Source organism: Thalassophryne amazonica, chromosome 9 (assembly GCF_902500255.1).
Source record: "Thalassophryne amazonica chromosome 9, fThaAma1.1, whole genome shotgun sequence".
NCBI classification, from domain to species: Eukaryota; Metazoa; Chordata; class Actinopteri; order Batrachoidiformes; family Batrachoididae; genus Thalassophryne; species Thalassophryne amazonica.
Window position 1 is genome coordinate 36,856,207 of NC_047111.1, and position 144,179 is coordinate 37,000,385.

At 41.9% G+C, this 144,179-nt stretch overlaps 1 protein-coding gene across 2 annotated transcripts; it reads right to left on the reverse strand.

The window, feature by feature from the left end:
• Positions 1–60,925: 60,925 nt before the first annotated feature.
• Positions 60,926–117,583, reverse strand: fgfr4 (fibroblast growth factor receptor 4). Of its 2 annotated transcripts, XM_034177875.1 has the most exons (21): positions 116,949–117,583; positions 112,607–112,821; positions 95,652–95,839; positions 95,424–95,568; positions 92,370–92,414; positions 89,190–89,459; positions 85,656–85,745; positions 85,398–85,564; positions 84,704–84,827; positions 82,676–82,866; positions 78,680–78,818; positions 78,209–78,402; positions 77,961–78,106; positions 76,034–76,155; positions 75,839–75,949; positions 73,598–73,788; positions 71,824–71,946; positions 68,943–69,013; positions 67,569–67,706; positions 66,725–66,830; positions 60,926–65,326 (listed from the first exon to the last, which is right to left on the reverse strand). In XM_034177875.1, exons 2-21 carry the CDS (start codon positions 112,692–112,694, stop codon positions 65,150–65,152), a joined length of 2,826 nt encoding a protein of 941 aa, XP_034033766.1. In that variant the 5' UTR covers positions 112,695–112,821; positions 116,949–117,583; the 3' UTR covers positions 60,926–65,149. The 2 variants fall into 2 exon arrangements, with proteins under 2 accessions (XP_034033766.1, XP_034033767.1); XM_034177876.1 differs by lacking the exon at positions 92,370–92,414 and having other exon boundaries at positions 65,150–65,326.
• Between the last annotated feature and the right edge of the window lie 26,596 nt (positions 117,584–144,179).

The window sequence follows — 144,179 nt, forward strand, 5'->3', positions numbered from 1 at the left end:
GGGGTGCATGTGGCACTGGACACCTTTGCTGAAAGTTTGCAGTAGTGTCACACCATGCATCAGATGTAGCCTTTCCAGTGAACTTTAATTTCTTTTTCCTTTTTTGCTCACTTCAGGATCACAACACATCTTGATGTCGGTTGATGTCAGCAGTAGGGCTGCAACAACGACTCGATAAAATTGATAAAATTCGATGACAACAGTTGTTGGCAACACATTGTGTCATTGATGCGTTGTGTCGAGCGATTATGACGTCAGAAGCTGCTGGCCGCTTCTGACGCCAGTAGCAACCAGTGCACAAAGCAGATCAGACGCTGTTTCGTAGAACTACACAGTTAGAATATGGCAGATGCAAGTAGACAAAAGAAAGTTAAGACTTCAAAAGTGTGGGAGCACTTTACATTAAACAATGCAAAGACGCTTGTTAACTGCAACATTTGCAAGTTGGACCTCATATGGTACGGGAGTACGACGGTAATGATGCAGTATCTCAAACAAAAGCATATCGGAGTCATCAACGAGGAAGGGGAGAGCTCAGTGTCTGGGCAAGTTAACAAATGTTTGTTTATTTTTGTGTAAGCAGTCGTAACATCTCAGTATGACAAGTCAGGCAGTGATATGAAGCCTGACAGTTGGATCTAGTCAGGACCAGGCTGTCTACGCGTCTCCCAGAGCAGTGAGGTGAGGGGCAGAGAGTGAGAGAAAAAGAAAAAGAACAGTAACAGCACCGACAGTTATTTATTTTTTTTTATTAATGTTGTCAAAGTCCTACCATCGACATTAACGCTTGTCTGATTGTCCGGGACAAGTGTAAAATCGGACAAGTAATAGCTCTAAATCGTTGTCCGACCGGACAAGTGGCATTTTTTATTTAATTAATTTTATTAATAATTTATTTTATTTAATTTTTTAATTTTGATTTTTGATTTAAAACATTCAAATTCTTCTCGCACCTCGTGAGAAAGCGTCTTCGGTTTTTCCTGCCACACTCCATGCAGCGGATAATCGGAAAACATAACACAGGGTTCTCCCCAGACAATGGAACAACGACGCCGCGCCACAGTGTTCTGACAGCGCCGTCACAGGTAGTTTGGTAGTGCTATCAGGTAGTTTTTCTAAAACCCAGCCAGGCTGTGCAGAACTGGCCCCTCCCCCTCCCCCGCAGACAGAGAGCGGAGCAGCTCTGCAGCGGAAAAAAACTCTGTCAAAGTCTTCACATAAAAGGAGCTGCTTCTGCTTGTATAGCTCCAGAAATTCATTTATAGGCTTTATTTTACAGTTGAAAGCCTTCATGTTTCCAAAGTTTGCTCAAATACAGTATGAGAGTGAAGAGTCGCTCGTTCCCTCACACACACAGACAGACAGACAGACAGACAGCGATGTGGGATGAGTCATGTGTCACTGGGAAATGACCACATAGTTTACAAGTTATACAGAGAATGTTGCACATATAATGAGTCAGGCTACCGTTTTTGATTTAGGTTTTATGGTTAGCTGGTTATGCTAATTGCTCATTTGCAGCAATAAAAATACCTCTTTTTTACCATATATTTTATAACATTTATATGTTTCAATGTTTTATGGCAACTCAGCCCTTTGATAAAGCAATGTAATTTGAAATAATTAGGGCCCGAGTAGGCAATGTCCTACGAGGACCCTATTGTAATTGCGGTGTTTATTACTATTATTATTATTATTAGGGCCCGAGTAGGCAACGTCCTACGAGGACCCTATTGTAATTGCGGTGTTTATTACTATTATTATTATTATTAGGGCCCGAGTAGGCAACGTCCTACGAGGACCCTATTGTGATTGCGCTGTTTATTATTATTATTATTATTCTCACTTTTGAAATCGAAATTTCGGCCTCTTCCCATGCTCAAAAACTCACCAAACTTTCCAAAGTCGTCCGGTCGGATCTGAAATTCGATATTTTGGGGGCGCTGCACATGCTCGCAGAAAATTCGCGAAATAGCGCCCCCTTGAAATTTTCAAAAACCCCTCCTCATTGGGCTTTTTTCATCGTAGCCTCATGAAATTTGGTACACATAATTACCATGCCAGGATGCACGAAAAAGTCTCTTACTGTCATGGTGAAATATCGACAGGAAGTCGGCCATTTTGATTTTAAGTTTCGATTTTGAGCAAATTTTTGCCATTTTTGGCCATTTCCACTACTGTCACGCCCACATACTTCATTGTAGATCCTTCAAACTTGCTGGACATGATGAGGGCTCCGCCCTGAACGTCTACATATCTTAAGTTCCCACTTGCGCCATAGCGCCCCCCGGTGGTGGCGGGAAATGTCTTATTTTTACTTTAAGAGGTCCTGATGTCACATACTTAACCCAATCAACTTCATTCCACTTCTAAAACATGCAGAACAAATTGGTGAATGTAGGCGATCAACGCTGTGAAGTTACAAGTAACGGCGTCCGTGTGGCGGTGTGCCGAATATTGCCCATTCGCCATGAAATTACGTTCTTCATTTTGACGGCTTTAATTTTGTCATATCATCATGAAAATTGATACACAGGTCGAGCACGCCAACCTCTTACAATTCATAGGGGCGTCGCCCATGGGCGGGGCAAAATGCCTCAATAGCGCCCCCTTGAAACATTCAAAAACCCCTCCACGTAGGGTTTTTTTTGGAGTAGGGAGATGAAAATTGGTACACGTGTGACTTGCATTGACGTACAAAAAAGTCTCTTGCACCATGGGTCTACTCCAAACAGGAAGTCGGCCATTTTGAATTTTCTTCTCATTTTGGCGTGATTTCCACACGTTGTATTTGAACGAACTCCTCCTAGGGATTTTGTCCAATGCACTTCAAATTTCTTTAACAGCATCCAGAGATGATACTAACCAAAAGTTATCAAAAGCTTTTCTCTGTTGAACGGTGTGGCCGCTATGGTGCCGCCATTTTGACCCTTTGCCATGGAACATCAAGTCATGATAACTCCTTCATGCTTTGCCTGATTGACTTGAAACTTCATATGTATGATGATGGTTGGCCCCTGAACACACCCATCCCCTCTGTTTGTACACTGAGCGCCCCCTAGTGGATGAACAATCAACATGTCATAACTCCTTGATGCATTGTGTGAATTGTTTAAAATTTTAACTGTGTTATGAGTGGTTACCCCTGCATGCACATGCCCACATGTGCTCACAAGGGCACCCACTGGCCTGGGTAGGCGGTCGCACGGAACGAGGGCCCGTATATGACTGCTTGCAGTCCTAGTTATTTTTGTTCTTTATTAGAAACTGTTTTATTCTTTATTATTTTATATTTCAACAGCCAAGGGACATTTGACAATTTGTTGATTTTCAAGTATTTTAAGTTTTCAAATAATGTTCTGTTGTTAAATAAAGTGATGGAAGGAGAGAAAAATTGTTTCCCTGGCACATTTTTTAAAAATTCCCAGCTAATCCGATTAATCGAGTCGAAACCCCTTCAGATTAATCGATTACCCAAATAATCGTTTGTTGCAGCCCTAGTCAGCAGCCAGGTGAGTGGTTTTTCACCACAGGTTGTGATTTGGATCCTGTTTGCTCTGCGCTGTCCTGGTTCCGTGCTGGAGGTGAGTTTCATGTTTAATGGCCTGGCGATACAGTTCCACATCACACCTCCTACAGAGTTTAGATGGTGATCAAGTAATAATATTTATACCATGGTCAGTGAGAATTTCATATCTAACTGGCGTGCATTATTTTTGTGTATACGCACACGTAGTTCGGCGAGTTAAGTCACTGTTATAATCACTCCGCTCTGCTCGTCACCATAGCAACACGCAAATCAGTTGGCACAGATCAGCTGTGTTTTGACAGGTGAATGACAGAAACGTGATAAAACATGGATTTCCAAGTGAATTTTAATATTTTTGACCAAAATAAAATGTTTGAGGAATGGAAAGAGGAGGAGAGCAAACGAGAAGAACAGCAAAAGCAACGGCGTAAAGATTTAACATCGGATGAACTGGACAAGATTAAAGACGGGAAAGAAGAAGAGAATGGTTCTATCCTTGCGGGCTGCTGGAGCGCTCTGCATCAAAACAGTGAGCGTAGTTTCTGGACCTGTTGCCAGAGTTGGCTGCAGCTCCACAAAACAGAGAGGGGCGGTGTGAGTGGCCCGCTGCAGCGCTTACCAAACCCGCAGACACGGTAAGCGCATCAGAGGCAAAATGTCTTGAGACTGGCATAAATAGTCCCAAATACTCACGCATTTTTCTGTTAAATAAATGTGTGTTAGCTCACTGTGTGGGACCATGGTATAAGCGGATTAACCCTTTACTTACTGAGGCTATAAATGGACGATTGGTTATAATTTTTTATTATAGCAATAAAATTAAGAAACAATGTTCTATGTTTGTGTGCTTTGGTACCCTTTTCCAAGAGTACCTGAATTTCAATTTTATTACACCTGATTAACTATTTATACACATTATTTGTAAGTTTTAGCATTTAAAATGAAAAAAAAAAAAACACAAAAATGAACTTGATTTTTTTTTCAGTTTAGTGAAAAATGATTGTTATGTAAAGGAAGTTTGGATTTCACATTTTTAACAGGAAGCTGTAAGTGTTTACAGTCAAAATAATTAATTTTATGTGTCTAGAACTCAGAAACAGCGCAGAAACAGTGCAAAAGTAAACATTTTACAAGGCGAAAATATGCAAAAAGTAACCAATTTTAAAATGCAGAACCAAACAATATGAATAACAACAAAGTGCAAAACTATAACAATTATTATCTGTGTTATTAAAATTGTGTAATAAATCACTCATTTGATCACTCATTTTGTGCAAAATTATACAATATGAATAAAACAATAAAGTGTCAAACTATATACAAATATATAACCAAGAATTGAAATTAGATCTAAACTACATCAATCAGTGTGGTACTGTTTGTAACAGTTTCTGTCTGGCTGAAGACAGAGGCCAATTTTACAAAGTTTGCACATCCAGCAGGTTGACCTCTTGCAAACCTTGCAAGAACGCCGCCCCTTTGTGGATCGCTGGCAAGTTGGGTTTCCACTGCTTGTTGGCACCGGGCAGTGGCTTGTGGCTGATGGAGCCATCACACCCACACAAACACGCACACACACCTTCACAAATGACACTAACACCCTGCCTTTTCCTCAAAAATTACATGTAAATGTACTACATTTATGTTTGCTGTCTGTCTCTGTACTTTTCTGTCACTTTTGTGCTCTTTTTCATACTTTTCCCTCGTTTCAAAAGTCAGCGAATGCACTTTATCGTAATATATGCAACATATAGCATACTGTTGGAAAGCACGGGTTCTTGGCTTGCTGTCAGTGTTGAAATTTTTCAGATTGAGGGCTTACCTGAGAATTTACGGTAATGAGAATCAGCGGTGCACTAGTGTGAAACTTCCGTGATTTTCCTCTGCATTATGACGTCACAGGCTTACGTTTACCGTAATACACCATATATCATTGGAAAGCCCTTGGTGTTAGCTTAACAATGCACTTTGAATCATTCGGATTGGACAACCTATGGCGGAGTTACGGTAAAAAAAATACGCATATGGAAAATATGGTGTGGGCGCCATCGCCGTAGATAAAGGGTTAAACAACGAGAAGCCGTGCATTATACAGTTTGAATGCACTTCGCAGAGTAACACCACTCCGCTTTGCATCGTGGTGTTTTAGACTCTGCATCGTGCATTCAAACCGTATAATGCATGGCTTCTCGTTTAATCCTTATGTATATTACAGCAGTGAGATCCGTTTAGCTCTGACACATGCAATGACGCGTAACTGCGCATGAGACCACGTTGAGGCACAGCAGCACATGGTACTTTCGGTTTGATAGCGTAATGTTCACACCCACTGTACATGAATGCGTGCCACATACATGTTATTATATATCAACATTTCCTTTGCTCTCCCTGGTCGGGGTCCAGTGGAGGTGGCCATACGTGGCACAACATGTCGGCAGGCTTTGCTGTGACCGATCAATCTCAGAGCTCATTCAACCACGATCAGATCATTTTGGATGCTGTTATGATGCCGTCAGAATATGTAGACTGAGATCAGATGATGCAAAATCTGCATATACGAGGTCTATTAGAAAAGTATCCGACCTTGTTATTTTTTTCAAAAACCATATGGATTTGAATCACGTGTGATTACATAAGACATGCTTGAACCCTCGTGGGCATGCAAGAGTTTTTTCACGCCTGTCGGTTACGTCTTTCGCCTGTGGGCAGTCTTTGAGTGAGGAGTCGCCCACCCTCTCGTCGTTTTTTTCATTGTTTAGGAATGGCTCAGAGACTGCTGCTTTGTTTGATCAAAATTTTTTCAAAACTGTAAGGCACAACTGAGTGGACACCATTCGATAAATTCAGCTGGTTTTCGGTAAAAAGTTTAACGGCTGATGAGAGATTTTGGTCTGGTAGTGTCGCCGTAAGGACGGCCCACGGCGCCTGACGGCGATCTGCACTTCGAGGCGGCAGCGTCTCGCCATTTCAAGTTGAAAACTTCCACATTTCAGGCTCTGTTGACCCAGGAAGTCATCAGAGAACAGAGAACTTTCAGAAGAAGCCGGCATGAGGACTTTATTCGGACATTCCATTGTTAACGGACATTTTGTAATGAAAGAACGTGCGGGCAGAATCGCATGTCGGGCCGGACCCGACCGCGGGGGGTCGCGACAGGAAAAACACCTCCATTGGAAACATTAACGGGCAAGTTGGAACATGCCCAAGCTGTTAAACAATTTCTCAGTTACTCACTTGTTGAAAGCCATCAAAAGCCGCCTGAATTTTACAAATGGTTTTCAACACAGAGGTGTTTTTCCTGTCACGTCACGGAAACGACTCGGAGAATTTGCGTGCACATCTTTCATTAAAAAATGTCCTTAAACAGTGGAATGTCCGCATAAAGTCCTCATGCCGGCCTCTTCTGAATCTTCTCTGTTCTCTCACGACGTCCTGGGTGAATTAAGCCTTAAATTAGGATGTTTTCAGGTCGAAACAGGCCAACGACGGCGCCTGGAAGCGCTGCAGGACGTCCCGCTCTGTGGGAAGTCCTTACACCGACAGAAACACCCCATAATCTCTCATCAGCCGTTTTCACCGAAAACCAGCTTAATTTTCGAATAGTATCCACTCGGATATTCCTCACAGGTCCAGAAAAAATTTAGATAAAGCAACGCGCGCTGTCTTGAGCAGCGTGTGAAACAAAGGAATTCAGCCGAGAGGGCGGGACCACATCTCACTCAAGGCCTGCCTACAGGGAAATGATGTCACCGACACGCGTGAAAAAACTCACGCATGCGCACGAGGGTTCAAGCATGATTGGTGGAATCGCACGTCATTCAAATCCATATAGTTAAAAAAAATATAAAAGGGTCGGTTTATTGTCTAATAGACCTCGTAGATCGCCATCAGATGTGCGCCACATCTCGATGGTGCCAAGAGTGTTTTGAACATTTGCAACACACTTGGTACCGCCGAGCGAATGGGACCAAATATGTAGATGCTCACAGACTGCCATCCGTTGGTTTTCAGACCGCACCTCAATACTTCCTGATTGTGGCCGAATGTGTCATTCTGATGTAATTCAGCCTCAGTCGGTCTATGCATGATGGGGGTATAATGCATATAGGCAAAAATCGATCCAGAACACATAACATCACCAACACCCAGTGTTTTTTGGTAGGCATCCTAACTTCCGGTCATTTTCATGCAGTGTTGCTTTGCAGAACTTTGCTTTGGCAGCTGTATTTATTCCTACATGTGTCTACAAAATAAGCTGCACGAGTTTATCCAATTTTGGAAGAGTGCCTCCACAAACGCCTGGAGATGAAGCAGTGGTGGGTGATGACAGCAGACAGCTCTGTTCACGATCTCAGCGGGAGAGCTGTTTTATGGACACTAGACTTTGGAACAGGTAGCACTACTTCATGTTAGCAATGTCTACGCTTACCTGTTTATTGACTGTGCTTGGACAAATGAAAGAATCAAGAAACACAAATTTGATGCTGCCTGTTGTTATTTAATTTGTCCAGTCTGGTTTACACTTATTGGATGTATTTTAACACTGACTTTATGAACATTTGCCCCAGTCAGAACACAGCCAGTTGGAAGATGCAGACTATGACCTGGCCAACAACGTTGCACTTCTGCATTTCGATCACCTTGGTTAAAGTGCGGCTTCCACATAGAATTCCAAGGGTTTCATCCACATGATCATCCTCCTGGTGTGGTTTAGAATGGGTTTAGCCATTGATTCATAAATCCTGCATTCTATTTGATATGTTTGTTGAATAAATTATGAATTTATTTCTTCTTTTTTTGGTAACCGTCGTCCTGTTATGGAACTATGTTCTGCACTTTGACCTAGGGTTCCTTTGTATTTTCCTGCCTTTAGGCAGCTTTTGCTGGTGTAGATATAGGTACAGGTATGTTCCTCTAATCACAACTGATAACCTCCAGTCTTTCAAGTGAAGTAGTCTTTTTGTGGTCCGGTTCAGAGTGCTTTTTAGTTCAAAATTCATTTCAGAAAGACAACATGCAAAAGAAAACAACTGCAACAGAAACCAAAAAAAAAAAAAAAAAAACATATCTGTGATAGCAAATTGGTCAGATGCTTGGTTCTTGCTGAGGGTGAGTACTTTTTATTGCTGTACATTACAAGCTATTCATTAGCTGCTTATTATTGTCACTGAAACAAATCCCACAAGGAGAGCTTTTCCCCCACTAAAAACATTGAAATTGCTGGGGTGAGGTGTTTGTAGGTGATGTCTCTAAAAAAACAAAACAAAAAAATGCTGAATTCACATGGGGTCTAAATCTATCCATTCTCCACTGACTGGAAGACCTGGGACGAACACACGATGGACCAAACCAACTGGCAACGAATGCTCGACATGTGAGTGGAAGTCTTCAAAAAATGAGGACAAACAACACAGAGGAGAAAAGGCAAAAGAGGAAGGAACGAGAGCAAGATCCTGACTGGCAGAAGCTTCCTGCAGCGACCACATGCAGCATCTGTCAGCAACGGTGCACGCTGAGACTGGGTCTGTTCAGTCATGTCCTGGTCAACCATCCCATCTGGGAATCGAAAAAGAGACCATCTTCTTCACCACCGAGGGATTGCAACAATGAAATCTGTCCATTATAACAAATAAAATCATAATGAACTTAACAACACAACAGTGCAGATGGACTTTCCTGCATTCACACTTCTAAACATCTGCCTGTCAGTACCAGCATTCATTCATTCTTTTTCTACCACTTATCTGCATCACAGTAACAGCACCACACAGCTCATCCCACACTTCCCTATCCTTTGCCATGTCCTTGCTCTCTTCCTCTGGGATCCTGAGGCCTTCCTATGCCAACTTGGAAATATAATCCCTCCAGCATGTCCTGGGTCTTCCTCAGGGTCTCCTCCCAGTTGGACATGCCTGGAAGACCTCCCTAGGGAGGCAACCAGGGGTCATCTTCACCAGATACCCAAACCACCTCAGCTGGCTTTTTCGATGCTCTACTCTACATAAGTCCCTCCCGGATAGTCGATGTTCTCTCATTTATGCCACTTGTATCCATGACATTGTTCTTTTGGTCATTACCCAAAGTTCATGAGATTGGGTGTGGACAGGAGCATAAGTCGTCTGGTAAATCGAGAGTCTTGTCGTCTGGCTTCACTCGTCCTTCACCATGACAGTCCAGTACTGTGTTGTGTTGGTCTACAGTGCCAGCAAACTTTATGAATAAATCTTTAAGAATCGTTTTATGAGAATTTCTTTCTCTAAATCTGTCTTGTTTTATGCCTTGAAAGAATTTTTAATTGACTGATGACCAAATGATGAGTGTTTGTGCAATGGAATGTCACAAAAAATCATGCTGAAACAAATCTGGACTGAATGATTTCACTGTGAGAGGAAGAAGAAGCAGAAAACTGCTCTGAGTGTTTGATGGTTACCTTCTGCTGCTTTGACAGTAATGAAGTGTTGAATGAGGAACCAGCTTGGAGACCCTAGAAACCTTGAGACACTGAAGAGACACAAACAGATGCAAACCATACATTCATGGCCATTGAATCACGTTCTGATATCCAACGCACAGAACACACACTGAACGTGGACAAGCCCATCTCACTTTATGAATCACAGTCCACCACCTGCTCCTCCTGCTCACACATGGCTGCAGCTCCCACAGCTCTGAGTATGCACGTGTGATGTGGTCGTCTGAAACACCACCATACCAAGCAGAGTTCCTAAAAACAGCTGTGACAGGTTGAGAAGTGTTTGAGTCCTGCTCCCAACTTCAAGGCGCCATGTTCAGACTAACCTAATGATACCCAATGCTCCAGTCTTTATGTAAATGTATTGTGCATATATTTTATACATATAGATATCAGAACATTGACAACAGTAGGTGGGTTTCCATCACCCTCGACATTGCACAAACCAAAGTAACACATTGATATTCCGATTATAGAATGACAACCTCTTTGCATTGGTGGGCTCTTGGAAATTGTGTTGTATTGTACACTCACAAAGTGTATCTCACTTTATAAGGTACACTTCGCTAGTACCAGGTTGGACTCCCTTTTGTCTTCAGAACTGCCTTAGTTCTTCGTGTTAGAAAACATTCCTCAGAGATGTTGGTCCATAATGACATGATGGCATCATGCAGTCTCCCATTCAACCAGTCTGCCAATTCTCCTCTGACCTCAACAAGGCATTTTCGTCAACAGAACCACTACTCACTGGATATCTTCTCTTTTTTGGACCATTCTCTGTCAACCCTAGAGATGGTTGCGAGTGAAAATTCCAGTAGATCAGCAGTTTCTGAAAGACTCAGACGAGCCCGTCTGGCACCAACAACCATGCCACAAAGTAACTTAAATCCCCTTTCATTCCCATTCTGATGCTCAGTTTGAACTTCAGCAAGTTGTCTTCACCATGTGTAGATACCTAAACGCATTGAGTTGCTGCCATATGATTGGCTGATTAGCTATTTGTTCAAGCAATCGAACAGATGTACCTAATAAAGTAGTTAGTGAGCGTATATCATTTTGCTGTTAGCGCCCAATTGTCAGGAGTTGCCATGGCCAGGTGGTCGCATGGATGTGAAAAGATCCAAAGGTACTGATGCTTAATAGATTTTTTGTTTTTAAATAGAAAAATCAAGCCAAATGTTTCATATATATATATATATATATATATATATATATATATATATATATATATATATATATATATATATATATATATATATATATATATATATATATATATATACATACACACACTGTATTAAATTGACTTTATCAAAGACATAAATAATAAATAAGTACACATTTTAATACACACCTTAAGACCTAACATTTTTTTTCAAGATGGCGCTGTTGAAGCAGCAGCCTGTTACTTCAGTTCTGCTCCCTCTTTTCCTACTTTCGCTATTTTTAGTACTTTTTAATGTTGCTTATTTGTTTTTATTTGCAGTGGGTGGTACCCTGTGCAAGTATGCACATGGGAAACCCAGTTTTGGTACTTTTGTGATTATCCTTATATACTGCTTTCTGCACTTTTTGAGGCAGCGCAGGGAAATCCCTTTTTTTCCAGCTCTGGACATCCCATTGTTTATAGCCGGGATCAGCTGCTTAGACTAAGAGACTCAATGCACAGTGGGCCGGACCCCCGCTATGCTGAGCTCCCGGACGTACCTGCAGACATTCGGAAGAAACGTAGGGGCTGCAGGGGCGGGCGAACAAAGCGGAGAAGGACTTGTATTCTGTCTGTGGTCATGGGGAATGTAAGATCTCTCAGCAACAAGACCGAGGAGCTAGTAGCGCTAACCCATTTCCAGAGGCTGTATAAAGACTGCAGTCTCATGTGCTTCACAGAGACATGGTTGGATGAACATGTACCAGACTCTTTAATCAACATGGACGGTTTCACACTTATCCGCGTGGACAGAACGCTGGTGGAGAGTGGAAAAAAGAGAGGAGGGGGGCTCGCCATTTATGTGAGTGAGAGATGGTGTAGCACAACTCATATTCACGTGAAGGAGCAGATCTGCTCCTCGGAAGTGGAGCTACTCGTGGTGAGCATGAGGCCGTATTATCTCCCACGGGAGTTTGGAAGTGTGATTTCGCTCTGCGCGTATATTCCTCCCTCTGCGGATGCCACCGCTGCCTGTGAGTGGATTCACAGCACAGTCACGCGGCTGCAGACGCAACACCCACGCGAGCTCTTCCTCATCACCGGAGACTTCAATCACACCTCCCTCTCCACCACCCTCCCCACATTCACCCAGTACATCATGTGTAAAACCAGGGACAATAGAATACTGGACCTTTTTTACGCTAATGTGGAGGACGCTTACACCTCCGCCCCCCTCCCCCCGCTGGGACGCTCTGATCACAACCTCATCTATCTGCTCCCCCAATACACACCCAGGGTGAGAAGAGAGCCAGGTCAGAAGGTCAGTGAAACTGTGGACTGAAGAGGCCACTGAGAGGCTGAGGGACTGTTTCAGAACCACAGACTGGAGCATGTTTCAAAACTCTCACGGTGAAGACATCAATGGCCTGACCCAGTGTGTCACTGACTAGATGAACTTCTGTGTGTGGACCACTGTGCCCACCCGGAGGGTATGGTGCTTCCCCAACAACCACCCCTGGGTGACCCCCGAGCTGAAAGCCCTGATGAACCAGAAGAAGAGGGCTTTCAACTCAGGAGACAGAGAGGAGCAGCGTAGAGTCCAACAGGAGCTCCAGTGGATGATCTGTGCAGCCAAGAAGGTGTATGGAGGGAAGATGGAGGAGCAGCTGACCCTGAACAACATCAGAATCATGTGGAGAGGCCTCAACACCGCCTCCGGATTTGGCCAGGGTGCCAGCAGGACTGCAGATGGGGATTCTCGGTTTGCAGAGGAGCTAAACGGCTACTTTAACCGTTTTGGCTCCTCCACGCCTGCTCCCCCCCGCCTGCTCCCGGCCCTCCACATGTCTCCAAAAGCCATATCTCCAGTCCCTCTGACCCAACACCTTCTACCCCCTGGTCACTTCCACTGCACCCCGGACCTCGTCCCTCCTCCCCCGCGACTGTATTCAGCACCAGCCCACCTCAGCTCACACCCCAGCTCCCCCCCCCCCCCCCCCCTCACTGTAACTCCAACCGAGGTGAGAGGCCAGCTCCTGCGGCTGAAGCAGAGGAAAGCAGCAGGACCGGACGGAATCTTCCCGAGGCTGCTGAGGACCAGTGCAGATGAGCTGTGTGAGGTCCTCAGCCACATCTTCAACATGAGCCTCAGCCTGGGGGTGGTCCCCACCCTGTGGAAGACCTCCTGTGTGGTCCCGGTTCCCAAAACACCGCACGCCCAGGAACCAGCCCACTACAGACCAGTTGCCCTGACCTCCCACCTCACGAAGACCATGGAACGGCTCGTCCTGTCTCACCTCCACACCGTGGTGAGCGACACCCTGGAACCCACTGCAGTTCACCTACAGGCCCAACATCGGGGTAGATGACGCTGTAATGAGTGCTCACCCACCTGGAGACCAGCGGGAGTGCTGTGAGTCATGTTCTTTGTTAACACTATCAGACCGGCACTGCTGCGGGGGAAACTGGAGGACGCAGGTGTGGATGGACACCTCGCTGCCTGGACCATCGACTACCTCACTGACCGCCCACAGTACGTGCGGCTGCGCGGCTGTCAGTCTGAGGTGGTAAGGTGCAGCACTGGGGCCCCCCAGGGCACTGTCCTGTACACCTCGGACTTCAGCTACAACACATACAGCTGACATCAGAAGTTCTCTGATGACTCCGTCATTGTGGGTCGTGTGTCTGAGGGGAACGAACTGGAGTACTGGTCAGTCATCACAGACTTTGTGGACTGGTGTGAGCGCAACCACTTGTGTCTCTACACCAGTAAGACGAAGGAGATGGTGACCGACTTCAGGAGGAAACCACCACCTCATCCACCGGTGAAAATCCAGGGGGAGGACATAAAGACTGGACATCTTCAGATACCTGGGTGTTCACATCAACAGCAAACTGGAGTGGACTCACAACACCGACACCCTGTACAAAAAGGCCAGAGTCGCCTCCACCTCCTGAGGAGACTGAGATCCTTTGGAGTGAGCAGGTCTCTGCTTAAGACCTTCTACAACTTTGTCGTAGCCTCAGCTCTCCTCTATGCTGTCATCTGTTGGGCCCCAGGCAGCACAGATCTGGAGAGAAAGAGACTGAATAAGCTGGTCAGGAAGTCAAGCTCTGTCCTGGGCTGTCCTCTGGAGTCTGGAGGCTGAGGGGAGGGTGTTAACCAAGCTCAAATCCATCATGAACAACTCCTCTCACCCTCTGCACTGGACTGCAGTGGAGCTGAGCAGCTCATTCAGTGACAGACTGAGGCACCCTCAGTGCAAGAAGGAATGATACCGCAGGTCGTTCCTCCCTGCTGCTGTCAGACTGTACAATAACACTGTGAAATAACCACATGCAATAATATGTCCACAAATCATGTGCAATATTATTAATATGTCCACATATCATGTGCAATAACAACTTGTTTACAACTCCCTGCACTAATGTCACCTTACCACACCTAAACTCCATTTCACATATTGGAAAGAAGATGCTCCTATCTCCTTTTCAATCCTAATCATGTTTATATATACGAGGTCTGTTAGAAAAGTATCCGACCTTTTTATTTTTTGCAAAAACCATAAGAATTTGAATCACGTGTGATTGCATCAGACAAGCTTGAACCTTCGTGCGCATGCGTGAGTTTTTTCACGCCTGTCGGTTGAATCATTCGCCTGTAAGCAGGCTTTGTGTGAGCAGTGGTCCACCCTTCTCGTCGGATTTTTATTGAGAATAAATGTCTGAACGATTTGGAGCTTTGCTGCATCAAATTTTTCCAGAAACTGTGAGAGACCTCCAGGTGGACACCATTCGGAAAATTCTCTTGGCTTTCATGGACAATTTTATGGGGATTACACAGATTAAGGAGTGCTACAGCCGGTTTAAACACCGCCCACAGCGTCTGAGAGCGCGGCGCACTCTGAGCGCCGCTCAACAGGCTGACACCCCGCTGAAACAACGAGATCATTTTTTTTTTTTTGGTCATTCGAAAAAAAGAAGAAGCCATATTTCGCAAAACTGCAAACGAAACACTTTTTCTGCCATTACAGATCACATGACATACAGAAAGTGTCACATGATGCAGAGTCACATGCAGTGGTGGGCACAGCTAACCAAAAAGTTAGTTTTGATAACCACTAATCTGATAACCAAAAAGTTATCTTTTATGACACTAATCCGATAAACTGTTAAAAACATGTATCTTTATTACAGATAACCGATAACCATACCTTTTATTATTGATTCGGACGTGGTCACATCAGATTACAGTGTCGGCTTTTGATAAACCAGGTTCACTTTAAGCGCCGCAGGGGCTGCTGGGTAAATTCAAGGATCACAAACAAAAAAAGAAAGTAAGAAAAATGAATGAATAAAAAAATAAAACTCCAAACACTGTCATCATCTATCAAAAGCAGTAAAACACAGTATTAGAAGTCACAGTTTATCTCGACGTTATACGCCGTCATTTACAAACTGAAAATCTGCTGCTTTTTTCACATGCTTTGAACCCTGCGGCTTAAACAACCAAAATACATCCATTAATGCATTGATTGGCAGAGAAAAAGACACGTAGTAAATATAAATTCTTACCTGCTAGTTTCAGTGGGGTTCATTAAATTCTGAAGAAATAATCCACATAAATCTTCCTGATTATCCAAAACGGTGTCTAAGAAAAGTCCCTCTGTACACAGCTGCGCCATGAAATCTCCTCTCTCCCACTGAGTCTCAGCGATTAAATTATGCCGTCAGCCACAAAGAAATAAAATAAAATAAAACAAGTCCGTTTTGTTTCTGCGTCGAGCAGACGGTAACACTCACTATAAACTCCAGTGAACCTGAACTACACTACCCACAATGCTCCCCGTATCGAACGACCAATCACGTTTTGCGCTTAATGATGATGTCATCAGCAAGCAACAGCCATAAACACAACAGACGAACTAAGATGCTTGATTTTAGAGTTGACAAACGTTTTTGACCATTAAACTTTGCTCACTTTACCAGCAGAAAAAATGTTAGCAGAGTGAAAGTTATCAGAACTAAATTTATCGGAAGATAATTGGTCCGATGATGGTTTTAAACGTTACCTCTGTCACTATTATTAATGGATTCACAGTTTTTGCGAGAGCCTCGCTGGAGTGACAGTCGTTGCAATAGGACAAAACCCAGCAGTCACATTCCATCAGTCAGTGGAAATGGTCATTTTTCTGATTTGGGGTTGTAGGTGCCTCCTTTTCCCTGCAGTTGGTTGCAGTCTACGTGATTGTCTCCATTGCCAATACAATAAAGACTGCAATGGTTTGATGCTGCTAACTAATATGTGAGAACACGTTTCTTTAATGCAGATAAATGCAATAGCAAATATTCTGCACCCGAACCAGCTTAACTTTGGCTCAAGATTTGAAATACAGAGGACCTTTCCTCCTCCCCCCCAGTCTATCTAAAAACCCTGTCACAGCTTGATCATTTAGCGAGCGTATGCCGACATATGAAAAATGCACAGAATATGCTGGATACGTTAAATACGGTATGCAGCTGTCACACCATGACGATTTAGCCAACGTATGCTGACAGCCCCATTTCCACCGAGCGGTTCAGGTCGGTACCACACGGTATGTTGTGTGTCGGAACGGTTAAGTCTGCCTTGGTTTACATTTATACCGCCAGCAGATCCCTTTTGTTTGGCAGGCGGAACATGTAAATATTGATGAGCACGTCATCGAGCACATGTACGCTGTTGTGCGGCATCTCGGCTCCACACGGAGGCCAAACAGAGTAATTTAACATTTTGCTAATTTTATTTTATTTTAGTCTAGTGTATCATTGGATTTATTTTCATCACGTGTTGATTATTTTCATCCCAGACTGATGTCTGTAGTAAACACTGATGTGAATGAATGAAGCTCTGTGACTCTTTCAACTTTTCAAATACATGACTTGTCTTGTGGCGCACAGTGCCGGCGTTCTCTGGTTCAGGCTGAGAAACTCACAAAACACAGAGGGACGTCTTTAAAAATGCTATGTTTCTTCAGCCACGACTATTTTGAGATCTGGAAGTGAAATATTTCCAGTTCAACTAATATCTCAACATACATTAAAAAATTTGTCTACACATTTTTTTTTTTTTTAAGAGAGACCATAATGAGGAATTACCACCATGAAGAGGGACTGACGGGCAAGACCATACACTATACATTTGCAAATCTCATTTCTCATTTGCAGATTTCAATGCACTTACAAATCTGATAACACACACACAGAGTCTGAATATACATTTGCACATTTTTGTGCACATTTCCAGATTCTCACACACAGATTAACACACGTCTCCACACACATTTGCAAATATTTTTGCTCCATTAATGTCTCCATACTGTACACCTCTTGCATGATGAATAAAGATTCTGATACATGATTACTCTATGATTATTATTAAAGCATTTACATATATATATTCTGCATTAATGGAGCTCTCTCTCTCTATATATATATATATATATATATATTTATACACTCAACAAAAATATAAACACAACACTTTTGGTTTTGCTCCCATTTGTATGAGATGAACTCAAAGATCTAAAACTTTTTCCACATACACAATATCACCATTTCCCTCAAATATTGTTCACAAACCAGTCTAAATCTGTGATAGTGAGCACTTCTCCTTTGCTGAGATAATCCATCCCACCTCACAGGTGTGCCATATCAAGATGCTGATTAAACACCATGATTAGTGCACAGGTGTGCCTTAGACTGCCCACAATAAAAGGCCACTCTGAAAGGTGCAGTTTTATCACACAGCACAATGCCACAGATGTCGCAAGATTTGAGGGAGCGTGCAATTGGCATGCTGACAGCAGGAATGTCAACCAGAGCTGTTGCTCATGTATTGAATGTTCATTTCTCTACCATAAGCCGTCTCCAAAGGCGTTTCAGAGAATTTGGCAGTACATCCAACCAGCCTCACAACCGCAGACCACGTGTAACCACACCAGCCCAGGACCTCCACATCCAGCATGTTCACCTCCAAGATCGTCTGAGACCAGCCACTCGGACAGCTGCTGAAACAATCGGTTTGCATAACCAAAGAATTTCTGCACAAACTGTCAGAAACTGTCTCAGGGAAGCTCATCTGCATGCTCGTCGTCCTCATCGGGGTCTCGACCTGACTCCAGTTTGTTGTCGTAACCGACTTGAGTGGGCAAATGCTCACATTCGCTGGCGTTTGGCACGTTGGAGAGGTGTTCTCTTCATGGATGAATCCCGGTTCACACTGTCCAGAGCAGATGGCAGACAGCGTGTGTGGCGTCGTGTGGGTGAGCGGTTTTCTGATGTCAATGTTGTGGATCGAGTGGCCCATGGTGGCGGTGGGGTTATGGTATGGGCAGGCGTCTGTTATGGACGAAGAACACAGGTGCATTTTATTGATGGCATTTTGAATGCACAGAGATACTGTGAGAGATCCTGAGGCCCATTGTTGTGCCATACATCCAAGAACATCACCTCATGTTGCAGCAGGATAATGCACGGCCCCATGTTGCGAGGATCTGTACACAATTCTTGGAAGCTGAAAATGTCCCAGTTCTTGCATGGCCGGCATACTCACCGGACATGTCACCCATTGAGCATGTTTGGGATGCTCTGGACCGGCGTATACAACAGCGTGTACCAGTTCCTGCCAATATCCAGCAACTTCGCACAGCCATTGAAGAGGAGTGGACCAACATTCCACAGGCCACAATTGACAACCTGATCAACTCTATGCGAAGGAGATGTGTTGCACTGCATGAGGCAAATGGTGGTCACACCAGATACTGACTGGTATCCCCCCCAGTAAAACAAAACTGCACCTTTCAGAGTGGCCTTTTATTGTGGACAGTCTAAGGCACACCTGTGCACTAATCATGGTGTCTAATCAGCATCTTGATATGGCACACCTGTGAGGTGGGATGGATTATCTCAGCAAAGGAGAAGTGCTCACTATCACAGATTTAGACTGGTTTGTGAACAATATTTGAGGGAAATGGTGATATTGTGTATGTGGAAAAAGTTTTAGATCTTTGAGTTCATCTCATACAAAATGGGAGCAAAACCAAAAGTGTTGCGTTTATATTGAGTGTATATATATATATATATATATATATATATATATATATATATATATATATATATATATATATATATATATATATATATATATATATATATATATATGTGGCCAAAACATGCCTTCTTCAGCTTCTCCCTCAAAGAGCAAACCCTTTGTTTCAAGAATCTAAAGCAGTATATTCAATAACACGGGGGGAAAAAACATTCTCTTGTCGTATTAAATCTTTTATTTTTCCACCTAAAGACATGCTGTCTTGGATTTTTTTTTTTTTTTGGTGTGAAATCTGAGTTTGTGGGTTCAGGGCCAGAGATCCTTCCCCAGTGAAAACAGACAGCCGTTTCCTTTCGTTTGGGTTGGATTGAATTTTTCACACATTTTTCTGGCTCCTTCTGAATTTATGTTTCTCAGACACAGACACATTTCATTCTGTCCTGTTTTGCGTTGAATGCACTTCTCTTCTTCTTCTTCTCCATGAATGCCCTCTGTTTTCTTCCTCTCGTCTGTCTGCTGTGGCTGCTAGATAACCATCTGTGCGATAACACAGACGTGTAACTGACGCTGAAGCAAATGTTTATACGACCTCTTTGCTGATGCCTGAAGATGTGACCTCACCGTCTGTTGTCATTGTGAGAAAGAGGCAACCTCCTGGGACACTGATGACATAAAGATTACAAGATAGTTTGTTTGTTTAATTTTATTTGTTAGATTGAATCACTAAAAAGGATTATTTTTATTCCAATATCCACCCTTTAAACCTAAAGACAGCACCATATAAAGTAGGGATGTCCCGATCAGGTTTTTTGGCCCCGATCCGATTCCGAGTCATCTGATTTTGAGTATCTGCCGATACCGAGTCCCGATCCGATACTTTAAAAAAGCTGAATGAACAATGAACAAATGCTAAATATATAATAATTTCATTTTAATCACCTTATTTTATTATTTATCACTTAAACAGTGCACTTCTCCTTGAGGTAGCTTGAACAATCAAGTAATAATCTACCAGACTTAAAAAATGTACAAGTTTCCATGTTATTTTATTTGTCTAAAAATAAATGTCCAAGGTTCCTTATGTTAAACAGGAAATTATCTAATCTGAAATAATAGGTGGTTTAAATTTATAGATGAAAGGTTTCTAAAGAACCATGTATTGATTTAGCTATTTTAATTACAAGTGCTAAACTTTTTTAAACAGTAATCAGAAATTTTGAGGTAACAAACAACAACAACAAAAAATATTTCCAAGGATTTTTCTTCAGACACGTGGTTTCTGCACTGATCTGTGATTCAAATCCCAGCCTGACTGGAAAATCACTAAGGGCCCTTGGGCAAGGTCCTTAATCCCCTTTTGCTCCCGGTGTGTAGTGAGCGCCTTGTATGGCAGCACCCTGACATCGGGGTGAATGTGAGGCATAATTGTAAAGTGCTTTAATGCATCTGATGCAGATGGAAAAAAGCTATATAAATGCAGTCCATTTACCATTTGTACAGATCAGTAGTTTCTGCCACTAGTCTTCCGTGTTTTGGCCCGACGCGTCGTTCCTATTGGACAGCGTGAACCTACGTCACAGCTCAGAGTGTCGAAAGTTCAAAAGTCGACTTGAAAAGTAAAAGAAAAAAAAAAACTTACATTTGCGTCCTGACAGTCCTCAGTGTACCCCTCTGATGCTTTATCAGTGTTCAACAAGTTCAGAGCAGCGCAGTAAACGTGAATGAAGACGGAAGCTCTTTAACACGCGCTCCTAAATCTCTCGCTCCGTTTTTTAGACAAACGATCACAGGACAATTTGTTTGTTTGTTTTTTTTTTTTTGTTAATCACATGACAGATCGTTCCTGAGGACTTGGTCAACACCGGGTCCTGCTGCGCACGGAAGGATGACTGAGCAAGAGTTTCGGTGGGAAAGTGTCCATCATCCTCTTGTCATTCCATCGAGGCGTTAGGCTGAGCGTGTAAACACACAAACAGCAGTTCTGCGAAAGAAACTGCGCGCGTAACTCCCCCCACCTCTGTCCGGGTTACAATTCCATCTCTTCTTCCCAAATTCACTGCGCAACTCTTGTTCCCTTTTCTCCTCTGGAATCGGTTTCAGCCACACACATGTGCGAGAATGTTCGGTTGAACTTATGTTTTTCTTTTGTTCATTAAAAAAAAAAAACAATTGGGTTGAACTTTGACCGCGTCAGCCTGCCGACAAGCGGCAATGCGCGCTCCCGTCAGAAGCGTCGCGTCAAAAGCCGAGCGAAAGCTGACGCCTCTAAAAAGCAACGCCTCTGACGCTTCTGACACGTGAAAGGCCCATTAATCTGCAATAATGAGCCTGAAATAGCGCTGATCAAAATAATGAGGATAAAATCTATATCAGATTCCTGATCGGGATGCAACGTCCGATTTCGATCAAGTCTGAAACCATGTGATCGTGCCTGATTTCTGATCACGTGATTGGATTGGGACATCCCTAATATAAAGTAGTATGCATTCATGGTGGTGGGGGTGGGGGGTGTTGCTTTTTCGCAATGAAATGATACAGATATCTTTGGAAAACATACCTTTTCCAGAACAAAATGAGCTCAGGCATGACATTTAATGATGCTACAATACCAAACAAGAGATGTTTTAGCCTAAAACAATGAAATAATGGAGCTATGTTTTAGCCCAGAGACTAAGATAGCCCCCATGACTCTTAACTAAATGGGTACAGAAAATGGATGGATGGCCCCATCAGCTTTTGTTCAGCCATGGCAACAAGCACATTTTCTTGCCCATAAAATAAGAGTCAAATGATCAGTCCCTAAGTGAGACCTGTGTAGGGGGGACACACAAAGACACACAAGCCTTTATTTTAATAATCCATTTTGTGTCAGCAGCTTTCCTCAGCATCTCTGAATCTCTCTGCAGTTAAATGTTGTACCAGAAACACGTTGGAGGCAAGTTCAAGTTGAAAATTTTATTACATCAAGATAATGTACCGAATGCTATACTAGTCTTTAGTGTAATAGTCTTTGATGTAGGTGTAATAGTTTTTGATGTAGGTCTCATCATGGCAGAGAGCAGAGTTGAAATTATGCTGTTGGAAAAAGCAGGGGTGGAGCCTATCCCCAGGCAGTGGACAAGGACCAACTGGCGGCAGTGGGTGGGGGAGGAGGTGTCTTGTTGGCGATCTGTAAACAGCAAAAGGTGAGTGAAAACTGACATTTCAAGGAATGTGCACAGCTCTCATTGGTTAAGAGCTAATGGCTAATGGGACATCTGCTTCAGTTTAGAGATTGTAGCTGTTGTTAATTAATTAATTCTGAGTGAATGCGTAAAGATCTGAGTGTTCTGGTAGACCTCATGTTATGTTGCATTTCTCATATTTAGCAACACTGCAAGAAGTAATCCAAGAACCTGGGTTGTATTCCTGAAATAACTTTAAAAAAAAAACCTGTAACCTGAAATAAATCCTCTATTGTTTTTTTTGTTTTGTTTTGTTTTTCTGAACCTGAGAATATTTAACTTGAAGCCAGTTTGTATTCCTGAAATATTAAAAGATTTTCTGCTGGCTGGGACAAAGAAAATCGATCTTTAATCATGTGTTCTGGAATAATGAGTCTTTACTTTTGATTTGTTTTAAAAGGTTAAAGAATGTGAAAACATATTTGATTGATATTCTGCAAAATAAAAGAAAAACATTTAAAGATATTTAAGTGCTTTACAAAAAATGTTTTCACATATACCAAATTATTATCACTAATACTGAGCAACTAAGAACAATTGTATCTGTCTACATCAGAGGGTTGCACAATTCAGTTAAGAAAACAGGTTTTGTCATTGAACCCACTTTACGAGAAATGCATCAAACAAACCAACAAATGAAAACTGTCACCCTGAGGATGACGGGTATCTTGCCAAAAGATGAACAAGAGAGACCATAATGAGGAATTACCACCATGAAGAGGGACTGACGGGCAAGACCATTGACTATATTCATACCAAATTTGGATGTAAAAAGCAGAAATTGCAACCAGGAATGTTTTTGTGTGTGTGTGTGTGTGTGTGTGTGTGTGTGTGTGTGTGTGTGTGTGTGTGTGTGTGTGTGTGTGTGTGTGTGTGTGTGTGTGTGTGTGTGTGTGTGTGTGTGTGTGTGTGTGTGATTTTAGTATTTGGCCTTCCTGTGACCTTGACCTTTGACTTTGACCCTTTTGTGTGTTGAAAGGTATTTCCATAGGACAGCTATAAGTGAACCTACAGAGTCTGCAATGATGATTTACATGCTTTGTCACACCCTTAAAAAAATCTAAAATTTGCAGTTTTTTTCATCATGACGTCAAGAAATGACATCATAAATTAAATCATTATATATTCTGGATCCTCTCATCAAGCTCTTTAACATGACGTTTTACTCAAATATGAAATTTGACCTAATTTGACCTCAAGTGAAACCCTGAAGGTTAAGGTCGATCGCTTATCCCAGATAATGGCTTATGGGCAAGGCCGATCACTGTATTCATGCCAAATCTGGATGTAAAATTTCAAAAAAATTGCAACCAGGAGAGTTGTTTTGTTGAATTTATTGTTTGACCATCCTGTGACCTTGACCTTTGAAATTGACCATTTTGTGTGCTGAAAGGTATTTCCACAGGACTGCTACAACCCCTGGCAAAAGTTATGGAATCACCGGCCTCTGAGGATGTTCATTCAGTTGTTTAATTTTGTAGAAAAAAATCAGATCACAGACATGACACAAAACTAAAGTCATTTCAAATGGCAACTTTCTGGCTTTAAGAAACACTATAAGAAATCAGGAAAAAAATTGTGGCAGTCAGTAACAGTTACTTTTTTAGACCAAGCAGAGGGAAAAAAATATGGAATCACTCAATTCTGAGGAAAAAATTATGGAATCATGAAAAACAAAAGAACGCTCCAACACATCACTAGTATTTTGTTGCACCACCTCTGGCTTTTATAACAGCTTGCAGTCTCTGAGGCATGGACTTAATGAGTGACAAACAGTACTCTTCATCAATCTGGCTCCAACTTTCTCTGATTGCTGTTGTCAGCTTTGCAGGTTGGAGCCTTGTCATGGACCATTTTCTTCAGCTTCCACCAAAGAATTTCAATTGGATTAAGATCCGGACTATTTGCAGGCCATGACATTGACCCTATGTGTTTTTTTGCAAGGAACGTTTTCACAGTTTTTGCTCTATGGCAAGATGCATTATCATCTTGAAAAATGATTTCATCATCCCCAAACATCCTTTCAATTGATGGGATAAGAAAAGTGTCCAAAATATCAACGTAGACTTGTGCATTTATTGATGATGTAATGACAGCTATCTCCCCAGTGCCTTTACCTGACATGCAGCCCCATATAATCAATGACTGTGGAAATTTACATGTTCTCTTCAGGCAGTCATCTTTATAAATCTCATTGGAACGGCACCAAACAAAAGTTCCAGCATCTTCACCTTGCCCAATGCAGATTCGAGATTCATCACTGAATATGACTTTCATCCAGTCATCCACAGTCCATGACTGCTTTTCCTTAGCCTATTGTAACCTTGTTTAGCTTTTCTGTATGTAAATCCCATTTCCTTTAGGCGGTTTCTTACAGTTCGGTCACAGACGTTGACTCCAGTTTCCTCCCATTTGTTCCTCATTTGTTTTGTTGTGCATTTTCCATTTTTGAGACATATTGCTTTAAGTTTTCTGTCTTGACGCTTTGATGTCTTCCTTGGTCTACCAGTATGTTTGCCTTTAACAACCTTCCCATGTTGTTTGTATTTGGTCCAGATTTTAGACACAGCTGACTGTGAACAACCAACATCTTTTGCAACATTGTGTGATGATTTACCCTCTTTTAAGAGTTTGATAATCCTTTCCTTTGTTTCAATTGACATCTCTTGTGTTGGAGCCATGATTCATGTCAGTCCACTTGGTGCAACAGCTCTCCAAGGTGTGATCAGTCCTTTTTAGATGCAGACTAACGAGCAGATCTGATTTGATGCAGGTGTTAGTTTTGGGGGTGAAAAGTTACAGGGTGATTCCATAATTTATTCCTCAGAATTGAGTGATTCCATATTTTTTTCCCTCTGCTTGGTCTAAAAAGTAACCGTTACTGACCGCTACAATTTTTTTTTTCTTGATTTCTTATAGTGTTTCTTAAAGCCAGAAAGTTGCCATTTGAAATTACTTTAGTTTTGTGTCATGTCTGTGATCTGCTTTTTTTCTACAAAATTAAACAACTGAATGAACATCCTCCGAGGCCGATGATTCTATAATTATTGCCAGGGGTTGTATATGTGAACTTACAGAGTCTGCAATGATGATTTGCATACATTGTCATACCCTTACATGTCATGTAACACACCTGGTGTATTACGTGACATGTTTTGTTCCAATATGAAACGTTACCTAATTTAGGTCACCTTTGACCTCAAGCAAAACTGTGAAGGTCAGGGTCGAGCGCGTATTCCAGGTAATGCCTTATGGGCAAGGCCAATCACTATATTCATGCCAAATCTGGACACAAAATAATAAAAAAATGCGAACAGAGCGTTGTTTTGTTGAATTTAGTGTTTGACCTTCCTGTGACCTTGACCTTTGACCTTGATCCTTTTGTGTGCTGAAAGGTATCTTCCTAGGACTGCTATATCTGAAGTTGCAAACGTCGGCAATGTAAACTATGTGCTGCAGTTAAATGTGAAAAATGCAATGATTACAAACAACAAAACAAACATACATACTGAGTAACATATCTAACAAAATGAAAACAACAACAACAGTGCAGCAACAGAAGGATACTCAAGTCCAACCTCCTCTCCTTCAAGTCGTCCTTTATTCTCGCCCCACCCCGCCCTTAACCTCTTGGTTACTTGACTTCCTGTCTGCCTGTAGCCTGAAAGGCGAGCCAAATCAATTAGTCTGCAGAAATTACACAGCAATAAATAACGTGGGCCGCTCTGCAGCAGAGACGGGCGGAGGGGAAACCAGAGTTATGGGGCCCCTCCTGTCTGCATGTGCATGTGCCGGAGCCTCCAACAATACCACAATATGAGCTTTCTACTATAGTGTTTACTGAAGAGACACAAGGGAGTGTTTAATGAGCATTTTTCTCACTTAATTATTTTGCATCCCTAATTATTACTGGTGCACACATATATCATGTACTGGGATTTGGCAAAATCATATAAATAATTTTTCTTTTTTTTTTTAATCAACTGGCGGATTTGCTAGTCGTAGTGTCTGTGTGTAAACATTAATTTTATTTTTTTTATGTACTTTTTGTGTTAACAGAAACATGAAAATACAAAAGTTGGAAATCAAACTGCATCAAACAATTTATTTTTTTCTTTTTGTTTAAACATTTTGTCCTGTAATTAACCTTTTACAATCTATGGGTGTTTTTGAGCAATTTCTACCTCTCTGATATACCCCAGCAGAAAGACTTACTCCTGAACATATGATGAATGAGCTGTTTGCTTTGTACCAGCTGTCAGAAAATCTTATAAAATGTCCATGCACATGAACTGGCTCCAGGGTTAGACATGATCGGATTGAATAACGATGATTTAAAAAAAAAAAAAAACACTGACATTTAGGTATAAAGAGCATTTTATTTTAAGTTATACCTTCTTTAAAAAAAAAGTTATAACACAACAAGTCAGCTCCTCTGCTTTACTTTTTTCCTGCTGCTAAACACTGGAGTTGCTATCTTGAGGATCTATGGTGCACGGTATAAAATGCAGTAGGTAAAACCATTTTGGATGTGATGCTACTTTGTGGATATGTTGTTGTCCATTCAGAAAGACTCTTGTCATTCCTGTTCAATTGGAGTGCAAAGCACACAGCACTGTGGTGTTGAATGGATACAAGTGAAAGACACAGAGAGGTTTACACATGGGGAAACAAATCTTTCAAGATAGTGCATGTGAGTGTGTGCACACACAATGCTAGATGTTGCCACAGTCAGATTAACACCTGATTACATTGTGTCCTTTCAACCCTGTTCAAGCTGCAGTGAGATGAGGGTTCACTGACCACCATGCATGAGCCATGCACATGAGGCTGCTGCGACACTTGTCCTCAGACATGGACCTCATGCACAACTTCCTGAATTAGTGATGCACCAAGGTCCATCACCTGCAGTATTTATTTAAAACAAGTGAAGAGTTGTTTGTCTTTAACTGTCCTGCATTCTATCTGTGTGCTGTGGTGCAGTTGAAGTGAGCTTTCTGTGTCTGTTATCAGGTTGGAGTGTGCAGTTCCATTTTGGAATTTGTCATTGCCTTATTTGTAGCTACACTACAGTATGTTTAATGTCTGGTCTCCAGGTAAAAACTAAAACCCTCCCTGGTCATCCACACAACCCCAGCCACAGGGAAGAAGAAAGTCATTGTACAAATATGGTACAAGCCAGTAGGTTTTTTTCCCCTCCCGTTAAACATTACTTTTAGTGCATGATCATTTTTGTGTAGAATTTAGACCTGGTTCTTTAAAACATTGTGAACCCACTTATGTAAGTCCTGTATGAATATTGGATTATTTCAGTCCCATTAACCCACTGCACTTGTCTTTACGAGGTCTGTCCATAAAGTAATGGTCCTTTTTATTTTTTTCAAAAAATATATGGATTTGATTCATATGTTGGCCTGTCGGTTACGTCATTCGCCTGTGAGCACGCCTTGTGGAAGGAGTGGTCCAACCCCCTCGTCGGATTTCCATTGGCGGAATGATTTGGGCTTTTTTTCCATCAGAATTTTTTCAGAAACTGTTAGAGACATGGAGCTGGAAACCATTCAAAAAATTTATCTGGCTTTCGGTGAAAATTTTACAGGCTTCACAGAGAATAAGGAGTGTTACTACAGCTTTAAGGACAGCATTAAGGATGCTCAGCGCGCCGCGCTCCGTGCCGCCATCGAGAGGCACAAACCACCAGATCATTTCTAAGCGGATGGCTCTGTGGATCTGAGATCGTCGTGTGCACTTTCTCTGGTTATCACAAGAGCTGGACATCAGCCATTTTCTGGCAGATTTCACTTTTAACAAGAGATTTTGTCATGGAAAGCCGCGCAGAGGCTTCGTGCGTCATGACCGATTTGCTGATTGACCGAGACAAAGAACGCCTCCGTTTCGGCGTACCAGAGGACAAGTTGGGACATGCCCAGCTCTCCACAATTTCTCTGATACTCACTGGACTGGTAAGCATTGAAAGCCGAGATAGGCATGTCCCAACTAGTCCTTTAACACTCCGAAACGGAGGCGTTCTTTGTCTCGGTTGATCAGCGAATTGGTCGTGATGCGTGAAGCCTTCGCGTGGCTTTCCATGACAAAATCTCTTGTTAAAAGTGAAATCTGCCAGAAAATGGAAAAATGGAATGCAAAAATATACATTTTTAAAAGTACATACACTAGCCAGTTAGAAAAAGAATTATTCAATTTTCCCAGAAGCCACCATTATAGCCATCTTGTATTTGTAAAAATTGTTTCTTAAAAATTGTGTTTTTCAGTATCGCAGTTTTTGGATGACCAAGGATGTTGATTCCAGTGGCTAAATGCATGTTTCCAAGGCCAAGGAATCTACTAGTATTAATTGCAAAAATGTATTTGTAGCATCCATGCTTTACAAAAATTCCAAGATGGCTACCCATAAATATGACTTTGTTCACATGTGCATTTTTGTAATTAGCATGTTGCAGTCCTAAGGCCAGAAAATGTGTATTTAGCCAATGAAATCAAGCTCTCAGGTCATCTTTGAAGCCAAAATGAAAAACTATTATCTTAAGTTTCCAAGTTTCATATCAAAGATGGCCGCCATGATGACATCCAGGAAAAATAGAATAATCGATTTTTTGATTGACTATCATCTATACGAGGTCTGTGATAAAACTAACGTACGTTTTTATTTTTTTCAAAAACTATATGGATTTGAATCACGTGCGATTACATCAGACAACCTTGAACCCTCGTGCGCATGCGTGAGTTTTTTCACACCTGTTGGTTACGTCATTCGCCTGTGGGCTGGCTTTGAGTGAGGAGTGGTCCACCCCTCCCGTCGGAATCTCTTTGTCTGGGAACTTCCTGAGAGACTGACGCTTTGCTTGATCAAAATTTTTTCCAAAACTGTGAGGCACATCGAAGTGGACACCATTTGAGAAATTCAGAGAACAGAGAACTTTCAGAAGAGGTCGGGATCAGCAGTTTATCCGGACATTCCACTGTTAAAGGAGATTTTATTAATGAAAGACGTGCGGACGGGTCCACGCGTCAGGACGCAGCCGGCGCGGTGCGGCAGCACAGGAAAAACAACCCTGTGTTGATAACCATTTGTAAAAACCAGGCAGCTTTTGATGGCTTTCAGTTGAGTGAGTATCTGAGAAATTGTTTAACAGCTGGACATGTTCCAACTTGTCCTTAAGACTTCCAACGGAGGTGTTTTTCCTGTGGCGGCGCGCAGTGCCGGCTGCGTCCGGACAATATACAAAATCTCCTTTAACAGTGGAATGTCCGGATAAACTGCTGATCCTGACCTCTTCTGAAAGTTCTCTGTTCTGTCACGACGTCCTGGGTCAACAGAGGCTTAAATTTGGAAGCTTTCAGCTCGAAACAGGCAGACAGCGGCGGCTCAGGGTGCGTCGCGACGTCCTCCTCCGTGGGCAGTCCTTAAAGCGAAAGCAACAGTCCATAATCTCTCATCAGCCGTTAAAATTTTCACAGAAAACCAGCTGAATTTCTCGAATGATGTCCACTTCGATGTGCCTCACAGTTTTTGAAAAAGTTTTGATCAAGCAAAGCGTCAGTCTCTCAGGAAGTTGTCAGACAAAGAGATTCCGACAGGGGGGGGTGGACCACTCCTCACTCAAAGCCAGCCCACAGGCGAATGACGTAACCGACAGGTGTGAAAAAACTCTTGCATGCCCACGAGGGTTCAAGCTTGTCTGATGTAATCGCACGTGATTCAAATCCATATAGTTTTTGAAAAAATAAAAAGGTCCGATATTTTTCTAACAGACCTCGTACTTTCCAAAATGCATCATTTTACACATCTCCAAAAAATACATAACACACCTTCACGAGCAGAAACATTCATAATTATTGAATAAACTGAAAGTTATTGCACTGGTGACCATTGTTGTCTGTCTAGTGACCCAAAACGGACACAGTGTCCGCTTTAAATGTGATTTTTCAAAAATAAATGAATACCGTAATTTCTGGACGACAAGCCACTACCTTTTTCACACGCTTTGAACACTGTGGCTTAAACAATGATGAGGCTAATTTATGGATGTTTACAGGCTTTCTCATAAGTCGAAATATGTTAATTGATGCTGTCCATTGATTGGTTGAAAGCTGCGGTCTTTATGCGGCGTAAATTCACACACAGAGTAAATATAAGGTCTTACCTGTTCGTTTTTGTGGATTCATCTTACTTTATTTCCTTGTTGTGGTTGAAGACAAATCCCTCTACACCACTTTGTGCCAGAGTTACTCCGTGAGATCAGTCAGTGTGAGATTGCAGCGTTGGCTCGCAGCCGCTGCGACGCTCCACCACAGGAAAACACCTCCGTTGGAAGCCTTAAGGACAAGATGGAACATGTCCAGCTGTTAAACAATTTCTCATATACTCACTCCACTGAAAGCCATCAAAAGCCGCCTGGATTTTACAAATGGTTATCAACACAGAGGTGTTTTTCCTGTGCCGCCGCACCACGCCGGCTGCGTCCCGACGCGCGGACCCGTCCACACGTCTTTCATTAAAAAAATCTCCTTTAACAGTGGAATATCCGGATAAAATGCTGAAAGTGACTTCTTCTGAAACTTCTCTGTTCTCTCACGACGTCCTGGATCAATAGAGCCTGAAATGTGGAGGTTGTCGGCTTGAAACAGGCTGACGACGGCGCCTGAGAGCGCTGCGCGACGTCTCGCACCGTGGGAAGTCCTTAAAGCGACAGTATCACCTCAAAATCTCTCATCAGCCATTAAAATTTTCACTGAAAACCAGCCTAATTTTTCGAACCGTGTCCACTTCGATGTGCCTCACAGGTTTAGAAAAAATTTTGATCAAACAAAGCGCCAGTCTCTCAGCAACTTCTCAGACAAAGGAATTCCGACGAGGGGCTGGACGACTCCTCCCACAAGGAGTGCTCACAGGCGAATGACGTCACCGACAGGCGTGGAAAAACTCACGCATGCGCACGAGGGTTCAAGCATGTCTGACGTAAAAACATATGAATGAAATCCATATAGTTTTTGAAAAAAATAAAAAGGACCTATACTTTATTGACAGACCTCGTATTTACTCCATTTTTGTTGCATGTGCGCTCTGCTGCCCCTGTTTGTGTCTCTTGTGTGTTGTATACACCCCTGGACTGTGTCTGTCATGTGTATGTGTGATCATGTGCCTGCATTCCTGTTTTGTGTCCGAGTCTGGTGTGAGCCCCCCCCCCCCGTGTGTGTGTGTGTGTGTGTGTGGTGTGTGTGTGTGTGTGTGTGTGTGTGTGTGTGTGTGTGTGTGTGTGCGCACGCACCTGGCCATACTGGTCTAGTGTATGTCTGAGTGGGTTTCTGTTTCCTGGTTCGTGTCTGGAGCATCACATGTGTCCCTGTCTGTGGGTCTCGTATGTGTTGATGTGTATCTCTCTTGCTTCTTTCACTCGTGTGTCATCGTATCAGTGTGTGTGAATGTGGCCGTGTTCCCCGTTGTTAGTCTCCTTCGTGTTCCGTCTGCTGTCTGTGTTGTCCTGGTCACTCCTCGATTCCCAGTCCATCGTGTCTCTGTGTATTGTACTCCTGTCGTGTCTTGGTGTGCTCTGCCCTTGATTCTTCTTGTCTCTGTGGTATTGGTTCATCTGTGTCATTTATTGTCTGTGCTGTGATTTGTCACCTGTTTTCCATTCTGATTTTTGTGACTTGCACTTTGTCCTTTGCACCCCGTTTACACAGAGTCTACAACCGATGTGCGATCGAAATATGGCCTCTGCTCGCCGTCACTCTCACTGGCTCTCACTGGGGTTGCAGGCTGGTCACTTTGGTGTCTCCATGGTCAGAACAAAGATCCCTCCAGGTCAGCATCACTCTCCATCAGTCTCCAACAGGTGTGCGAGTGTATTGAACTGTTTAAAACACTTGCAGCAGTTGTGTGACTTGTTAAAAGATATTTGGATCTCATAATCTGTCTTGTTAACTCTCACAGGTTTCAACCCACTACCAACCTCAACCTATTGGTCATAACTCTCAATTGACTCTGCATGGGGTTACACTACTGATCACGGATATTAACATATTTCACTCGCACAATTCACGCTTGGTGTAAATGCAATGAACAGATCAACCTGGAGACCAGCAAAGACTTGTGAGAGTTGGCAATGTGTTATGAACTTGTAGGTCTTATATTGGTCTCAGTCCACTGTACATGGGGCATTAGTTAGCCATATTTATCATGCAGTTTTCTTTGCCATGCTGTTTTTGTGTTTTATGTTCCTTTAGTCCTCACGTGTTCCTGTTGCTTCCATTCATTTGTTAGTCTGTACCTGTGTCTCATTTCAGTTTTTGCATTTAAGGCACTCCTGTTTCGTTTGTTGCTTGCAGGTCGATTGCATTTTGTTTGACTTTTCTGAGAGTATTTTTGCTCCCGCTCCCTCTGTGTTAATAGAGATGTGTAAGTACCATGTGGAATTGTTCGCACTTCCTTTGGTCAGCTCTTTTTGTTATTACCTCACCGTCACACCTGCTGGTCTCCCTCAGTCCTGTGTGGACTAGGTATTTTTGTTGTGACCCCTCTGCACCTGTGTATACTGTTTGTTCACCGTTTGGATTATTAAACACTCTGGTTTTTGGAAACACATCCCTAGTATTCTTCTGTCCTGCAAACTTGTGGTTCATTTAGACTCAGCTCCAGTCGCTGATGGAAGCAATTTTGGAGTAAAGGTGTAACATAACAAAATGTGGAAAAAGTGAAGTGCTGTGAATACTTGTAAATCTCAATGTGCCGAAATTCCTGAGTCTTCCTCTGCCTGTGTCAAAGGGCGTCCCCCAAGGTTCAATTGTGGGGACACCGTTGTTTTCAATATATGTAAACAACAGTGGCCCTTTGTGACAATTTATTGAATGCTGCTTATCATTTCTTTGCAGACGATACAATCATCTGTTGTTTCTCCTCTTCAGTAACCAAAACTCTGTAACACCTGCAGTCTGTCTTTGATATTGTTCAGACCCACCTAACTCAAATCAAACTAGTGTTAAATGGTGTGAAAATCTAAATGCATGTTATTTTCAAATGGCAAAGAATGATCATCTAATCTTCCTCAGATCTCAATCACTCAAGTGGTTGAAATAGAAATAGTCACATCGTACAAGTACAGTATGTAGGTATCATCATTGATCAGAATCTGTCTTTCAAAACACATATTGAAAACCTTGTCTCCTAGTTGAAGGTCAAACTGGCTTTCTTCTTTAAGAACAGATCCAGTTTCGCCCTAAAGACAAGACAGTATACCCAGGACAGGACGCCACCACGTCTGTTGCAGGGCCGCACATAGAAAACACATACACACCCACACACACAGCATTTAAAGTTTCCAATCCACCTAACTTGCATGATTTTTGTGTTGTTGGATGTGGGAGGAAGTCAGAGCATCCAGAGCCAACCCACGTAGACATGGGTCGAACATGCAAACTCGACACAGAAAGTACACAGGTGGAAATCGACCCCATGACCTCCTTTGTATGAGGCAATGGCCACTAATCCACCGTGCTGCTGTGGTGTAGACTTTCAGCTTTAATTGAAGGGCTTTAACAAATATATCGCATTAATCATTTATGGCTCAAGCAGTTCCTGTCATGTCCGGCCTGGGTCTAGGTCTTAGTCCTTATTTTGGTTCCCCTTTTGGCTCATCTCCGGCCCCAGCTTTGATGTATTAGTTTTTTTTATTTTCATCATGAGTTATTCGGCTATGTTTTTCTTATCATTTTGTTACTTTTCATACTTTAGCCAATGTCTAGTTCAATGTCTAGTTCTGTTCAGCCGGTTTGTGTTTTCATTGTTTATCATTTAGCTTTGTTCTGTATATGTTGGCTGTGTACTTTTATATCTCGTTTTGATTTTTGGTTATTAGTTTGTTCCTGTTTAATTTTGCTTTTGTATTGATTCCCTGTTCAGTTCTACTTGCTTTTGTTCTCATGCTCATGTTTGATTATGGTTCCTGTTGTTGCATTATATTCTGACCATGATTTCCAATTTAGCTCTGTTCTGTTTTTGTCATTTTGTTTCCACTCCGCACCTCTCATCATGTCTTTGTTCCTTGTCTCACGCCCGGTTACTTATGTTCACTCCACACCCTGCACCCGCCCCATGTCTTTGTTTCCCACCTTGTTTATGTCTGCTTTGTGTTTTCATTCACTCCCACTCTTGCTCCAGCTCACGTGTCTTTGTCTGTTACTTCACTTCACTCTGTGCTTTCCTTCCTTCACTATCTTGTACTCTGCACAACCTTTGGCTCCCCCGGTCACACCCCCTTCCAGAGACTTCCACGCACCTGCTTCACATCACCCTAATTTGTTTGCCCCTTATTTAAACCATCACAGTCTCACAGCTCGCTGCCAGTTTGTCTCGTTAGTACACATCCTACCTCTCATATCCAGTCCTGTTTTGCCTAGCCGTGTGTTTTGAAATCTGCTCTGTTTTTTGACTACGCTTTTTGCCTCATCCCTGATGTCCATGTTTGCTCGTGCTTCTGAACCCTGCCTGAATATGACTGCGTTTTTGCCTGACCCTGCTTGTACCTCCGCTCCACTGACTGATCACCTGTGTACCGTACCTCAGCCTGAAATAAAGACGACATTTGCTTTTACACGTGAACCTGATGTGGGAGTCTGCATTTCGGGTCCAGCCGCTTCGGGTGCCCAGCACCCGCCCACTCTAACAGTACAAACTGGCCATAACATGGACTCCGCGGACTCCACTCCTGTCACGGACACTGTTGCCATGCTTCCAGACATTAAGATGGTAAAAGAGATTTTTGATGACCTCTCTTTTTTTTTCATTTGTTTTCGTGACTGCTGTGCTCCCAGAGAGAAGTTCGATTATTTGGAGCAAGCCTGTGATCTTGTTAATTCCCACCCTTGGCTGTTTGACTTCTTCCCAGAGCTTCTGAACCTGGATGATGTTTTTTGTGGAAAGTCACGGCCAGATTGGATGAAACATTTCTGCCTTCTGAATCAGATTGGGTTGATCTGGAAGAAGATGATTTTTCTGAGTCAGAGCAGACAGCACTACATGACATGGCTACATCCCTATTTAAGATTCAAGACCTGTTTTTTGAATATCAGGACTGTTCCAGTCAGCAGAGCAAGAAGCAGATCTTCTCAGCACTCGACCAGATATTCCGAGCCGAGCCAGAGCTGCTAACCGCCTTCCCTGAACTTATGAACATTAAAACGCAGTTTAAGCAGGGCTGGGTTCCTCCTTGCATTGAAGATCCCATAGAAGTGTTATTTGAGTGTGATATTACGGCCTACTGCTGTGATGAACCACGCACAATCACGCTTTCAGATGCTGCCATTGCTCCTGCCTGGCACGCAGTGGCACAGAAGCCGGCCGCTTACCTCCTGCCTCCAGAAGTGCCACCTCCGAGGCCGATTTCATCTCAGGTGCTCCCAAAACCTTCTCCACGAAGAAACCGTGTGGTGTCTCAAGTCATTCCTTCTGATCCAGCGGGGCAGCACGTCCCGGTCACGAGCACCACAGTTCGTCAGTTCCATGACATCCCAGTTACTCTGCCTCGGAAAAAACGGGCGCCTCAGCCGACATCGCTGGCTCCTGCCTCGGAGATCACTCCGTCAAGGAACTCCAAGGTGCCAGTTTTGCCCAATTTCCCGCTGGCAGCCACACCCACCAGCTCGTTGAGTCAGTCCACATTCGCAAAGTTGTCAGTGGGGCCTTCGGAAACGTGCCAGCCACCACCTGCGGTTCCGACCGGGAGAACCAAGACCCCATCCCCCCTGGAAACCTCCACATCTTTGGCTGCAGCCTCTCCCATGGAATCATCTGGATCCATGTCCATGGCAACGCCAGCCAGCCCCGCCTCCTCAAGCATGTTGGTGGTTACTACGGCAACGCTTCATGGACCAGCGGCGTCATCTCCACAATTCGGATCTGCCTCGGGAAGAATCGCTACAGCTATTTCAGCAATCCCACCCGAACCTGCTCTCTTGGCAGCACCAGCTGGTTCCGTCTCGGCGCACATCATAATCGCCTCTTCATTACCTTTGTTTACAGCTGGCTCTACGTCATCAGCAAGCGACTCAGCTTCAGTAAGACCCGCTGCGACGTTGCTTGTGACGTCACTCAGTTCTACAGCTACGATGACACCAGCCGGCTTGTCTCCTGCTATCAAGTTAGCCTCCGCACGTTCCGCCGCCATTTTTACACTGGTTGGAAGAGCCGGAACACGTCCTGCTTCATGACCAGTAATGGGATTGGAGAGCGCTGTTCATACGCACACACAGCTGCACAGTTCTGCCATTCCAGAGCCTCTACAGCTGGTTCAATCGTCTGTGTCTTCTGGGAAGATAACTTCTGAGGACAACATAAAAGGGATGGTCAGTAATTTTAGTTTTTTTTGTATCTGGTTTGTGCTGTACTGTTTCACTGTTGGTGAGTCCATTAGAACTCTGCTTAAATTGCCACGTATGAACCTGAAATGGTTCTCTTATGAATCTGTCAAAAAGTTGTCACAAGCACCATTCCTGAATCTGAGAAGGTGTTTTTGTAAATTTATGGAGAAACTGCCTATGTTGCCTTGTCACATTCTGAATTGTATTACATGCAAGCTTCCGTTACGATTGCTGATTATGTGTGTAATATTGAGCTGTTGTCAAGTTGCTTTCTTCAGTTCCTTCTCTGAAAGAGTTGATTATTTTGGAAGATGCAATTCCACCCAAGCTGGTGCCGAATCCAGTCAGTGGTTCCCAGATTGTTTTTCCTGTTCGGCTCACTTTAAGGACTTATTGGGAAGGAGCAGTTATTATTTGTATCCTTGGAAGGAAATGATACGTAACGTTGACCTATACTTTAGAGAAAGGTCATTGTTTGAGTTGTGTTCCATATCTTTTATTGAGGCACGGGACTATTTATGCTTCTGGTTTTCGCATCTGTGTGCCTTATATACGTTCTCTGTGTCAGCTCTCTTTGATGCGTCATATGATCTTGTGAGGCTTCATCTGCACAATTTGGGGCAGATGGTTAACTGGATGTGGGGTTTTGCAAAGTGTGCTGATGTCTCAACTCTTGTGGTTAGTGGGATGATTTGGGTTTTGAGGTCTTCATATTTTTGGATTAAGCACTTCGGTGCCTCACATCTGCTCACCTTCGGTGTTCTCCATAGCACTACTTTTGAAATGGTTTATTCTTACCTGTCATCTGTGACCAATCGTTTTTTGTACTCATCAGAGGGGGTTGTTCTCTGGGAAATAAGTTTAGGTACCATGGGAGAGTGTTGGTCTCATTGGTTATTGGGGATGTTTTGGGCTTGGTTGTTTTTTGAATTCCTTTGTCTTTTCCATTTGATGGTTTCCGTCTTGAGGCACCGATATCTGTCTCTCTGTGGTTCCCAATGTTTCGGCCCTAAGTCCGTCTCTGCACGTCTGTCTGATTCCAATGTCCCCAGGAGTCGACCTCCTGATGATATTGCACTATTGACACGGCCTCCTGGCCGGCCCCCGGACCGGGTCTCACACCGGCCTCCCACCATCTTTCGGAGCCAGGTCATACCTGGTGTCCGGCTGCCTGTTGCTGGTTGCCGGCCGTTGGGTCCCTGGCCTTTTTGTAGCCTTGTTGTCAGTCGTCATTGGGGTCTCCAGCCTGTTGGCCCATTTGTGTGCCCTCTGCCTCTGTTTGCCCCCCGTCCTGGGTCCCCTGCCGCCCTCCCATTGTCGGTGTGTTGTGTGTGCGGTCGCCTGGGGGCTCCCGCATGGGGAGGGGGTACTGTCATGCCCAGCCTGGGTCTAGGTCTTAGTCCTTATTTTGGTTCGCCTTTTGGCTCATCTCCGGCCCCAGCTTTGATGTATTAGTTTTTTATTTTCATCATGAGTTATTCGGCTATGTTTTTCTTATCATTTTGTTACTTTTCATACTTTAGCCAATGTCCAGTTCTGTTCTAGTTCTGTTCAGCCGGTTTGTGTTTTCATTGTTTATCATTTAGCTTTGGCTGTGTACTTTTATATCTGGTTTTGATTTTTGTTTATTAGTTTGTTCCTGTTTAATTTTGCTTTTGTATTGATTCCCTGTTCAGTTCTACTTGCTTTTGTTCTCATGCTCATGTTTGATTATGGTTCCTGTTGTTGCATTATATTCTGACCATGAATTTAGCTCTGTTCTGTTTTTGTCATTTTGTTTCCCCTCCGCAACTCCCATCATGTCTCTGTTCCTTGTCTCATGACCGGTTACTTATGTTCAATCCACACTCTGCACCTGCCCCATGTCTTTGTTTCCCACCTTGTTTATGTCTGCTTTGTGTTTCCATTCACTCCCACTCTTGCTCCAGCTCACGTGTCTTTGTCTGTTACTTCACTTCACTCTGTGCTTTCCTTCCTTCACTATCTTGTACTCTGCACAACCTTTGGCTCCCCCTGTCACGCCCCCTTCCAGAGACTTCCACGCACCTGCTTCACATCACCCTAATTTGTTTGCCCCTCATTTAAACCATCACAGTCTCACAGCTCACTGCCAGTTTGTCTCGTTAGTACACATCCTACCTCTCATATCCAGTCCTGTTTTGCCTAGCCGTGTGTTTTGAAATCTGCTCTGTTTTTTGACTACGCTTTTTGCCTCATCCCTGATGTCCATGTTTGCTCGTGCTTCTGAACCCTGCCTGAATATGACTGCGTTTTTGCCTGACCCTGCTTGTACCTCCGCTCCGCTGACTGATCACCTGTGTACCGTACCTCAGCCTGAAATAAAGACGACGTTTGCTTTTACACGTGAACCTGATGTGGGAGTCTGCATTGCGGGTCCAGCCGCTTCGGGTGCCCGGCACCTGCCCACTCTGACAGTTCCTACACTGCCTCACAATTAGAAGATCATCTGGTCAAGGCTGGTTTGCCCCAGTCTCCTTGTACGTCTTCTACGTCGGTTATGTCTTGTCTACACCATACATTTTTGGAACCTTAATGATCAGACCAATAATGTGGTATACTGTTCAATATGATTGGAATAGTTTATATTTTGGCCCTGTGTAATCCATCATTGACCCCGACCCAGCAACAGCTGCCACCCTGGGACCGCTATCATACATTTTTGTGTCGCCTATGATACACTGAGGCTAGATTGTAAGTGCTGTTTGGGCACCTTAACTGGTACCGACAACCTGCTTGGTCTAAATATTGGTGGCGAACTCATTATCCCACTGATCTACCTGCTCCAAATAAAGACGCGCAAGACATTTTCATTTCCACACCAGCAGAAACATATTAAAATTTATAAAAATGCTCAGATAATTGTCAGTGTGTTGGTATTGAAGGTGCTGGTGTGCAGTGTGAGTGCTGGAACTGAACCAGTTCCCCTCCAGCAAGCAGCCGTTTGTGCTCACTCTGATAAGCGTTAACATCCTGAGCGCACACACTCGTCCTGACATTATCACGCTCTGAGCATGACACAGAATAACAAATACTTCCAGAGGTCAGCAGATAAAGCAGAGCATTTGGACTGTGTGTACGGTTTGTCCAGTTCAGGGCCCGGAAACAGCTGTTACTTTTTAAACTGATAAAAAAAACGAGCTAGCGCATGTCATTGATGATACTGAAATCACACTGTGACAAGAAATATTCCAGATTTTGCCTGATGATGTTAGGACAGAAAAATAAGTTATTGTTTATAACCTGGATTTTAAACCACCATGACAGCTATGGTTTAACCCTAGCTGAGTGGATTCCTGCTGCAGCTACCTTCTTCAAGATAAACATTCATCATAAGTTCAATTTTATTTGAAGATCTGCTGATGTTTCATAACTATGCTCCACAAGTGATCCTTAGATGAAAGTCAAAAGTGTCATTTTGGACCAAGTCTTAAGTGTCAGGTTTGAATCTAGTTTGAAAAATGTGCATCTCTCACTTTAGGAGTTTTAGCAGATTATCTCGCTTCAGTGGAAACCTGGATGTCATGTAATGTATGATCAGTTTACATGATTAATACAAGCCCAATTCCACTGAAGTTGGGACGTTGTGTAAAATGTAAATAAAAACAGAATACAATGATTTGCAAATCCTCTTCAACCTATATTCAATTGAATACAACACAAAGACAAGATATTTAATGTTCAAACTGATAAACTTTATTGTTTTTGTGCAAATATTTGCTCATTTTGAAATGGATGTCTGCAACATGTTTCAAAAAAGCTGGGACAGTGGTATGTTTACCACTGTGTTACATCACCTTTCCTTCTAACAACACTCAATAAGTGTTTGGTAACTGAGGACACTAATTGTTGAAGCTTTGTAGGTGGAATTCTTTTCCATTCTTGCTTCATGTACGACTTCAGTCGTTCAACAGTCCGGGGTCTCCGTTGTCGTGTTTTGTGCTTCATAATGCGCCACACATTTTCAATGGGCGACAGGTCTGGACTGCAGGCAGGCCAGTCTAGTACCCACACTCTTTTACTACGAAGTCACACTGTTGTAACACGGGCAGAATATGGCTTGGCATTGTCTTGCTGAAATAAACAGGGACGTCCCTGAAAAAGACATTGCTTGGATGGCAGCGTGTGTTGCTCCAAAACCTGGATGTACCTTTCAGAATTGATGGTGCCATCACAGATGTGTAAGTTGCCCATGCCATGGGCACTAACACACCCCATACCATCACAGATGCTGGCTTTTGAACTTTGCGCTGGTAACAATCTGGATGGTCTTTTTCCTCATTTGTCCGGACGACACGATGTCCATGATTTCCAAAAACACTTTCTAATGTGGACTCATCAGATCACAGCACACTTTTCCTCTTTGCGTCTGTCCATTTCAAATGAGCTCGGGCCCAGAGAAAGCGGCGGCGTTTCTGGATGTTGTTGATGTATGGCTTTCACTTTGCATGGTAGAGTTTTAACTTGCACTTGTAGATGTAGTGACGAACTGTGTTAACTCACAATGGTTTTCTGAAGTGTTCCTGAGCCCACGCGGTAAGATCCTTTCCACAATGATGTCGGTTTTTAATGCAATGCTGCCTGAGGGATTGAAAGTCACGGGCATTCAATGTTGGTTTTTGGCCTTCTCCAGATTCTCTTAATCTTCTGATTATATTATGGACTGTAGATGACAGAATCCCAAAATTCCTTGCAATTGAATGTTGAGAAACATTGTGAACAGCTGCGTGAAAAAAATAGTCCAACAGTTTAAGAACAAAGTGATGATTCTCACCCCATCTTTGCTTGTGAAAGTTAAACCTTTTTATCTTTTAATGCCTTCGAACAAGTCATGCACACTTTTGTCTCCTCTCGTTTAGACTACTGTAATGCACTTTTTATCGGCATTAGCCACAATGCACTTTCTCGCTTACAGTTGGTCCAAAATTCTGCTGCGCGTCTTTTAAATGATAGCAGAAAGTGAGAGCACATCACTCCAGTTTTGGTATCTCTGCACTGGCTTCCAGTTCGTTTTAGAGTTGACTTTAAGATTTTATTGTTTGTCTTTAAGGCTTTGAATGGACTGGCCCTGACATACATTTCGGACCTCATCCAAATTTATCAGCCTCCCCGTGCTTTGCGGTCCGAGGGCCAGCTCCAGCTTGTGGTGCCTGTGACGAGACTTAAAACTAGGGGAGATAGGGCTTTTTCTGTGGTAGGCCCTCAGCTGTGGAATGATTTGCCCCTTAACATTCGAACAGCCCCCACTGTAGAGTGTTTTAAGTCTCGTCTAAAGACCCACTTTTATGCTTTGGCTTTTAACACCGAGTGAGTGTGTGGTCCTCTGTGTGTGTGTTTTTTTTGTTTTTTTTTGTGTGTGTGTGTGTGTGTGTGTGTGTGTGTGTGTGTGTTTGTATAGCACTTTGGAAACTATGTTTGTGAAATGTGCTATATAAATAAAGGGTATGGTATGGTATGGTATGAACGGCTGAGCATTTTGGGATGCTCCTTTTATACCTCATGACACTCACCTGTTTCCAGTTAACCTGTTCACCCATGGAATGTTCCAAACAGGTGTTCTTTGAGCATTCATCAACTTTCCCAGTCTTTTGTTGCCACTGTCCCAACTTTTTTTAAATGTGTTGCAGGCATCCATTTCAAAATGGGCAGATATCTGCACAAAACAATAAAGTTTATCAGTTTGAACATTAAATTGGTATTATATATATATATATATATATATATATATATATATATATATATATATATATATATATATTCTAATTATAAACATTGATATTTGTTTTTATTATGTTTTCTTTTTAAATTTTGTTGTAAACCACTTTGGTCACTTTGAGTGTTGTAAAGGGCTCTAGAATTAAACTTGATTGATTGATTGATAGATAAATATCTTGTCTTTGTGGTGTATTCAAATGAATATAGGTTGAAGAGGATTTGCAAATCATTGTATTCTCTTTTTATTTACATTTCACACAATGTCCCAACTTCATTGGAATTGGGGTTTCTATGCATGCACGTGTCAGTCATCATAGTTATGAAGCTAAAATGTTTTGGGTGATCATCATGCAGAACAGTCTGGAGTGTAATGCCCTCAAGACAGTGGAGATGGTTGTTGACTCCAGTCCTGTCCAACCCCATCATGCTGTGTGACTCCCCAGTCCTTCTGATACCGGGGGATCACCATCACCCAGGACCTCAAGTGGGAGCTGAACGTCAGCTCTCTCAACAAGAGAGCACAACAGAGGATGTACTTTCTGCAGCAGCTGAAGACGTTCAACCTGCCAAAACCAGTGATGGTGAACTTCTACACTACCACCGAGTCCACCATCTCCTCTTCCATCACCGTCTGGTATGCTGCTACCACTGCTACGGACAGGAGCAGACTGCAGCGTATCATCCACGAGCAGAGAAGGTGATCAACTGCAATCTGAAATCCCTACGGGATCTGTACACCTCCAGGGTCCTGAGGCAAGCAAGGAAGATTTTGGCTGATCCCTCTAACCCAGGACACAAACTTTTTGTCAACACCCCCCCCCCCCCCCCCCCCACCCACCCCGGCAGATGGCTGAGGTCCATCAGGACTAATACCTCAAGACACAAAAACAGCTTCTTCCCATCTGCAGCTAGACTAATAAATAATGCCAAATACCCCCATTTACCCTTCCTCCTCTCCTTCCACAAGTAAAGATTGGTCATCCCTGCACTGAAAGGTACTGTACATCTGCACACCAATCACATGCTTTTGCAGAGCCCCATTCCACTACGTTATATTTATTTATTTTACAGTGAACATTGTTTTGCTTATTTGACTATTTGACTGTTTTACTTCTTACAGAAGTGTTTTTTTTTCCTTTTCTTTTTTATTGTTGTTTCTTTACGAATAACACCGGATCAAATTCCTTGTATGTGAGAACCTACTTGGCAATAAATTTGATTCTGATTCATTGCCCTTTCATTCACACCTTGCACCTTACAGCACTTTTGAACTGTTGTTGTTGTTGTTTTTTTATTATTATTATTTTGTATCATAATATCTTTTTACATATTTTAATCCTGTCCTGAGCCCACTGCAAGGAAATGTCATTCTGTGTACAGTTGTTGGACACGGAATGACAATGAAGTTTTTCTAAGTCTAAGGCTAGAGAGATGACCACAAATGCCTTTTTCCATTTGCAGAATATTGTGATTTGGCCTCTTCTGTCCATGGATGATGCTGAGATTGATTCATGCTTTTGTTTAATCTCAAATTAATTATATATATAAATATATATTAATTATATATATAAATATATTACTGGTGATCACAGAATGCAATATTACTTTGTGTTCCAAAGGTTAAAAAGACATTTTGTATGGAATAGTGTGTCTGAGTCTGTGGAGTCAGTCTGCTGACTCCAAACTGAAAACACATCGGTTCTCTTGACCTTGAGTCGCTTTACCCATGAGAAAGGTTTCAGGCTCATGAAACTCTAATTTTTGTTGAATATATGACTCTCCTGCCACCGCAGATGTTAAATAAAGAACAAATTAATGTTGTAATCAGTGGCGGCTCGTAGTATTGAGTTTTAAGAGGGCCTGTGAGACTAGCTTTGATTCAAAGCTTCAATTGAAAGTTTCAAATGCTCCAGAGTGCTTCAGCTACTGCGGGTGTTCAGCTCTGCTCCAAATGACACTGGAATCTGTGATTTTGTGGTTTCATGGGGAAAACACAGTAAGCATTTGGTGCACATGCAAAAAAAGGGAAATGGGAATCATATGTGATTGGGTGCAATAATCAGTTACAATTACATGTAATTGATCATGAAATCCTAGTAGATCACCTCAGTCAGCTGTTCATTAGCTGGACACCTCTGAATGAGAATATCGGCTGTGATTAATTCAGGGACAAAGGGAAAATGTTCAGTACTTTGTGTCAGGCTGAATGGTCTGGAACTGTAGGACACAAATGCACAACTCAAGCAAACAGCTCTGGTTTTTAGATGGTTTTACTGTAGAAGACAGCGGAGGTTGGTACACGAGAAGGCAGTCCAGGAAAAGCAGCAGTACAAGAAACATCAGGCAATCAGGCGTGGTCAAAGCAACAGGCAGGAGGTCAGGTACACACAAAGAGGCAGGCAGAACTAAGGAACGCAAGAACAGAGCTGGATTGAAGGCACAAGGCATGACAAACTGGCGAGAGACAAACACACCCAGTGAGCTAAAATAACTGCAGGTGGTAATCAGCAAATCAGGGATAGGTGTGCCTGGAAAGCACCAGAACAGGGCATGGCCAGAGAAAGAGAGAGAAACACCCAGCAAGAGAAGAAGCCAAGCATATCCAATGAAACACAAAAAATAACTAACAGCACAAGAGAACAAACAACCCAGAACACCAAGCAAAACTCAAACTGTGACAGTACCCCCCCTCTACGGCCGGCCCCGGACGGCCCAGGTGCAGCAGGATGAGAGGCATAAACTCACGGATCAGAGCAGGATCAAGGACGAAGCGGGAGGGAACCCAAGACCGCTCCTCAGGGCCATAACCCTCCCAGTCAACCAAATACTGAACCCCACGACCACGGCAACGAGAGTCGAGGAGCCGCCATACGGCAAAAACAGGGCCCCCATCCACACACTGGGCGGGAGGAGGGGGAACGGCCGGAGGGCACAACGGGCTGGAACGAGCAGGCTTGACGTGGCTCACATGAAAGGTAGGGTGGATGCGCATAGATGCTGGGAGGCGGAGGCGAACAGAAACCGGATGGAACCGAATGGACCCACGAACCTGGGAGCCAATTTCCTGGGCAGGCCTCGCAGAGTAAGATGACGGGTTGAGCGCCAAACTTTCTGTCCAGGTTTATATGCAGGTGCGGTGGATCTCCTATGATCAGCTGCCGTCTTATAGGCCACAGAGGACCGTAGGAGGGCCCTACGGGCCCACTCCCAGGTTCGTCGGCAGCGGAGAATGAGTCCTAAGGCAGAGGGAACAGAAGAATCAAGTGCAGTGGACGGAAACAGTGGAGGTTGATGACCATAAACTACATGAAATGGTGAAAAACCAGAGGATGCAGAAGGAAGACTATTGTGTGCCAGCTCTATCCAGGACAGTTGAGCAGACCATGAGGCAGGATGCTGGGAGGCAAGAATCCGGAGTCCTTTTTCCAACTCTTGATTGAGACGCTCCGTCTGCCCGTTGGCCTGGGGGTGGTAACCTGAGGTTAAGCTGGCAGAGACCCTGAGGAGACGGCAGAATTCCCTCCAGAAATTAGACACAAACTGCGGTCCTCTATCAGACACTATATCCTCTGGAAATCCATGTAACTTGAACACATTTGTGAGCATTATTTCTGCAGTTTCCTTAGCTGAGGGAAGTTTAGGCAGAGGGATGAAGTGAGCCATCTTGGATAATCTATCCACCACGGTTAAAACAGCAGTATTACCTCTAGAAGGCGGCAGACCGGTTACAAAATCCAATGTGATATGTGACCAGGGACGAGTAGGGACAGGAAGTGGCATTAAAGAGCCCGCGGGCGGACGGTTAGAGGATTTGTGACTTGCACACATAGAGCAAGCATTAACATACTCAGTAATATCTTTCAACATCCCTGGCCATCAATACCTTTGTTGAATTACATACTCAGTCTTCTTGATTCCTGGATGACAAGAGAACCGACTGTCATGTCCCCACCTAATCACGTCCCCTCTGAGCACAACCGGAATGAAAAGCCTACCCTGGGGACAGCCTGGAGGAACCGGAGTATTGCCTAAGGCAGACAGGACCCTGGATTCTATGTCCCACGTTAATGTCGACACGAAACAGGATGCTGGCAAGATAGTCCCCGGATCGGCCGGCGTGTCGACCGGGTCACCCTGCCGTGATAACACGTCTGGGTTGCCATTCTTGGAGCCAGGTCGGAAAGAGATTACAAAGTCAAAACGTATTAAAAAAATGGCCCACCTGGCCTGGCGTGCATTAAGCCGCTTAGCGGTTCTAAGGTAGGCTAGGTTCTTATGATCGGTAAAAACCAAAAAGGGAATCTGTGCCTCCTCTAACAATTGGCGCCACTCCTCCAAGGCCACTTTAATAGCCAACAGCTCGCGGTCGCCGATGCGATAATTACGTTCTGCTGCGGTCAACTTCTTCGACAAAAAGGCGCATGGATGCAGCCTATTGTCTGAGGCTTTAACCTGCGACAGGACAGCCCCAACTCCAGTGTCTGAAGCATCTACCTCAACCACGAACTGTCGAGCTGGGTCAGGGAGGAGCAGCACGGGGGCCATTGTCAAGCGATGTTTTAGGACCCTAAAAGCCTCATCGCACCCCGGTGTCCATTACGAACGGCCGGAGGGATGACTTGACCTCGTGAAGTGGCGCTGCAACTGTGCTGAAATTACGGATGAACTTTCGGTAGAAATTGGCGAAACCGAGGAGCCTTTGGACTTCTTTGCGAGAGGTAGGCACCGGCCAATCCCGCACAGCTGCAGCCTTCTCTGGGTCCATCTTAATCTCTCCCTCTGTGATCACGAATCCGAGGAATGATACTGTGGGTTTGTGGAACTCACATTTTTCGGCTTTAACAAAAAGATTGTTTTGCAGCAAAGTTTGCAGTACGGTGCGGACGTGGCGCATGTGGGATTCCAGATCGGGGGAAAAAATCAGGATATCATCAAGATAAACAAAAACAAATTTATTCAGATACTCATGCAGCATGTCATTAACCAGATTTTGGAACACCACTGGGGCATTAGTGAGACCAAAAGGCATGCCCAGGTACTCGTAGTGTCCTGAGGGCGTATTAAAAGCGGTCTTCCATTCATCACCTTGCTTTATACGAACCAAATGGTATGCGTTGCGAAGGTCGAGTTTTGTGAAAATCTTTGCTCCTTCTAGGAGCTCAAAAGCAGATGAGATGAGTGGCAGCGGATATCGGTTCTTTACCGTGATGTCGTTTAGCCCCCGGTAATCAATACACGGGCGAAGGGATTTATCCTTCTTTTCTACAAAAAAGAATCCCGCTCCTGCAGGTGACGATGATGGTCTAATTAAGCCTGCGGCCAGAGATTCTTGAATGTACTCATTCATGGCATTGCGTTCAGGAGCCGACAGAGAATAGAGCTTACCTCGGGGTGGGCTAGCCCCGGGGAGTAGTTCTATTGCACAATCGTATTCCCGGTGAGGTGGTAAAGACTTAGCTTTGCTTTTACTAAACACTGGTGCCAAGTCATGATAGGATGATGGCACCCCCACTAGGTCCAGATTGGAAGTAGATTGAGCACTAGTAGGTTCAGACAGACATGAATCGTAACAAGCAGGCCCCCAGGAAATAATTTCTCCCCTAGCCCAGTCAAAATTGGGACCATGTTTCTGTAACCAGGGATGCCCCAAAATAGCCGGGTGAGTCATTTAATCAAAAACGTGAAAACTGATTAATTCAGAGTGGTTTTCAGAAATTATCATCTGAACTGACTGCGTGCAATGGGTAATGCACCCCACTTTATGACCATCAACGGCGCGCACCACCAGAGGGCGTGAGAGCTCATATAATTTAAGATGTAAAGACTCGACCAGAGAAAACAAAATCAAGTTTGCATCTGAACCAGAATCCACAAATGCAGGCACAGATACTGATGAATGGTCCAAAATTAATTTAGCCAAAATCACATTTTGTGCTGAGGAAGGAGAAATTGTGTTTTGACTCACCCGAATCTCGGCTTGTGGCCGCATGGTGGCACCCCTGGCTTGACAATAGGTTATCATGTGACCGTAACGCCCACAGTAAAAACAAAGTCCTTTTTCATGGCGTCGCTGCTTCACAGCGGAGGAGAGACATGTGCGACTCAATTGTACTGGCTTCTCAGGGCTGCAGTGTGGAGATTCTGAGCAGACATGGCTGTAGGAAGATGAGTGGACAGGAGGTCTTGCAGCACGTCGAGCAGGAAGCCGGACGGCACGGCGAGGAAGGTCCTGTAGACCAGGGGTAGGCAACCTGTTCCAGAAAGAGCCATGAGGGTGCAGGTTTTCTTTGCAGCCACTGACTCCACCAGGTGATTTCACTGATTAATATCACTTTGAGCAGATGGAATCAGTTAATCAGTGAAATCACCTGGTGGAGTCAGTGGCTGCAAAGAAAACCTGCACCCTCATGGCTCTTTCTGGAACAGGCTGCCTACCCCTGCTGTAGACGTTGGTCAGTCTGTATGGCGAGTGCGATGAGCTGGTCGAGGTCCCCAGGCAATTCAACGGCCACCAACTGGTCCTGAATGTTTTTGGCAAGCCCCTGAAGAAAAACATCATAGAGTGCCGCGGAATTCCAATCACTTTTGGCTGCCAGGATGCGGAAGTCCACTGCATAGTCGGCGACTCGGCATTCCCCCTGCCTCAGCCTCATAAGGGCATGGGCTGCTTCTCGCCCCGGAGAGGTGTGCTGGAAAATCGATCGCAATGTAGCTGTAAAAGTCGGAAGAGAGGCACAGGTTGCAGATCGGCGACCCCACTCCGCTGTTGCCCACGCCAATGCACGACCGGTCAGGTGAGTGATCACGTAAGCTATCTTCGCCCTGTCGGACAGGAACTTATATGACATGAGCTCAAAAATCAATTCACACTGTGTAATGAAAGGTGTGACGTCACCGGACTCGCCTGAAAAGCGTTCAGGGGGTGACAGCAGATTACAGTATTCATGTTCAGGTACGGAGGTCGATGCAGAAATTGATGGACCTGAAGGAGGCACACTGGTGCTGCCGGTAGCTGGAACAGTAGAAGCCTGATGATCAAACATAGACAGTAGTTGACCCATCTGGGTGCTCACCGACTCCATGAATGAGTTCTGGCGTTTAGCGAGGTCACTAAACCGGGAAGAGAGTGCGGTGAAGCGATCTTTTTGGGTTTATGGACCAGGATTTGGAAACACTGCAGTATGTAAAAGTAAGCAAGAAGACTCAGATTTTAAGTTTTCATTCAGTAATTAGTTACAGTAGCACCCGTATCTCTAATAACAGCAGTATTTCTAATATCAAGCAGATGGTCTACAATTTAGTCATCAACATCAACCAATGGGAAATGTCAAAATCATTTAAAGATGTCAACTTTGACTCACCTCTCGGCTACTTTCAGTCACTGACCAAAACTCTACCTCCTCCGCCACCAGTTGGTCCCTGTTTGATGCTGGAGTAGGCTCTGACCATGCCTTCTTCAGATGACAGGATTCAAGGTCAACATACCCCAACTCTGTCAGGATCGGGACAGAGACTGTCCTCTCATTTGTAAAATATTTGGAATAAATGTTTAACAGTCTAGTCTCCTGAGTGTTAACGGTAGAACTGTGATTACATAGGAATTTTGAACACCAGTCTTTTAAAAATTTCCTCAATTTTGAAATTGAAATGGACATCTTAGCCAAAAATCAGTAATGGGAGGCAGGCCTAAAAAGAATGAACCTGGACTATGTGCAATAAGTTGATATAGTATGTCCTGAAACTTTTAGCAGTTCTTATTCCTTTAAAACATAAGTGAAATATGATTTACCCATAGTTATATATTTAACAATTCAAACTTTTTAACCTTTTGAAACTGCAACATATCTTATGAACTTTGTCAATACATTACATTATTTGTCCGGGTTACACTGGGAAGGTTGTTGATTGGTTTCAGAAGTGTTATAACCTGTAGACTTTCAAAAGCCTCCTTGGATTTGGGCTGATATGATGCTTGGCAGAGTGGATCTAAAATATTTACTCTGATTGACTCACTTTCTGTTGGAACTTTTGATGTTGTAAAGACAACAATAGAATGATGAGACAAGACATTGTCCATTTATTTAACCGCTGGGAAACATTTTTCAAGCAGCTTTTTTTAAGGATCAAAGCAACTAATCTCATCCTTTTTATTAAAATTCACATCTGATGATCCAATGACTACAGACAGGGACTTACTGGAAACCCCTCTACTGTCTGCTCTTATTTCTCAGCATCAGCAGCAGTTTATTTGAGCTCGCAGAGACGCTGCAGAAGAATCACACAAGCACAGATAAAACAACTCTGCTTCCATGTTTATGCCAACAGGACATAGGCTGCTGCCTGCAAAACTTTCATTTCCACCATCTTTTGTTCGTGCATTCGTAAATTCCCAGACACAGATAGACTGTTATCAGTCCGACCCCAGAGAGAGAGAGAGAGAGAGAGAGAGACGCACACGGATGGACTGGGTGATGTACATTTGTTGTACATGACACACAAGCACACAGACCACACAGCATGCACACAGACAATAAAACACACACACACACACACACACACACACACACAATCAGGTGTACACACTCTTCAAAAGCCCTGCCATCGCTTTCCTCTGCTTGACCTTTGACCTCCATCTTTTCATTCTTCCGTCACCTCATCTCACCCACTCTGTCTCTGTCTTTCATCTCTGTTCGTTTTTCTTACACTCCCTGTGTCAACATTCTTCCACAGGAGTTTATCTTTGTATATTCTTAAATATAAATGCTAACACTGTCTGATGGGAAGGTTTTTCCTCAATAAAAGTAATAAAACTGTTTTTTTCTGTGAACTACAAGGCTTTATATCTAAAAGCACACATTTAACTGCAGGTTACAAACAAAACTTTATGAAAAGGTACCACAGACATGTTTTATATAAAAATTTACTATTTTCTAGGTTGCACTTAAAAAATACTTTCTAATTCTTTTCTAAGAGTCCTCTGAAGTAAAATGGAGCAGATGTTACTGCATGAACTCACACATGGCGCTGCGTGCCTTTACTAAACACAGCTGATCCATAAACAGCAGAGATTTGAACTTCACCCTTTAGCTTTCATTACATCATATTTTGATAAGTGCTCTGTTCACACGTTACAGATCTGGGGCCCTATCTTGACAATTTATAGTGCACGGTCTACAGCACATAGTGAAAATGCCTTTGGGGCATGTCCAGCTCTACATCGCTATTTACACAGAGTGTTATCTGAGCTGAAAGTAAAATACAGTGTACAGAAGAGTTGTATTTACTCTTTTAATTAGTCATGGGTGTGTTATGGGCATAACATGAATCAAATTGTCATTAATACCTGGTGCACTGGTTTCCAATACACACGATTGGTCAGTGCGTTTGCTATGTACAAACATTAATCACCATAAAGATAAAGAGAAAAGCTGCACAGTTAATGGCCCCTTCACACATAACACGATTGAGGCCGAATGGCGCACGAAGGAGGATTCAAATGGCACTCATGGGAAATCTGAGCCGCACTCAAACACCTCGTACAGCAGTCGCCACATCCAGTTGGGCATGGAACATTCACTTTTTATTCGCATGCCACTTGCGCCGGAAACCCATTCGAACGGCGGGCAAAATAAGGTTGCACTGCCATCTGATCGTGTTTGCAGCATTAGCACGGCATGTTGTACGCAGGTTGGACATATCGTGCCACGGCTGAGGAGCTGCACAAACTCATCGGCCATGTTGAACTGTGGCCAAATGACGCGATCAAGGCAGTCTTCACACCAGCGGTTGAATGTCATTGAATGCCGGATGAATGGCCCTTTGACCCACTCTCGGCCAGAGTCCAGGTGCCACCCATGAACATCTCCCACCACTTGCGGGGCACTTAGAAAAGGCGGGGCCATTCACACTGCCAGCACGAAAATAGTGAGCAGGCGACCACTTTCGAACTGGCTGTGTGAATGGCCCCACATTTTCTAAGTGCTCCCCCCCGACATCAGGAGCCTATGGTCAAGGTGCGGCAGTGCGGCTGAGGTTGCAGACGGTGGCAACAGTGCAGCGTGATCGCAGTCAGCAAGACGCACACACCTGGATGGCAGTCATGTCCATAATGGCACAGCTGACAGATGTGTAATACCATGACATATCGAAAACCCACTGTTGTGAAAGTGTAGTGACACGGACCCACAACAGGGGGCGTAAATGAACGGACAATGAAAGAGTCAAATATGAACACTTTACTGTTGTGAAAAGCACAACCAAACACAGCAGATTACAGAATATGTACAATAGTCAATGAGCAAAGGTGACGTGTGGGCAGGCTTGAGGATAGAGGACGTCTGTCCTGAGAAGAACCGGAACCACACAATTTCCTCCGCCACCGAACCTGGAGAATACTGGAGCCGCCAAATCCCGAACACCCCAGGTGGCCACTGTCTCCGCGTGTCGGATCTGGTACTGCTGGCGAGGAGCAGAGACAATCAGATGTGGGTGTGTGAACACCCAGTAACAACAACGGTGGGAATTCCACCTCCACCTCTAACACACACTCGTGCAGTGTCTGAGTAACCACTTATCTGGAAATGCAGGCTGAGAAGGTTACCTCCTAAGGTAGACGATATCTTGGCAATGAGGTGGAGATGACGTCCGGTCTTTATGGAGTGGGATGATGAAGTGTAGATGGGTGACAGCTGTCAAGAGATAATGAGTGACAGCTGTCACCCCCGGCTGTGTCGGTGGCGGCAGCGCCCTCTCGTGCCTGAAGCCCGCACTTCAGGCAGGGCGCCCTCTGGTGGTGGGCCAGCAGTACCTCGTCTTCTGGCGGCCCACACAACACCCACACCACCACAACAGAGATGCAAATAAGAACCCAGCCCAGCTGTGTGTCACGGCACCAGTGCGCCAGCCGACCAGACAGGCATGTCACGTAACACGTGATTGCAACGTCCACGGTCCATCTGTCATGTCACAGTTTGACTGACAGCCTCACAGACACATCAGCGTGAAGAGCTCAACTGCCCCACAGGATGGAGCCGTGAGCCCATCTATGTGAGCGCATTGCTGCAATGGAAAGGTGGGTGTGTCACGTGTCAATCATGTATTGACTAACATGGTCACACCTGCACGCACACATTACAGTTATGCGTTTGTCAGGGGACCGTGATTGACATGTAATCACGCCATGGGTTGGATGACATTCGAAATCACCCGGGGAGGGGCCTGACCATCATCCACGGCCAGTGCTGCAGTCCTGCAGCTTGCACCATGCCACATCGCAGCCACGGCTTCAGTGCAACGCAAAGCTGGGGGACACATATTGTCACATGTGCTCTGATCACCCATGTGTCAGGCACGGTGCTGCATGCGTGTCCGCAAACAATAGCGACATGAGGAAAAATATAAACAAACTGTATTGCCCCAACCACGTCTTGGCATGCATGGTGATGAGGTGCAGTCAAAGCTGCACCTGACCACCATGTGATCGCTATGCACAGCTGGGGGACACATATTGTGCCATGTAGAATATACCTAACAAGACACCACCCCCAGGTGCGTGCATCGGTGCAACCAGTGCACTGGTCATCAGCACACACTGAAGCACTGGTGACCGCGTGACACACCAAGCCAGTTGATGTGTTCATGGTATCAGCGCATCAGGTCATTCATGTAAAATATAAAAGGAAGAAAAACTCATCCATGTCAGTTCATTACTTCCTTGTGTATGTCCAGGAGGAGGGTAATTCTTGTATTGGTGGCTCTTTATAACAGGAATTAAATATTAAAAAGTGTTTTTGTGGATTTTGTGTGTGTGTGTGTGTGTGTGTGTATGTGTTTTTTTTACAGTGAGAACAGAATCATGGCCAGTACTTTTAAACAGTACATTCATTATTCTTATGATGTTCTGTGCACTCACAGTATTTTGTGATGTCACATTTCCATTGATTTCTGCACAGCATAAATAATATGTCCAGCGTGTAATCGCTGCTGGTCCTGTCTGACCATAATGTACGTCCTTGCACTGTGTTTCGGCGATGGTTTCATGCATGCTGGTGTACGCGTGCACGAGACTGTCACCGCAGCATCATTCATGCCTGTCCAATTGTGTGTCCCTCCTGGAGCAGCTGGAATTTTTTGGCATTCGCCAGTTGTTTTTTTTTTTTTTTTTCACTCTTTTTCAGCTGGTTCATGGTTCTTCGCCCAACTTTTTTGTGTTATCTGTGAAGGTGCCATAAAATAAGATGATTGGAAATGAAATGAAGAGCCTCTTCAGCCACAGACTGCTCCTTCCCAAGTGCAGGACCAACAGACTGAAAAACTCCCTTTTATTTGTCCCTCAGGCCATCAGACTGTACAACTACTCACTCAGGTGGAGGAGGAGTAACAGGAAGACAGAGGACGGGAAAGAGAGGAACAGTAGTGGCCAGTAAACCAGTAGCGAGCAGTGTTTCTGGTATTTATATTTGTGTATTTACATTTACATTTGCAAACTGTTTTTAACTTTCACTTTTGATACTCTGTGTGCTTCTTACCCTGTGTGCTGCTAGACAATGGTACTGGAACCTCAGTTTCCCTGGGGGGAGTCTTCCAAAGGGAGTTCTATATAATCTGATATAATCTAATAGAAAACAAAAGTTACACATCTTAAAATAATCAATTCAATTCAGTTTGAATTTATTTTCATTTATATAGCGCAAAATCACAACAGGGTTGCCTCAAGGTGCTTCACACATGTAACGTCTAACCTTACCAACCCCCAGAGCAACAGTGGTAAGGAAAAACTCCCTCTGAGGAAGAAACCTCAAGCAGACCAGACTCAAAGGGGTGACATTTTCTATGGCTTGGTTTTTCTATGTAATTTTATTGAGTGTATTGGCGGTGCTGTTTGGTTTTTAATTGTTATGAATATATCTGTGTTGTGTTTTGTAGTGAGGTTTTACGTGTGAGATTTTCTTTTGATTGAGGACCCCAGGAATTGTAGCCACTACTTAGACAGAAGCCAGTGGGGATCCTAATAAATAAACAAATAAATAAACTATACTGGTCCATATGTCTCTGTAGAATACAAGTCTTTCTGACTCGATATCAGGGTATTCACGTTGAGTCAATGAAGCACATCTTTTTTTCCACAAGTAAACAAATTATGTGTTCATGCTCTTTATTTTGAAGTTCTTGTACCTTGGAATATCCTCTTAGATCATCTCTCCATAAAATCCATTATATCTGCAAATTACATTTCCCTTTTCATTGTCATTCAAAGTGCCGTCAGTCCACTCAGTCGCGATTCACTATAGGACCTATATAGCACTTGTAAGTGTAGACTTTCTACCAGATTGTCTTGTTTGCCTTCTGGTTTGTCACTGACTGCCTGCTGGTAACAAATCACTGTTTTTGACAGTTTGTTAACTGCATGACCTTTGCCTTTCCTTTTGTATTTTGACTTTGGTCATCCACAAATGGCCTGTTGGCTAATCATTTGACACTGAAACTGTCTTTGCTAAGCTGAATTTATGCGTATGGCTGCCAGACATAGGACATGTCCACATCAAGTGTAAAGTCCAGACCAGAGGTGATTTTAGACTTCCAGTTTTAGGGGTGCTTAGCACATTTTTAAAATTTTTAGTATATAGATGTCCAGAAATACAATTTCCCATGATTTCAGAGTGAAAACATTGCTTGTAAAAGCTGCATTCATTGTCAAAATGATAAAAAAAAAAGCATATTAGCAATGCATAATGGCCCATACATAAAACTCTTGCATTCTGGTGCAGTTTATGTAACAAATAATTTAATCTCCTAATGTGGTGAGGGCAAATAGTAATTGCAATTTAGGAGCAGGTCTGAAATATTCAGAGGCTGAGTACAGTATATTATCCTTCTTTTTATATTATGAGCCTATAGTTATTGAAGATTTTTTATTTCATCTTAGATTATTATGTCATAGTACTTAGTACAGGACACTCACCCTGCTATCACTTTTCAATTACATTTAGACAGTTTTAGGCATTACATAGATTGTGTTTTAGTTTTGGCTATTCATTTATTTATTCTACAAACTGATGTCTTGGTTTTTCTGGCAGCACACACATCCACGTTGTAAGTCATAAAAATACAGTAGTTGCAGTTGTTATGATCAGTGAGGTTTAGTGCCCTGTGCAGGAGCACCTGGTTTAGCACAGCGACAGCAGCACTCCACTATAAGGCTGGATGGAGAACACAGTTGGTATTACCCCTGGCAAAAATTATGGAATCACCGGCCTCGGAGGATGTTCATTCAGTTGTTTAATTTTGTAGAAAAAAGCAGATCACAGACATGACACAAAACTAAAGTCATTTCAAATGGCAACTTTCTGGCTTTAAGAAACACTATAAGAAATCAGGAAAAAAAATTGTGGCATTAACAGTCAGTAACGGTTACTTTTTTAGACCAAGCAGAGGGGAAAAAAAATGGACTCACTCAATTCTGAGGAATAAATTATGGAATCACCCTGTAAATTTTCATCCCCAAAACTAACACCTGCATCAAATCAGATTTGCGCATTAGTCTGCATCTAAAAAGGAGTGATCACCACTTGGAGAGCTGTTGCACCAAGTGGACTGACATGAATCATGGCTCCAACACGAGAGATGTCAATTGAAACAAAGGAGAGGATTATCAAACTCTTAAAAGAGGGTAAATCATCACACAATGTTGCAAAAGATGTTGGTTGTTCACAGTCAGCTGTGTCTAAACTCTGGACCAAATACAAACAACATGGGAAGGTTGTTAAAGGCAAACATACTGGTAGACCAAGGAAGACATCAAAGCGTCAAGACAGAAAACTTAAAGCAATATGTCTCAAAAATCGAAAATGCACAACAAAACAAATGAGGAATGAATAGGAGGAAACTGGAGTCAACGTCTGTGACCGAACTGTAAGAAACCGCCTAAAGGAAATGGGATTTACATACAGAAAAGCTAAACAAGGTTACAATAGGCTAAGGAAAAGCAGTCGTGGACTGTGGATGACTGGATGAAAGTCATATTCAGTGATGAATCTCGAATCTGCATTGGGCAAGGTGAAGATGCTGGAACTTTTGTTTGGTGCCGTTCCAATGAGGTTTATAAAGATGACTGCCTGAAGAGAACATGTAAATTTCCACAGTCATTGATGATATGGGGCTGCATGTCAGGTAAAGGCACTGGGGAGATGGCTGTCATTACATCATCAATAAATGCACAAGTCTACGTTGATATTTTGGACACTTTTCTTATCCCATCAATTGAAAGGATGTTTGGGGATGATGAAATCATTTTTCAAGATGATAATGCATCTTGCCATAGAGCAAAAACTGTGAAAACATTCCTTGCAAAAAGACACATAGGGTCAATGTCATGGCCTGCAAATAGTCCGGATTTTAATCCAATTCAAAATCTTTGGTGGAAGTTGAAGAAAATGGTACATGACAAGGCTCCAACCTGCAAAGCTGATCTGGCAACAGCAATCAGAGAAAGTTGGAGCCAGATTGATGAAGAGTACTGTTTGTCACTCATTAAGTCCATGCCTCAGAGACTGCAAGCTGTTATAAAAGCCAGAGGTGGTACAACAAAATACTAGTGATGTGTTGGAGCGTTCTTTTGTTTTTCATGATTCCATAATTTTTTCCTCAGAATTGAGTGATTCCATATTTTTTTCCCTCTGCTTGGTCTAAAAAAGTAACCGTCACTGACTGCCACAATTTTTTTTTTCCTGATTTCTTATAGTGTTTCTTAAAGCCAGAAAGTTAACATTTAAAATGACTTTAGTTTTGTGTCATGTCTGTGATCTGCTTTTTTCTACAAAATTAAACAACTGAATGAACATCCTCCGAGGCCGGTGATTCCATTATTTTTGCCAGGGGTTGTATACTGCACATAAATGGGTTCAGGATAAGAAATATATGAATATGAATTATTTATTGAATTAGCAGCAAAGCATATAAAGGACAGACAAGATCTAATGAAGTCCTTAAAAGTAATAAGAATAAAAATGTGTGACTTAAAAGTCAGAATTCATACCACCAGTAACACAAGTAAGACATCTCCACAGTCTGATGCACATATTCAATTTACCCTTAGCTTCGCTTTCCATCCTTTGCTATTCTCAATGTCCATATCTACTATCACATAAAGTCTACAGAGTGCACAAACCTCACCTGAAGCTTTTTTGCTTTTGAAAAAAATGCTCTGATATCCATCACTGCACTGCAGGCTTGCCACTTTTTGCCAACAAATAAAAATACAAAATGAGTTTTATGATTTATGCCTTTTTAGCAGGAATTTAAATTATTCACTTATTATCATGCTGTGCATTAAACGTTGTGGTAAAGTTTACTGTCTTAATTCTGAAATGCTTAGTTAAGGACCTTAACTAAGCATTTAAGGTCAGATCTGTGTACCTGGTATTTGACGTAGGAGAGTGATTTGTTCATGGAAGCTACACAGATTGAAGGGCGAGCACCATTTAGTAGCTGACGAGGATTTAGTTGAAAAAAAAAAGACAACACTGAATCAATCTTACATTTGACCACGCACAGCGCGCACTAATCTGTAGGGCGCTGAGGTCTGTGGATCAAAATCTGTTGATGGTTCCACGCACCTGTTTTTCAACCAGAGGAGAGCGATCCTTCCAGGCTGTTGCTCCCAGGCTTTGGAACAGTTTCCCGCTCTCTCTGCGCTCGCTGGTCTCTGTTGACACTTTTAAAAGCCAACTTAAGACTTTCTTTTTTACACAAGCTTTTGCTTCGTTTTTTGGGCTGCTATGCTATGTTTTTAAAAGTCTCAGCCATTGTGTGGTGTATTGTGTTGTCGTTTTTTTTTTGGGGGGGGGGTTATGTTGTGAAGCACCTTGTGGCTCTTGTCTGTGAAAGGTGCTATACAAATAAAGCTTACTTACTTACTTAACTTACTTACTAGAGCAATATACTGTGTTTTGCGATTTTGTTTAGCCAGGTGAGTAAAATAAGCACTTTTCAGAAAGTTGCACTTGCTTTTCACATTCAGAGACATAAACTGTGAATAAATACCTTGCAAAAATCACTTGACAGCGCGGCTGCGCGAGGTTACCACCAGCGCTCACAGGACAGCGCCTCTGCTAAATGAGCGCCACCCGCAGCAGCACCATGCGACACAAACACATGCCAGAGCAGAGAGATGAATGTAGGCGCGCTTCGTGGATTGAACCATTTGCCCAAGAAGGGGTGATGATCAAATTACTGTGTTCTCGTAATACATATTTTGGCATATGCTTGAAATAGGTTGTCTAAAAAATAGTAGTATAGAAGCATATATATAAATATTTTTAGGGGTGCTTAAAATATATTTAGGGGTGCTTGAGCGACCCTAAAAATAGGCTAACGCCGCCCCCGCTCCAGACATCTTCACATCACTACATATCCAGTCCCTGATTGGTCATCATGGCGCAACAAGATGAAAAAGTTCAGATTTTTCAACTTGGGGAGGAGGGTGACGCGATGCGATATCACGCCACAAACCGCCAATCGCTCAAAATTGCTTCATTCGCATCCATCGCATTGCGTTGTGTGGCTTGAATTATTGTGGCGCCACAACGCGTCCTTCCATAAGAATTACATGCCAACCTGTCACCACCGTCACTCGGGTCACGTGCGGTGTGAACGTGGCATAACAGCAGCTTTTCAACTTTTATTATTCTTGCGTTGGGTTCTTCCCCGCGTGAATAGCTTCACAGACAGGCTACGGATGGTATGCATGAAAGCTAAAGAACAGAGAAGCTACTGTTTTTTAACAAAACAGAAAAAACTTCCAAACCATTCTGATACTTCTTCATCTGGCTGTTATTCAGGTTCTGGTGTATTTCAATTCAATTCAGTTTATTTATACAGCACCAAAGCACATCAAAAGTCACCGTAATACACCATACACAGACAAGGTATCAACCTTACCCACCCCATGAGCAAACACATTGTTGACAGTGGCAAGGAAAAACTCCATTTGGCATTTTTTTATTATTATTATTGTAGGAAGAAACCTTAAGCAGACCAGACTCATATGCTTTGGTTAAAAACAATACTACCACATGTAGTTTTCACACTGACAGTTGGCCTGAAAGGACAATCCAAAGTTGAAGACCAGAGTCCCAGCCAAACAGTCCGCACTAGATAACTGGTGATTGCATCAATGCCAGATCAGTTGCAGTCAGCACATTTCACAAATATCACCTCAGCCATACAGAAAAAGACAGGTGTTAACCAATTTCCCAGGACCACACCACAACCGTACATCTGTCAATCCTCAGTTTCAACCATGCTACTTCAACACACCTGTCTCATGCGAACACACAGGCAACAACACACGGTGTTCTGGTGTTATTTTAAATTATACTTTATTTTATATCAAAAACAGAACAATAAACAAATAAATTAGATATTTGTAAAATAATTCTCTTGAGGAAATGTTTAAGGACACTGTGGTTGTGTACAGCTGGTATGTGGGGAAAGCACGGGAATGTCATGATTCGAGAGGAAATAACTTGAATTCATTGCTCACAAAAGCTTTCATAGGTTTTTCACACAAGAGGATGATTGGACACAAATATTTTTGAATGAAATGCAAACCTTTTGAATATTTGAGTTCAACTGCTTTAAGCATTGTTTTACTGCTGTGCTGCTGCGTGTTGGCACCATTTGAACTGACATGCAGATATGTGTGTGTCTGCTGGAAACCAATGACTCACAGGATCTGAATTATAAAAGTAAACATAGTAATAAAAATGCTGATGGTGAATTTATATGTATTTATATATTTTTAAGTTTACATAATGCAGAATGATCTACATGACATGTTTTCAGGGAGGTGCTGTCGGGTGAAGGCCATATCAGCTAAACGAGCCAGAAAAAAGTGTGCATACATACACACAAAAAAGTCCAAACTGAATGTGCAGTGTAAAAATCAGGCATCACAGAGATACAGAGATTGGAATTAAAAGTCATTATAAAAGACAAAGATGGGTAAAGATTTAGCAGTGACACAACACAAATGCAGCTGAAACACAGCCCGATGAAAATACATGCACATCTGCTGTGTGTGATGCGTGTCTGACAAGACGCACCCATGATGTGTTCCAAGAATTATTGTCTTACTGTCACAGTGGAGTGTTCATCCTAATAATAATAACAGGGCAGGTCCTGAATCTATCAGTGGTTAGATTCAGGACCTACAAAGGGGGAATTATCTCAAAGCGGTCCCAGGTGGTGGACGTAAATCAAATTCACCATTTGTATTTTAAAAATAATGTTTGAAGATACATGCAGGGGTTGCATAAGAGAAGAGGAGGATATATTTTCATAATAAGACAATAATTTTGCACACAAGCCCACACTATGCACACACTGCCTTCGAACTCCCCATGGCCTGTGTAGTCACGCCCAATAAAGCCTGCAAAGGCTTCATTGTCCAGCCGGCCTGCGGACCCCTCACCAGCAGACTGGGCTGGGTGAAGGGTTCCAGCCACCCCCCCTTACTTGAAATCAATCACACAGGCTTTCGGGAGCCTTACTCTCTTTGGCAGTGATAGTGGGTTTGGACGAGTCCACGCTGTCTGTTATAGTTGCATCACATAAAACCCTGGATGAAACTGTGTTCTTCTCATGTGGTCTGGGTTCAAACTTTAACACATACACAAGGAAGGTTTTCAAGAATTTTAAAATGACTAAAAAGATTTTGTGATTTTTTTTTTTTAATCCAACAAGCAAGAAGAGATAACTTTCTTGATGCATTCAGTGTTTTCTAATTCTGCAGAACCAACTTGACTGAACAGTGAAAAAAACGGGGCACTTATCACAAAAAAGGTCCATTCTGTTGGGGATATTAGCAAAGAACCAATCTGCTATAAAATTTTCAGGCACTATGAATGCCAAATGGACCACATTTTCAGTAATTCTATAAAATTCTCCCTATCGCAAATAGGCAAAATTAACCCAGAATGCATTGTGTCATTAACATCCAGTGCCTTTTTATCAGTCGGCCAAACTTCAGATCATGCTCACAAAATGAAAAGTTTCACTGTGCAACAGCGCCTGCCAATTCTCACAGCTAATGGATAATAATTAGCACTGCTAACTGCTATGCTAACCTGCCTATTGGCTGTGGTTGGACAAACGAAAGAATCAAAATAAACAGATGTGATGCTGGCAATCAGCTGTTTAGTCTCTGTCATGTCAAACTTGGAATATCGAAGACAATGAAGCCGCATGAATCCTGAAGCAGCTGTGTGTCACTTCTCCTGAAGCAGATGTCTCTCTTCACAATGTCGACAACAAATGGAAGAATCAAGAAACAAAAATGTGACGTGACAATCCGATGTTAACTGACCGTTTATAGCACAACAAAAAATATTTTGTGCGATAAATAGCTGTTAATTAATATTTTGTTCTTGCCTCCAGGGAATTTGCTGGCTTCTATGCAGGATTACTTCAAGTGTGACAAACCAATTTTCACTGAACCTGATGAAAACTTTGGGCTTGTTGTGGAAGTCAAAATAATTAAATGGGAGGAGCCAAGATATATTAAAAAACAAACAAACAAACAAAAAACTTAGTTCCAGATTGTGTTTTAGGTCTTGGCAGAAAAATTCGCTCCAGTGAGTGAACTTCCCTCATAGGCAATGTTGCCACAGTTACTTTGAAAAGTTACTTTATTAGTTACTTGATACAGTTACTTTATACCGTTACTTCATTAACAGCTGCAGACAACTTGTCAACAGCTGCTGAAGCTGCAGCTGCTGAATGTAAGTAATAAAGCAACTAGTAATCTTACTTGGTTATTTTTAAGACTGAGTACTCAGGAAACTAACTATTAATTACTTTGCCTATTAGTTAAGGCCCCCTGACACTTGCACAACTTTGATGCACGCACTTGCACACGTCGTCATGACGATCCCACCCGCTGTGATCCCAGCTGGACACTATGCTTTGTTCCACCGGCTGCCATGCGCTGAGTACTGGATGCTACGTATATAAAATAACTATTTTATAGCCGAATAATCATTTTCTCTGCAAGTTGGCTGCTGAAAACAGCACTAATCACTTCCTGAAACACAGAGGACCGCTGCAGCAGTCCGAACGAGCTGGAGAAAGCATTTGGAGCCATCTAAAAAGATCATTATTTGTCATGTTTACATTGTCATGGCTTGGTAAAACAGTTGCATGTTCTTTCCTTCTTGTGTGCAGCTGTAAAAGTATGTTTGTGACAGATTTAACATCTCATATTCGTTCAGACGAGCTGCGCTCTGATGCGACCCGCTGATGCAACCCGCTGATGCAATCATTCGCTCTGTTCACTTCTTCTTTACTCCACTTGACGAGCTGCACGTAGTGTTGGCGAGCAGATCGCACCACGTTGCATGACATTTATGCGTGAAAGATTTTTAGAACATTTCAAAATTCTCTTTGCGCAATTGCACACGCTGACAACCCTCTCGTATTCAGTCTGCACTCGTTAAAGAAGAGTTTATTCTCCTGCACAACACAGGCTGTGTAAGTGTGTGTATCAAAGTCGTGCAAGTGTCAGTGGGCCTTTACTCTGCTGATTACTCAATCTTAAGAGTAACCTAGTTAGATTACTAGTTACCTTGTTAGTTACATTACTTATTAGCTGCAAGTTCTTTGCAGCTGCTAATAAAGTAACTGTATAAAGTGACTTCATAAAGTAACTGGCAACACTGGTTATAGGTTACAACTGCGTTACACATTGTAGCTTAGAAGATTTTTTTTTGGGGGGGGGGGTAAATACATTTCACATACATTAAAAAGTACAAACATCAGACATCTTGGTGTATTTTGAAATTAAATCTGGACATGCTGGCAGTGTGATGGCTGTGAAACTCATGCTTATATCATCTCTTGTTTTGCCTGCTGTTACCTTCATCTTTGTGTCATTTCCAATAATTTATACAAGGCAGTCATTCTTCTTTTGTTGATATGTACATATATTTTTATATTTTAATATATTCACAGAAAATCAGGCACTTTGACTTTAGCATGGGGAAATCCTGAGATTTAAGACTGTTCTTCTTTTTTATTTTTAAATAAACAACAAAAAAGTAAAATAATCTTATATAGTGAGATTTATATTTAACAATCAGTTTCTTTTTTTTCTTCTATCATATCAAAATAAATCCTTTTTTGTTAAAAATGTCTTTCTCTCCAAGGTGTGAAGCCCTGGTTCTGTGTTGAGCAGATCACAGTCCTTGAGAAAGGATGATTTGAGTACCGGGGTCTCTTCTGTTCTGTTGTGTTTTCGTGCCACAGTTTTCAATTGGTACAGCTGTTCTGGGGCACAGTACCAGAACCAACCAAAGTACGGCGTTCCGCCGGTCCACTTTTCTTCTGCTCCTTCATGTGCACACAGTCAAACATTTCCCCGCAATGTTCTGCTGTGTAACAAAGTATTTATGGGAGTGTGTGTGCATGTACAGGAATACATGCGGGGAACAAACAGTCCACCGTGATGTTTCTCCATCGGTGTGGCTTTATGTCCATGTCTGCATGTATGTAGGTGCGTGTGGTTTTCGTTGCATGTGTGCGTCTATCGGAGTGCGGCCTTCATATTTATTTGCGAGCGCACGTCTTGGTAACTCAGGAGGCAGGGGTCAGTGGACAAGGCATCATGGGTAAAGACTGAGTCATTGTCAGAGGAGCAGCAGCTGGACGTGTCTTCACACGATGGGGAGTACTGTTCGAAAGGTGTGGACAGGTCCAGGTACTGAGGAGACACAGGAGACGGTGGTTAGACAAACGGTCTATAGGTGAGACTTTCAACAAGAGAAAAGCAAAATTCAGCACAAAACCTAACAAAAATAGAATGGGCACTTTTGATTTTTGACATGGACTCACGCAAATAAATTCTTTGTGACTGTGAGATCGTAATAAATGGTTCTGTGCAGTCTTGACATTTGATCATGAACCCTTGACTAATAATTCCACCATGTTGAATCCATATTCACTCCAAATTGTCTGAGTTAAATATTTATGGCCTTGAGTTTGTCCTTTCAAGGTCATCCAAGGTCACAGATCATGTGACCAATAGAATGGTAATATATGACTTTATAATAGTGTTTTACATGTTTCGATTCCTCAAAACAACCATTCATTCATTCAATATTTCCAGCTCACGAGCTGGTGCTGCTGCACGAGGTGTAAAAAAAAAAGTGCAAAAGTGACAAATCTAACACATTCTCACGCCCAGCTCATCACATTTTTAAATGTCGGTCGGTGCCCCTTTGTGTCACAAAGTGGAGCACGGGGAAATGTGTTTTAGTCACAACAGCGTCATTTCTCTGTAACAGACAGAACTACAGTGCTGCACTCGTAGCGCGCAAACCTCTGCCATCACTAGTTTCCAATTCCACAATTTTTTAACTTGGAAAAAATTTTCAGGGTCAAAGTCCTGTTAGAAGTGGCTTTTCATAAGCTAAAAATAATTATAAAAAAAATATAGATCACAAGGGCTTTTCAAAGTCAAAAAGAATCAAATATCTGCTAAATCCACAATACGGATCAGATGTGGATCAAACATTGTCAGTCGATAAAGGACACCGTCCTACATAAGACTCTCATACAGTGGGGCCAAAAAGTATTTAGTCAGTCCCTGATTGTGCAATTTCTCCTACTTAGAAAGATGAGATAGGTCTGTAATTTTCAACATAGGTACACTTCAATTGTGAGAGACAAAATGAGAAAAAAAAATCCAGGAAATCATATTGTACAATTTTTAAAGAATTTATTTGTAAATTATGGTGGTATATGGAAGAAATTTTAGAAAGTTATGATTTTTTGGAAATTTGTTCAATGTTAAGGATGTTTCCAATTTTCCAAGATTTTTCCTGACTTTGCCCAAGTCACAAACAGACAGACAAACAAACAAACAGGCGCGAAAACATAACCTAAATATCTGGTTTACTCCCACGTCATCAGGGAGCATTCATCTATGTCTGGGTTATGGTTATGGTTAGTGTTAGTGTTTCACCATGCTTCACATAGTGATGCAAAGTGGCTACCAAAACTGGTCACATATTGAAGATCGATCATAATGAACATTTCGTCTCAAAATGCAATGGGTTCGGTGTGAGACTGCACTGACAAATCACCATTTGAAGCTCACCTCATCAGAGATGGACAGCAGGACTCTGTCCAGCTCCTCAACCAGCTGTTTGAACGTTGGCCTCTGGGTGGGAACAGCATGCCAGCACTCACGCATCATCATGTAGCTACAGCAAAAACAAAAAAAAATCAGAACGCAATCAAAATCCATGTTTTACATTCCACATGAATGGTTTATTAACATTAAAGTTACAAATGTCTGAAAATGTGATTTAAAAATATGGATTTCACAGATTCACGAGGATCCAACCAAAAAGGCAAAGTATTGAACATGAACATGATTCAGTTTTAATGAATTTGCTCATTGTTCTTTTAATTGAGTAGCTAATATTAGCAAACAGCTAGCTAGCACATGTGGCAAACTTACAGCATTTTCAGCATATTTACAGAGAATGCGGGCTTGATAATCACATCAGATTTGGCAAAATCAGTTCTATGAAACTTTTACAGTTAAACATGGTTGGTGTTCTACTTCAAATGTAGCAATTCTGTGACTATGCATTAGAAATATACCTTTGAACATGACAGATCTTTCTGATCACCTCAGTGTCTATGATGCATTTTACCTATAAATCTATTCTTCGGTTTATTTTGCTTATAGATAAATGTTTCCAGTAAGCCAGTCTAATCGTAAAAAGGACCAATAATGTTCTTGATAATTCAAATAATCAATACTTATTTTCAGAATGGTTCAAGACTAGCCTTTCTACAATAACTTGATGCATTATAGTGTTTCACAATATGATTCACTTACATACTTATACTGTTAAAAAAGTCTATTTTAAAACATTTGGCAAAGGTTAGCATGTCTGCTAACAGCAGAAAGTGTCTAACAGAAAGCTTACAGTTCATGCGTGCAGTTTGAAGGTTTGTCCATGCGATGTCCTTCCTTTAGCAGTTTGAAGAGCTCCTCAACTGGAATACCAGGGTATGGTGAACCACCCAACGTGAAGATCTCCCACATCAAGACGCCAAATGACCACCTGAAGATGGACCAAGGCAGAAGGAAGGTCAGTTTGTCACATGGACATGTAACAGGGGAACACTGAGCTGATGAGTTTGTATATGGTGTAGGTTGCTTTATTTTGTGTAGACCATATGAAGAGTTTATTTCCAAAATGAGATAAACACCATTTCTGAAAAATCAGATTACGATTGTCAGTCTTATGCAAGGCACTAGATAAAGAGAAGGTCCCAAGTTTGCTTCCGATCTGGTCTTTTCTGTGTGGAGTTTGCATGCTCACCCCCTGTTTGCTTGGGGTCCTTCCAGGTGAGTTGCTTTTGTCCCACTTCCAAAGACGTGCAGGTTTGATGAACTGGACACTTTAAATTGACTGTAGATGTGAGTGAGAGTGAATGTGTTTGTCTATATGAAGGCCCTGCAACAGATTGCTGGTCTCTCCAGGGTGGACCTCTCCTCTTGCCCCAATCAGCAGGTTCATAAAACCAATGGAGGGTTGTTCATGTTAACATCGGTGTGGAGGGAACAGTTTCAGCCCTGTCTATCTGCTTATTAGTTTGAGTTTCAACATAATATCTCAAAAAGACATGAATGGATTTCAGTTAAATTTGGCAGAGATGTTGAGCTGCTGGGTCAAGGAAGAGTGGACTGGAAGATAAGCTGTATGATGATCAAGGGTCATTTTTAAATTATGTTATTATAATTCTCCGACTGATGTCCATATTATTTGTAGTTTAGCGACCCCACTTGTGTTTTAACTGAGTTAAGTTCAGATAAAGAGCTGCCGCGCCTTCGTGGGATTATACACTGTTGGTGTCAATGAAATGTGACTTTCATGCATTTCACCAAGGCTGTACATTAACGGTCAAAACTGACTCAAATCTGTTGTTTTTCCCAGCGAGAAGTGTAAACAAGCAAAATCCGATTCGTTTTTCTACACTGTCATGTTTAGTCATTGGGCCCCTCCAGGGCCAATGACTTTAAAATCAGATTCCCCACATCACCACTAATACACAATCTGAGGGACATTCCATAATTACTGAAGTGCAGAAAAGCACCTCCAAATTGTAGGTTTCATCCCACATACTGGATGCCATTGTCTTTTCACTGCTGCAAAATAATAATGATTTTGAACGCCAAGAACCAGTGGTTTAGTACGATGCCATGGGGGCATTGTTTTGCACTTTTTGGGGTGTAATCTCATCATAGCTGTGTCCTCCTACAGCAGAGACATTTGAGTGTGAGAAGTTGGACTTACACGTCACTCTGGTGGGTGTAGACTCTATCGAACAAGGCTTCGGGTGCCATCCACTTCACTGGAAGTCGCCCCTGCAGAACAAAAGATGGAAACACAGCCATTAGAGTCCCGCCTTTTGTTTCCATGGTGACTCTCCCACTTCATCAGCCAGGCAAGCAACCAAATACATTTTTTTCATCTTTCTGTAAACCTTTTACATTTTATTCCATTTTTTCTTCTTTTTCTCTGTCTTCTCTTGTCCATCACAGTCTCATCAATCCTGCTGCCAATCAGGTGACAACATCAGACTTAAGGAGCAGTAAAGCTGAGGAGCAGACGTGTTTACATAATCGACATATTACACATTAATTAAGCTGTCTGGTATTTTCTGCCAATTAGTAGTTACGTTAGTCTGTAACATTTCAGGTCAAGAAAGCATCTTCATATTGTATGGTTTGGCCAAACAATGCACCAAAATTGAAATAATATTGAGTTCAATGGCTGATTTATTGAATTCACAGTGACATAAACAGAGAAAAGCAGCGTAATTAAAGAGCTAGCACAAGAAAATGTTTGCCATGTTTGCATAAAACGTTGCTGATGATCAACTGATCTATAAATGAATAAATTCCTTTCACATTTTACAATTTGAAAACACTTGGAAAAATACTAATCACCAACTATTTTGATAACCACGTCATCATTTTGACTCATTCATCAAGGAAAACATTTTATAGGTTATAGGTTTTCAAATATGTTTTTGTTTGTTTCTTTCTTTCACTTTTTTAAAAATGGAATATATTAGTGTTTTTCACCGCTGGACAGACAAAACAGTTCATTTAAAAACAATATCTTTGTATATTAGAAATTGCACATTTTAAAACTGCATTATCTGGTCCATCATAAACTTAGTCAAATCACTGGTGTAAAACATTGTTAGTCATTATTGAATTATTACCATATTACTTTAAAATTAAAATATTGTAATAAGATTAATGTGAAACACTGTAAAAATTCTTGAAGGTACTTTCTTTGAACCTGACAGGAACATCATTCATGGGCATCAGAATATATTTACTCCAAGAAATCCACTCTCCATATGACTGCAGTAACCACTGATCTCTGTCCAGTAGACTGTGTGACGTTATCATGGTTTTTAAATTAGTTAGTAGCATGCTACAGTAAATTATATGCTAATCTTGCATTAGCTATAAAAAAATTCTGTGAAGTTCAAAGTTTTTTACTCTGTAGAGTAAACAAAATTATGAGCTACCAAAAACATGCCAGTAAAGTCGCTACCTAACTTGCTGTTCACCACGGTTAACGTTATTATGGGGGAGGTGATGGTCTAGTAGTTAAGGTGTTGGGCTTGAGTCCAGAAGATCATGGGTTCAAATCCCCACCTGACTGGAAAATCACTAAGGGCCCTTGGGCAAGGCCTTTAATCCCCTATTACTCCCGGTGTGTAGTGAGCGCCTTGTATGGCAGCACCCTGACATCGGGGTGAATGTGAGGCATAATTGTAAAGCGCTTTGAGCGTCTGATGCAGATGGAAAAGTGCTATATAAATGCAGTCCATTTACCATTTACCATTTATTACTGACAAGGACATGGTTGAGATCATTGTAAATTTATTATCCAAGCTGTTTACAGTATTAACATTTAATGACATGCTGGAGCATAATTCGTTGTAGAAAACCAAGCCTTTTGAGATACATTCCAACTTTAGGAATTACACATGGTTTCAAGTAGCCAAGTAAGGTGAGTCAGGTCAAGAGGACTTGTTTAGTTCCTTGAATGTTTCACTCTTCATCAAACAAAGTTTCATTAAGTGATATGGTCGCTGAAGCAAAATTTATTTAAAATCTAATTGGCTATTTTGTTCTGGCTGCAGTTACTACGGTTTCTTTATACGTTGAGATTATTTAAAATATGCTCTGAGTCAAAGTGAATGATTGTCCCTTTTGTGCGGGTGATCCTTTAAGCCATATTTTCTGGAGTATAAGTTGCACCGGAGTATAAGTCACATTTGGAACTCTGCATCTGCATTTGGAACTCACCTTTTAATACAGCATTTCCCTGGGAGCAAGTTTAACCAGGGAGAGGAGCCTGTGTACACCACAGCATATACTGTTACTTAACATAAGAACTTTTAACTTCCAAAAATAGGATAGATGCACAACATAGTGAAAGATATTTAATGCAGTTTTGACAACAGAAAACATCAGATGGGTGTGGATGGAAAATTTAATATTTGCAGCAAGCCTTTAACTTGCGGTATGTACCAAAAGTACATTTAAATTCCAAAAATAAGATGAACAAATAAAGATGTGATGGACACGATACTGGAACACACATTGCTGATGTACAGCATGGGAAACACTAAAATAAAAATGTGTTCATTTTATTTTTATCAGCTCTTTAATTTTGGATTTTTGTGCACTTGTATTCCTGAGTTGCTTTTGTTTTGTGCATTGATTCCTGGGAAAGCTGTATATGAAAGGTTAATATTATTGCTAATGAGTGCATGATTTATTTTATCTATTCCGTTTTTTTTTTGGGGGGGGGGGGGGGGGTATAAGTCACAAGACCTCCAAAACTAGTAAAGTGACTGCAAGTTTTACTTCAGAAAATGCAGCATATTACATATTATAGCATTTACTTTTGCAGGAATGTAACAGGTTACATGGACACTGAACTCTTTGTTGAACAGAAGCAAATGACTGAAAAATCCAGGAAATATTGCTTTTCCGCAGAACTGCTATCAGACGACAAGTGAACATTTCAGCTGTGGAAAAAGAAAGTAATAAGTCTACTCTGTCCACTGGAAAGTTTAAAGACAGCAAAATAATTCATGGAAATACAAGGCACTGGAATTGCACCGCTGGTGAGTGTCACTCACGTTGGTGGTTTTCTTATAGTAGTCAATCTGATGGACTCCCCTGGCCAGGCCAAAGTCTGCGATCTTCATCACATTGTCATCTGTCACCAAAACATTTCTGGCTGCCAAATCTCGGTGGATGCACTGCAATGAGAGAAAGAAGAAATGACTGACTGACAAACACGAGCACGCCCATCATTGCAATTTATAGTGAGTGTCCACATGACATCATGAGTAAAAAGCAGAACTCAGATTTCATTCATTTTAAACTAAACTAATCTAACTAAAATGAGCCATAACCTGAAAAAACTATTAAAGCTTTAATTTTCTGTATTCTAAATGATATGTCCCAGTCTGTGGTTTGGGGCAATCATGTCAAAACACAACGTTTGGGTGGATAAAAATGATTTGCCTCTGATTTTCTCCAAAATAAAAAAAACTGAGACATCTAAAGTCAACACACAGTGTCTCTTTTTAGTGAACACAACAAAATTAAAACATCTTTATATAGAAACCTGGGAGTTTGACAAGGGGGGGGAAAAAATCAAGACTTTGGGGGCAAAAAAGAAAGAAACTGTTTGCCCACATTGAATGGATGTCATTAAGTTTATTTTGGTTTTCTTTCGAAATAGACGTGGGATTTGTGGGGACGTGCAAACTGAAGCAGCCATGGTTTGTGGGTCTGCCCGTAATGGAAGGGTATTTTCAGGCTCCTGCATTCTTAGGAGGCCGTAGAACCAGAAACCCGATGCCTACACCCAGACGCCGGCTCGGCTGCCTGTTTGCTAACAGATTTATGGCAGCGCTAAAAAGGACAAAATACTTCAACGGACAGACGGACAGACAGATGAACAGACGAATGGGTGGATTGATGGAGAATGTAAACGACACTGAATCTGACAGGACTGAAGAGGAGTCCATGCTGGGACAATGAAGGGAACGGACAGAATGGGTGGAGGCAGAAATAAGAATGAAAGACGAAAAATGGAAAAGCATAGGACAGGGTAAAGGAAAAGTCCAGTCTTCTCACTTACTCTGTCTCATGTCAGAAATAAAAGCAATACTATGTAATCATGACTCTGTCTTGGAGTAGAATAAGTGTACACATTATTTTTTTGACCTCATAAATGATCAGTTTCACACCAACTGAGCTGCTGAGCCCATCTGCTCGACAAAATTTTTACTTTTAAATATTAAAATGTTAAGTCTAATTAAATTCATGGTCTTGAAAAAAGACATTTTTAATAGGTCTCGGCCCCAGCTCCTTCAAAGACTCATTTTAGACTCTGTCTCAACCACTCCGAACTCCCAAATTCTTTTTCTTGACTCACACCCGACCCATTAGGGTTTTGGTCTTGACTTGGACTTCATACCGGTGGTCTTGTTTCATCCGTACAGGAAGGCAAAGACATTCAGTGCTGTCCATGTAAGACCAACTCAGAGGTGAAGGTCAAAACCCACATAAAAAGTCAACGAATTACATTATAGAATTGAATGTTTTCGACACTGACAGAAAAACAAAACAAAAAACAAATACTGGCCTCCTCGTGTAATTTTGGGCTAGCGAAATTGTTGTTTTGTTGTTGGATTAAAAACTCAGAATTCTAAACTGTCATCTTTTTTTGAGTGGTGAAACCAATAATGGTTGCCCATTATTAGCCTAGTGGGGGTATAATCACTCTGAATGTACCATTTAGTTTGAAAAAATTAACTATGTTCATGATTGCTTAGTACACCAAGCTGCATCTACACTTTCACTGCTACAAGGGGTTTGTACTGTGTAGAGGGAACACACCCTTTTGGAGGCCAGGTATTCCATCCCTCTGGCCACTTGGTAGGCACAGGACAGCAAATCTTTGAAGGTGAGCTGCTCCTCCGGCACCTTGGTCACATCAAAGGTGTAGTCCATACCTGGGGGTCGTCGAGCCCGTAGATACTCCCTCAGACTGCCTTTGGAGGCGTATTCCACCAGCACGTACAAGGGGCCTTTTGGGAGTGGTAGACAAACAGGAAGAAGGGTTGGTTCTATCATTATTACAGCCTGGAGGTTTGGAACCAATAGCTGGTTTGTTAAAATTTACATTAAAAAGGGGACTGTAGGAAAATAAAGGAAAGACATTGTTTTCACAACAAAATAAAAGGATGTATGTTAACGGGCAGGAAGTCACCCTTTCAACATCATGCTAATCATCCCTTCAAGGTACCAAAACCAGAACAATCAGCCTATGATACAGACTCACCCACGAGTGAACATGCTAATGTCAACCATGATGTCACTATCAACTTAAATGTCTTATTGAAACAATAGGGATGTGAATTGTACAACAACTCACGATTCAATTCGATTCCGATTCTTGGGGTGACGATTCGATTCAGAATCGATTTTCGATTCAAAGAGCTCTGAGAAATAGTTATATTACTTAAAAAATGTTTATGTTTAAGAAAATGCAGCTTTACAAGGTTAATCAAGTGATTCTAGATGTAAATTTACTTATCTGCTTTGCTCGTTCGGAGTTGGCTGGCAGTTTAGCGAAGCGCTGGTCAGTAGTCAGCAGAGACCGCTGCTCCCCTCTTTTAGCTCCGGGTGATAGCGAAGCATGTGGGCTTGCGGATTTGAAGTGTTTCCGAAGTACTTGACTTTCATTTTGCAGATTCTGCACACTACATAAGTCATGTCAAGCTCCTTCTTACGCAGCAAATAATAAAATCCAAAATGCGCCCAAACATTTGCCTTCAGCAAAGACGGTGCTGGCTGAATTAGCTCTTCGTCCGCTAAGCTACAGCCACTGAACTCTGCAGAGCACGAGTGTTTGAAGCACGCCGGACCCCCACCCCCTCGCGGGGACGCTGTAGTACGGAAGCCGTTGCCTGACAAACAGTACACGCAGCGAGTAAGCAAGATTATGTTTAAAAAATGCTTTTAAAAAAATCGATTCTTGGACATTTTGGATCAATTCAGAATCGTAATAAATAAGAATCACGATTCGGACCTGAATCGATTTTTTCCGACACCCCTATGAAACAAACATTTAAAGGTATGAAAGGACAATATGCAGCTACGGCTCGATACACAATAACTACCGGTCACTCAGAGAGTACCTTAGATTAAATTAGCTAGAACTTTATTAATCCCTTGGGAAGACTCCCTCGGGGAAACTGGGGTTCCAGCAGCATTATATAGCAGTACACAACATAATATGCAAGTGAAGGCATAGTTTAATCAAACAACAAATCACATGGAAGTCAACAGGCCACATTATAAAACTATGACAGGCCTTACCAGTCACTTAAGTGCAGAGTGTAATTTTGGAACATGTAAGTAAAGCCATAAGAAAATTTCTTTTGAAGATTGTCAGCCGAAGGTTTTTCACTATCTTCCTATGAGTCCATATCCTCCCTACCCCATCCTCAATTATGATCTCTGTCTTCTATGGATCATTTTATATACAGTCCACCACTGAGGGCACCATTGCTCATTATTACCAAGTTTCATTGAATTCTGACAGATGACACACAGTGATGAACTAAATATGATTACAAAAGGTGTTGAGAGTGACTCAGGTAACCTACATAATGATCCTGGGTTCACATCTGGCTCAGGAACTAATCAAGGCTTACTTAAAATAAGGCCTACCTTTCCCCTAAATTTGATTAAAGTCTTCTCATATTTATTTGATATATTCACTAAAACACAGACAAAGAAAAATGAACACACAAATAATTCTTGTTGTCTGGGTATATTCCATTCCATAATGGGTTCTACCTTGGCCTTTTCCTCATTCCTCCACCAAGTTTCATAAAAACTGGTTCAGTAATTTTGAGTAATTTTACTAAAAGTCAAACAAGTAACACAAGCAAGGAAAATGTAATTATTTGGAAAATATCTTTCCCAGATTTTGACATCCTGATATGACATCTTCAGATGGACCGTTGTGTGAGACCAAAGGCCAGACATATTCACTTTACAGTGATGTTCATTTTGTCTTTACCAACCACTTCATTGAGTCAGTGTAAGGAGGGTTAGTGTTGGGCTCACCATCCTGTGTGCACACTCCCAGCAGGTTAATAATGTTCTTGTGTTTGTCCATCACCTTCATCAGCTCCATTTCCGAGATGAGGTCTGCCAGATCTTTGTCTGTGGCATCATCTGAGGAGGTACATGAGAACAATTTAGATATCTTCACAAAGCGCAGTCTTTAAGTGAACATTGTTTAATGTTTTTGTCTTCAACCTTTGAGCATCTTCACCGCCACGGTGGTGGCCTGGTCTGGGCTGTCCTTGTTGATGCCGTACGCCTCTGCTCTCACCACCTGACCAAAGCAGCCTTCTCCCAAAGGTTTGCCCAATGTCAAACTACAGAGAAAATGGGAGGTCTTGAAAATAAGTATGCGCTGTAGAAGTCCATAATTTAGACTCTGGTTTCAAAAAAGACAGGTTGGAGAAACCCAAAAATGGCTGTGGGCTCATTTCTTTTCTGGTCACCACAAGAACTACAAATTTTGAATAACTCTGGATCCCAGTAGCCAAGCTAAACTTACTAATTGAGTTGCAGCCATGAACATTTAGGTGTATTGGCCATATATAATGAGTAATGAGAACTCTGACTGAGGTAGCTTCTTAAGTGTACCCTAATTACAGTATATTTGTGAACAAGGTCTACAGCAGAACTCCAGCTGGTTACTTGGAAAGCTGCATGATGTATTTTTATGAGCTATAATGATCACTCCATAGGAAATGGTTGGTATTATATGATAATACAGTCAATTTATCACATAAATGTCACATTTATGGCCTTTATGACATATTTATTTATAACACAAAAATGTTCCGTGTGTACACCCAGGGCTGCTTTTTACAAGTAAAACATGCGCAAAAATGTGAGGGCTATTTCATTCACTACGGCCCAAAAATGGTAAGATCTGAAGTCACACATCACTCAAAATGGATTAAAGTGAGGGAAGAGAAAAAACAAGATGGATGACTGCAAAGATTAAAAAAGATAAAATTTTGAAACTCTACAGGCACCGAACATACTGAAGTAAAGATGCCAAAACATCATATAAAGGTAAAGTGCAGTAATAAGAAGTAAATTAAACAATATGATCTATATTATTCTGAAATAGGTCAGTTCACATAATGTGCAATTCTACTTTTTGTACTTTAAGCATATTTTGATGCTAATACTTTTGTACTATTTAAGTAATAAGGCAGGCCTTTATTGCTTTGTCAGCCTGTTGCTACTACACACTCCTGTCCAGTTGGTGGTACTGATGCACTAACAGCTTTGCTACTCACAAGCAAAGCTAGAAGAAGAAGGCAGTGCTAGTGTCATGCCAACTGAGAAATGATAACTTCTGCAAAAACATTATCCGTTTATTGTCACACACTGATGATGATGAAAATGTTTGGACTAGTAGAAAGCTACATTGAATACATCAACATTTGTTACCACTGATTGTAGCTGAATTCAGCAGCTACATGATTAGCTTCTCTGACATGGAACAACTCTGGGTTTTTAAACGTCGAAAACTTCATGACGGAACACAATCGCCCTTATATCTAGTTTAGGAGACTTTCATTTGATAGACACGTCGAACAATACGGTCTTGACCAGAATGATGGCTCAATATTGTGTTGCACCATCCATTGCTCAGACAATGAAGGCTTTAAGTTGTCCTTTTAAGACATTACGTCATCCAGAGTTATTGTCTAAGAGCTGTCAGTATCCAGACAAACTGGTGTTAGGTTATGTGGAAAATGTCTGTGTGTCTGTGTCCACAGTCAGCACATCACACCCCTCCTGTCTCTGTGAGCTTGGCACTCACAATGCTGTTTTTTTTGTTTTATTGTGGAAGGGCAACAAGAGGCAGAAAGGGGAGAGAGGGCATTGTTATGCATTAAAAACTAATACAAATATTTTGCAAAATAATATCAGTGTTGTCTTGGGTCAAAAGCTTTTATTACAAATATTATGTTGTTAATATGGCTACTCAAAAACTAATAAATTAATTTTCAAGACACCTAATGAAAAGGTACAATCTGACCTGATGGATATACTGTATTTGCTCACTTTAGGGTACATTTACTTTTATAGTAGTGCGTTCCAAATTATTTCATTGTCCTTGTTGATACACGACTGTAGTGCACAGATGACTTACTTTTCCCTGGGAAACTCCCAGTCAGGGTCGTACGGCAGCTCAAACTCCATGACGCCAGCTAGCATAGGAGAGCAGCTTGACGAGAGACGAGCCACCCTCATCAGTGACGCACTGGACTTTCCTGAGGAGTTGGACTCAACCGAGTACTACGAGAAGAGATGATTTCAACACTTATCATTCGTGAGTATGCACGTGAAAGTAGTTGTAGAGAATAACACCGGTGTCCCTTAACTTATAGTGTCTTCTACCTGTCTGCGCAGGGGAAACTTGGAGAGCTTTTGCACAGGAAGGGCATCAAAAGGTTCCCTGCTGGGGTGGACCTGCATCCGACACAATACCACGATGACGACAGCCATGATCAGAGCGAGGAATCCACAGGCATAGATGATGATGTCAGTGTACTTGGTCTCCATCGTGTCCATATCATCAACTAATTCCTCCTCTGTAGGAACAGGGTGACATAAGAAAGAGTATATGAAGCGGTTTGTTTTTGATGACTACCATTCAACTTTGATTTTTCTTATAGCTACACTAGACCAGGGTTTTGCTGAGGTGCTGCCATTTTTAATTTTCTTAAAGATGTTAAAGCTTTTTGGCAGCAACACTAGTATAACTCTGGCTATGCTTCAAGATTAAGGGTGACTGTCTTCGACCATCACAATAAGTTCACTTTAAAACATTCATTATTTCCAGCAGGTAGTCGTCTTTGGATTCTATACCTGACAGAACAGTCAGCCAGGCAGACTGGTAGGAGTAACCGATTGAATTTCCAGCCAGACAGGTGTATTCTCCTGCATCCTCCATGGTAACTTTGGACAGGTAGAGCACCTCCACATCAGACATGTTCAGACTACCGGTCTGTACAACACAAGAAACAGCAAAGTTAATATACTGTAATCACTACTTTTTTGTTTTTTCAAAGGTTGTAGTTAATGGGGAAAAAAAAGGCTTTGTTGCATATGACGCAAAAACCTTGACTACTGGCATGAATTCTGTTAATTAATTCGGAAAACGTTTGGGTCAGTGCTGGTACCACGCATTACAACAACCACCACACTACCAAACCATTCTAAGTCTTGACTGGCAACCCTTCGGACACACAACCAGCCCATCGCCACCTCCTCAGAGTAGACATCTTTCTGCTACAGCCACGTGATACATGGGCATCACATTGTTTTTACCCAAGGCCAACATATGGCCATCGGGTATTGTGAAGACTTGGTGTCGTCCTTCCGTATGTCTGTCGCATTCTGTACCTAATTGCGGATGTTAGCATGGTGACTTCACATGCTGCTAGCTAGGTGGAAACTCCATTTCGTTTGTGTGCAAATATAACCTCTTTGTCATATATTATGTAAAAGCTAGTGAGAAATAAACACTTCTAAACCTGAAAATGCTGTTTTTAGAACCTAATAATACCTTTGAAGTGATTTAAAAGACATTTAGTAGACATTAGTGCTCAGTTTAGTTTTTGAGTGGCAGAGGTGACAGCCAATGAGAGTAGAGCTGTACCGTGACATCACATTCTGGTTGCTAGCTGAAAGTCAGTTTGTGTGTAAATATATCCTCTTTGTCATTTATTATGTAAAAACTAGCAAGAAATAAACACCTCTAAAACTGAAAACATTGTTTTTAGAACCTACTAATACCTCTGATGTGATTTAAAAGACATTTAGCAAACGTTACTGCTTAGTTTAGTTTTTGAGTGGCGGGGGTGACAGCCAATCAGAGCAGAGCTGCAGAGTGATGTCACAGTCTGGTTGCTAGCTGCAAACTGTTTTTGGAACCTAATAATTACTTAAACAACTGCAAATTATACAGAACACAATGCTCATACGGCCGAGGGTATTTTAGCATTGTGTTATTTTTTTGTAGTTACCAGGATCATCAGCACTGAGGCACCTACGTACTGGAACACGCTCAGAGAAGCACGCCACATGGTACTGTAACTGACGTTCCTCCACAATGCAACCAATATGCCTCATCTGAGAAACACACCTTTGAGGTAAAATAATTTCAACAGTACCCAGGGATTCTCAGGAGAGACCCGGAATCAGAGGCAATGTAATCATTGTCTTAGCTCATCGGTGGTTTTACAACCATACAGGAAGCACCAGGACACTGAAGAAGTGGCCCTACATACTGCTGCAATGATCAAAATTTCCTTTTAGTGATCTCACAACTCCATACACTCTTCCCAGATGTTTCTCAACCTCATAAGGCAAACTCCAAGAGAGATGAATATCATAGCCAAGATAGCAATAGTCATAGAAGGTAAAACAGTACCCCCGGAGGGTGTTATAGTAAATTTGCTACAGCAACTGCTAAATCAAGGCAGCAACTGAGTTCAACTTGTCTTTAGAGACAAGCTGCAAAGGTATATTTAGGCATTTCTGACACTGTAACAATATTAGATACCTAAAAGCCGAACGACATTCGATATAGTGCATACTGCTGCCAAGGCCTAAAAACACCCCATCTTGAAATGCTAAATGAAAATTTTTAAAATGTCCCGATATCAAATCTATTTAAGGTTAAATGCAACCATTTAGGAATAATAATAACAATAAATTTATTTGACCTGGCCATTGTTTGTGTTGTGCCCAAAAGTACACCAGTTTCATTTCTAGTGTAAAGTGTAAAGAAATCAGTTCAACGAAGTTAATGGACAAGGATAAAACATAATTTCACTGGTTGAAAAAATTAAGATAGAACTGGAGTATATACTTCAGTTCACATCACTTAACTACATAAATTTGCCTTGTTTTTGAGAACAGTAAAGCTTGATGGGCTGAAGCAATAGACACAGAGACTAAAAATTAGAATAAGTCCAGTCAGGGTTACTGATTGTACAATATTCAGTAATACAACAACATTCCTATATCAGCCATAGGAGCTGGAATGGAGTTTATGTCTTAAAACCTGTGGAAGATGGTCATGCATGTTTCAGGTGCAATTCCACCAATCTTCCATATGACAGCACCATCACCACCACTTTGTTTTCGTGCAGCTAGTTGAGTTTACAGTATGAAATTTCAACCCTTTATGCCCATAAATTTATTTTTAAAATGTTAAATTATAGTGCATGTCGAAGAAGGGGTAGGTTCTAATGATATACGAGGTCTCTTAGATAATAAACCAACCCTTTTATTTTTTTTTTAACTATATGGATTTGAATGACATGCGATTACACCAATCATGCTTGAACCCTCGTGCGCATGCGTGAGTTTTTTCACGCGTGTCGGTGACGTCATTTCCCTGTGGGCAGGCCTTGAGTGAGATGTGGTCCCGCCCTCTCGGCTGAATTCCTTTGTTTCACACGCTGCTCGAGACGGCGCGCGTTGCTTTATCAAAATTTTTTATGGACCTGTGAGGAATATCCGAGTGGACACTATTCGAGAAATTAAGATGGTTTTCTGTGAAAAGTTTAACGGCTGATGAGAGATTATGGGGTGTTTCTGTCGGTGTAAGGACTTCCCACGGAGCGGGACGTCCTGCAGCGCTTCCAGGCGCTGTCGTCGGCCTGTTTCGAGCTGAAAACATCCTAATTTAAGGCTTAATTCACCCAGGACATCGTGAGAGAACAGAGAAGATTCAGAAGAGGCCGGCATGAGGAATTTATGCGGACATTCCACTGTTTAAGGACATTTTTTTAATGAAAGACGTACGCGCAAATTCGCCGAGTCGTTTCCGTGAAGACTCAGCAAATCTGTGTGCGCCGCGACAGGAAAAACACCTCCGTGTTGAAAACCATTTGTAGAATTCAGGCGGCAAGTGAGTAACTGAGAAATTGTTTAACAGCTTGGGCATGTTCCAACTTGCCCGTTAAGATTTCCAACGGAGGTGTTTTTCCTGCCGCGACCCCCCGCGGTCGGGTCTGGCCCGACATGCGACTCTGCCCGCACGTTCTTTCATTACAAAATGACCGTTAACAATGGAATGTCCGAATAAACTCCTCATGCCGACTTCTTCTGAAAGTTCTCTGTTCTCTGACAACTTACTGCGTCAACAGAGCCTGAAATGTGGAAGTTTTCAACTTGAAACGGCGAGACGCTGCCGCCTCGAAGCGCAGATCGCCGTCAGGCGCCGTGGACCGTCCTTAAAGCGACACTACCAGACCAAGATCTCTCATCAGCCGTTAAAATTTTTACCGAAAACCAGCTGAATTTATTGAATGGTGTCCACTCAGTTGTGCCTTACAGTTTTGAAAAAAATTTTATCAAACAAAGCAACAGTCTCTGAGCCATTCCTAAACAATGAAAAAAATCGACGAGCGGGTGGACGACTCCTCACTCAAAGACTGCCCACAGGCGAATGACGTAACCGACAGGCGTGAAAAAACTCTCGCATGCCCACGAGGGTTCAAGCATGTCTGATGTAATCACACGTGATTCAAATCCATATGGTTTTTGAAAAAATAATAAGGTCGGATACTTTTCTAATAGACCTCGCACATAAAGATATCCATCACACAGTTGACCGAACAGATTAACCTTTCCACAATATTATGTCAGTAAAATTGGCAGTGTTATCTGTCCAAATTCTGATTTGAGGGATATCAAGCCAAAGTTTGGTACTAATGCTGTTGTGAAAGAAATCTAATGAGTGGTTGCTGAGATTTATCTCTGGAGAGACAAACAGATACAGGGACAGAGAGAGACTGATAATGGGTGAGTGCGTGATAAATAATTCTCTCTCTAATTGTCAACACCAACCTTCAGGACCTGAACGTAGGGTACCCCATCAGGACCAAAGCGACTGCCATTCCTTTCGATGTGTTTGAGCCACTGAATGTGAGGCTGGGCATCACTGTAGACCTTACAATGGAACTGCACATCACTGCCCACCACTGCAGTGGTGTTGGCTGGCAAACCAGCCTGCAAGATAGGCCTGTGGGGCGAGCGCTCTGCACCAAAAGAGAATAAAAGGAGTTGAGCAAACAAGAGTATTAAACCATACACTGCTCACAGATCTCTACATTCCTGTTTGCAGCCATTCAAAGATGAGTTGAGATCAAGGAGATTTCATCACTCAGCTGGACAACATTCAGACTGGGAGCAGTACACAGGATCACGGGGAGTTATTGTCATATAAAATCCTGAAATCAGTTCAAAGACATGCATATTCTGCTAATTCTAAATCTCAAAGTGACCATTGTTGTGAACTGTAAAGTGATCTGTCCAAGATGCACCCTGCGTCTTTACAAAGTGTGTAGTAGGACAGGCTGTGGTGACTCCACCCTTCCCCACCCCCACAAGCCCTAATGGGATAAACGGGAGCAGATGGATAGATGGATTTAGCTATTTAGTCAGACTTAACACTATACGATTGAGGATTTGGATAAATGCTCTTTGTAGCTTCCAAATAGAACAGCTTAAGATTGTTTTTGATTCCTAAATTTCCACTAGGACACAGATTAACATGACAACCATAAATCAATAAGCAGAAATCTCTGGTTTCTGAGCCAACAGTTGTGTCATAAAGATGGGCTAAAAGTTTGATGAAGGCACAAATCTTACAAAATTCATTAGAAAACCAGAAGAAATACAGAAATAAATAAATGCCTGTTCAGTGAATCAGATTTTAATGATAAGGGATGAAGACCAGTAACTAGCTTGATTAGCTTCTAATTAAAGAATTGGATTTCAGTCTGATATGGTGTCGCTGTAGAATATAAAGTTCAAACAAGGTTTAACAAAAACTAAATCCATACTCAGTAAACATGATTATTCTGTAAATCAGAGTCCCAAAACCCACAGATGTCCATATGACATTTAATTATTTTTTCTTCTTGAGCTGGCAAAGGAACAAGACACGCCATGATCCAATGAAATTTGGTACCATTAATGTGGCTCTTTGTCAGCTGGTTGCAGGAATCTCTTTGATCTGTGCTAATTTGCACTCTCTGATCTTGTTAGTTGTCTCATTAGTGTTTTCCCCCCATTGTTGAAGGGAGAAACTGACCCCACAGTGGCTGGAATGGGAACAGATAAAAGCCCAACCCTCTTCTATCTCTACTCACAGGTCAGGTAGAAAACTGGTGAGATTTCTGGATGCCCACTATGTACCCCTTTCACCTTCTGTTTAACCATGATTGTCCCTCAGACTGGAGGCTTTAATTGGAAGGCAGGACATAGTTTCCACAAACCCAAGTAACTGCAGTTATTGTTTTCAACAATGCATGGTTTTAATTGATGTTTATTTTCAGTTGTGCTGCTGTCTGTTACTGATATGATTTATGGATAAATAAGTAGGCAATACGCAAAATATGACTTTGCCATTCATTGTTCTTTGTAATTTTGTATTTTATACAAGTGCAACACCAAATGTGACATATACCCTCACTCATATGTTAAGCTGGTGTATGGTTACAAAGTAGAGATGATAATAAATTTGGAAATTATTTCTAAATGAAAATCAAAATGGAGTTTGTCGTAGGAACCTTCGTCTAACCTCCCTGAATTCACCACCAAGAAGTGGTTTCAGTTGAGGTGGTCTTCGGGTATTGTGCGGAAACTTAACATTCATGGATGGACAGACACCCAGACGAAAGCATTGATGGACACCCAGACAGATGGGGTGAAAACATAATGCCCCCAAGCTTCGTTGAGTGGGGGCATAGAAACCAAATTTGCAAAGTTTGCCTTTGCCACGACATACGTACAAATGTACAAAAAAGCAACAGAGAGAGCAGAGTCAATTATTTAAACCAAAAAGACAGTCCAGGACCATTACTGTCTTACCCAGAACATCAAGGACATAGCTGTGAGTGATGGATCCATATTTATTTTCTACCAGGCAGGTGTAGTTTCCTCTGTCTGAGGGCACCACGCTTTCCATCACCAAGCTCCAGTGTTGATGTCTCAGCTGGACAGAAAAAAATACCATCTTAGATGTAGAGTGGACAATATCATGTCTTCAGACAAAATACAAAAGTTTATTATTACAGTTCATTGGTTTCATAACAAGAACTACAGTCATGCTGTTTGACTCTCTTGTGAAAGATGAGAACATTCTGCAATCAGAACAAAGGTTTCTGCCCAGTGGGTCATGTGTCTTCTGACCTTTGTCAAAAGCATACTGAGCTCGACATGTCAGATTCAGTATGAAGAACATCCAGCTAATTTTTTCATGTAAATGTATAAGTTTAACACATTTCATACCAAATTTAGAAATTGTGAACCCAACATCAAGTTAAATAGTTGGATAGGATACTCACACAGGACAACAACCAAACATGACCCATAAAACCTCAAAATCAAAAAAAGAGTTGGAGATACCTTAATTAATCTCTGAAATCTTAAAAGACTCTGAAATGCAAACAAAACTGCTAAATTGTTCAAATTAATGGAGGACAGGAATGGCCAACAATTTTATGAGAGATGGTCTATTTATCAAACCACCACAAAATGTCTCTCGGTTCAGTTCCATCATTACCTTGATGCCTCCGATGCGGTGCTCTCCTCTAAATTCCCGTCCATTTTTAAGCCAGCGGATGGTGGGCATGGGGTTACCCATAGCTGGGCAACAAAATTTCACAGTGTTGCCTGCTGGGACAGCATGCAATTTTTTCTCCATACGCTGGGGATGAGTCCAATATGGACCTATGTGGATAAACAGCAGTCAGTGAGCCACGGTGAAGCCTTGTTGAGTTCCACTAAATGAGAACAGCTACTAAACAAATGACCATCACACCTCTGGAAAAGTAAACCTGATCATTTTCAATCTCAGCCAACGTGTCGTCCAAGCCGATGTCCTCGTCATCGTCCCCTGACCCCAGTGAGTCTGAAGGCAATGAAAACAAATATGAAGAAGGACAAAAACTCATTTGTGACTTTTGCTTGATTTATCAATCATAAATAACCATGAAATGCAGTGAAAGATGCTTTTAATCTAAATTTTAGAATGGTTTAAAACTTTTGCACATTGTACATTACATTAATAACACTGTAAAGCAGTTTCCCCAGTATAGTTGCGACACCACTAACTCCTGCACTAAAATGTACCAGTTTCCAGTTGTGAGAAAAGAATAATGAATTGGCTGAGAGACAGATTCATATGATGACTATTTTAACATTAACTAAGTACAAGTAAAATGGGTAAACAACTAAAAATGATGTGAATAACAACTCCATTCAATGTGATTAAGGCCAAGACCTTACCCAGCCCATGAGCAAGCAACCACATTGTTGACAGTAGTAAAGAAATACTCCCTTAGGGCCCTGTCCCACTGGCATTTAGGAGGATTTGCGCATGAAATGAGGAGACAAAAGCTGAGCGTCCGCAACAAAGGTGGGCGGAAATGACAAATGTCCCGGGGTGGATCAGCGAATACATGAGGAAGAAAAGCGGATATAACAGGGAACAGAAGCGAAGGCGACCGCGGAGGCGCCCCCATGAGGGGCACAGCGGCCGTGATGCACTCGCTCCATCCGTGCCCACTCTGTCCGCATGCGTGACATACCATTTGCGACCGTGATGTGGCCGTGCTGGGCTTGCGTCATATCTGTTTTGCATGCTGTCCCGGTCCGCCGCCAAGCCACGCCAACCCGTCGGTTGCGGATATCAGCGGATGACAGGGGATATGCGGCGCGTTGGTTGTGTATGTCCTGCATATGTCTTCAGTATGTGTTCAGGCAGTGATGCGGATCTCATCGCACGCATGTCCGCATGTCCGCAGCCAGGATTTTTGAGCGGCTCAAAAATCCTGGCTGCGGACATGCGTGCCTCTGCGGATGATCACGGACGTGTTCGAATGGCGGCCGACTCATACAGGAATGTTACACAGTTACTGCGGTTGTTTGGCGGATGTGGGCCACTTTTGTGCGCATTCCATCCGCAAATCCTCCTAAACGCCAGTGGGACAGGGCCCTTAGTGTTTTTTGATTATATAAAGAAATCTCGAGCAGATCAGACTGAGTTTGGTGGCCATCTGCTATGGTCATTCGAACAAAATAGAACACAAGCACAATACAAGACTGACAGAGCATGTGGCTGACCAACCACAGAACCCAGTGTTCACAATAACAGGGTGGTTGAAAGACAGCAAGAAGGTGAGGATTAGCACACCACTGATACAGACTGTATTAGTAAGTCATTGAGTGTAACTGATTCAGTCGGCAATGCATTTGAGCGCTATTTGTTTTATGCCACACTCTGTATCTCACCTTTTGTGATCTTCATATATTTATACATTTTTTTTACATAATTATTTTGTTGGTATACATTCAGTCATGGCTTTGTGTGTGTGTGTGTGTGTGTGTGTGTGTGTGTGTGTGTGTGTGTGTGTGTGTGTGTGTGTGTGTGTGTGTGTGTGTGTGTGTGTGTGTGTGTGTGTGTGTGTGTGTGTGTCTATGGGTATATGGGAGGGACACATTTTATTTATTTCTTAATTTTGATCCACTCATAGCTTGATATAGCTGTCAATCAACCAATTTTTTTTTTAGAACCAATCACTGAAATGGTTCTGAAAATTATATATATATATATATATATATATATATATATATATATATATATATATATATATATATATATATATATATATATTTTTTTTTTTTTTTTTTTTTTTTTTTTTTTTTTTTTTCAGGTCTGTGACTTCTTTCACCATCATAGAAAGCTCAGTAAAAGGTATTAATTATCATTTCATGTTGCTGATGTTATAATGTCAAAATGACATTTCTTTGCCTTTGTGTTGCATGTGACATGGATGAATGAAGAAAGGTACTCACATATTTGAATGTTCAGATATTTTGATATGGCTACAGTTTTGGCTAAAATTAAAATATAGTGTATCCAGAAAATATTCATAATGCCACACTTTTTTGACATTTTTTTTTTATGTTACAGCCTTATTCAAAAAAGGATCAAACAAAATTTTTTCCCCTCAAAATTCTACACACAATATTCCATAATGACAAAAAAGTACAAAACAGTTTTTTTTTTGTTTTGTTTTTTGTTTTTTTAGATTTTTCCAAATTTATTTAAAAAAATAAGAAATCACATGTACATCACATGTATTCACAACCAGTTCACCTGGGTTAAATTCAGTTGGATATGATTTGGAAAGACACACACCTGTCTACATACATACAAGTTCCCACAGCTGACAGTGCATGTCAGAGCACAGAGCACTCTTGACCTCAGACTGGGGCAACAGGTCATTTTTCATCAGGACAGTGACCCAAGCACAGAGCCAAGATATCAAAGGAGTGGCTTCAAGACAACTCTGTGAATGTCCTTGAGTGGCCCAGCCAGAGCCCAGACCTGAATCCGATTGAACATCTCTGGAGAGATCTGAAAGTGGCTGTGCACCAATGCTCCCCATCCAACCTGATGGAGCTTGAGAGGTGCTGCAAAGAGGAATGGACAAAACTGTCCAAAGATAGGTGTACCAAGCTTGTGGCATCATATTCAAGAAGACGTGAGGCTGTCATTGCTGTCAAAGCTGCATAAACAAAGTATTGAGTAAAGGGTGTGAATACTTATGTACGTGTGATTTCTTAGGTTTTTTTTTTAATAAATTTCAAAAAAAACTTTTTCATGTTGTCATTATGGGGTTTTGTGAGTAGAAATTTGAAAATGAATTTAATCCATTTTGGAATAAGCCTGTTGTTGTTCATTCGGCCACCACAGTGGATACAGTCAGATCCGCATTGGTAATTGGCACAAGTTTTATGCCGGATGCCCTTCCTGATGCAACTCCAGTATCACCTGGAGAAACAGAAACAGCTGCTGGTGTTTTTGGAATAAGACTGTTAACACAGCAAAATATGGAAAAAGTGAAACACTATGAATACTTTCCAGATGCACTGTACAATGTAGACTGTTTTCCTTTTTGAAAACTGACCAGAACTGTGTTGATAACCAGCATAACTGTCTGGAGTGGCTGTGGGCGGGGCACCAGAATGTATGCTCGCTATTAGTAATTACATGGATTATCTTGCTCATGCTTTCGCTGGATTGCCCCACCTTCTAGTCTACTTGTTTCCAGAATTTTCAAGAAATGAGTGTTGATATCTTGGCAAATGACAGAAAAGCACAAACAATGACTGACACCAGTTCTTGAAATGTGTTTGATACTTTTGAAGACTTTTTCATTTCATTTTTAGTAGACAATATCCATCAACCAATCACTTGATAACACTTTTTTGTATTGATTTATTTGTTTGTTTGTTTGTTTTGTTGTGTTTTCTCTGAGGGAAAAAACGTTAAAAGCTATATTCGTACCAGTCACCGTGATGGTGAAGTTCCTCAGAGGCTGTTTGGTTCCACGCAGGACACAAACATAAACACCTGAGTCCTCATACATCACGTCTGTGATCTCCATGACGGCGCCTCGGATCTGGACGCGGGGCGTGTGCTGAACCCGCACGCCTTCTTTGTACCAGCTCATGGCCATGCCGGGCCGGCTGCTCATGTCGCAGTGCAGCTTCAGGATGTTTCCTGGCTCCAAAAGCAAATGTTCTGTGGTGTCTTCGCTCAAATCTTCCAGAATATCTGTGGAAGGAACATTACCACAAAAGATATTAGCACACCACGACACATGCTACTTTCTACTTTTCTTACATTGCTTCTTTATATATTTTTTGTTTAGTTTTGTTTCTTTTGGTGTTCACACACAGTACTGGTCTCCAACAAGCCGACAAACAAAGAGCAGCCGGTCAGCAGGTTAGCGCTCCATCCCCTCAGCTGTGACCTCCTCAGCCCCATTATGCACCAAGACATACACACTCACACACAAAATGAAGTTGCTATAGAGACCACAAGATCTCACTAACCCCGCCCTCCTCCTCCCATAGTGTCCCTTCATCCTCCTTCAACTCCTTTTGTCATTCATTTGTAGGACTGAGCGTGAGCTAGCTAGCTAGGAGGAATAGAAGGAAGCAGGAGGGGCTGTAGCTAATGAACATCCCTTACCAAAAAAGTAGTATATGCAAGTATGTTTCAAGTATACTTACAGTTTACTTTTTATATACTTATCATTACTATTTTTTGGTAAGGGATGTGACAGCATGGCAGTGGATGGAGGAAGCCTGTGGGGCTGGACATCCAAGTGAGTGAAGGGTTTGAGCCCACACAGGGGGTTGCAAACAAGTCTAGGCCTCTTCTTGGTGGTTTTCTAACTTTATTTATTCAGAACACAAACCTCTTAAGTGACTCACAGTGGACTTTTGTGCATTTTTGATTCCAGGGTGTTTAGCTGGGTAGAGTAGCTACCAAGACTTAAAACCACAGACTACATATTGACTTGGTCGCGTCCACGTCACTGCTAGTTTACGTCCGTGTCAGCTCCGTCGCTAATGTGAAACTCCGCGGCTGTCGGCATGTTTTACCATAGAGATACATTGTGTATGTGGGAGTGGTATTTGCGCTTGAATTCCAGGTTTAAGTAATTATTTGTTTGAATTTCATTATATTTCTGTTGTTGCGACCTTAGTGTGGCCTTCAGCTATTCAGAGAGTTTGGATAATATCGCCCGGGAGCGATATAAAACCAAATTAGCAGCAGCAGGACTGGCATCTCGTCTGTACCAACACGAAGCTGGATGATGGAAAAATGATCCCACACAATGACCAGTTGTTCAATAACCTGATATTTATTCCTACCTCATAGACACACCAGGTATTTTTGTATTTTATATCATTCATGTCGCGTATGCATTGTGAATTGTTGATCTGCTCTAGGAGGGGCCAGCTGCTGATTATTGTCCCCAAAGTAACACACGGTCTATGTGACGCATAATCCTCTTGGTGTGTCATGATGAATTTTATTTTTCTTTCTCTATTTGATGGTACAACCCACTGCCTTGCATTACAAAAAAAAACAAACAAACAAAACAGTGGTGAAAATGAAAAAACTCGCATCAACTTCATTGTTTGCTATTGATTGTTTACACACCAGCCAGCGCTGCTAAGAGCTCACAGACAGAGTGCCCGGATGTGTGACCGAGTCAATACTGGACAAAGCCAGCGTGACATCACCCATTGGTTTTCTATGGAGATCCAGAAAGGGGAGGGTCCACTAGTCTTAACCTCTTTTTATTATTTGATGGTGTATATTACAACCCCAAACTGATTTTAAGGTTCAATTTCAATTTTTTTTCAATTTAATTTGATTTATATAGCGCCAAATCACAACAGAGTTGCCTCAAGGCACTTCCCTTGTGAATTTCTCCTCTGTGAGATCAATAAAGTTTTATCTTATCTTTTATCTTCACACAAGTATGGTCTAACCTTACCAGAAGAAACCTCAAGCAGACCAAACTCAAAGGGGTGACCCTCTGCTTGGGCCATGCTATAGACATAAATTACAGAACAATTCGCAAAATGCAGGAAATGCATCACAAATAAATGTAATACTTTCAAATAGCTAACAAACCAGATCCAGTTTTGGTCAGTTTAGAAAAATAAATCACGATTCTGTTGACATACATCATTAATTACTTTTAATTGTACTGTTGTCTATAAATTTGTTAAATTGAAAACCAACAAATAATGGTAATTCACCATAATTAAATGTTTTTTGTTTAATTGTCACACTTTTGTAACACTACGTAACCTACTTTAGTGCAACATATAGCCCACCATAAATGTAAAAACAACTTCAACATGCTCTCCTTAATACTGGGACTAGTGGATCTTAGGACGAGTGGGCCCTAGGACTAGTGAGAAGTTCCTTCTAGAACAGCTGAAGTGACCCCCTTGTCTGAGTGTCGTCATGTTGAGAGCCCAACGCGCCCTAATTCACAATGAACTCATTACTGCATAAAGGGATGAAGCATGGGTGACTCAGTGTGTGACAAAAAAAGCCTGAACATGCCCCTTTCTTCGACTCAGAATCACCAGCTAACAGGCTAGCATCGGTTTGGGTGTTTATTATTGGGGACTGTGCAGTGGTTCTCATAAAAAATTCCGTTGGTGTGGACTTGAAAAGTTATGAGCCACTTATATTCTCAGTAGTCAGGCTGTAAGTGGACCTACTGACAGCTGCTAAATGTGCTAGCACCAATAGCATTTTAACATGAACTCCTACGGAAATGTGCTCTGTTTTGCCAAGCGGCCAGTCAAGGAACTAACTGCACTTCTGGGTTTGGTTCAAAATACAAGAAATAGGTTGGCTGCTTGCCTAAAAGAATAAAATAAATAAATAAATCCTGGCTCCACCTCTTCCAGGATCCACCCCAAGTGCCTTTTAAACGTCATGCTCAACGCTTCTAGGAAGGTTTTGATAAGAGTTGTTGTAAGATGTCTTGTTTTGGCACTCGTACAAATTATAATGTATAATGTATAATTATAATTTTGTGGCTTCATTTGCTTTAAGTGTGAAGTAAGTGGAAAAAACTTAAAATTTACTTTTCCAACATTTGTATCCACATTTTTCCAGCTGTTGACATGGTGTTCAAGTTACCTGGAGGGGTTTCAGTTAGGTCTGTGGTTCGTGAAACAGAGATACCTATCGAAAGGAAAATATGAAATTAGTAAAGTCTGGGATTAAAATGTCTACAGTTTCCTGTGAAAAATCCCCTGTACTAGAAACGCATGATGCCTGATATAAACACACATTAAAGCTAAAAGTGGAAAGTTTTCCTTGACTTCAACCACCCACCTCCACTTCAGATTTCCTCGTTTTCTTCCCACATGCTCCCCATTCCTCTCACTCTTTTACCAACATACAGTATTAATAATCCTGTCACATGCAAACCACCTTAATCTGGTATCTATCCTGTACTTTCTCAATTATTTCTCCTACTTTTGTTTGTTTCTTATTCTGTCCACTTTCTTCTTGGGCACTCCCTTCACTGCCCATGTCTCAACTTCATATATTGTTGCTGTCTTATAAGAGCTGATATTTTCCTTAAAATAACAGAACTGCACCTACTTTCCAAATTAAATTTTCCTCAACTTAAAAAAATGCAAGCTTTCATTACATAAAAGAAATCATGTTGGGTTAGATTTAAAACATGTAGGGCCCTATTTTGACAGTCTACAGTGCATGGATCAAGTCTATTTGGTTCATCTCTGCCCACACATTGGGATTTGCACACTGCAGAGTCTCAGCAAACCAGTGCGGTGTGAGCAAAAGGGAGGGAGAAAGTCGCATCATGAGTCATGGCGGTGTTGTGGGCGTAACATACATGCAACCAATCAAAATGGCATGTGCCATTGCCTTTAAAGGTGCCCTGACACTTGCACGACTTTGATCCATGCACTTGCACACACTCTGCCGTGCAGGAGAGTAAACCTGTCTCAAAGCCGTTATAAACCGTTGTAAACTGTGCACAGCTTCATGCAAGTGTGCAAAGAAAATTTTGAAATGTTCAAAATCTCCATCACGCATTAATTACGTGAACTTAACATGAACATTGCGCAAACAATTAAAAAACACTGCGTGTGAGTGCAAGTGATTGCATCAGCTTTCTGTGTAGGCTCTCAGTTGTCCAGGTGGTTTCCATAGTAGAGAAGCTTGAATCTTCGACTGGACTGGGTTGCTTGACGCGAAGACATTTCGCTTCAAATCGCAGAAGCTTCCTCAGCTAAAATTCTTGCTCTGGTGGTCTGACTTCTGTCTTGACTCTTGTAGCGAAGAATAATCAAGAAGTCACAAAAGCTGGAGTTTTAAACCTAACCAGACCCCTCCTACCGAGAGGCAGACTGCTATAGGCTGGTGACTAAACAATAGCTCTAATTAGCACCTATTGTGCTCTAGTTAGCACCCTCCTAATGACAGGGCAGCTGTCCCTCTCCTGATGGCTCCCTTGATGACTTTGCTGATGACGTGAATGACTCATTACCATGAACAAAAGACTGAAACTGCTTTGACCTGAGTACCACATTGTAAACAGGGGATAAAGCGTGTCTCAGACCCCCTCCCCGGTTAAGGCTGGGTTTCAAACATTTCACAAAGAATGCCTCCTTGACCCCTCTCTCAAACCATTTCTTCTCTCTGGCTAATATTTTAACTTCCTTGTCCTCAAACATGTGGTTAGTGTCTTTAAGGTGGAGATGAACTGCAGACTGACGTCCACTGGCGACCTCTCTGCGGTGCTGGTATAGCCTTTTGTGTAAAGGTTGCTTAGTCTCACCTATGTAGTGTTCGTTACAGTTTTCCTGACATCTGATAGAATACACTACATTGCTCTGTTTGTAACTAGGGATCCTGTCCTTAGGGTGAACTAATTTCTGTCTCAAGGTGTTAACCAGTTTAAAGTAAACTGGGATTTTGTGCTGTCTGAAGATCCTCTGTAGTTTTTCCCCTACTCCTGCTAAATAAGGGAGAGACACTCCTCTTCTTCTTGTCTCCGTCTCCTGTCTCTCCTCTTGCAGGAGTAGGGGAAAACCTACAGAGGATCTTCAGACAGAAATTGCAGCTATTGTTTAGTCACCAGCCTATAGCAGTCTGCCTCTCGGTAGGAGGGGTCTGGTTAGGTTTAAAACTCCAGCTTTTGTGACTTCTTGATTATTCTTCTCTACAAGAGTCAAGACAGAAGTCAGACCACCAGAGCAAGAATTTTAGCTGAGGAAGCTTCTGCGATTTGAAGCGAAACGTCCTCGCGTCAAGCAACCCAGTCCAATCAAAGATTCAAGCTTCTCTACTATGATTGTGTCAGCGCACAGCTCATCTGATTGATTATAATGAGATGTTAAATCCATCATAAATTTACTTTTACAGCTGCTCATAAGAAGGAATGAACATGCAGCTATTACAATATAAACTGTTGTCCATTCGTCTGCTCCCGTTTTTGTTCGGGGTCACCACCGCGGATACAGTCAGATCCACACTGGTATTTGGCACAAGTTTTACACCGGATGCCCTTCCTGACACAACTCCAGTGTTACCTGTAGAAACACACACAGCAGCTGCTGGTGTTCCAAAGAGGTCTCCCATCCAAGTACTAACCAGATTAAACTAAATGACAAAATGAGCCCACTAGTTGTTTTTTTTAAATCAGCTCTTTAACTTGCTATTTTTTGGGCATTTTTGTAGTGTACTTATATTATCAGAGTTACATTGCACTAGATTATGAATTGCAGGACCTCCAAAATGAGTAAAAAAACATTACTTATATAATGGAAAATACAGTAAGTTAAAAACTGTTCATTCTCACACTGGAAATTTGTTGTACTCTATCACACATGGTGGATTTTAAACATTTTGGTAATGTATTATCAGCACTCTATATTTTGCTTCAAACCATGTTTAAAGTCTAGAACCTTGTGAAAACTCAAGACAGTCATCAATGTTTTGGGTACAGTTCCAACAATCTTCTTTGGGTGCAGTTGCAACAGTCTTCCAGATTTTAGTACTAGACATTCATCTTCATGCAACGATCATGGTTGAAATTTCTACAATTTATATGTGTCACTATGATTCTGCTTCTAACAGGTCCTCGCTTTCATAAACAGATCCTAAAACTAAAACATGGTATCCTCAAATCATGGCATGTAATTTGTCGTGTCTCACCGGGTTGGACCTTCAGCCACGCAGACTGCATGGCCTGGATCGTCTTGCCTGCGTGCCTGCTCTCAGCCATGCAGATGTACTCGCCTGCATCCTCGAGAGTGATGTTGGACAGGTGGAGGGTGTTCACCTTGGAGGCATGTAGGGCCTATGGAATCAAAAGGGTCATTTAATGTCCAAGAGAGAAACGCAGGAGAAAACACTGCAATCCGTCAGATTGTCTGTTCTCACCGTCAAAGCTCTGAGGTGAGGCTGTCCTCCTTGATCCCGCCCTGAGGTACTGACGACTGCCTTCAGCCACTGCACCTTTGTGGATAGTGGCCGGTGGACCTTACACACCAGCTTTGCCTGACCACCCACCACTGCTGTGGCATTTTCTGGATAACCTTGGTGGATGAGATGCCTGGAGATCCGCAGGTCTAAAAACATTATGGAGAAAAAACACAATCAATCACAATCATGGCTTCAGATTCTGTCACTTAAACTAAACACAATTTGATAATTAGTGCTCCAATCTGATAGATCGCTTGGCTGATACTATTCACAAACATATCATATCACCATTATTTTTGCTGATATGAAAACTGTTATTTTAAAAAATAAACAATGGTCCAAAACACTTTCACTGTTGGAAATTATGTCATTTGTCCAGCAGAGAGAACTCTAACTGTAATGATTACAATGCTGTCAAGCATGACTAGCACCCCACCACCCTTTGGTCACATTTGCTACAAGAGACAGAGGCAACGTGACCAGCTGCCATTTAGTATTTTCAATCAGAGTGGGTGTTTTACAGCAACAAGAAGCAAGTGGTCACTATGCCACCAGCTAGGTGGGGCCAAAATACACTCAACAAAAATATAAACGCAACACTTTTGGTTTTGCTCCCATTTTGTATGAGATGAACTCAAAGATCTAAAACTTTTCCACATACACAATATCACCATTTCCCTCAAATATTGTTCACAAACCAGTCTAAATCTGTGATAGTGAGCACTTCTCCTTTGCTGAGATAATCCATCCCACCTCACAGGTGTGCCTTAGACTTCGCATAGAGTTGATCAGGTTGTCAATTGTGGCCTGTGGAATGTGCGAAGTTGCTGGATATTGGCAGGAACTGGTACACGCTGTTGTATACGCCGGTCCAGAGCATCCCAAACATGCTCAATGGGTGACATGTCCGGTGAGTATGCCGGCCATGCAAGAACTGGGACATTTTCAGCTTCCAAGAATTGTGTACAGATCCTTGCAACATGGGGCCGTGCATTATCCTGCTGCAACATGAGGTGATGTTCTTGGATGTATGGCACAACAGTGGGCCTCAGGATCTTGTCACGGTATCTCTGTGCATTCAAAATGCCATCAATAAAATGCACCTGTGTTCTTCGTCCATAACAGACACCTGCCCATACCATAACCCCACCGCCACCATGGGCCACTCGATCCACAACATTGACATCAGAAAACCGCTCACCCACACGACGCCACACACGCTGTCTGCCATCTGCCCTGAACAGTGTGAACCAGGATTCATCCGTGAAGAGAACACCTCTCCAACGTGCCAAACACCAGCGAATGTGAGCATTTGCCCACTCAAGTCGGTTACGACAACGAACTGGAGTCAGGTCGAGACCCCGATGAGGACGACGAGCATGCAGATGAGCTTCCCTGAGACGGTTTCTGACAGTTTGTGCAGAAATTCTTTGGTTATGCAAACCGATTGTTTCAGCAGCTGTCCGAGTGGCTGGTCTCAGACGATCTTGGAGGTGAACATGCTGGATGTGGAGGTCCTGGGCTGGTGTGGTTACACGTGGTCTGCGGTTGTGAGGCTGGTTGGATGTACTGCCAAATTCTCTGAAACGCCTTTGGAGACGGCTTATGGTAGAGAAATGAACATTCAATACACGAGCAACAGCTCTGCTTGATATTCCTGCTGTCAGCATGCCAATTACACGCTCCCTCAAGTCTTGCGACATCTGTGGCATTGTGCTGTGTGATAAAACTGCACCTTTCAGAGTGGCCTTTTATTGTGGACAGTCTAAGGCACATCTGTGCACTAATCATGGTGTCTAATCAGCATCTTGATATGGCACACCTGTGAGGTGGGATGGATTATCTCAGCAAAGGAGAAGTGTTCACTATCACAGATTTAGACTGGTTTGTGAACAATATTTGAGGGAAATGGTGATATTGTGTATGTGGAAAAAGTTTTAGATCTTTGAGTTCATCTCATACAAAATGGGAGCAAAACCAAAAGTGTTGCATTTATATTTTTGTTGAATATTAGATGAAACATCTATTTATGCAAATGCTAAGTGATGCAACACGATGACTGCCAATCCAAGTGAAGGCAGCATAACTGTTATATTCACAGTTATTTAGAATAAACTTGATGTTTAACCTGGAAAACATTAAGCTTGAATGACATTCTTTGTCATAGCAGGGGTGTGGCCAAGTGGTTAATGCGCTTGGTTTCAGTTCGGAAGGTTCTGGGTTCAAATCCCACCCCTGCCACATTTCTCCATGTAATGTGGAGTTGCGTCAGGAAGGGCATCCGGCGTAAAACCTGTGCCAAATCAACATGCAGATCCACCTTGGATTTGCTGTGGCGACCCCGAGTGCAAACAAGGGAGCAGCCGAAGGGACTTATTTTACATTCTTTGTCATAAGGGTTTGATAATGAAGTGTTAGGAATCATTGCCATTTAGCAGATATGTTAGTGTTGTAAAAATGTTTTACTCCCTAACTATATTGGTATCACCCCCAAAAAATCTGTATCGGTTTGGCTATAGGTAGCACTCTCTTTTGGACAGTCGGGACGGGAATTTCACAGTCTATCTTAGGTCTGCAGGATGAACCAAATCTCTCAAAACTCAGATGTTTCACTTTACCTCTACAAGGTCCGGAAACAGGAGTACACCATGTTCCTAAACAACAGCTGCTATTCAATGTTCTCAGGAAGCAGTGACAGTGTGCCCTGATAACCTGGCCTTCTATCGTGACACCATCATCCACCGTGTCATTCATTCACTGGGTCACTCGCTCATTTGTATCCTTTGCTTATGCACAACGACCCCGCTTACTGCTCGGTCACTCAAAACGAGCAATTTTCCGGAGCAATTTTCTGAATGATTGCTTCCTGCAGCTTAGTGAAAAGCAAATCTGTTCTCCTTGAACACCCCCCCCCCCCAAAAAAAATACACTTTCAGGAAACAATATACAAGGTTGTAACCTTGAACAGTTGAGCGCTGTATGATACGGATATGATGAGAAAAACACCAAATCGTTGTAAACAGTAATGCGTTATAGTAGTGAAACAGTAAATTCATTGTATATTTGCAGAGGAACTTGTGGTATATCTCCACTGTCAGTCCCACAAGCATTTGGACAGTGATACAGTTTTTGTGCCACAAGTAATTTGACAAATTAAACATAAACCTTGACAGAGCAGAAAAAATTTTTAGTCCAAGAAAACAGTTCAAATCTTGGCTCAGATCTCCCACAGGCCTTTTGACAAACTGTAGCTGAAATTTCATGCCTTCTTTTGAGAAAAAAATCTTTCTTTGTGCCATTAAACCATTAAGCTGTACAACTGATGATTCAAAAATAAAAAACAAACACTGTACAATGCACAGTCTTTCCATTTGCAGTCAAATGTAGAAGTCCTGCAGAGTTGTTTGTCTTGGTGGTTTGCCTCAGTTATTTCCTTCTTGCGCAGTCAGTTTTTGATGACTTCCAGCTCGAGATATATTTACCGTACAGTACCGTGCTGTTTATGATTTTTAATGATTGATGTAAGTGAAGTCCGAGACATACAGTGATTTAGAAATGTTCATGTGTCCATCCCATAACTTTTCTAAAGAAAACTGGCTATACAAAATGATTTGTAGTTCTTATGTTTAGTTTGTCCAGTTATTTATGAGTTCTAAAAAATGAAAAGAGTGTGTCTAAAAGTGGCTGTAATTCCAAACACTTAATACAACACCATCAGGGGGTGCTGTGAAAACTAAAACGGCAGATGACATTGTGATCTGTATTGAGAGTAAACAGCAGGTTAAGTCCAGCCTGGAAAGGTGGAGATATGCTCTGGAGAGCAGGGGAATGAAAGTCAGTCGGAGCAAGACTGAGTACATGTGTGAATGAGCGTGAGCACAGTGGAATAGTGCGGTTACTGTTGTGTGGGCCGCTAAAGAGGAGGTACTGCTGGCCCACCACCACCAGAGGGCGTCCTGCCTGGAGTGCGGGCTCCAGGCACCAGAGGGCGCTGCCGCCTCACAGGAGCAGCCGGGGTGACAGCTGTTGCTTATCACCGACGACAGCTGTCATCAATCATCATATCCACAATGGTATATCAGCAAGACGGCATCTCCACCTCATTGCCGAGATATCGTTCTACCTGAAAGGTAATATCCTCAGCCTGACAGCTTGATTGAAAGCCTTTTTTTTGTGATTTTGTGAGTGATAACAGACTTTTCTCCAACGAGAGGTGGAGGTAGCTTCCCTGCCGTGCAGATTGCTGGGTGCAGACGCACCCACGTTTAACTGTGTTTTTGTTCCTCGCCAGCAGTACCAGGTCCGACACGCGGAGGCAGTGGCCACCTGGGAGTTCGGGACTTGGCGGCTCCAGTATTCCCGGGGTCTGGTGGCGGAGGAAATCGTGTGGTTCCGGTTCTGCTTTGGACAGGCATCTCCTATCCTCGAGCCTGCCCACACGACACCTTGTAATTTGACCTTCGATCTATTGTGTGATCTGTTGTGTTTGTTGTGCACGTTCGCAACAGTAAAGTGTTGTTATTTGACCTATTCCATTGTCCATTCATTTGCGCCCCCTGTTGTGGGTCCGTGTACTTACACTTTCCCAACAGTTACAAGTTGTAGAAGTGGGGAAAGTAGAGCAGTTTAAATATTTGGGGTCAACTGCCCAAAGAAATGGAAAGTGTGGTAGAGAGGTGAAGAAGAAAGTGCAGGCAGGGTGGAGTGGGTGGAGAAAGGTGGCAGGAGTGATTTGTGACCGAAGAATATCTGCAAGAGTGAAGGAGAATGTCTACAAGACAGTAGTGAGACCAGCTATGTTGTACAGCTTAGAGACGGTGGAACTAACAAAAAGACAGGAGGCAGAGTTGGAGGTAGCAGAGCCGAAGATGTTGCGATTCTCTTTGGGAGTGACGAGGATAGACAGGATTGGGAATGAAGATATCAGAGGGACAGCTCAGATGGGATGGTTTGGAGACAAAGTCAAAGAGGTGAGATTGAGATGGTTTGGACATGTGCAGAGGAGGGACTCAGGGTATATAGGGAGAAGGATGCTGAGGATGGAGCCACCAGACTTGAGAAGAAAATGAAGGCCAACGAGGAGGTTTATGGATGTGCTGAGGGAGGACATGCAGGTGGTTGGTGTGACAGAGGAAGTTACAGAAGACAGGGTGAGATGGAAACGACTGATCTGCTGTGGCGACCCCTAAGGGGAGCAGCCGAAAGAAGAAGAAATTTGAGATCATATGTTGCTTCGTGCTGGAATCTTGCTTTTTCAATACCCCAAATAAGATTCCTCTCCAATGCTGCCATTGCTTGTGTCACAACTGGGTCATGATGATGACATGAGAGCAGTAAACCATCATGTGATGTTTAGATTCTAGATTCAGTGTCTTCTTTGCAATTGTAAGTGGAGCTAGAAAAATGCGCTGGATGATCAAGACTACTTTAGTATGGGTGGAGATCTTTTTGATTTGGATAACATCATTTTCAACCGGTGGTGGCAGTTTCAAACAGTGGACACCGTCTTGATCCCAGAGATCAAGGTAGAGATCAGCCAGTCTTGAACCCAGAGAGTCATTTAGAAGCCAACATGAGACTGTGTACTTCAGAGATCATCAAACACCATGCAACTTTGTACAAACAAGTAAAAAATTGGTTGGATCAAGTGTCCATTTGCAAGACATCAAACCCCAAACTGTTCAACCTCAGAGGACTTTCTGAAGTTATCTTAAAGTACGGACCTTCCTGCTTCAAAGGATGGTTTACCCTCGAATCCTTGCACCATCAAGAATCACAGCTGTGCCGTTAGCCCATGTCACCGGGCGCACATCTTATGGATCAAGCAAACATTTCCTGAGATCAGCGGTTAATCACAAAGGGATAATGAACTTGTAGAGACGGGGATGGTGCCCTGGAGTTGAACCCTCAACAGAGTGTAAATTGTCACCCAGAGGCGAGGGGGTAAACAAAACACAACACAACACAAACAAACCGCCTTGGTGGTGCGTGCCAGCCGGCGGTGCTGGCAGCAGAGTTATGTGGTGAACTGAGTTTGACACAGTGAAATTTCCAGTTTGAGGAATTCATGTCCTGACCCATCAACATTTAATCTGAGACCTCTGATTAAAGAAAGTTCACCAGAACAACCCACCACCCCAAGAGTCTCACTAAATCCTGTGGGAATCACTGTCCGATGATGCTTCAACAAACTACGTATTTGAAAAGCGCAGCTTGACTTTTACTCACTTATGTCCTAAAACGCATCATTAAGGTTGTTGTTTGACTTCACTTGCAGGGGGCACTGTTGGGGCCCGTTTGCTTGGGTAATTTGTAAAACAACAGTTTTCAAAGTGATGCAAATGCACCGTGATCGACAACTGGTTAAAGAAAGAGCAGGAAACGGATGTGGATGTAAATACAGTGAGCAAAAATACAAATGCAACACTTTTGTTTTTGCTCCCATTTTTGATGAGCTGAAGTCAAAGATCTAAAACATTTTCTATACACACAAAAGATCTATTTCTCTGAAATATTGTTCACAAATCTGTCTAAATCTGTGTTAAATCAAATCAAATCAAAATCAAATCAATTTTATTTATATAGCACCAAATCACAACAAACAGTTGCCCCAAGGCGCTTTATATTGTAAGGCAAAAGCCAAACAATAATTACAGAAAAACCCCAACAGTCAAAACGACCCCCTATGAGCAAGCACTTGGTGACAGTGGGAAGGAAAACTCCCTTTTAACAGGAAGAAACCTCCAGCAGAACCAGGCTCAGGGAGGGGCAGTCTTCTGCTGGGACTGGTTGGGGCTGAGGGGAGAGAATTAGGAAAAAGACATGCTGTGGAAGAGAGCAGAGATCAATCACTAATGATTAAAAGCAGAGTGGCGCATACAGAGCAAAAAGAGAAAGAAACACTCAGTGCATCATGGGAACCCCCCAACAGTCTAAGTGTATAGCAGCATAACTAAGGGATGGTTCAGGGTCACCTGATCCAGCCCTAACTATAAGCTTTTTCAAAAAGGAAAGTTTTAAGCCTAATCTTAAAAGTAGAGAGGGTGTCTGTCTCCCTGATCTGAATTGGGAGCTGGTTCCACAGGAGAGGAGCCTGAAAGCTGAAGGCTCTGCCTCCCATTCTACTCCTACAAACCCTAGGAACTACAAGTAAGCCTGCAGTCTGAGAGCGAAGCGCTCTATTGGGGTGATATGGTACTATGAGGTCCCTAAGATAAGATGGGACCTGATTATTCAAAACCTTATAAGTAAGAAGAAGAATTTTAAATTCTATTCTAGAATTAACAGGAAGCCAATGAAGAGAGGCCAGTATGGATGAAATATGCTCTCTCCTTCTAGTCCCCGTCAGTATTCTAGCTGCAGCATTTTGAATTAACTGAAGGCTTTTCAGGGAACTTTTAGGACAACCTGATAATAATGAATTACAATAGTCCAGCCTAGAGGAAATAAATGCATGAATTAGTTTTTCAGCATCACTCTGAGACAAGACCTTTCTAATTTTAGAGATATTGCACAAATGCAAAAAAGCAGTCCTACATATTTGCTTAATATGCGCATTGAAGGACATATCCTGATCAAAAATGACTCCAAGATTTCTCACAGGTCAGGGTAATGCCATCCAGAGTAAGGATCTGGTTAGACACCATGTTTCTAAGATTTATGGGGCAAAGATATCAAGATACTGATTAGACAGCATGTTTCAGCATGTGAATGAAATATCAGACTGAAACATCTCGATCAGTCGAACCATTCTGGATCAGTACGCAACTATTCCATACAGTTGAGCTACTGCCAATCAGAAAGATGTATTTGGTTTCTTGTTTTCTTAAACCCCATTCTAACTTTAACACATATGATTCCCAGAAGGACACTTTCTATAACCATGTCAAACCAATGTGTGAAGATCACAGTTGCCCACAAAAGTGATCTAGGATATGACCTGTAGATGTAACAAGTTGGGCTGATGTGATGATGTAATCCACCAGCATTGTAGCGGGTGGGCGACTCCTCACTCAAAGACTGCCCACAGGCGAATGACGTAACCGACAGGCGTGAAAAAACTCTTGCATGCCCACAAGGGTTCAAGCATGTCTGATGTAATCACACGTGATTCAAATCCATATGGTTTTTGAAAAAAATAATAAGGTCGGATACTTTTCTAATAGACCTCGTATTTGATCTTTTTTAAAGCACGAGCAGCAGATGCAGTTATTCAATAAAAATATCAGCAGAGATTACATTTAGAAATTACATCATTCAGCACATGCTTTTAACCTCGAAAAACTTAATTAACAGCACCTTCAGCTGCTTTAAGTGGCTCGGAAAACTCCACATTATTATGGCAGAAAGGATATTAGTTACAGCATCCAGTCAGTCATGTCAATAAATTATTTAAGTTACGTCACATCTCTAAGCATTCTCATTATTTTATGAATTATCCTGGAAAAAACATAAACCCTTGTGTGTGGAGGATTTGGGGTGCTTAATACAACACAGGAGACATCAGATATTTGGATTCCAGCACTGAGCAATATGTTCTTTGTAACATTAGATGTGTAATTATAGGAGAAGACTAATGTATTTTCACTTTCAGCACCAAACATGGAAAATATGCCCAGGTACTGAAACATAGCTGGTAATTTGCATGCAGAAACTGTTATTCCACACACCCTCTGTTTTATCATTTTTAAAGCATATTTTGTGGGACTGCATACAGCAGTGCAAGCAGGGGTATTGGTTTCAATCCTGTGCATCCATTTAGGTGTGAACAAAATAGCAAGAATGCTAAATTAACTGCACTTTTATAGTGCTTTTCTATATGATGCAGATACTCAAAGCGCTTTCTCACATTCCATCCATCCATTCATTTTCTTCCGCTTTATCCGGAGTCGGGTGGCGGGGGCAGGAGCTCAAGCAAAGCCGCCCAGACCTCCCGATCCACACACACCTCCCCCAGCTCCTCCGGGGGAACCCCAAGGCATTCCCAAGCCAGCCGAGAGATGTAATCCTTCCAGCGTGTCCTGGGTCTTCCCCGGGGCCTCCTCCCAATGGGATGTGCCCGGAACACCTCTCCAGTGAGGCGTCCAGGGGGCGTCCGGAAAAGATGCCCGAGCCACCTCAACTGACTCCTTTCGATGTGGAGGAGCAGCGGCTCGACTCCGAGCTCCTCCCAAGTGACCGAGTTCCTCACCCTATCTCTAAGGGAGCGCCCAGCCACCCTGCGGAGGAAACTCATCTATGCCGCTTGTACCCGCAATCTCGTTCTTTCGGTCATGAGCCAAATCTCATGACCATAGGTGAGGATCGGAACGTAGATCGATCGGTAAATCGAGAGCTTTGCCCCCCTACTCAGCTCTCTCTTCACCACGACGGTCCGATACAGTGACCACATCACTGCAGACGCTGCACCGATCCGTCTGTCGATCTCACGCTCCATCCGTCCCTCACTCGTGAACAAGACCCCGAGATACTTAAACTCCTCCACTTGAGGCAAGGACACTCCACCGACCTGAAGAGGGCAAAGCACCTTTTTCCTGTCAAGAACCATGGCCTCGGATTTGGAGGTGCTGATTTTCATCCCGGACACCTCACACTCGGCTGCAAACCGCCCCATTGCACCCTGAAGGTCCTGATTTGACGAAGCCAAATATGCTTTCTCACATTTGCACCCACCAATGTCAACATAGTGCTATGCATGATGCTCAACTGGACACTACAAACAACGTAGGTACGATGGACCTGAGGATTTTCTGGTCTAACGCAGAATCAATTTGATGATTATGTGGATGCAAGCCCATCATCTCCTCAACGCAAAGACCTTTAAGTCAATTTGGGCTAAATTTGGTGAAATGTTTGAGACTCAGCTAAGGACAAAGCAAATTGATTTTAAGAAAAAAATCTGTTTAAAGTTATGTCCACTGCTGAGGGGATTGGAAATTGGTTAAATATACAGTGACAATTTCTATTAAGCACTGATCTATACCCAAATCTGTGCATCTGCAGTTTGTTAGCTAGTTAGCCTGTCCAACCCCCCAAAAAAACAATAAACTCTTAAACCACATATAGTTAGAGATTAATAATTTTTTTCAGGCAACATATAAAATTACCTGAAGATGTGCAATAAGATTTCTCTAAGGACAATTGTAACTCTAAGTATGTTTGTAGGCACATTATGAATCCCCTTGCTCACAATGAAGGCACTCAGCTCATGCTAACATTGCTTGTTAGCATTGCAGTATGTGATGCTAGCGGGTTTTCAAGGCATGAGCGTGATTAAATCCATTGTGAATCACTGCTTAAGGTGCTCCCCTCGCTCAGGTCCTCAACTGCCACAAGTACAAACTTTTTTAAGCAAATTGTAAATCCCATTGCCCGCAAGAGAGGCACACAGCTCATGCTAACATTAGGTGTAATGTCAGCAGCTTGACATTGCACCTAGTACCAAGATACTACCACATTATATAAATACTGTAACTTCACTAAAATGAGGAAATAGTGACAACATTTACCAATTATGAACTGCAACTGATTTAAATATATATAGTGTTGCACACTCTTTCTGTTTTGTTGTTGTTGTTGTTGTTGTTCCAGCTCTGTCAGATGGCTGCTGTCTTCATGTTGGACACTGATGAAAATTCCTGCCCTCATTAATGAAACAAAAATCCCCTCACTGTCTCTGTTCAGCTGGACTTTTATTGAGGTGGGTAGGAGGTTTTTTATAAAAAAGTTTATGGTTGATTAATTGATCTTCACCTGGACATTGAAATTTTGATAGATCTGTATGGTTTTGACCATAACTCTTCCTGTAATTGAGCTGTAGACACCCCCAGCCCCCAAACAGATGACAAAATTCCAATCAAAATATCAATATTTAAACTGGGCTAATGTCAATCCAGATTGGTTTGCATTCAGCCTGGACCTGAACAGGTTGTCTTTTGAAAATTCCATCTGTCTCCTCTCCGTAATCATTCGTCTTTATGCCATGGTTATGCTTTGTTCTTCAAATCATGTTACCCTGCACTTCTGCAAAGTGACGACAACAGGGTATTGTTTTCACAGGTGTGTGTGGGATGGGGCACTAGTCCTAGGGTCCACGGGTCCCGAGGTCCACTGGTCTTAACCTCTTTATATTATCTGATGGTGTATATTCCAACCCCAAACTAATTTTAAAGTTCACAAATAAATGTAATACATTCAAATAACTAACAAACCAGATCCAGTTTTGTTCAATTTACAAAAATACAACATGTGATTCTGTTGACATACACCATTAATCACCTTTAATTGTACTGTTGTCTGTAAATCTGTTGAACTGAAAATCAATAAATAATGGTAATTCACCATAATAACTTTTTTATTGTCACATTTTTATAACATTACTTAATCTACTTTAGTGCAGCACACATACAGCCTTCCCAATCCAGTCTCCCGGCAGTTCATGGTGACATTACAAAAAGTACATTAATCTATGGGTTTGTGATGGGGGCATGAAAACGTGGCACTTTTCGTGACGGGGCATGGAATGTGGGATGATACGGGGTATGGGGGAGTTACAGTTAGGTTTAGGGGAGAGGACACACTTACACTATGATTGTGGTTAGAGATAGGAAAAGGGGGAGGATTATAAATAGCAAAATGGGGGGAAAAAAGTGTCACGAAAAAAAAATGTGGGACTGGGCTGAGCCTACGATATACAGTTGTATGCAAAAGTTTGGGCACCCCTGATGATTTCCATGATTTTCCTTTATAAATCATTGGTTGTTTGGATCAGCAATTTCAGTTAAATGCATATATCATATAGCAGACAAACACAGTTATATTTGAGAAGTGAAATGAAGTCACAAAGGAGTCATGTGATGAAGTCATACGTACATAGTCAAAAATACCATTACAGATATACGTATGTATACTGACCTGTACATTTATATCATGGTGATGAAAGCATGCAGGGGATGCATCAGTCCTTGACTGATGTCTTTTGTTTCTTATGTGAGCAATGCCTTCCAATAAACCACTCACATGCTTACCAATAAATTAAAATAAACACACACATTAAGCTCCTGGACATGACAGACATGATGGAGAGGGAACTACAAAAATTTAAATACTGGTTTAATTCAAATAAATTATTGCTTCATTTGGGTAAAACAAAATGTATTATATTTAGAAATAAGCCCAGGAACTTAAGTAGAAAGTTATTACTGAATGATGCTGAAATTGAAATAGTAACCAAGTTTCTTGGAGTTTTTATTGATGATAAATTAAGTTGGAAAATTCATATAAATTATGTTAAATCCAACATGTCAAATGTTATAGCGATTCTGTATAAATCATAATACTTCCTCTTCCAGCATCCGTTGGTTACGTTGTATCATTCATTGCTTGTCCCATACATGACCTACTGCATTGACTTTTGGGAAAACACATATAAAACAAATACAAACCCAGTATTTCACTCTAAGAACTGAAACACAGGGGTTTTAAATGTAATTAATACTATTATTTTCAACATACTTGCAATTGTTAATTTTAGGGATTTAAGTAATAATGTTTCATTTTATTTAATTAATTTCAACTGCAATATTGTTTTGCACTTAATTGACAATGTTATGTGGAAAAAGTTACCTTAACTTTATCAATTAAATTCAACATTTTATTTCTTAGAGTGCATGTTACAAAAGAAAGCTATGAGTTATAAGTTTATAAGCTTTTGCTTCAGCTTACACCCTTTCGGCCGGACAAAACTGGGAAATTATTTATGAGTTTTTGTTTTCTTTTGTTTTGTTTTATGAGAAATTCTTTTGTTAAGTACACTGTAAAACTCAATGAGTGAGCTGAACTCAAACCATTTGAGGAAACTGATTGCCTTAAACCATTTAAGTTTACAACTTAAATAAAATAATTTTCAAAAGTTTAATTGTTAAAGCTTTAGTAAGTTAATTTATAGTTAATTAAACTTATGTAAATCTAGTTTATGTTTTTCAATTAAAAAAAGCGACAAATAAATTTCTGCCTAAAAAATTTGCATTACATTTTGGATTAGATTTTTGATGCTTTCTTTTGTTTACTTGTTGACTCTATGTTGTGTTGTTATGACTCTGCCCATTCGCTCTCCTCGGGACGTGAACTCATGATCTTCAGCATGGAAGTTGGATTCTCTAACCAGAAGGCTAAAACCCAGGGCTCTGGCCTTGTGACCAGAGAATTCTTTTGAGCTGTTGGGAGTGAGGTTTATGAACTACATATGCACAGTGACACCTGCTGGCCTCCGTTACATAAACTCAATTAAAATGAGTGAATGGAATGCACTGGAAATACATCACCAACACTTAAATGCCCCAAAACTTTAAATGCACTTAAAGGAACTGAGTTGTTATGACACCAATTCATTTTTGAGTTAGTTTAATTAATGGAAATAAGTGACTATAACTTTTTCAAAGTTTGAGTTACATTAACTTAATTATGGTATTAAAATGGAGTGATCGGTTTAACAGTGTATATGTGTGTGTGTGTTTGTGTGCGTGCCGAATAAAAATTCATTCAGTTAATTAAAAAAAAAGGCTACTTCAGCTGCGATTTCCATTTAAGGCCAAAGTGAACTGCAACAAAACATTTCCACTGTCCGCAGTCACGATGAAATTCTTTAGACTGGCAGCAGATTAAAGGTTAAAATGATCCGACTGCTGGTTTCATAACCCGCAGAGCGTTCTAATGTCTTTCTTCTTTTAATTATCTGTCATCTAAATGAACCCAAGTGATTTTGCTGAACCGCTTCCTGCACATAATCGTCTGGGATGCAGACAGGACAATGAGGAACAAGCTCATGTGCAAGTGAGGCATTTTTCCTCATTCATCCTAAACACCACAGTCACTTTCACACATGCATGACACTCCTGAACCAGTCCAGACGTTAACCAGTAGTTACAACTGTACGTGAGAATGTGAAGCTCCAAATCCACTGGCCCGGACATTAAACAGACTTTATCCTGCCAGCTCCTGCGTACAAAGTAACATCCGATTTAGCTCATGTGTGAATACCGTAAGTCACTGTCCTCAGCATGCAAACGGCACTGTTGATGACATTTAAATCATGCAACTGGCACAAAACCAGAAGAATTCAATCACCTGAGAGTAAAGAAGAAGGGCCATTTACAAAGAGAATGAAGCGAAGAGATGATGAGATTCTAGGACTTCTAAAAACTGGGCCTCTAGTACAGCTTGAGTTGTGACACGAGCCACGAATGAAGCAGGAATTATCAGACTGAACTCAAAGCATGGCAAGAGTGACTCCAGTGTTGCAGACCAAACGGTCCCCCCTGCCGTCACTGCGCATGCGTCATTTAGGAGCATGAGCAGCGATTCATCGATTATCGCCTCCTTTCCTCTTAAAACTGACTTTAGAATGATTTAAGAGGTTTTACTTTGTCATTTGATGGTTAATAATCACATTATTCCCTTTGATCGCTTTGGGTGTAGAGAGTCAGACTCAGAGAGTCAGACTCAGATGTGCTGCTGTCGCACTCTGATTGCTTTGTGTGCACAATTATCTGTGTCTGTGTGCATTCTGCCAATAGGATGCACCATAATTATTGACCAGTTTGCTTAAATATCATGGATGGAACATTAAACAAATGTCTGAAATACCAACAAGGCACATACTTGCAAATGGCTGACTGAATATCATTTTGCTCTTACGGCCATTAATGCAAGCAAAATCCTCATTTGCATACTGCTGTCTATGTCACGTTAACACCCGCCATCCATTTTCTATACCCGCTTTCTCCAATTAAGGGTTACAGGGCCACCTGCTACTAATTGCACAATTTGTCTTAGTAAATCACCCAAAAAACTGTCTCCACCCCAGTATCCAAAAAGTTGGATTGCCCAAACAATTTAGCACTCATTATCTAAGATTCTTAAAAAGACTATTTTTTTTATGTTTAATTAATTAAAGTGGAACTCAGAAACCACATGAGATATGTACTTGGAAAATATGACTTATGATGATATAAGCATTTCATTGACTGTTCAACATGCTGTGACTGATCCTTAAACAGTAAATCAGGCTGAAGTTAACTGGTTTATCCAGTGCTGTATCCACAAATGATTTTATGCCAAAGTCAGCAATGTTTATCAAGAATTTGCTTTGCTGACCTGCAACATTGAAAAGTTGGCCATGGTCAGCCATATGAAAAGTCATGTGAGGTCATCACTTGAGTCATCTATATACCAATTTTGGTAAACCTGCTGGTATTTGTTCTGAAGTTATCGCGATCACAAGCTGCAACACGTATGGACAAATGGAAACGGAAAACCAATCACAATATGCCTTCCCCCCTACAGGAGAACATAATAATGATCACAGCAGGTGAGGATTATATTTCTGATGCTCAAATTAATCTGATGTTTCCGCAAGTATCAGTGAAAAGGTCCCTCGTCTGCAGCTGGCAAACATCCAGGCAGATTTACACTTCCAAGCCTCTGGGCCTGGGACAGATCAGGTAACACAGTTACTGCTGCACAAAAATAATTTTTTTTCCCTTCTTCCTCACTCCCTGTAGGAATTCACTCTGACCGCTTTGTCGTTTTTCCTGCCACTTTAACTTCTCTGGGGTGTTGTGTGGACTGTCAAGCCCCACACTACAGCTGACACAATGCAACTGTTGATATATCCAGGAAATGCATCACAAATCATATGTGGTATTTATGCATACCATACATGGTATGCATAATTCCTGGTTTTCCCAAGAGGGCTCCAAGCCAAGTACTAATTTGGACCTGACCTGCTGCGCCTCTTCTGAGATCTGATGGGATCACGTGTGCTCAAAGTTGGCTGGCTGTGTTGCTGGTGGAATTTATAAAAAAATAAAAAAATAAAAATTGAAATTGAAATTTTGTTCAGAAATTGTGAGGGAACCAGCTCCAAATGCACCACAGAACATAAATACAGTGATAGACAGTATGGAAAATACAGCTCAATCAGTATATTGGTTAGCCCAATAATATGGCCCGATATGAACCTTTCACAAACATATTGGTATCAGTGTTATTTTTGCCAATGTGAACATTTTTATTTTACCAAATAAACAATGCTGCAAAACACTTTCACTGTTGGAAATGTTATCATTATAGAGTTTGTCCAACAGAGGGCACTGCGACTGCACTGTTTACAATGCTGTCAAGCATGTCTAGCACCCCCATCAGCCCTTGGTCACATTTGGTACACGAGACAGAGGCAAATTTTCAATCACAGTGGGCATTTTACAGCAACAAGAGGCAAGCAGTCAGTATGCTGCCAGCTAGACAGCAGTCATAATACATGAGAAGTCTATTTTAAGCAAATGCAAAGTGATGCAACACGGTGAGTGCCAAGCTAAGTGAAAGCAGGGTGACAACACTGTGATGCATGTAGGTTGGTTATATTTTTAGTTATTTAGAATTAAAGTCTTGTTATTTTTGACAATTATGAAAACTTGCATTGCAGAAAACAATGCAGAAAGCTTTGGCTGTTGAAAATTGTTTCATTAAGTTTATCCAGCAGAGGGTGTTCTAACTGCATTTACAATGGGATCACCATCAGATTTTTCGAATGAGCACCAAGAGACAGATGCAAAGCAACCAGCTGCCATTCGTTTTCAATGTGAGTAGGAGTTTTGCAGCAACAAGAGACAAGTGGTGACTATGGTGTCAGCAAAGTATGACTAAAATTGACAAAAAGTCTGTTTTCTAGAAATGCTTAGCAATGCGACACAGGTAAAGGGTTTGATAAAGAAATGTTAGGAATCAGTGCTATTTTTTTATGGATATATCAGCAGATGTATTGGTATCATAACTTCTTCACTTCCTTATATCAGTATCAGCCTTCAAAGCATCCATATCGGTCATTATCTAGCATAGAGCAGTGGAGATCTTACCTTTAGTTCTACCTTCTTCAATGGTTCTGGCCCAGAGTTTGTCTGTCAGACAGAGCAGCAGAAGGCAGAGCGCACCAGCCCTCGCCATTTCCCCGATGTGATGTGTGTCTTCTGGTTAAACGTGAAAATCACAGCAGGAAGGCTGGAGTCTGCCTCACGCTCCACTTCCTGGCATCGGCAATCTCAGAACCCGCAAAGCCTCGAAAATGTGGATCCTGTGAAAGCAAAGGAACACAAGAGCGTTATCCCTCGATCTGAGTCTGCAAACTGACTCCTACTTAGGAGTTTGTGGTGTTCTTGTCAGAGCTGAAGAACATTTTACCAGCTGACAAAATTACAAACAATAGTTCCCCCAAAGAGAGACCGCGCTTGGACACCGGCAGCTGTATTCTGAAGTAGACGTCCCACTCGTTGGCCTCACATTGTCCGGCCTCTCCTGAGTCATGAATAAGTAGCAGGGCTGTTGTTTTTCAATGGATGGCGCTCACTCTGAGCCACCATAATGGGCCCTTACAAGGAAAACACTTGAATCTTGCCAGGAAACGACAATATCTGAAGGAACAGCAGCTTGAGGTTTGACTACTGACAGATCAGACTGATTCAGGCAGAAAAATATAACACCAAACATGGACTTGTGATTGTCTGAATTAACGCTAAAAAAATAATAAAATAAAACCCAAGCTTCAATTTGGGCTCCAAACGATGAGTGTGACTCTAAACAATAAATTCACTTTTTTATACATTGTGAGTAATCAAGCCTGTGAGGCCTCAACTCACTCTTGATAACTGTTTCATTTGCAAGAAATACTTTCCTTGATGAATGTATTTCAAAAGTTAATCCATAACAATCGACAGGGCAGTCGAACCAAACGTGAGAAATCTGCTGCATCCTGAACACAGCCATTAAATATTGCTTACATAGCTTTTATCTAATATAGCAATTTTTTATCAATCCAGTGTCACAGATTGAACAGTCCCCGCTAAAAATCGGTCCCCATTGCCTTCACTGCACATGCATCATTTCAGATCGTCAGCAGCAATTCACCAATTATCACCCCGTGTCTGCATAAAACGGCCTAATTTCTGCTTAAAACTGACTTTTGAATGATTTATGAGGTTTTACTTTGTCATCTGATGATTAATAATCACAGTGTTCCCTTTGATCGCTTTGGGTGTAGAGAGTCAGACTCAGAGTCTCAGACTCAGACGTGCTGCTGTGGTGCTCTAATCGCTCCCCCGTCTTTTATTATGAAATAATGCTGAATTTATGAGATAGATAATGAGTGGAGTGCAGTTTTAAGCAGAAACAAGGTGATAACCTGTGACTTGTTGCTGATGCCGAAATGAGACATGCACAGTGAAGGCAAGGGGACCAATTTTTTTTTGGTGGGGGGCGTTCCGTCTGAAACGCAGGTATCAGTCTTAGAAAATCATTTTGATACGATTAGTTGCTATTGAAAAAATGCATGATAATTGGCCCCTACATTTATTTAATATTACCAACAATATATATGGTAAGCAATCATAAAATGCAAGCACACAATAACTGCACTATGCAATTTTAAGTTTAAGGGTGTGGGTGGGGCAGATTTTGGGCTTATTTAGAGCTCATCTGCCACAGCCCTGTAGATGTATTTCCTTATTAGATTTTTTTTTTTCCTTCTCTCTTCACTCAACAAATTGATGCATTGGATAAACTCAGTTCAATTATGTGTAGGATTTCCATCTAATAAATGTATGTAGCCCCAACTCAAATAAAGCTCATCCATGCAAGATAATTTAATTTAATTTAGTTGGGACTACATATATTTATTAGATGGAAATCCTGCACATAATTGAATGGAGTTCATCCAAAGAGCCATTTTTTGAGTGTAATGTTTTGCACTTTTCTCACTTAGAAGGGTTGGCCTCTGTAAGATAGCATGTCATGAGCAATTTACATCAGAAAGGCACCTGCAGGGAACAAGTTTATATTAATCGAGGATTAACAGTATTTCCTCATACATGATGCACCATAGGATTTTGGCCCCTATCATGCTGTCGGTGCCCCTTTTTAAATTTTTTCACCCACCCACAGTCCGCCACTGTCCTATATGTGTGGTTTTGGAGTTGCAGCTTGAAATGAGTTTGTTCGTTGTATGTCTCACTTCCAAAACCTAGATCGGGTGGCCAACAAAGCCACTGCTGCTTGTTATTTGACTTTTTTAAAACAAAAAAAAAAGGAAAAAAAAAGAAAAAGAAGGAGAAATAGGACTTTTGAGACGAAACTCAAGAGACATGGAGTCTCTTGAGTTTCCTCTCAAAAGTCCTATTTCTTCTTCTGTATGTCGTCATTCCAATCAGGTAAGTTTCTATCAACTTCAGAGTTTTCAAGGTTGTTTTGGTGGCTTCCCTCACTAGTCTTCCTCATGCACAGTCACTCACTATTTGAGGACTGCCTGTTCTGGACAAACTTTCCAAACTCTTACCATTTCTTAATGATTTATTTAATTCCAAGGGCTATGGAACACTTTGAAATAAATGGACTGCATTTATATAGTGCTTTTCCATCTGCATCAGATGCTCAAAGCTCTTTACAATAATGCCTCACATTCACCTCGATGTGAGGGTGCTGCCATACAAGGCACTCACTACACACCGGGAGCAACTAGGGGATTAAGGACCTTGCCTAAGGGCCCTAGCGTTTTTCCGGTCAGGCTGGGATTTGAACTAAGGATCCTCTGGTCTCAGGCCCAACACTTAACCACTAGACCATCACCTCCCCTAAGAGAGAGTTAATGGAGCTGAAATCAGCTCCTTCAACTGTCTTATCAATAAAATATTGATGAAATAACAAACAAAAAGTGTTTTAGTTCCTGCACATCTTGATATATTTACACTCAAATTAACACCAACAGTGTATCAGCTCATATTCACTGTTTGCTTTCACCTCTAATACAGTATCTGACTGTGAGACACTAAAATATAAAAAAAAATGTCAATGTCACAATATATGGACCAAAGTACGTTTTTCCAGTCCAGTGCTGCCAGATTTCAAGTGAAACATGCAACAATGCCCACGCAAATATTTATGAGCACTTTCTAAATGAACTGTTTCATAGTGACTTGTAATGAGTGGATCTGGCAACACAGAAACCTAAAAAAATAAAACACTTTCAGTCCACCAGGCACAGAACAAAGGAAGCTGGACATTTTCCGCACCTGAGAAGTGTGAATGGTTGACATTTTCAAATTTATTGGATAGAATTTATTATCTCTAAATGGGCATCAGTTGTTTAACCAACACTTCCAGCCGCAGTGAGACCATAAATAAGTTCTGTAAAACTGTGAATTTATTTTTATCCGCCCTGGGAGAAGATTTACAGGAGGACAATCACTAATTTCCACGCGCTGTACCTCCCGTGGAATTACTGCGCTACATGGTGTGTTTTTAAATCCCATTTAAGGAGAATAAAAGTGTCTGTAAACTGTGACACTGTCGGAAGACTGCAGTGATTTTTCTGCTTGGCGACTCCAGCCAACTGCGCACAGGCGCCAGTCTCCTGTGCGTGCGCTCTGTGGGTCGCGCCCACGCACACACACGGTTTAATGAAGCAGCTTTCCTGCTGAATGAACCGTATTCTTTCTCAATTAAGGACTGGAAAACTTTTTTTTCCCCTCCTCTTGCTGCTGCTGGTGATTCTCCGGCGCACGGCGCCGCGTTCAGCTACAGGGAAAAAAAAAGTCCCAGTCACAGCAAACTGAAAAGGTTTGATTTTTTGATTTTATGCCGCATGAATCCCATTTGATAAATCACGTGTCTGCGCAGAGCGGTGCGTAAAAGTGCGGATAAACAACTTGGATCTGCAAAATGTCGATCAGAGCGATCGATTGTAACAGCTTGTCCACCGCCTTCTGATCGATCCCAACTTGTGTTCAAAGCACAAGACGAAAACCAGCGATCGTGTGCGCGTTCTCCATCTGTCAATCAAAAGGGTGAGAAAGCAGTAAAAGCGCTTGTTGTTTTCTTGAGATAAGTTTGAAATCTGAAATCTTGAGTTCAAACTCCGCTTTACGCGTCACCCTCGCGCACAAATATGCATGATTGGTGCTCAGTCTTCCTCTTTTATTGCTCGTTTTATAAAAGTATCGCATGTTTAAAATAGAAATTACATGTCTCTGGAGATTATATGTATTTGCTTCTACAAACTCAGGCGGTTTCTGCAAAACAAAGCGCAGTTTTCTGATCTTTATTGGTTCAAATTAAAGTGAATGGTGTATTTTTGTGATAATGTGCGTCCCGCGCACTCTGCTGAAAATGAATGAAAATCTGCAAGAACCTCCAGCTGTCTCATTCACCCACCTTCCCCTGTGTTCTGGCAACGGCTGGCACCAGGGAGGGAGATCAATCCAAGTCCCTGTCGATCCGGATCAGAATTGAAATCGTCATTTGATGATCCTTATAGTCCGGGCGCGTAAGGTCCAAAAACTCCAATACGATTTAAAAATTTTAAATAAAGCACCGAGCTCATAAATCCATCAAAAACAGTCCGGAACATGAGCGGCAGCTGCTGCCACAGTTCCTGGTGAAGAGCTGATCCTCGGGCAAAGTCCACTTGAACGCGCCGCTCAGGGCGCTAAATCCATGGAGAGCAAAAACAAACAAACGGGGCGAAGAAGCGCTTTTCCGCGCGCATACATGCGTCTTTTGTCGCCGTGAAACTGTTTGAAAAAGATCCCCAAGTACTGAAAGTACGAATTATAAAGAGAGAGAACGTGCTCCGCTCGTGTGAAACGCCGTTTTGGGTAATTTTGCGCGTCTTTACGCGCCGCCGTGGCGCTCGCTTCTCCGTGTGTTTGTCCTGCTTCGGTGTTCGTTCTCTGGTGCTGTCCGCATCTGAAATGCGGCGCTCAACCTCAGTCCGGGCTCTCTTAACAGCAGAGGGGTGAAATCTAGCGTCCCGTGCACCCGCCCTCCGTGTGCGTACTGCTGGTGCTCTCAGGACGGCAGCCACAACAACAATGGCCTGAGAGAGCGACCAGGGGAGCAGGAGGTGGGGAGAGGAAGGGGTGCGCACCCCCCCACCACCACCACCACCATCTCTCCAGAGAGCTGCCAAACGTCTCCTGCCCTCCTCCTCTCCGCTGCACCCATCAAACTGGAGCAGATCAGCAACGCCACGAATAGCGTACGCTATACGCGAAATTTTACGCGTTTCCAGCCTGGCTGCCTGCCACAGCAAGCACATAAATCACAAGGTGCTTTCAGATGATGCATCATAATTTACTGCAGTTTAATAGCCGTTGATACAAACAGAGCGTTAGGGCCTCTCTAGGAAACCACTTAAGCTGTTTTTCCACAGTGCGTGAATGAGCGTGAATGGCCTCAGTTCTTTAATTGCATCAGTAAAGAAGAGGGGCAGAGTAATCCCATTATCCCCGGCACAGATCTGCGCTGAGCCTGGATATCTCTGCTCATTAAAATAACACCCAGATAGTCATTTCTCATACACGCTGCCATACAGATCACAAGGTTGGAGTGACACCCACAAAACCAGAAGGGCACCAGGAGAGCGCATAACCCCACCAAGCCCAAACCACCCTGTAATATGGCAACCAACACTTTTCTTGGGAGCATGCGCTGGGCCAAGCATTGCTGCATCGACTACACTAAAGAACCATCTCAGATCCTGGATACATGTTTTTGTTAGTCCTTTGGACCACAGTTCATCATACTAATGGACTTGTGTGCAGGTGCAGGGCTCATTAAATTTTTCTGAAATTTGGTACAAACAATACATGAGGACTAAGTTGTCTAACTGAATCCCTGTGCCCCCCCCCCCCAACACACACACACACACACACACACACACACACACACACACACACACACACACACACACACACACACACACACACACACACACACACACACACACACATAGTAAGGAGGAAAGGTCACCATCCATTGATTTTCTCAAAACTCTGAAATGCTTTTCTCTGATATTTCGTGTTGACATTTCTATCTGATTATGGGAAGATGGACTTTGTGAATGAATCCATGTAGCCCCTGTGGTGTCAAGAAGGGTCACAAATGTAATTTTTCCACACTTTTCAGTTCATTTAGAAAAAAAAATTCAATAATTTCCTCTCTTATTTAGGATAAAGCTTCCCTGGGAGGGTATCTACAGACAAAATTGATAAATTAAGAGCCAAAAATGGCATTTTATACCATTTTTAGCTGAAAAACTGTTCAGTAAGTTTTTGTTGATTCTGCATATCGATTCCTTGAATTATTGTCTACCTACCCAAAGATTTTCATTGACCTTTAATGATTCTAAAGACCGCCATGGACCCCCAGAAGGGTAAAAAAAAAGAAGCTCTCCACTGATTTCTCTCAAACACTATTCAATAAATTTGTCTGAAATTTGGTTGAGACATTCTTTGGGTGACTATCTGACCATTGTAAGTTTCTGATTTTCTGATTGGACCCCATTAGCTGGAGAAGGCCAAGAAGATGCCCTCATGTCACCTGGGTGGTTGCCATCCAGGACTGAGGGCAGTTACAGTGGAAGCAGTGATGCATGGCACTAAAACATGCTCCCAGTCCAGTCCAGATCCTTATCCAGATCAGTAAAAATAACAACAAAAGCTTCACTTGTTGATTGTGAGTCATGTGCACTTCCTTGGATACATCTTGCTAGTACCTGCTTTAATTGTTTTATTGTTTAATTGCTTTATCTGCTTCAGTTGTTCATGGCATAAATTCAGCAAGGCATCATAAACATTCCTCAGAGAGTTTGTTACGAAACCAACATGACACAGTTACCACAACATCACACCACCAGCAGCCTGAACTGTTGGTAGAAGGTGTGATGGATGTGTGCTTTGACATTACTTACGACAAACTTGTCCACAAAATGTCCACAAAATCCGGATCAGATCTGGTTCAAACTTTGTTAGGTGATAGTGAGTGCCAGTTCAGATATGAGAGTCATTTGGGGATGTTTGATTAAGATATAATGTCAAATATACATTAAGTTGGGTTTTCAATGTTACATTTAAGTGGCCACAAAATCTGTAATCTGGATCAGATCTAAATCAAACTTTGTCTGTCCACAAATGATACCGTCCTACATAATGCTGTCAAATATGAAATAAATTTTATCTTTTTTGACAGTTATGCATTTTTAAAAACTTCATTCATTGTTAAAGATATGGATTTTTCCAATATTCCAAGATTTTTCTTGTGACCATGAAAACTGAATCAGTTCTTGCATATGAGGATATGTATCTTCAGTAAAAATTTCCTAATGATATATGAAAAATTGTGGGCTTCAGGCTGTTCACAACCAGACAAACAAACGGGCAAAACATAGTCTCAGCCCAACTTTGTTGGCAGAGGTAACTATGGAAATGCAGTCCAGCAGTAACTTGTGCCTTATTGTGCCAAATCTAATCAAAGAATGTGTTAGAAATTATTTAAATTTTATTTGATCAATCACTGTAATTTCAAGTTAAGGCGAGAGAAAGAGAAAGATTAAGGATTAAAAATGCTTCATCTCCTCTGCTTTCTTCTTTTCAGTCTAAATCTTGTTTGAGAACTAGCAGGGAACTGACGAGAGCACAGCTTCAGCAGTTCCCACTAATGCAACATTTTGCATTAGTTTGTAAAAAGAGGATTTGAACCCACAGTGGCAACCTCAAGCAACTGGGGGCAGCAAAAAGCGGGGGGAAAATCCACACTGCCTGAATATTTCACCACTCTTCTTGGCAGAAGTCATTTAAATTTGTTGGTTCCCTGACTTTTAAGTACAGTCCATACGTTTCCTGTAGGATTGAGATGACGACCTTCGGAAGGCCATTCCAAAAGCTTTAATGCCATCTTGCATTGATGTGCATTTGAGGTCATTGTCTTGTTGGACCACCCAATGTGTTTTTCAAGCATTTTGGTGATGGCCTGATGTTTTGCTGAAGAACTATGAAGTGGTCCTCCTCCATAATTGCACAACATAAAAAGTTTGGCTACCAACATGTAGACCTGGATTTGATTTCTGGTCACCCTGTTTGTCGATGTCCTTGGGTAAGGTGTGTGCTATCCAGTGAAGTCACAGACTCTTATTTGTTTCAAGGTGCGCAGTCCGAGGATACGCACTGGCAACACTGGGGCCTCTCTAGGACTTACTTCTACTTCTTTGTGGAATGCACCAGTTGTCCTGGCAGCCCAACGGCACCAGCATCATGTTTAACAGCTTATACGGTGTTCATGGGGTTGAATGCTTCATCTTTAACTTATTGTGGCCAAACGGCTCAATATTTATCTCATCTAAGCATAAAAAATCATAAAATCTTAATCCAGTAGACATTCTTGACTTGTATAAATCAATGCTCCTCTTTCTTAGATCTGCACTGAGCTCTTTGGACTTTCCCATTCATGGTGTGTTGGTCAATCCCATCAATGCTATCAAGCCATTTAATTTTGGTACAGAGAAGCTACCAGGTGGTGTAAATCATAATCACTAATATAATCCTCCATAGACTGGTGACACACATTTCCATTGTAACCATCAGAAACAGTGACAGTTGTTGCCCAACAAAAGTGTTGACTTTGTTTTTGTTTTAAATTCTATTGTATTTGGTGATGGAGTCTTGCTTTATTAACCAACAGTATTATTTTTCTCATTTTTCATTTTATTTTCATTTATATAGCGCCAAATCACAACAAGGTTGCCTCAAGGCGCTTCACCCCCCAGAGCAACAGTGGTAAGGAAAAACTCCCTCTGAGGAAGAAACCTCAAGCAGACCAGACTCAAAGGCGTGACCCTCTGCTTGGGCCATACTACAGACATAAATTACAGAACAGTTCTCCTCCAGCATCATGGTGCTTGTGCATCATCTTGATTGTGATAATGATGTGAGAGCTCTTAGCCAATCTGTGGCCACTTTTGAGACTTAGACCAAGGCCCACTAACAATAACACAAACGTGCTGTTTTTTTGTTTTTTTAGTAAGCTGAGTTTAAAACCAAAAATAGAACAAGGGCTGGATAACCAACACTGATCACAGATTTTTGCATATCTGATTCAAATCTGATCTCACTGATTTACTAGGAAAACATGAGCTGACTGATCAACCTGTTCAATTTGGTGTAGGTAGGACCCTCAATATCGAGGTTTCCATGACAGATATTGTAGTTTGCCTCATGACCCACCAGAAAGGCACAGTCTGAGTGCTCCAGGGTGATGTGGGTGGTCAGAATGGAGTTGTCAGGCATCACCACAGCATTAGCCACCTGGGTAGCTGGGTAGACTGAGAACTCCAGCTTGGACTTTGCTACAATACGTACAGCAAATGACCAGTTATGATTTGTGTGGCCATGTTGCAGTCCTTATCTGCCGTCTTATCCACATCGGTTGCTACAGTAATGAATTTACCACTGCTGTCTGGTGCCTGAAAGCTGCAACTAAACTCACACAGAACTCGTCAATTCATGGGATATGAATTATATAAATAAACAAAGGTTATAGTGGGTTTATATTTCTTTATATATTTACATTTTTCTGGCGGGGGATGGCCAAGTGGTTAGTGCACTTGGTTTCTGTGTAGAAAGTGCTTGGTTCAAACCCCACCCCTGCCACATTTCTCCATGTAATGTGGAACTGCATGAGGAATGGCATCTGGTGTGAAAATTGTGCCAAATCAACATGCAGATCCACCTCAGATTTGCTGTGGTGACCCCAAGCGCAAACAAGATAGCAGCCAAAGGGACTTACTGCATATTTCAAGTTTTTAGTTTTTATATTTTAAAACTTGGCACACAAGATGTGCTGTCAGATGGCAGTTGGATCCACCATGGTAGCCATTAAAATAGCCGCACACACACACATGCACACACATACAAAAAAGTCTAAACTGAATATGCACCGCACAAGAGTGTTGAATAAAAGGCTTTAACAAAGAAAAATGATGTGTAGACATTCCGCAGCAACTGAAACACTATCAGGTGTAAATACACTCCTGCGTGTGTGATGCGCGTGTCCAATGCAGCACACAGTGTGTTCCAAGCGTGAAGCATACAGACGTAACAAAACAGACCTGAAATCCGATCTGAATTTTCAGAGTAAAAAGGATTTGGAAAAAAGTTCAATTTGAGTCGCATTTCAAAGCACCTATGAATGAGGCTTGATACAGATTTGCAAAAACATATATTTCATGTTACTTTTGACTGTTCAGACTGGTAACATGAAACAAGATTCAAACCAGATATGCTCATAAATCAGATTTATACTGGCAGTCTGAACAATTCTGAATAGGAAGTGAAGAGGCCATTGCAAGTTAAAATGCATTAATCTAAATTCTATTTTTAGCTCCACCAATGAAGTTGGAGGAGGTTATGTTGGTAAGGTTAGACCTAACTTGTGTGAAGTGCCTTGAGGCAACTTTGTTGTGATTTGGCATTATATAAATGAAAATAAATTGAAAATTTGAAATTGTGTTTTTGCCCCTGTTTGTTTGTTTGTCTGTTTCTCTGTTTGTGAACAGCGTGGAGCCCATAGTTTTTAATATATCATTATGACATTTTTACTGAAGATTCATATCTTGATAGGCAAGAACTAATTCAATTTTCAAGATCATAGGTCAAAGAGAAAAGTCAAGAAAAATCTTGGGATAATTGGAAAAAATCCCTATCCTTTAATGTTGAATTTTCAAGAACTTATAACCTATAACAACAAAGATCAAATTTCTTTCATATCTGAAAGCATTATCTAGGATGGCATCCTTTATTGATTTACAAAGTTTGATCCAGATCTGATCCAGATTACAGATTTTTTGTGGCCATTTAAATTTAATATTGAAAACCCCACTTAATATTTATTTTACATTATATCTTAATCAAACGTGCCTCAATCACTCTCACATCCAGATTGTGGATTTTGTGGACATTTGAATTTAATATTGAAAAGCCCATTTGATGTACATTTTGCATTATATCTCAATCAAAAGTGCCTCAATCACTATCATTTGTGACAATGAGGTGCAAACTGGCACTCTAAATAAATAGACTAAGATTGAGCCGCATCTGATCCATATTGCAGATGGATATTTGATTCTTATTAACACTGAAAAGCCCTTTTGATCTATATTTTGTTTTATATTTTAACTTACGAAAAGTCACTTCTAACAGGACTTTGACCTTGAAAATTTGTTCCAAGGCAAAAAATTTTGTTGGTGGAGGTTTGCATGGTGCTCTAGTTTTGTTTTTTGTTTTTTTTTTGTTTTCTGTTAAAGATGTGCATATATTCTGTCCCAGAAAAACAGTTGAAAGAAATCACAGAAAGCCTAACATTGTCAGGTATGACTGTATGTTAACTTTTGACCACACTGCAGCTCATAAAGGCCCACTGCAGTTAAATTCTCTTCATAAGAGGTCGTTAAAGATTCATGTTTCACCTCTGAGGGACAGTTTTTCTTGTGAATACAGACAGGAAGCACTGGGGCTGTAAAGGTCCTGGCCCTGATTTAAACGCTGTTACATGACGCCCGCTTTAGCCAAGTGAGCCACGGGGATGCAGGCATGACGCGACATCCTAAAACACTCATACCTGCACTATGAGTGGAACCAAAGTGCCAGTTTCAGATGATAAAATGAGACATGAACCAGCTTAAACTCGAAAATCAGAAACCTGCAAAAGGCCATTTAGTTTTATCTGCCGGTCAAAGCTCTCGGTATGTGTGTCTGCGAATGGAAAAGGTAGAAATAAATTCCAGATTTGACCTTTAACACTGAGCAGTGCTACGTCAGGTCAGACTGAGCTTCACAGTGAAAGTCAAAGTACACAAAGAAACCAGGCAGAGTGGAAGTCATAAAGTAGATAAGAACTGTGTTCATGCCAGTCGGTGTGTGTGTGTGTGTGTGCAATACCCTGACACAGCAGGACTTATGACCTCAGGTTCCACAAATGATTAATTTTAATGTATCCCTCCAAGTTTTTTGCCAAATCACACAGCTGGCCGGTAAATAAAAGCTGTGTGTAGGTTTGCGTGCGTAATTACACACAGATCTCTTTCTGCTGTCGCCGTGAGGATCTATTTGCATCGCTGGAACAGTCAAAGCGTCCCCACAAGGTCATCATTCATTTTTAGGGAAAAGATGAGATTCTTGGACAGGGTTAGAGTAAAAAAGTTAGGTTAGGACAAGAGTGGCACACGAGGGCTCATCAGTGACAAAGTGCTTTCAGCTGCCACAGCCAATCCAGTACAGATCTGCACTGGGATTTGGCACAAGTTTTACACCAGATGCCTCGTGACACAACCCCAGTTCTACATGGAGAAACAAACACACACACACGTCCTGGTGTTCCCGAGCCGGTCTCCCAGCCAAAATCAGAACCTACTCTGCTTCACTTCCAGAGCTCTGATAGGATCAGTTGGACACGGAGTCGTGACTACAATGAACTTTATTCATTTGAGATAAATCAACTGAAATGAGCATAATAATGTAACACCCTGAAAACATTAAGCACATAATTATAACACAGTGACCCGGTCAAGTACTGAGCTCGGGACTTTCTGATTTGTTCTACCAACTGAGCCACAGGCACTGATGTTACACTAAAAAAAGTTTCATGGGATTAGTGTGTAGAGCATAAATGGAAGAGCATTTTCAGCATAAAAGCCCGGTCTCACGTTTTTTTAAGCCCCCGTCACAAAAAGCACCCACTTTTCGTGACACGTTTTTTTATATTTTGCCATTTATAATCTTCCCCTTCTCCTAACTCTAACCATAGCCATAGCGTAAGTGTGTACCCTCCCCAAACATTAACCATGAGCCCCCCAGACCCCCCCACTCCACATTTTGTGCCCCCCGTCACAAAATTAATTCATGCCCCCGTTACAAAAAAACACCCTATTTTCATACCCCCGGCCGTCATGAACCCATAGAGCCGGGGGTACGATGTGCCTCACTGTTGAACTCATCCCACCTGCTCAAAGTGATGTTAATCAGTGAAATCACCTGCTGAAGTCAGTGGCTGGAAAGAAAACCTGCCCCCTCTCGGCCCTTTCTGGAATAGTTTGGACACCACTGGTCTAAATAGCAGTGCGTGAGGTTCCAGTGCAACCTTAAAGGGAATGACAGATGACAATCTGATTGCATTATTTCATTTTATGGCCAAAATACATAGTAATTAAATATGTGATGAGATACAAACCCTTTGAACCCTATGCTTTTCATTGCACGTAGATTACGCACCTTATATATGGCAAAGTGGAAATGGACACCCTCCAAATGCACTTGTGCTTTAGACTGTGCACCATACGTAGATCCTCCAGGTAGAACCTCAACACTCGAGTCACAAGTGGTTCGAGTTGTGTAATTCCACAATGACGTTTGGTGACACAATGTGGTCCTGCAGCAGAGCAGTTCTGGTTCTTATTTTCCTGTTTTGTCCTCTGTATCCAAATCCTCTAGTTTTTATCATTTTAAAAAAAATGTCCTCCTCAACCGTCTGTTCTGACTGATGACGTCAGTGATATGTCCCTCCTAGTGCCCCCAGGTCAAGATAGCTTTGATAACCTTCTGCATACTTATGCTAATGCTGATGAGGAATACCAAGGCTGGATGGTGCCTGACAGCTGATAACTGATTGGAGGGTGTTACAGGGTGAATGATAATGATCAGGGTGAGGTGAGGTTAGTAGGAGGGTGTGTACATGTTTGTGGAGGGAAAGTGAGGTGGACTGAGAGTCAGGAAGAATGCATTGAGGTGTGGCTGGTCGCTCATTAGTCTCCTTCCCTGCGGAGACACTCCGCTTGGAAACATCAGATCTCATCTACATTTACATGGTGAGCTGTTTAGCTGATGTTCTTCTGCACAAAGACCATGTCAACAGCAGTAAGGCTGTGAATTATGAATCTCTTTTTTTGAAATCGTGTGATTTCAGTTCCTTTGATTACAAATAAATGTGGAACATTAAAAATGGACTGATTTAAGTTCAAATATCAACATATAAACTGTAACCCCAAATCAGAAAAAATTCATTTCTTAATACACATCCATTCACACACGGGCCTGCAACACATTCCAAAAAAAAAAAAAAAAAGGTGGGATGGTGCCAATTTATTCTAAATATATAAGGATGAAATCATCAAGTTTACACCCACTTTTCTTGAGACAGATCAGGGGATGGACACATGAACATTTCCAAGACACTGAATAAGTCTAAAACTTAATTTCCATCAAATAATATGGTACTGTGTGGTACATCTGTGTCAAATAGGTTGTTCTCAAAAGAGTGACCATGCTGGAAAGAGACTAGTGAGGGAAGCCAACAAGACCCCCAGACAACCCTGAAGGAGTGTCTACATTGAAACAAAAGTCAAAATAAATCTAAGGACATTTCTTTTTATTTGCATTTTCCATATCGTCTCAACCTTTTCTGATTTGGGGTTGTACATGGATCATCCTTTTTTTTAAAAAAACACTTAAACAACAAATATGACAAACAAAATCAAAATGCAGTGTTTCCACATTTTGGGCAGATCATAGAACAGAAGAGGTTCGTCTGTATATCTTCCTTAGTGGTGTCATAAAGTAGCTATGAATCATGTTTTTTACATTGTTTGCTTCATTGTTTATGCTGTGATTCCTGACTGTTCTTGACACCTGGATTCCCCTTGTGACCATTCATAGGCAGTGATGGGCACAGTTCCGCTAATCCAGTAACCACTAATTATCAAAGATAATATTTTCATTATCAGATTAGCTTTTCAGATAACTTTGAAAGCCATCATCAGACCAATTATCTTCCAATAAGTTCTGGTCCAATAATTTTTAGACTGCTAACATTTTTGCAGACATAGCTTTTTGTAGTAGATGCACAGTTCTATCCCCTACCAACAGAGAGGCGCTGGTTCTAAAAGAAACCACTCTATCCTCTGCAGGCAAATGAGAATTAGTCACAGAAATGAAAAAAGCTCATTTCTTTTGACCCCATACTAACACACTGGCAATATCACCCAAGTCATCCAGAGGCATACAGTTTTAACTTATGGTTAAAATTTTAACCAAACTAATTTTGGACAAGTTACATAAATTAATGTCACATGTGAAAATATCAGATATATTTTAGTTTTAAAGTAATGCACTAATTTGGAAGGTTTTAGTGTGGACATGCTGTGTCCAGGTGCATTATGGGTATCTCAGTACATTCACAACAGAAGAAATGCATTTGAGATGCTCTGATCAGGCTCCACAGGGACAACAGCATTAAACTCTTTGTATATTGTGCCTAAACTCTTGTGAATATATTCTCTGGGTTTATAGATGTTGTTATTGTGTTTGTTTTATGTAAAAATGCCAGAAGAAGCCCAGGTTGCTTCTCAAAGCTGAAAAGTCTGTTAAATTGTGATTCAGGCCGTGTGATATAACCGGCGTCAAAATGCATAGAACACTGTCATCTTCTGGCGACCAGTTATATCACGGTGTTGTCGACCGCAGGATTCTAAAATTATCTGTAGGTTTCCAAAACTTGAGAGACCACACACGTGGAGAATCATAGATCTGACAGGTTTAGTTGTACAGTGTGTGGTGTCAGCCACATGGTAAAAACAACACACACAAACAGATTTCACACATGAACATTCCCAGGTCAAACACCTCGCTTTCTGATTGGCTGCATGTCACATTTAGCTCCTCACGTCCTTCTTAACACACCGCACATGGCAGAAATATCTGACAAGATTATATTTAGCGTTATCACGATTGTCAGGGCATCCTTAAGATTGTCGGAAGGGGAAGATCGGGTCCGATATCAGCCTAATTATCTTGCCATGTGAACCAGGCTTGATGTTATGACACCTCACGGAGTGACTGATTGATCTGTTATAACACCGCACTGAGTCGATAACCGATCGGATGTTATGATGCCTCACGGAGTGACTGATTGATGCGTTATGATGCCGCACCGAACATGTTTTCACTATTATTTGATTTCTTTGTGCGACTGACATCGTTATTCAAGCATTCAAAAGGCGATTCCTATCGCCACACAACTCCAGCCGCACACGTGAAAGTTTTTTGACAGTTCTTGTTATTGAAAGAAACCTTGTCTCCCTAACCGGATAGAGTTATGATGTCATCACGCTTGCGATTAGGTGCTGTCTAGCGGGATCTTGAAAATTTCTTTCTTTTTTATATATAAATGAAAAAAATGACATATATTACAAAAGCACATTTATTTGTGAACACCAACACATGTTACATTGATTCACTTGTGTTGGTTTTTACATAGAATGAATGAATCAACTAATCAGTATGAGCGGAGGCATAGTTTACCCATAATTCCTTTGGGCTTCTGTGTGTTAATGTTCAAATCTTCAGAATTAGTGCATTATTTTAAAATTAACAGATATGTGTTATATATCACTTTATACATTTTAAGAGTTTACATTAATGTAGTTATTCTAACCAGAATAATTTTATTAATAAAGCAAAACCATAATTCAAACCTGTTTTCCATTTCAAGACCTCTGCCTCATCGCTGGACCACGGTTAGGCAGTGCTTAATTTGTAAAGTGGGAGGTCCCGGAGCCCAGAGGATGGGTGGCTCCGGTGCAGAAAAAAAAGAAGGGCGGGGGGGCTTGCGAACAATGCTGTGCGCCACACCGAAAATAAACTGGGTATGTAATGCCGCGTTCACACCGGGGCGCGACGCGAGCGACTGCAGCCACAGGTTGCCATGTAATCCCTATGTAATAAGGACACGTTTTGGCGCCAAACTGCGCAGCGCGACGCGAGTGAAGCAGTTTTGAGCGTTTTGCGCATTTGTGGCGCGATATTGCATCACGTCACGTCGTGTTGCCCTCCTCCCCAAGTTGAAAAATCTGAACTTTTTCATCTCTTCGCGCTGCGATGACCAATCAGGGACTGAATATGTAGTGATGTGGAGATGTCTGGAGTTTGACTGAAGATGTAAACATGTCCTGTCTCTGGTAGCAGCCTGTGAGCAGGACTTATGTCTCTTTTGTCCTTTATTTCACAATCATGACAGAGTTTTTGGAGCAAGCAGCAGCCCCACAGCAGCGGGAGCGGAGTTTCTTTTTCTTTTTTTTATGTGCGCGTACGAGGGAATCATCCATGGAGATTATTTTACTTATTAACTACACAGATGTATAATAAAGAAAATGGTGACTGGTTTCTAAAGACAATTATGACAGAGTTGTTTTTGAGAAAGAGCGAGGAGCAGCCTCACAGCAAGCATCGGAGTTTCGTTCTTTTTTTTTTTCTTTTTACGTGTGTGCGCGAGCGAATCGTCTGTAGAGAATATCTTATTAATTAACTACACAGATGTATAATAAAACAAATAGTGACTGGTTTCTAAACACAATTATGACAGATTTTTTGGGGGGAGGAGCGAGCTGCAGCAAGCAGCGGAGTTTCTTTTTTTTTAATTGTTTACATGTGCGCACGTGAACGGGACAGTTGGTCCTCAAGCTGGGTCCCGCAGAGGCAGAAGGACCACTGAAAATGGCCGTCATCCAGACGCAGCTCCTGCAGCAAATAATGATACTCTCTGTATTGGGAGCTTTTCACAACAACTCGCTCCGTGTGAAAGGTCCGTCATGATGACTTGACGCCGAGCGGAATGGAAGCTCCTCCTATTTGATGACGCACCAGGGCGAATTTTCGCAGCGAAAGTCCACCCAAGCAGAGCGACACACCGGGCGAAGGAGGCGCGTCCGTCGCCACGCGACCCCCGTGAATTTGTAGCGTCTGATCGCGCCCGGTGGGAACGCGGCGGAAATCCGCGAAGTAGTGCTATTTTTTACACTTATTAGATGATTTATGGCTGTAAAACCCCTCACTACATACTTTTCTCAAACAGGCATTAACATTTTCTCACTTTTCTCTCTTGTGTAAACACTCTCCTTTTTCTTCTGTGCGAGAAGATTACAAACAGACACACGCAGAACACAATGCGCGGCTCTAGCTTCACTCACTGCCTCCAGGGGTACGGATGCGGGACCTGCAAACAATCCAAGTCCTCTCTTGGTGGCCACGGAGCTCTGCGGCTACGGTCAACATCCAGATCAAAACAGCGAGCATAGCCTCTGAACCTGTTGCCAGATTTGGCGCAATTCCGCACAGCAGACAGGAGGGCGGCAGTGTGATTGGCAGTGAGAGCAATCAACACTTTTGGTTTTGCTCCCATTTTGTATGAGATGAACTAAAACTTTTTCCACATACACAATATCACCATTTCTCTCAAATATTGTTCACAAACCAGTCTAAATCTGTGATAGTGAGCACTTCTCCTTTGCTGAGATAATCCATCCCACCTCACAGGTGTGCCATATCAAGATGCTGATTAGACACCATGATTAGTGCACAGGTGTGCCTTAGACTGCCCACAATAAAAGGCCACTCTGAAAGGTGCAGTTTTATCACACAGCACAATGCCACAGATGTCGCAAGATTTGAGGGAGCATGCAATTGGCATGCTGACAGCAGGAATGTCAACCAGAGCTGTTGCTTGTGTATTGAATGTTCATTTCTCTACCATAAGCCGTCTCCAAAGGCGTTTCAGAGAATTTGGCAGTACATCCAACCAGCCTCACAACCGCAGACCACGTGTAACCACACCAGCCCAGGACCTCCACATCCAGCATGTTCACCTCCAAGATCATCTGAGACCAGCCACTCGGACAGCTGCTGAAACAATCGGTTTGCATAACCAAAGAATTTCTGCACAAACTGTCAGAAACCGTCTCAGGGAAGCTCATCTGCATGCTCGTCGTCCTCATCGGGGTCTCGACCTGACTCCAGTTCGTCGTCGTAACCGACTTGAGTGGGCATATGCTCACATTCGCTGGCGTTTGGCATGTTGGAGAGGTGTTCTCTACACGGATGATGCGAAGGAGATGTGTTGCACTGCATGAGGCAAATGGTGGTCACACCAGATACTGACTGGTATCCCCCCCAATAAAACAAAACTGCACCTTTCAGAGTGGCCTTTTATTGTGGGCAATCTAAGGCACACCTGTGCACTAATCATGGTGTCTAATCAGCATCTTGGTATGGCACACCTGTGAGGTGGGATGGATTATCTCAACAAAGGAGAAGTGCTCACTATCACAGATTTCAACTGGTTTGTGAAAAATATTTGAGGGAAATGGTGATATTGTGTATGTGGAAAAAGTTTTAGATCTTTGAGTTCATCTCATACAAAATGGGAGCAAAACCAAAAGTGTTGCGTTTATATTTTTGTTGAGTATATATATATATATATATATATATATATATATATATATATATATATATATATATATATATATATATATATACATATATATATATATATATATATATACATATATATATTTTGTTAGTTAAGAGAGGTGGCGGATCACGGATCCAGTAAAAATAGCTGGCGGAGCCAACATCAGAGGTTCCGGAGCGTGTGTCCGAGCTTCCGGAGCGCGCTCCGGCTTGCTCCCCCTCAAATTAAGCCCTGCTGTCAGGGTAAGTGATGCTTTCCTACTGCAGGGGGCAGAGCGCACAAAGACATAAGTGCTGGCTCATTGGTTGTTTGGGTTTGTGATCACCTTTGGTTCTGTTTGAAGCTTTGGTGGTGTTTAAACTCAAAATCAGTTTCCTAGTAGCTGAGAGTGTATTTGGGGTAAAATTAAGTTATCGGTTATCTCCAGCTTCCAGTAAGTTTTTAGGCAGTTTACCAGTTATCAAAGCTAACTTTTTGGCTAGCTGTGCCCACCACTGTTCATAGGTTATGGTCTTTGTGTCTCCTGCACTTCCTGTTTTGTTTTGATGGTCACTGTTTCCTTTTGTGTTTTGTTAACTTTCTTCCTGTGTCTCTCCCCAGTTGTTTTCAATTAGTTATTATACTCACCTGTCTCCCATTTGTGTGATCACTTTCCTGTGCATTTATACCCCTGTGTCCCGCTCAGGTGTTGCTTGAATATTGTGCTTTTTTTTTTGTCTTTTTCTTGCTACTCTTTATAATGTTTATGTCTGATCGACTTCTTGTCGTTGTACCTGAGTTGTTTTTTTGTTGTTGTTGTTGTTTGTTTGTTTTTTTTGGAGTGCTTCTGAGATTGTATGCTTTGTATTGCACACCACTGCCTCATTTCTTTTTTATTTGGCTGTTCACCTTGTTTTATTTAGTCAAACTAAGTCAAACCAATGTAATTAAATATTTGGTGTTATTGGGAAATCAAAATTCTTTATTATATCTCCATTTTATTTCAAAATATCCATTCAAATTTTAATTTTGTGATTTATTATTTATTTATTTATTTATTTATTTTTACTTCTTGCATGTCAGTCATGTTGCAATTCCAGTTTTACAATCAAACTATTTATTTCAGGTAGGACATTTAACTACTTTTATCACACACTGCAACAGACGTCAAATGTTTTTTTTTTTGGGGGGGGGGGTTGCAGATGGCATGCTGACTGCAGGCACATCCACCAGAGCTGTTCCCTGTGAACTAAATGTAGGTATCCGGGGAGAGAATTTGAGGATGTAAGCATATTCACCAACACTGTTCAGACTGACATGAACAAATAAAACATGCAAAGGTTTATTTTATTTATTTATTTATTTTTTATTTTATTTACTCAAATGATCGCCAGCTGACTGACTTTTGCCTTCTGTTTTGCCTTCTCTCACAGGGTGAATCGTCTTCTCCGTAGCTGTATAGTATCACCTCCACCATCGCTCAGTCACGACCCACAATCCTCTGTGTGTTGCATGGTGTTTGTTTGATTATGGTGGTGACCAGCAGCTTCTACAGCCAGACAGAGAAACCTCAGAAAAACGAACATTTTAAGATCAAAGCATGTTTAAAATGAATACAAACAGTAGATTAAGTATTTAATGCTGAATTATGAAGCAATTGCTTACTGACTGATACTAAATTACACGTAATGGTAAACGGACTGTATTTATATAGTGCTTTTCCATCTGCATCAGAAGCTCAAAGCGCTTTACAATTATACATAATCTACATAATACCTACATAACCTTTCAAATAAAGCTGAAAGACAACAAACTGCTTTAAAAACAAAGTCTACATTTGCAGGCTATTCCTGAAGGCGCCGTTCTGCTACGATCGCCCATGATGCAAAGGAGTGCAAAAACAGGATGAAACTGTTTCATCTGGCTTGTCTCCTAACAGGCCAGCATATAAAGTGCAAACCTGGCAACCAACCCATAAATGAAGAAGGAGCTCGAGCTGTTGAACTTTGAACAAAAACTGCAACAAACGCTGCTTCGAATTTTTACCCCGATGGAGCACGATCAAACAGGTTTCAAGCCATTTTAAAGAAGTTTAATCATGACTGAAGCCGTTAAGACTACAAATACCATGTACTGTCAACAATTTTGAGAATTGGGATTAAATTTTTAAATGGGCTAAAAATTGGATCCCGATTTCAAATCTGGTGCTGATGATAAGTACTAATGATGAGATGAAGCATTGAAGTTTTACACGAAATTGGTTCACAAAAGGGTTCATTTCTCAAGGCTTCATGTGCACATGATACCACCTGATGACCAAAGTGTGCAAAACAGGCAGCTGTGATTTTAACCATGTCATTTGTGATGAAAAAAAGTATGACTATATAATTTGTTTATATCAATATTGTGTATTTTCTAGTGAATTTATTATGATTATACTATATCACGTACTTGTGTAATAAACTAACTGCTTTGTGAATGGTTTACACATATAGGACATAATCATTTGGCCAAAAATTGTGTTGTGCTGTAGAACCATATAACATAATAATGGTTATATACAGGTGTGGGGTCATTTTGGAAAAGGCATCAGTTTAAGCAGACAGAGGAGAGTGAATATGCTTTTGTAACATGTTATTCATTTTAATTAAACAATTTTTCAACTGTGCTTGGGTTTAAGCGACAAAATCCTCCTACTCTCCAAACCGTCTTGCTCTCAACTGACCAAAACTCTCCTCGATCACAACCTTGAACCAAAATCTGAACCACTTCCTGAACCCGTCGCGTGGTGGAGCAAGGCTTCGCAAAGTCATCTATAACTAGTCTGAAATGATACAAGCCTCGAAATGCACATCATGGCACTTTCTGGATTACTCGACACATGCTTCAATCCATCGGCAGAACATGTAACAACGCTAGTAAATATTATGTATACATTTGTTAAAGATCGACAAAGATGCATCAAGAAGTTACCATGATGCTTCAAAACGTGCCCCGATTCAACATTCAATTTATTATTATACCCTTTGGTAAATTTGGTTTACAGTGAGTGAGTCATCTCGTTTTGTAAACACACAGAGAAACACAGAACAAGACAAAATGACAACAGTGCCAAGGCTAAAAGAACAACAAGGATGGCCCCAAGATAAAATAAAAAGCAAGAAGAGTTAAAACATCAAAGTTAAAACTGCCCAGATTTCTATTTGGGATTAAAAATTGGATGCTAGTCCACCACGCAAAGGATTCTGGGACTTTGAGAAACACGGTATATGCTATAAAACCACACACCCCCTGACCAAAGAGTTATCAGTGCTGCACCTGTACAATCACCGTGGGAACCAGGTTAACCTGTTTTAGACATAAGCCAAATGCCAATCATTTTAATCAAAACAATTACCAAACATTTGTTTTTGTAATGCTGATGTCTTATAAATATAATAGTTAATGGGCTAAAGTTTGTCCAGCGGAACTGGACTCCTCAAACTAAGTGGAAATACTTGGTTAAAAGACAAACACATTTGAAGTCCTTCATGCAGACTTTGTTTTGCAATCAAATTTATAACAAAATTACACACAAAAGGTAGGTAACAGTAAATGTAAACACCAATTAATCAAAACTGAGGTAGTGGTGTATTTCACTGTTTTTACATTGCAATTTTACAAACAAAATGAATGTATTCAGACAGGAAGGCAAACTGGGTTGTACAGGACAGTCAGGTGCTTAACAGTTGAGAACATAAAGTAGCTGACGAAAGGGATTAAATAAACAGAGATGGCCAACACATGTACAGGGCTGGAAATTTGAATCTGCCTGGTCATACCCACAACCTCAGCCTAAGCATGTTGTTGTTTGCTGAGTGTGCTGTAGAAAGGGATTAAATAAACAGAGATGGCCAACACATATACAGGGCTGGAAATTTTAATCTGCCTGGTCATACCCACAACCTCAGCCTAAGCATGCTGTTGTTTGCTGAGTGTGCTGTAGAAAGGGATTAAATAAACAGAGATGGCCAACACATATACAGGGCTGGGAATATGAATCTGCCTGGTCATACCCACAGCCGGCTATTTTGGGGGTAATTTTCAGTTCACCTTTTTAAAAAATGGTACCATTTTGTTCCCCATGTTATGAGGATTCAGAATATATATAGTCTTTAGGGCTACATGTTATAGTTTGGGAGTTTATCCCGGACAGACAGACAGACAGACATAGCCCTTTATGTATATAGATGTCAGCTTGACACGCAGTCCAACAAGGGGATCATTATAATGAAAACGTGCCTGAAACCAAATGCCCACACACATGATGCAACAGCACGGTGAAGAAATGTTTTTTTTTTTTCTGAAAACTAAAATCATACTGTGCTGGTGGCCTGTGGCTCAGACCAGGTCACTCACTCCCACGCCGCTCGGGTACGGACGCTCCCATTGTTGTGTGTTTGTGTTAATCATTACCTGCGTCCATCGCAACACAATGGCTGAAGCTGAGAGTCCGGCCTTTGTGATGTAAGAAGTGCCGCTGCCAAAACACAGAACTGAAAGAGAGCAGAGAGGGGGAGGGAGCGAGAGAGAAAAGGACAGAAAGCAAGGGGCGGGGGAGGGGGTGGAGGGGCAGGGGTCACACCACAAGCAAAGATGTCAGGAGACGTGCTGAAACTTTACAGGATGCTTCCATACAAAATGAAAAAGAAACACGGCAGCAAATATGAAACTCTGCAAGAGTTACCGTAAATTTTACAGTGTTAAATTTGCATTGAAGGCCTTATTATGGCCCCATTCTAAATTGTTAAATCCACTCTATAATCGTGTGAATGTGTTTGTCTGTCTACATGTGACTAGCAGCTTGTACAGGACGTACCCTGCCTCTCACCCTATGATAGGCTGCAGCTCCTTTATTTGAAATAAGCAGGTACAGAAACTGACTGAATTTAATGTGTTCACTAACTTTAACTCTCTAGGCGAGTTGGTTTGACACAATAGAGTTAATTTAAAACTATTTTGAAAGGGAATTAGCTACAGTAGGGCAGCACAGCAGCAAGAAGGTCATGAGTTCCGTTTCCCACCTGTGGCCTTTCTGTGTGGAGTTTGCATGTTCTCCCCATGCTTGAATGGGTTCCCTCCGGGTGATCCAGCTTCCCTCCACATCCACTGACATGCAAGTTAGGTGGATTGGAAACTTTTAAAGTGTTCGTGCACGTATGAATGTGTTTGTCTGTCTATATATGGCCCTGCGACAGACTGGCTTCCTGTCCAGGGTGTACCCTGCCTCACGCCCTATGACTGCTGGGATAGGCTCGAGTCCCCCGTGACCCTTAGTTAGAGTAAGATGAGTTGAAGATGAGTGAGTGAATTTGCTACAGTGTTTAACCAACTATCATAACTTTGGTTCAGGTGTTTGTATCTTTATGTAGACTGGGTGATGGTTTTCATAATGGATAGCCAACCCAATCTTAATCTGTTACTTCATGATACCAATAGATTAAATCACTTTTCATTGATAGATGGCATGACTGGCATATTGTTTTAGTAACTATCAGTTACCCCGCTACCTGCTAATTAGTGCTAACATAAAAATTAAACACTAAAACTTCACCAACGTCTTTGATGGCTTCTTTTAGTTAACTGCACAGCAAGCCATATTATCGCAGACATTGGTAATAAAATGCTCAGAAAGAGAGACAAACAATTGACTTGACCAAGTTGCGTCCAAAGCAGCTAGCAGCCTCTGCTAGCTCTTGACCCACACACTATCTATGGAGATTCAAGCTGGATCTGCACGTTGGTTTGGCACAGGTTTTACACTGGATGCCCTTCCTGATGCAACTCCATATTACACACAGAATCCGCAGGGATGGTGTTGAACCAGTGTCACCGACCGAACAGACCCCCTAAAAATCGGTCCACCCACCCTTCACTGCTCATGCATCATTAGCCACAGTGCACAGATTATCACCTTGTTTCTGCTTCATACTACACTCCAGTCACCATCTATCTCAGCGACAGATATCTGAAGCTTTTGTACAACAATCATTTCCACATAAATTCAGCAGTATTTCATCATAAAGGATGGAGGAAGCGATCAGACCCCTGCGGCTACACGAGCTGGTAGCTAGCATTCACTGCGCATCAGTCATTTCAAAGCCTCACCGATTATTGCCTCGTTTCTGCTTCAAACTGACTTTAAAATGATTTAAGAGGTTTTACCTTGTCATCTGATAGTTAATAATCCCATTAATCCATTTGATCGCTTAAGCCCCTTTCACATTGGCGTATTCGTAGAGCTGCTTATTGCAGTGTATAGTCTACGCTGAGTTGAGCAGTTCTACGCCCACTTTTAGCAGCTCTATGTTGAGTTTTTGTTCCCTACGCAACAGTATGTTGAGGGCTATGCGTGTATGACGGAAGAAATTAAACATGTTTAATTTTCTTCGGCGTAGAGCGCTGGAAGCAGTTTTAAGCAGGTCTGCGCAGCACAGCGTTACTGCATGCAGATCTGTGCAACACGGCACTTCTGTACACAACCAAAAACTGAGTGCGTCAGCTAGAGAACATGAGAACATGATCACACAGCCCACAGCACCTGTGTGTGTTCAGAACAGGGAATCGAACCTCAACTCAGAAATCCAGAAACACAACAGAAACAGCAGGTCGGTCGGTCGCTCGCTCTCTGTCTCGCGCTCTCTCTCTGTGTGTTTGATCAGACCTGTGACTTTAAAATAAAAGCGCACTTGCTGCATGTCGGTGCGCTCATCAAACGACCTGATCGATCAGGTCTGATCAAACCTGTGACTTTAAAATAAAAGCGCACTCGCTGCATGTCGGTGCAGCATCAGACGACCTGATCGATCAGGTCTGATCAAACCTGAAAAGAGCTGTGACTCTAAAATAAAAGCGCACTCGCTGCATGTCGGTGCGATCATCAAACGCCCTGATCGATCAGGTCTGATCAAATCAGCGGACCTGACGTGTTAGCACAGTAGCTTTTGAAGTGTTAGATCATTTATCTTGCTTTAATTTCTTATTTTGAGTGTTTGACATGCTTATTTCTACATTTAACAATCTTAATTCAAGACATCTTTGTCAAGTGAAATTATCTGTCCATGCAGTAAGATTTTAGTGTTTTTATGGTGTTTTTAGATGCCCCTTTTTGCGGCATAACAGAGTTCTGACCCGGTTTTTAAATCCGACTCACCCTGAACGCACGTCTAAACTAATTCCCGCTTAAGTGTGCAGATCTGGATGTCAGGGCACAGGTGTGAGTGTGTGTGCGCTCTGAACACTTATGTGAGTATCTGGACACACACATACACATCTGGCAGATTTTCTTGGTGAGAAGGCACCGCACAGAAAGGTTGTTTGCTGTTATTACCGTTGCAGAAGCTCTGAATGCCACCATAGATGACAGGACGCTGTGAGTGCACATAGTGAGGAAGTTTGACATCATGATCCCTGAGGTAGCAGGATTCTAGCCACATTTGGGGTCAGACCTCAGGAAATCTGGCTGAAGTCTGCCTCAAATCAAACAATGCAGCTTATACCCCCCTCACACTAGAGGCCAAATGAAAGTTCAGTGCACATTCCAGAAGTGTCGAGGTGCATTCTAGGACGTCGGACAGCATTCTGAGAGCAGTTTAAATAAATGGGGAATCTCCTGTGGCCGCCCTGAATGTTTGCACATGTGCAAAACAGTCGAGGTGGAAAAATATTGAGCAAGGTAACATGAAAACGGCATTCGAAACATTCTGATCGCATTCGAAGGGTGGTTCGAAATTATCCTCTATTTTGGATCCTGGTCAAATGTCCCAGCTGTGCCTGAACGCACCATGAGCGCACCTCGAGTGCTGCTGGATTATATTTCCTCCACCTCACTCGTACGGCATTGTAAGTGCATTCGTCATATTCTCACTGCAGTCTGACAGCTGTCTGGGTAATCCTAATGTGTTTGTACTGCATCCGGAGGTATAATGCACACGGCGTATGCACAAATCATTTGGGGCAGGTTGCAGCACAGTCTGCCACAATTTATATTCCCTCCCAGATGTGGCATGAATTATGGCTTTTTGACATTCCACCTGGGTCGGCTTCATCCTTGCTAAGTGTGATGGAGTCGCACCTTTCAGATTCAGAAAAAAACGACCTGCCTCGGGCTGAATTCGGCCCAAATCTCGCTCAAGGCAGTTAGCCAGCCTCAGTCTGAACAGGGTCTTTTGTGTTGGCTCGATCACTGCGGTCAATAGATTCAATGATGTTCCCCGAAGCATGACTTTTGTGTTCTGATACTGTCATGCTTGGCCCCGGCTCAGGGTTTAGGTCCTTATTTTGGCACTATGTCCTTTATGGTTTTATAGTTTTGTTTTCATTTGTTTATTCTTTCTCTTGTCAATCTCAGTGTGGTTCTGTTTAATGCTTTGCTTTGCTTTCTAGGTAGTTACTGGTTCCATTCTTGATCTTATCATTTTGTTTCGCATTTATTTATTCTATAGTTTGTTTTTGTATTTGTTTTGTAATGGTCCTTTAGGTTTCTTTAGTTTTGTTCTGTTTATCACATTTATTGTATATGCTCGGTCACAGATTTTTGTTATTATTTATCTTTGATGTTGCTTATCAGTTTACATTCCATTTGTTGTTTATTGTATTATTCAGTTGTCACCTGTTTTGTTTTTTGTTCATACCATAGTTTGTTCTGCCATTTTTATTGGACCAGTTCCATTCCAGTTTCAGTTTTAAGCAGTAGTTTCCTGGTTTTCCTCTTGTTACGATAGTTCTTAGTTTTTCCCCTTTTGGTTTGCTCACACTCACGTCATGTTTCTCACAGTTAGCTTTTCTGTCACTCTCTTCTCTTGTTTTGCACTGCTTTGTTTTGCCCTCTCGCACTCTCTTGCCTTTCTTCTCTCTTCTTTGTTCACTTCACCACACCTCTTTCCTGAACTTTCTACACACCTGCTTCACATCAACCTGATTAGTTTGCTCCTCTTTAAAACCCTCACAGTTCCACAGCTCGCTTCCTGATTGTTGACCTTGTTCACTTTCTCACCTCTCGTTCTTGTCCAGTTTGCTCTTGTGTGTTTTGACCTTGCTTTTGTACTCTGACCTCCACCTTGCCCTATCTTGAACTCTGCCTGTATTTTGACTCTGCCTTTGTTTTGCTTGCTATATACCTCAACGCCGTGTGAACGAACCCTGCCTGGTTTATGGACCATGTCCCAGCCTGTACCATGTCTGATACCTCTGCTTCCATGTCTGACAACCTGTGTACCAAACCCAATGCCTGGTTTCAAGATAAAGCCTATTATTCATCTAAACCATCCATGCCTGTGAGTCTGCATTGGTCTCCTACTGCTTCCGGTTTCAGCCCACCACGAGCTCTGACAGATACTGTATTTGGAAACAAAATAACCAGCTGTATTGGTGACCACTATGCCACTGTGGTAGCCTGGTTACTGTAGGTTTCTTCATTATTCATTTTATTGATGTCATGAAACAATTAATTACCCATCATGCTCTAGACGGCAGACAGCTGCTCCTCACGTCCATGAAAGGAGGTGGGGCGTAATTTTCTCTCACAGATGATGTGGGCGTGTCAGTACAGATGGGTTTCGTGGGTGTGTCTCACTAATGAAGCATGAATCTAAAAATTGGATTTTAAAAAGAACCATTGCAGGCCTACACTGAGCTTGGGGTTCCACGTACACTGTGAGACCTTGGTGATGTTTAAGATGAGACTTCAAACATATTTTAATGTAAAAAGTCAATTAATTTTAATTTTTTGCACACTTTGACCCTTTGAAAGTGTTTGATGTTGTGTTGAGATGAAACACTGTGCAGAATGCTGTCTGCTCTCACACAGCCAGCTGTTTGCTTGAAGATGGATATCAGTGACTGACACTGTTTTTCCTCACCTCTGCTCCCTTTCTTCTTTCATTCTTACATCCAGCAGGGCTGTGCTGTCTGCCCCCCCCCCCCAACACACACACACACACACACACACACACACACACACACACACACACACACACACACACACACACACACACACACACACAGAAGGCTGAACCCTGCCTGAACCCTGCTGTTTTAATTAATCTCACTGACTTTGTTAATTATTTGTTTGGCTGGCTGACTGTGTGTGTGTGTGGGTGGGTGCACATGTCAACACGCCCATCTTTGAAGTATTTGGGACGTAAATCCGTGGCTGGAACAACCCGCTGGTCCAAAACAGATAACCTCGAGCAGTAATTTGAGCAATGTTCGATCCCGGTGCTAAAATGTTTCCTTGTGTTTCTTTCTGCAGGTATTTTCCCCACATGGAGTGGTTTAAACTGTGGAGTGTATCAGTGTGACCTCAGTTAATTACGCCACTTGAGTCTGTTCGATTGCAGCAGGATTACTCCAAACCACTAAACCGTTGAGCATGAATGGATTTTCACTACCACATCTAGGAAAATTAAATCCAGAATGCATTGCATCATTAGCATCCTTGGTGTGTGTGTGTGTGTGTGTGTGTGTGTGTGTGTGTGTGTGTGTGTGTGTGTGTGTGTGTGTGTGTGTGTGTGTGTGTGTGTGTGTGTGTTTCTAGCAGATCAGCATATTTTCCAGGAGCAGTGACTATTTTTGCTTAGCAGTGCCTGACTACTGTGCTTTATTTTGAGTGTTTACTGTTACTTTCACATGCATTATCGCCATGTCTGTTGTCATGGAGGAGAGCAAGAATTTCAGGAATACAGTTCATCCAAAAGTATTCACAGCACTTCACTCTTTGCACATTTTTAAATGTTACAGCCTTAATCCCAAATGGATGAAATTAATTTTTCCCTTCAAAATTCTACTCACAACACCCCATAATGACAGCATGAAAAAAGTTATTTTGAAATTTTTGCAACTTTAGTAAAAATAAAAAAACTAAAAATTCGCATGTATTCCTCAATACTTTGTTGATGCACCTTTAGCAGAAATTACAGCCTCAAGTCTTTTTGAATTTGATGCCACAAGTTTGGTGCACCTATCTTTGGTTCAGTTTTGCCCATTCCTCTTTGCAGCACCTCTCAAGCTCCATCAGGTTGGATGGGGAGTGTCGGTGTTGTTCTGAAGCTACTCCTTTGATATCTTGGCTGTGTGTTGAGGGTCATTGTCCTGCTGAAAGATGAACAGTTGCTCCAGTCTGAGGTCAAGAGTGTTCTGGAGCAGGTTTTCATCCAGGATGTCTCTGTACATTGCTGCATTCATCTTTCCCTCAATCCTGACTAGTCTCCCAGTTCCTGCTGCTGAAAAACATCCCCACAGCATGATGCTGCCACCACCATGCAGCACTGTAGGGATGGTGCCTGGTTTCCTCCAAACATGACGCCTGGCCTTCTGGAAGGTTCCCCTCTCTCCACAGAGGAATGCTGGAGCTCTGCCATAGTGACCATCGGGTTCTTGGTCACCTCCCTGACTAAGACCCTTCTCTTCAGTCACTCAGATGTCCAGCTCTAGGAAGAGTCCTGGCGGATCCAAACTTCTTTCACTTACGGAAGATTGAGGCCACTTATTGGGACCTTCAAAGCAGCAAAAATGTTTCTGTACCTTTTCCCAGATTTGTGCCTCAAGACCAGAGGACTCAAACTGGTTCCAGAAAAGGCCGAGAGGTTGCAGGCTTTCTGTACAACCACTCACTCCAGCAGGTGATTTCACTGATTAACTGATTTCACCTGCTCAAAGTGATGTTAATCAGTGAAATCACCTGCTGGAGTGAGTGGTTGTACAGAAAGCCTGCAACCTCTCGGCCCTTTCTGGAACCGGTTTGAGACCTCTGCTCAAGACCATCCTGTCTCAAGGCTTGGTTTGTGCTCTGACTCTCAACTGTGGGACCTTATATGTAGACAGTTGTGTGTCTTTCCAAATCATGTCCAATCAACTGAATGTACCCTAATTGGACTCCAATCAAGAAACTCTCAAGGATGATCAGTGGAAACAAGATGCACATGAGCTCAATTTTGAGCTTCATGGGAAAGGCTCTGAATACTTATGTATGTATGATTTCTTAGTTTTTCATTTTTGTAAATTTGCAGAAATCTTTTTTTTTTTTTTTTTTTTACTTTTTTCACATTGTCATTATGGGGTATTGTGTGTAGAATTTTGAGGGAAACAAAATTAATTTAATCCATTTTGGAATAAGGCAAAAACAAATGTGGAAAGAGTGAAGTGCTGTGAATACTTTCTGGATGAACTGTATTACTACATTGTTTGTAGTTGGATTGTTTTTTTTTCCCTTCAGTTTTCTGAATACACTGCGGGTTACAAAGGAGCTGGAAATACGTTGGTTGGCCAACCTCAGAAAATTCAGGCAAGCACAAGCAG

What these genes read in the sequence shown, in the direction of transcription:
- fgfr4 (XM_034177875.1), bottom strand. Translation starts at nt 112,694, where the DNA reads ATGGCGAGGGCTGGTGCGCTCTGCCTTCTGCTGCTCTGTCTGACAGAC. An exon ending in CTGGCTGACTGTTCTGTCAG is followed by an intron (nt 78,403 to 78,679) that starts GTATAGAATCCA and finishes CTGTTCCTACAG; the next exon opens with AGGAGGAATTAGTTGATGAT. An exon ending in TGGGAGTTTCCCAGGGAAAA is followed by an intron (nt 76,156 to 77,960) that starts GTAAGTCATCTG and finishes TTTTCTCTGTAG; the next exon opens with TTTGACATTGGGCAAACCTT.